The 120,705-nt window shown below is 49.1% G+C and overlaps 4 protein-coding genes across 6 annotated transcripts; 3 read left to right on the forward strand and 1 right to left on the reverse strand.

Annotated features, from left to right (window-relative positions):
* The first annotated feature begins 850 nt into the window (after nucleotides 1-850).
* On the forward strand, nucleotides 851-29,930 carry rnf111 (ring finger protein 111). 2 transcript variants are annotated; one of them, XM_049030063.1, is made up of 14 exons: nucleotides 853-1,379; nucleotides 9,365-10,349; nucleotides 14,611-14,737; nucleotides 20,656-20,813; nucleotides 21,490-21,669; nucleotides 21,775-22,124; nucleotides 23,282-23,534; nucleotides 25,315-25,693; nucleotides 25,811-25,936; nucleotides 26,223-26,334; nucleotides 26,637-26,717; nucleotides 26,804-26,899; nucleotides 27,377-27,480; nucleotides 28,485-29,930. In XM_049030063.1, exons 2-14 carry the CDS (start codon nucleotides 9,452-9,454, stop codon nucleotides 28,600-28,602), a joined length of 2,982 nt encoding a protein of 993 aa, XP_048886020.1. In that variant the 5' UTR covers nucleotides 853-1,379; nucleotides 9,365-9,451; the 3' UTR covers nucleotides 28,603-29,930. The 2 variants fall into 2 exon arrangements, with proteins under 2 accessions (XP_048886019.1, XP_048886020.1); XM_049030062.1 differs by having other exon boundaries at nucleotides 851-1,379; nucleotides 21,490-22,124.
* Nucleotides 29,931-32,397: 2,467 nt separating this feature from the next.
* Nucleotides 32,398-34,868, forward strand: ccnb2 (cyclin B2). Its single transcript, XM_049030064.1, has 8 exons — nucleotides 32,398-32,555; nucleotides 32,820-32,927; nucleotides 33,009-33,305; nucleotides 33,559-33,717; nucleotides 33,806-34,042; nucleotides 34,120-34,260; nucleotides 34,349-34,459; nucleotides 34,531-34,868. Exons 1-8 carry the CDS (start codon nucleotides 32,532-32,534, stop codon nucleotides 34,630-34,632), a joined length of 1,179 nt encoding a protein of 392 aa, XP_048886021.1. The 5' UTR covers nucleotides 32,398-32,531; the 3' UTR covers nucleotides 34,633-34,868.
* Nucleotides 34,869-35,279: 411 nt separating this feature from the next.
* On the reverse strand, nucleotides 35,280-76,969 carry myo1ea (myosin IEa). Of its 2 annotated transcripts, XM_049030060.1 has the most exons (29): nucleotides 76,645-76,969; nucleotides 60,789-60,932; nucleotides 60,014-60,103; nucleotides 59,389-59,483; nucleotides 54,599-54,686; nucleotides 53,137-53,226; nucleotides 52,816-52,947; nucleotides 52,198-52,332; nucleotides 51,879-52,011; nucleotides 50,404-50,600; nucleotides 50,213-50,293; nucleotides 48,470-48,556; nucleotides 48,213-48,296; nucleotides 47,657-47,824; nucleotides 47,335-47,420; nucleotides 45,939-46,020; nucleotides 45,298-45,404; nucleotides 44,462-44,560; nucleotides 43,806-43,950; nucleotides 42,665-42,779; nucleotides 41,707-41,876; nucleotides 41,119-41,264; nucleotides 40,106-40,252; nucleotides 38,883-39,040; nucleotides 38,417-38,491; nucleotides 37,945-38,158; nucleotides 37,619-37,654; nucleotides 36,391-36,560; nucleotides 35,280-36,281 (listed from the first exon to the last, which is right to left on the reverse strand). In XM_049030060.1, the coding sequence occupies exons 1-29, from the start codon at nucleotides 76,645-76,647 to the stop codon at nucleotides 36,205-36,207; spliced, it is 3,354 nt and encodes a 1,117-aa protein (XP_048886017.1). In that variant the 5' UTR covers nucleotides 76,648-76,969; the 3' UTR covers nucleotides 35,280-36,204. The 2 variants fall into 2 exon arrangements, with proteins under 2 accessions (XP_048886017.1, XP_048886018.1); XM_049030061.1 differs by lacking the exon at nucleotides 37,619-37,654.
* Nucleotides 76,970-84,541: 7,572 nt separating this feature from the next.
* Nucleotides 84,542-108,109, forward strand: mtmr10 (myotubularin related protein 10). Its single transcript, XM_049031068.1, has 16 exons — nucleotides 84,542-85,118; nucleotides 85,485-85,542; nucleotides 92,736-92,872; nucleotides 93,807-93,879; nucleotides 94,964-95,106; nucleotides 101,533-101,626; nucleotides 102,143-102,290; nucleotides 103,494-103,581; nucleotides 103,689-103,777; nucleotides 104,417-104,547; nucleotides 104,665-104,734; nucleotides 104,956-105,026; nucleotides 105,111-105,283; nucleotides 105,396-105,566; nucleotides 105,664-105,846; nucleotides 105,960-108,109. Exons 1-16 carry the CDS (start codon nucleotides 85,065-85,067, stop codon nucleotides 106,584-106,586), a joined length of 2,310 nt encoding a protein of 769 aa, XP_048887025.1. The 5' UTR covers nucleotides 84,542-85,064; the 3' UTR covers nucleotides 106,587-108,109.
* The last annotated feature ends 12,596 nt before the right edge of the window (nucleotides 108,110-120,705 follow it).

The following is a 120,705-nucleotide window of genomic DNA, read 5'->3' on the forward strand; positions in this document are numbered from 1 at the left end:
TTTACGTAAAGCTACCTTTAAATAACCTACATAGCCATGGCGCACTAAATGGTTTAGGCTAGATATTTCTGATAATAATAATAATTCTTTAGATGGTTTATGGACTATATGAAGTGATTGTTAATTTGTTTATTTAATACATTTATTTAATCATTCCTTTTTCAGTATAACCAATATTTCTACAGAATGTCATGTTTTCTATCTGAGTCTTGTTCGTTTTACATTGTTATGATGATTGAATTCATTCACGTAGTTGTTGGTCTATTTTATCTTCAACTTTCCCAAACGTGTTGATCTTCTCCAATACAGTCGATCTTTTCATCATGTTCCCTAAAGAAGATCAGGCCTGACTTGATCAAGAATACAGTTGTCTTTCTTGTGGTGCATGGTGATTTTAAAAGGTTACTTTAACAACAAAGTTCAAAGGTGTCTTAATGTTTTAGATGCAAGTAAACCACGTGAGTACAAGCACACATCGTAACAAACTTAATAATGGGTTTTTGAATAAAAATACATGTATAATCCTGCTTAAAATTACACCGACGGTTCAATTAAACAAAGTTAATTAAACGTTCAAACATACACAGCAGAGGATAACATGGAAGAACGTCTGAGTGCTAGAACATATGGCCAACGGACGGATGGGACGGTCATTAATCTTCTTGACTTTTCTAAAGTGTGTTTAAATCTAGATTCAATTAGACTGTAACACTATGCATATAAGAGCAGCAATAAACGGTAAACATAATAATAATTGCATGCATGCTAAATTATCACACCGTTTATGCTTCATGTACTTAAAATTCTTCACGACGTAACTTTAATTTTGTCCACTAGTGGGCATCCTATGTTAGGCGAGTCATCAAGCTAGGGTCAGCGACAGTCGTAAACTCCATGAAACCGTCGCAAACTGTCGCAAAGCTGTTCCTCTCAGCAGGCTCAGGGGATTTTTCAGAAAACAAATCGGGTCGAACGCAAGCGGAGGCTGAAGCTGCCCGGGTAAACAACAGCGAACGCCTCGGAGAGGCAGGAATGGGGACTTCATTGCGGGCCCGGATGGAAAACGAAGAGGAATTCCCACCTTTCGTGAAGAAAAAATAGATTAAGCCATTGCCTTTGTGATTCGGCCATAGGACTGTTGACGTAGTTTGCTGTTAAAGAGAAAGAATAGATTATTACATATGCGAAAGCCTATGTCGTTCGCCTTTTTGTTAATGGTTCGGTTAAATCGGGCCTCTGGTTTCGTGTTGTCAGCTTCGCAGCCTCTTTGCTGACGGTCTTCACCGCATTTTGCCTCTTTTATGGCCAGCTAGCCTGCTAGCCAGCTAGTTGTTTATTCCGAAGGAAGGATACTGTTGTGTCAAGTTTATCTAATACGGGTGAGTAAGTTTTGTGATCTCTATTGCCTTTACTCTTTTCCCTTTGGAGGTATGGTCAGTGGGTAGTTAGGCAGGCGTCGTGTGAGAGCCCGGACTGCTGCTTTCCGTCCTGGCTCGTTACTTTTAGTCAGGAAGATGAAGCTGGTGCAGCCGGGCAGCTAGTTAGCTAACGAAATCTTTGGCTAGATCCAGCTAGATTTCTACACTTAGTTCAGATTAACTAGGTAACCTAACGATGTCATGGTCTAATTATTATATATGTTTGTAAATATGGACGTAATCCTCTGAGATGTACATCTCGGCGTCATCGAAACACCGGAGCCATGCTAACGTTAACTAGCTTTTTATTTAATAAACCAGCTGGTAAGAAAATATGCCAAATTGTTGGAGCCGACCGAGGAGTTTTCGGTTTTGATTTATTTAATACTGTGATGAATACGCTGTACTTTATACAGATCGTCTCAGGTTTCGCTAGAACCCCGACTATGCTGACTAACCGGCTTGGTATCCATTGATTTGTTTATTGGATTATTAACTCCTAATATGTGTGCCTTACAGTGAGTCGCATATGGATTTCATAAAATTGGGGGCATATACCTGCTTTATTTCTGAAAAGATCGTCGCTTGATAGTCTTGGATCATTTCATCGGCTTTTAACGTAACGACGATGACCAGTTTTCATGGTATGAGTCAAAATGAAGTTCAGTTAACTAGTCGTTAGTGTATGTAGTCGTTAAGGCTTTGGATCCTGCCGAGTGATAGATCTTATCTTCTCATTTTGAATAGTCAATACCCAGGTCATTTTTACCAGACAAAAATACATTGGGTATCGATAACAAATGCAAAGTTAAAGGAATGTACAGTTCAGATAATGTTAGTGTGGGTTAAAACTCAACCATCGATCAGTCATTTTATAGTGTCCACGGAAAGGTTTACGTTATAAGTGTGGATGCTACGTGCTAAAGGGGATACTGCTGCATTTAAGATATCACCAAAGATTGATGCTGGTCTCTAGTTTGCCCGGGAACTCGGTTGTAGTTTAATCGCTTTTAGTCTGAAGTGCAGGCGACCGAGTGTAGGAGGGCCTAACCGAGGTAAGCGGAACTGTCATCGGCATACGCAAGATCGTACTTTGAAATATTAATCTATGAAAATGAGTAAGAGGCCTGTTCAGATCTGAAAAATGGGAGCCTTCTTTACAGGAAGTTAAGAATGGAATTCGTTTCCCTCTGGTAACCTGGAGGAGTCTCATACTTACACTCACATGAAATAGGACCACATTCCAAAATTCATGCTAAGCTATTTAATATTTGAACAAGTTAGACACTGAAATGATCTGCTCTTCTTGGTGGCAATTTTAATACATGTACATTGAAAATAAACCTTGCACACTTTATAGTTGGAAAAGTAACCTTGAAGAAACAATTTAGCAGTGAATATGGGGCCAAATATGGGGGAGGAATCTGTCAAACTAATAGTAAGCAACAAAAAAAAGTAAAAATTCCAAGTGCTTTTCACATCACAGAATGATGACCTTGCTCCCATCGACTGCAAATGCTAAGAGCCAGAAATAGAATCTGTTGTGTATTCATACACATTCTCTGGTAACTATGGCAACCTCCAGCAACCCTAGAAATGCCACATTGCAGTATGGTGTCGCACAGCTATAGAATAATAATAGAATTAACACAAAAGGTGCTGTGTATTTTCTTATTTGTCTTCTCAGCAGTATTCTTTCTGCGGTGATGTTCATTACTCAGTGCATTGTTCGCATTATAAACACTGGGATTGGTTTAACAGATCAGAGATCTTTCTGTGTTCTGCCAGACAGTCCTTTGCCGTGAGTTTCTGTTTTTCGTTAGATTATGATAAGTTTGTTACAGTGTAGCATCATTGGGCATCTAATTTTCCTTGAAATAGGCGGTTAGTTGTGGTTTGTAACCCCCTCCTCAGTAATATGCAAGTGTATAGCCTTTCCTGGCCTGTTTCATTTTGGGATTGCCGTAATTTTATGTCCCTTATGGTTATTGGCGTATATAATTGTGCTGTCATGGCTTCTTGGTGGGTAAAAGGGGGTCTTTTGTATCCTGTTGATGATAATTGGTTTACCCTGGAGATCATATAATTTTGAGAAGATTATTTAAAGATCGTGTGAGGGTGGGGCCTCCATTATTCCATTATTCTAGCTAATGTTTGATTGGGGTTTTAATAGTAGGAATGATGTAAGTTTTGTTGGTTGTATAACTGAGCTGTTTTGTTTATTATGAAGCATTTCGCCCCAGAAGCAGGCAGATGGGGGTGGGGCTATCGCGTCCTCTCTTGGCGGGTGGTAATAAAGTATTCCTTCTTATGAATCCTGTTTCTTTTGTAATCTTTCCTCTAATTACTCTTTTTAGAACAGCTTCACAATACCTGGTTGTGCTAAATTTTAAGTGATGAACATACCGTATTAGTGAGCCTCTGGCTCCTCTGTTCTATGTGTGACTTTGTTAGCCTGTGCTAAGTTGCCCGAACCATGTTTGCCTCCCTGCTTCCTGTCCTGTGTCCGAGGGGGAACAGCAGGCATATGTTTCAGCCGAAGCAGTCTGGGGCTGCGTGTGCATGTTTCCTGCTGAAGCTGCTTTGCTGCACGTAGGTGTCTGGTTATTTGTTCCCGCTGAAGCTGCGCCTCCTGTGCACGCATGTGTTGCCGCATTCTGCCCCATTGGCACAGCAGCTCATCAGGGTTTCACACTGAGGATTGTTTCCCCTGAGGACTCTGTACCAGGGCTGTGGTTCTGCGCCTGCATCGCCTCTGTTATTCCCTAGAGGAGCTGCCCGCCAACTACACCCGCTGCTCCCTGAACTTGCACTGTCCCTAATGCTCTGCCACGGCCATCCCATTCCGTTCCTCTGGAACCGCGGAGGGCTCTCGGAGCCACTGTGTGATGGAGGATTTCCTGCCTGTGCTCCTTCCTTTTCTGTCTGATAAGGGAACTATTCAGGCCTTAACTCTTTGGCGTTAAGATCCTTAGCTTCATGATTCAGGGCTGAGTCAAAACCAGATGACGTGTGTACGTTGGGCATGAAAAAATGAACATCTTAATCTCTGAGTGTGTGTTTCTGTGTGTGAATAGCTCTTGATGTGAGTCTGAGAGCTCTTTGCTTTTTTTTCCAATTGAGGAACTTGTTGGGCAAGTTCCCCCGTAACATCTTGCATTTGTAGAGGTATTGGCTTCTCATTCTGTGAATGCGATGTTTATTCATACATACATATTCTGTGGTCGTGGAATTTCGTTAGACAGGCACTGTTTTTCCCCCCAATTCTAGATTTTTCTTTAATCCCAGAATATTACATGCAGACCCAGAAGTACCATGATAGAACTGGCGTATCATTGGTACGCTTGAGTGAAAATGGACGGGGGGGATTAATTGTATGAAATAGATTTATATTTGATTTGCATTCATAATGTAAGAACACAGGAATTATGTGGGAGTAGAGTCTGTATGGGTTGACTTAATTAGAACTGCCTTCATAATATTATAGATGGGGGGGGGGGAGAAGCTAGATGAATTTGAAATAAAACCGTGTGATTGAAGCAGCATTATTTATAATCGCTTGGCTAATGTCATACAGCTTTGAATTGCTAGATGCTATCTTTGGGCATATGCTGTTTTCTTTGCTAGTGAGCTTTGCAAGCTTTCAGAATTAGCACTTGTTAATAGCACACTGAGATGCTGGGCTAATGGGTTGCAGCGTCATCTCACACTTCAGGGGCAGGGGGTTCAGATCTCACTCCAGGTCTTTGTGTGCAGTTTAACTGTGTGCCTTGTGGCCTGTGCTAGCTGTGAGAGGGTCAAGGCCCCCTGTCACTCAGTACTGGATGTTGGGTTGTTGGTAGCAGGTTATTAATTCAGGGAATAGTTCAGCTATGTCCTCATGTCTTTCCAGATCCACACCCTTTCTCCTACTCGTTCACTCATGTGATGCTGTGACATGCTGTACATGTACATAATAATGTGTTTATTCATTCATACATACATGGACACAAAACTATTGGGACACCTGGCCATTACACCCACAGGAACTTTTGACATCCCATTCCAAATCCATAGGCATCAATATGGAACTGGTCCCCCCTTTGCAACTATAACAGCTGCCACTCTTCTGGAAAGGCTTTCCACAAGATTTTTGAGTGTGTGTTTGGGAATTTTTGCCCATTCATCCAGAAGGACATCTATGAGGTCAGGCACTGATGTAGGACATGAAGCGTGATTCGTCACTCCACAGAACACGTTTCCATTGCTCCAGAGTCCAGTGGCAGCGTACTTTACACCACTCCGATGCTTAGCTTTGCACTTGGCGATGTGAGGCTTGCATGCAGCTGCTCGACCATGGAAGCCCATTCCGTGAAGCTCCCGGTGCACAGTTTTTGTGCTGGAGTTAATGGCAGAGGAATCTTAGAACTCTGCAGTTATTGCGTCTACAGGATGCTGGCTACTTTTATGCACTATGCTCCTCAGCAGTCGGCAGCCCTGCTCTTACTTTACATGGTCTGCCGCTTTGTGGCTGAGTTTCTGTTGCTCCTGAACGCTTCCATTTTGCGAAAAATACAACTTGCAGTTAACTGCAGAAAAGCTAACAGGGAAGACATTTCACAAGCTGACTTATTGCAAAGGCAGCATCCTATGACAGGACCACACATGAATTCAGCAAGCTCTTCAGAACGACCCATTCTTTCACAAATGGCTAGAAACCTGACTGCATGGTGTGGCGCTAGATTTTTATACACCTGTGGCAATGGATCTTAATGTAACACCTGAATTCAGTGATTAACCCCTGAACCTTCCAGCATTCAGCATGGCGCCTTAACCCGCTGAGCCACACACTGGCCCTGTGAACATATTTCCGTTTACGGACACACGTATTTTCATTTGATTTTAAATAGTGTTCTAGTTTTTTTTTTTTCTTTTAAGACTAAAAATACTAGGGAACATTGACTGAGGAAGTCTAAATAAATAGATATGCAAGTGTGCATGTGTTTAGGTGTGTGTGTACCTTGTTGTCTTTGGTTTGTGTGCCTAAAAACATCACCATTTGCCTGTCACTTTCCTATTTCCAATTGGGTATCATTACTGTTGATGAAACTCTTTGCTCTTCAGCGTTTTTTTTACTGGCAAATAATTTCCTCTTTAGCACTTGTAGTAAGTGATGATCACGGTCTAGAAAGATCCGAGCCGATCTAGCAGAACATGGAAATGGTGACTCATCTAAGCACGATTGTAATACTGCAAGTCGGAGGTGGCTTTTCCGGGCGGGAGAGACGCCTCTGGGCTGACCAGACGCCGGCTCGGGCTGTCAGTCAGTTGTGCAGTGTGTGGGCACGTGTGCCTGTGTGCGAGAAGCAGGCGAACGTGGGAACCGACGTGCCTTTTTAAGCAGATGGCTGCTTTCATAATACAAAAGACTCACATTCCTGTGCCTTAAGGTGCCTTGGGTAGAAGATGTTTCTCCCTCCCCCCACTGCTCTTTTAGTGAAGACTGTTGGGATGGTCCAGGGTGGGTGTTGCTGTTGGGGCCCTAGGCTTGTGTGTTAGGAGCTGCTGCGTATAGGGAGCGGGTGGTACTCGAAAGAGGGAAACACCTCATCCCTGCAGACCCCTGCTGGAATGTGCCATTAGCACAGAAATTTGTTAATGTGCGTGTCGGCATGCAGCTGCCCAGCCTGCTGTTTTTTGCATGTGGACTCGGGCCCGAGGTGTGAAATCTACATTCTTAGGATTAATTTCAGACCTTGTAGCTGGGTGAAGGTTTCAGCTCCTGTTTGAGCTGCGTTTAGTCATCTTTTAAAATGACGTGTTCGTTGTTTCCATGGTGGCACATGAACAGTTTATGAGGAGGGGTGCATTACGTGGGGGGGGCGGTGTGGTGCTTAAAGATCCCTGTGGTTTGCACAGGGTTTGAGTCTCCACACCAGCTCAACGTGCATGGATTTTGTATGTCCTCCCTGTGTCGTCATGGGATATCCTTCAACGCCCCCCCCCCCCCGCAAATTGGTGCCTGCCTGCCTGCTCCCTGCGATGGGCTGGCATCCCGTCCCGGGTTGCTTTCTGCCTTGTACCCAGTGCGTCCAGGACAGGCTCTGAACCATCCACGACCCTGCATTGGACAAGCCGGTATGGAAGATGGATGGATGGATGTTCGGATGGGAAATTATCATGGCGCTTTGGCTGGGAACAAGTCGACAGCGATCCTCGGCTGCTTATTCCCTTCCTGCTTTCTAATGTTCTGTTGTGTTCCACCAGTAGCACGTTTGATTTGAGGAATTAATCTTGAACGGGCTTTGAAATATAAACAAATGTGCGACGGCTGAGGGCCCAGGGAGAGGTTTGGAAAGCTGCTGAGATGAGCAGCTGAAGCCTGTGGCTGAACTGACTTGTTTTTTCCTTACTGGCCTTTTTGCAGAGACCCTGAGTGTCTGAATGGCTTCACCTGCTCCTGAGTGCCGTCTATCTGCGTTTGTGATAACATTGTTTCCTTAACGTTAACGTTGCAAGTGAGAGCTGAAGGGCTGACCCCTTTCTCCCATTATCACCGTCTGGCTTAGGCTCCGCCTCCCCACTATGACCCCGTGACCTCTGCGTGTCGTCGGGGTGTTGGAACACAGCCACAGCCACCTCTTCCCTGGTGACCACTGAGATCTGGCTGATTAATTCATGTGCGCGTCACACGTCTGTGGTTGTAGAATTTCCGCTGCTTTGGGGGGAAAACCCTGAATGTGAATCGTGGGCCACTCTCTGTCTCGGTGTGTAGTCAGCACCTGGGTGCCTCTTCCCAGGGCAGCTCGCCGGCTTCCTCTACAGCTCAGTGTTTGACACAGTCTCAGCCTGTCAGCCGCCTCGCTCAGTTTTTAAAACGGTATTCTTTTTTTTTTCCTTTTGTGGTGGCTTAACTTGGTGTATAAATCATGTCCTCAATCAGGTTGCCCCCGAACAACCTGGAGTGAAGTCGGATTTCTAAAATAGTAGCCGGCATCAGATTTGTTGTGGGAATAAAGACCGAGTCGCCCGAGTTTCTCATTAGTTGCAGATAGACCAGCACAGCCGGGCAGCACTGCCTGCTTTCTTGTTTAGCCGCATTCTGTTCTATTCTATCTACGTACTTCAGTTGCTGTTTCTCCAGGCTGACAGTCAGAATACAATGATCTTTGTATTTCCAAGCTATGGCTGTTTATTGGCTGTTCAATGTACAACATTAAAAATTATGTCTGGCGATTTGACCTTTGGTTGAGAAAAGGGGAAGAAGAGAAACTGCATTTTAATCCCATGTAAAATATGAGAATGAGAGAGTAATTTCATGCAGATTTACAAAAGATGAATCACTTCAGATCGATATTGCTCATGCTGTTCTTTCACCATGGAACAGCAAGCAATGTGGCAAACTTTCTCATGTGTGTGTGTATAAAACACACTTCAGCACGCACTATACAAGCTGCTTGTATATAACGGGAGGAAATGCTTGCCAACTTTGTGCCACAGTGACCTTAAAATACTTCTTATTGTGAAATTTTAGCTCGAGTTAGTCAGTGACCAGCTGCTCTCTCACTGTCCCTGCTGGAGCAGAGGAGCCCTGTTTGTCCTTCTCAGTCCACCTTATAAATGTGTGTTATCACGGTAAACTTGGAGCGATTTCCCACGGCCGTTGCAGCAGGGCCTGCGCTCGCCTTATGCACGTCTGGCAGCCTGAGACTCAGCATGCAGCAGTCCTACATGGCAGCTCTTCTGCTTTGAGAGGAAAGATAATTTACATGTGGTGATGAAGGTTGCGTCTGCCCTCAGCATGAGCCTATGTCATCAGTGATGGGAGTCACGTGTGGGTATTTTGAGGCAGTTTTGAGTCTGAACCTCTAAATATGTGTAGTTACGATGAGACGTGCAAGTTTGTCTTGTTTAAAATGTTCTGTGTAACTGGTGCCCTACTGTTTTTTTTTTTTTCCTTTCCTAAGCTGTGGTGTGCTGCCGGACCTCCGATGGGACTTTAGGACCCAGGGAATCCACCCCGAGTAGCACATCTTCAGGGAACTGGTGCCGCAATGAAAAGCGAGGTTCCGTCCAATGGCCCACGCCGGCATGAGCACCTGAAGGCGGCGCTGGCTAACCCTGAGCCAGTGGAGGCTGCGAAGAGCTTTCCAGCCAGTGTGGAGATGGTAGCCAAAGTGGGCAGTGAGTTTTCCCCACTGTGTGCGGAGGCTCGGTCCCGACCTCTGCGGGAGGTTAACGTGGGGGGCCGGAGAGACTCGGACAGGGGCCTCGTCGGCCGCAGGAAGCGCCGGAGTCAGCAGCCGGGGCCCTCAGCTCGGGCCCTGAAGGAGGGACCTACTACAGACGTCTCCCGCCACCGGTCTGGGCTACTGGAAGGCCACAGTGAGGATGAGCACATGGCAGAGTCATCCTTCAGTGATTGTGTGTCCTCACCATCCTCGAGCCTGCGCTTTGGGGATTCCGACACGCTCAGCTCGGAAGAGGAGGTGGAGCCTATGGTAGAGGGGGGCGGGACAGTTGCTGGGGGGGAGGAGTCGCAGCACAGAGCCATTGTAGGTGCTGGGGGCGGGGCATCGGGGGGTGGGCCACGCTCCTCCCTGGGCCGGACTCGGAGCAGCCGGTTGCACAGGTGGGCACGCCCAGGGCTGGATGCTGTGTTCCCCACGAAGAGGTCCCGGCCGAGCGGCCGGCGCTCCCTCCACCGAAAGCGGTTGGCGAAGGTGGGCGTGGCCACAGCCTCGCGGACTCCAAGGCAGAAGGAGCGGCTGCTGCTGCAGCGCAGGCAGCGGGAGGTGATCGCCCGCAGGAAGTACGCCCTGCTGCACAGCAGCAGCAGCTCCACCGAGGAGCTGAGCCGGGATGACTCCTCCGCCAGCTCCACCGAGGCTGAGGATGAGCTCTACGTTGATGTCAGCAGCAGCCAACCCAGCAGCACCGCCATGGCAACAGGTAAAGGCACAGCCCTCGTGCGCCCGGAACAGCCACTCCTCTCCCCAAAGCTAGCTCACGCAGATTAAAAACAATGCATTAGGCGAGAGTAAAGGTTAGTGTCAGAGCTGTGAGCTCATACGTGAGACTTGGGGAGATAGCCTCCAACACCTGCCTCTCCACCCACGTAAATGGGTTCTTTGGGCTTCTGCCATGAATTATAGAGAGGATGTTTGAGTGCCCCATGTGCCGGGGTGCTGTGTGTGGTGTTGAGGTGACTGCTACTCTTTCTGACCTTGGTTTTGGTAATCAGTTTCACAATGGGGCGATGTTAGGATGCTGTGCCTGTGATTGGAAGGTCGCTGGTTGAAATCCTCATGGCCGGCAGAGAGGTCTCACTGTTGAGCCCTCAGGGCGGCCCACTCTGGCTCACCCTGCTTTCTCAATTGTACCGGACCCGAATAAAAATATGGAATATAAATAGAATGTAATTGGATGACTTGCTTTTGGTGTCCAACATCATTGGATTGATTTATCAGCATAAAACGCCGGGCGTTACAGTGTTACGTTCTAATATGTTAATTTCACTATGAAGGTGAGTCATTTTTTATTTGTTTAACCATTCTGGCATCCATCAGCCTGGCATTCCTTTCACTAGCACAATCTTCAGCAGCACCCGGAGCTCTCCATGCAGTAGGATATGCTAGGCACTCCCTAATAGAGAAACTCCACTTGTGTTGGCATAGGTCATGCCGATCTTCCCCGTGCCGTCCTGCTGGCCGTACCCGCCAGGCAGTCTCCCCCCGTGCCTCCCCCAGATTGCTGAGTGCTGCTAATCGCCAATTATTTGTCCGCCACGCTCTCCTTTAGTTCCAATTGCGTTAAATCAGGTTGAATCAAGCTACTATGGCTTGTGATAGATTGCCTCTTTCTTTCTTCGTGTGTGTGGAATAATGGATAAATTCACCTTACATACTACTGACCACTTCATTTTTATCAAAATATTTCCAAATATTGTTGCTTTAGGCTTCAGGTTGCAAACCATCCTTGTTTTTGGAAGCCTTTCCATATATCTCTGTCTAATTAAATCTCCTGATTTACTGGAGCAGTGCTGTACTGTAGCGAGGCCCCCTGAAGTAGTGTAAACGGCTTAGGAGCACATGCTTCTATCCATACCTGCTGCATACATTTGATTTATGACTGTGTTCCAGGTGTGTCTGCCTGCTCTTCCCTCTTTAATTCTTGAGATGATTGCTGCTTCCTGCTTCTGGGTTCTGCTGGGTGTCTCTCCCCTTAGGGCAGCCGGGGGCGATATTGCTTGTACTTGCTTTGTGGAGAAAAAAGTTGGCGAGGAGGCTACAGGCAAGCGTGAGATCGCCATCCTGTCACCCACACACATGCTTTGCATTCCATGCTTGTTCTGGAAGGTTCCGGCTCTCACGAGAGCCGTGTCAGTCTGACTTTTCACAAGCTTACTAGTCAGGCTCGGAGACGTTATGCGTCACACGCTTGCTGTTTTGCTCTCCCTCGCCCCACCGCTCGTCTTGGAAATGGGGACGTTAGCAACAGTGACCATGTCGCTGCCGCTGACGTGCACCGAGGAGAGGAGCTCGTTCACTAGCCGCCTCTCCGCTGCTGGTGGGTGGAGTGGCCACGTCTAACATCGGGCCTCTTGCTCTCACTTCCTCCATGGCAGGACCCACACGTTCCGCCCTCACAGGCCGGTTTGCGATCAATTGATAACTTATCACTGCGCAAGTTAGACTGTGAATGTGGGAGTCCCCGCTGGGGCTGGCAGCTCTCCGATATGAGTCAGCAGCTAGGGCGGCGCCATCTGCGCACTGATCTCTGCTCTTGCCAGGGTGCTGCGTTCTGCTGGCATCACCCATGCAGAGCTGAGGTCTGTTTCTCTGGGCAAGGGTGAGTTTACACAGGTCTGTTTGGGCTGATACACATACAGCCACATGTTGCAGTCTTTACCGAGCCACAACCAAATGAAATGCACCTATCAGCATAGACCAGGGGCTTCATCCTGGTGTCCATGACCTCAGCAGTTGCAGGGGATCTGCAGAAATGTCCATGGAGAAAAAATATTAGAGGGACCCCCTGGATAATGAACCCCCCAGGTCTTAGTTGTTAGTTGCATATGTAATCGCACCTTTGAGGAAGGTAGAAACCCTCTATTATAGACCAGCATCTGGGTATTTCTGAAGCTTTTTTGCTAACCAGAACATCCCATCCACCCCAGTCTGTGGTCACACCAGTTGTCTGCAGCATTAGCTGTGCTGTGTGCTAGCGGCTGGTCTTGAGTCTGAAAACGGGGTGTGGGACCAGTCAGACTATCTGGCCTTCAGGTACTGCTCAGTTCTGACCTCATTGTCTGGTTCCAGGAGCTTCTGTGGGTGCAGGCTAATGTGAGGTGTGTAGGCCTCAGCCCTGGTGGTAGTTAATTCGCCATGTCTGTCTGCAGGGCGCCCCACTTATGCTTTCAGCTGGATGATGCTTGTTTACCTGTGGGGCTTGCAGAGCCGGATCGCCGCACTGGACAGTGATGTACAAACGACTCGACCTGCAGGGGGCGGCAAGCTGAAACTGCCATGCTTGCTGGCAGTGACACGCTCTGCTCTTCCTGCAGTCTGCGCACATGGTGGAAACCCAGCCACTTCACGTACCGTTTGCTTATGTTAACGTGCTGAATCTGCGCGGTTCTGCTCCCCTCCGCCTGACAGCACGGCCGAAGCTCTCTGAGCTGTGGGCTCCTCTGGCTTGTCAGGTCGCGTCCGCAGTGCTTGCCATAAGGGCTCAGGCCTCCTGCGTGTGCAGCACTGCACCTCCTGACCTGTTTACCACACGGGCCTCCTCGTAGGGCTCCGTCACCGGGCCTACACGTTTCAGTGCCCCCCCCCCCCCCCCCCCCCCGAACACAGCAAGGTTGCCATTTAATAAACAGGGTAATGCTGACTCCTGTTAACAATTATAAAGTCATACTACAAACCCAGGCCATCATGACACAGTAGGCTGATTGTGGGCAAGTGTCTGAGACGAGGAAACCTGCAGCATTAGCTTGCTACTGTCTAAAGTGAGGAAAATGACCAGGAGACCATAATATATAATAACTGGTATTTATTGATTTGGCTGCGCACAGGAGAGAAACACCAGCCGCACCAACGAAAAGGCATGTAATCCGTAGCATGAAATTACAACATGGAGCGATTGACATTGCACAGCTTACACAGGCTTGCATGCATAATGTAACTTAAAACGTAAACGTTCGGCATCCGTGCAGTCAAATGCAGTGTTTCTCCTAGGTTTACAGCTACATTTATTGAGATCCACATGCAGGCCGCATGGCCTCCCTGCAGCCTATTGTGGATTTTTATTTTGACCTGCAAATACATTAACTGTTAGCTCATAGCTTAAAGTAGTGATGGTTTAAAGCAGAAAATCCCATTGTGAAACGTATTTATTACCCTGTTCATGGAGAAGTCCTCACAGTTTACACTGCTGACCAGGTGGTCGACACGACTTGGTTTCTTACACGCGCCCTCTGTCCGCTGGTGGGAGTGTGCTCACCTGTGTCGGGGGGGTGGGAGGTGCCTTTGGGGGGGAGCGGGGCGCCCCTATAATATGGAAGGGAAAACACTGTTTTCCTGCTGCCCCTGGTTTGGCTGTATCTGACTAGGCTTGATAGTATTTAATTGTTCTCCTGCTCTCCATACATAATACTGCAGTCTGTGGTATTTTGATGGTATTTTCCGATATTGGAGGTGGGGTTCAGTGATAAAAATTGCTAACGAAATCCAAACAGTGGATTTTGGGAGTCACTGCATCACCACATTCTTCTGATGCATGCATAATGTCACTGGTTTCCTTGCTGGCTAATGAATTAATTTAATAAAGTCTGGTCTCATATTCTGCGTTAAGCGACAAGGCACAATAGGTTAATTAAACATGAGGAAATGAGTGTTTCATGACTAATAGTAGCCTACATAAAATTTCAAAAAAATGCATGTGGATTTTTGCCATTGAATATATCAAAACTTTTAGAATTTGAATTTTATTTGAATAACAAAGTTTGACCTCCCAGGCCTAGTGTCTGCGCGCGTGCACATTGCGGAAATGAGGCAGAAAATGCCTTCAGACGTGTAGTGAGCGACTGCTTCAGCTCTGAACACTCCTGAGCAGAGCCACAGAGGCTTATTGCAGTTCAGCGTTTTTATAAACCGACCGCCTCTGCTTTGATGCAGCTGTGGCTCCACACTGACCCTCATGTGAAATTCAGGTCCTTTGGACGAGGATGTGGTGGTGATCGAGGCTACGACAGCGCCCCCTATACCTGCCAGCGAGGAGATCAACGTCACGTCCACCGACAGCGAGGTGGAGATCGTCACCGTCGGCGATGCCTTCAGGTTAGTGTTGAGCTCGCAGGATGGTGCACACATTTACTGACACAAATTTATACGAGTGGGGCAGATAATGTCCTATCAGCTGTATCTGATCCACTGAAGTTTATCGAGACACCTTTTAATGTGTATTTAAATGTACAATGACTGCGTGAGGAACCTCGCTGGTAACAAGCGTCCCACCGAGCCCTCAGGACGCCCCGGCTGCCCTCCTAGCCGCTCTCACCGTTTGGTCGCAGGCCTGACAGGAAGCGACTATGCCCTGCATTCCAGAGGCCTCTTTGCCGTTGCTATGGCTACGGTCTCTGGGGCCAGGCTGGGGCCTGTCTGCTGATGGGCTCATTCGTCTGTGTTCCAGGCGGAGGGTACACTGATCTCTCATTCTGAAGGTGCCCCTCGAGGGATCTCTGAATGGCCTCCCTTTGCATGTTCTCATTTTTTTATTTTTGCATTTTTTTATAGCTATGGAGCAGCTGGTCACCCTCCCTGGACTTAAACCAGGAGTCTGTTACCCCTGTGTTCACCAGGCAGACAGGTATTAGTTTAGGTGGCCTGATTCCCTCTGGCCTGGGTTGCTGGCTATAGGCTGGTGACCTACTTAAAATTAGGCGTCAATTTAGCAGAGTAGAATGAGAACTATCACTTGCAATAGGCCCACATATTACACTTATTACATGTCGCATTATACGTGTCATGTGTATGAATATGTTTAATGCAGGGACCCTCAAACGGCAGGTATATTTATAAGGCGGCAGCCTGTCTCGCTGTGATTTCCTCAGTGGACAGGCGTGTTTTTTTAAATGCACACTGTATGTACCATGACCTGGTATGAAGCCATTGCTTGTCTGTACTTTGTGCTGAAGAAATGAGCTTAAAGGCCCTAGAGGAATTCAGAAAAACGAAAACAGACAGCAGCATTGCATGCATGGCTCCCTGCGTGCCAGAGGGCTGTTTATCCAGGTACTGAATGTAGCCTCAGAACAGGTGGCGTACTGGGAGCCCCCAGTTCATCCCACTGAGGTCCACAAGTGGACCCTGCAGGCTGGGCATGAGAGCCGCCCTCCCCAGCACAGCTTGCCGAGCCTCGCCATGGCCTGACAGATGGAGAAGTGAGCACGGAGATGTGTGCCGTCCTGGGGCCGTGTGTAGCTACCCCCCACCTGTCAGCTTCGCTTGAAGACGTGCGGTCAGCGTCCACCATCCCATGTGCCAGTTTGACAGTCCCCTTCAGGCAGATTTACAGCCCCTTTGACACTGTGAGATGTTATTGGATAGATATAAAAAAACTAGCTCACTGTCTGATGTTCACTGAAGCTTCTGGTTAGATGCTTCCAGCCCATAACTCTTAATGCTTGAACCCACTGGCCCTCATCACCCAGCCTGTATTTTCACCCATTGTATTCCAGTGACTGTTTTTTTAAAGAGGGTATTTCACCCTTTTCCAGAGGGATACTTTTGTCCCACGGCGTATATATTTATAGGGACTGTAATTATTGTGCAACCTTGAATGTAGGTTAGTGGCAGTCACTGGTTTTACCCTCAAACGATAAGATGTGTTTTGCAAACCTAACTGCGATCTTTTAAATATCCATCAATTATATGTCATTTTTCTACCCACAAGTGCTGAATAACAACTCCTGGATATTTATGGAGGCTCAGGCAGTTAAGGCTTATTTTATCTCTTGCTGTTTATCTCACAGAATATCTCGAGTTAAAAATAGTATGAAATGTATTGGTGAGGCTAACAGTTGAGCGCTAATTGAGAAGGTGGCGAGCAGGTCGACAGGAACACCAACAGATACCTAGTCTGCTGGGAAAGTGAGGCTGGTGCCCATGTGCATGATAGCAGGGTGGTTCTCTTGGGGGGGTCTAATGGCAGCACTCAGATCTCTTACTCTGATGTAGAAGTTATTGCCCATTTCCAAGAGCAGCTGGGCATTTGTAATGCATGGGAACTCCCCCTAGAGGCCGGGGTATGCTACTGCAGTCAGTCCTCTGCGTCCTCGGTGCCCCGTGTGACAGCCTTGTAGTTATGCGATGCCCCCCAGCGCCTGTTCTTGCTTCAGCGCATTAGGCTTCCAATGTGTCTCCAGTGTGTGCTTTAGTACGTAGGCTGGGTGACGCTGACCCCTCGGGGGATGGGCGGCTGGGGGTAGGAAGTCAACGGGACGAACACTGGTAAATTTCAGTTGGAAAAAAACCTTTGTGTGGCTGAGAGGAGCAGGCGGGGGCAGCCGTGCTCTGCACGTGTGAGCGTGCGTGTCTGCCCAGGCCATGGCGTCGCCGCCCACAGCGCCAGCTGCTATTGTGCTGGGCCTAACTTCCGCCGTAAGCAACCGCCCCCCGGTGGTATCGCGGGGGTAGGCCGGCGCTCCAGCTTCGCCTGTCAGGGATTCGCCGGCGCTCCAGCTTCGCCTGTCAGGGATTCGCCGGCGCTCCAGCTTCGCCTGTCAGGGATTCGCCGGCGCTCCAGCTTCGCCTGTCAGGGATTCGCCGGCACCCTCTGGCCCCTCACCCCTTGTGAAGATAGTTCAGAGCAAAGTATGCTTTTGATCTTAGATATTTTGACTCCTCGAGCCTTTTCTTCATGCTGCCACTGAAGATCTACCCGCCTGTCTGCTGGCACACGTGGGAAGGCAGTTGCGCCTTCATGCATTATGCGTATTTCATTATACAGGCTGGATGTGGGCTACTTAAGGTAATTAATTAAATCGCACAATTCAAGTCGCCGCCCCCTGCTGGACGGTTCTTTCTCCCCCCCCCCCCCCCCCCTTTTTGCTTGTGGTTGCCACAGTACAGTGTCCCTAGGTCCCGTTTGTGTACCACTCTCGTATGGTGCGACTCCATAAACATAAGCCCTGCCAAGACCCCCTGCCCCCACACACACGTGCCCCCCTCCCCCATGCCTTTCACATGGACTCCGCGTAGCTGGAAAACCGCGTCTTTGCCAAACATTCCCCGCTGCGTACCGCAGTTTATCGTGTTTATCATATTCATCCCTTGCAACCCCCCCCCCCCCCCCCATGCGCTCAGTTAATTCAAAATAATCCCAAGCCTGCTTCTGGGCAATTAGGGGTCTCCCCAGGGTGGGTCCCCCCACACCAGCGCTACTCTGGGAGGCTGGTGTGGGCCAATTAAGCTGCACTGTGGCAGGGCATGGCCCGGACCTCTCGGCCCTGGAGACGGGAGTCAGGCTTCTCGCTCCCCGCAACCACAACAGCATCTCAGTGGCAGAGATACTTCCACCAGCTCCTGACACCTTCACATACCTGTTCTGCCAGCTGAGCCCCCTGTCTTTCTATTAGCCGTATCTCAGTCCTCTGTGCCAAACCTATTCACCTATAGGGAAGCTGAATGTTACTCTGTGGTGACTGACTGGTCACCCCGACAAACAGCCCCACCCCTTTTCTAACCTGTGGGTGGAGCCTGTCACTTGAGGAGCTTTCTGATTGGCTGTGAATCACTGGCTCATGTATGTGCCTGTGTGTGCAAGGTTTGCAGTACTCAGAGCCCAGGGAAGACGCTCGGCACCGGGCCAGCACGCGCCCTGTCTGCCGGTGGGATGCAGTGAGGGCTGCTACTTCAGCGATGAAGGCCAGAGGGGGGAGGGGGCTTTACATGCACTCAGATGGTTCATATGAAAGACCCCCCCCCCCCCCCCCGCCAATGCAGGTCAGGCTGCTGCCTGCCTCCATCTGCCAGAATCCTCGTGTCGAAATCCGAACAAGATTTTGAAAATTAACCCTCCCCCCCCCCCCCCCCCCCCCCCCAATCCACTGAGCGGCCCCGTGAGTCTCACCTCACCTGCCTCCCCCACCCCTCTGCCCCCCCTAACAACCACACCCGCTCTTAATCATTTTGTTATGGTGTGTTAATGATGCAATCTGTGGTTAAGGGAGTAGGCCTCAGCCCTGGGAGACTGTTAGTGTCTCACGCCCCCCAGCTGGGATACAACTCTGTGGGAGCAGCATGGATACTGTGACCACCCAAGGGGTGGGGTGATGACTGGGAACATGCCCTGACATGGGGGCTAGGTGTGTTGGTAGCACCTTGCTCTGGGTGTCTCTTTGCACTACTGTTAATCAGACCGATATTCCTGTAGCCATGAGAAAGGGCAGCAGTCATTGGGAAGGCTCGGGTGTAGGCGGGTCCGCTGGGTCGGGCCAATATGACACCAGCCAGCACGTGCCAGGGAGCTTAGGACCCGGGGGAGCCAGGTGCTGCCACTGTGCGTGTGTGGGAGGGGCTTGCGGCTGCATGGCTGTTGTGGCCGCTGCTCATGTTTACATTCCAGCGGCTCCCGATTATGTTTTCCTGTCATTTTCATGTTAAGAAATACTGATGACTGATGAGGGAGATTTTCTGTTTTTCTGACCTTTTATATGTAGTAAATGTGTATGGGAAGTGAATCCTTTTAAATAACTGCCAACATTTCCCGTTGGGTGTGAAGTGTGTCCTACCCTCCCCTTATCCGAGGGACATTGATGGGGGTATCGTAAGGGTGCAGTAAGCACTGGGGTGTCTGTCTGTCTGCGTCTGTGTTTGTTTTTGCATAGATCACATTTGGGGACCAAAATGTCCCCAAAATGCGGTAAAACCTGAAACCTCCTTACTTGTGGGGACACGTCTTCAGGTCTCCATGTGGATAAACCTCAGTTTTATAAAAATCTATGAAGTGCCCAAAGGTTTTTCCCATAGAAATGAATGGAAGGCCCTGACAGAACCCTCTCCATGCAACCTGCCAAGCCGTTAATGATCTTTTAATTATACCATATTCTGCTTGCCCCCCCCCCCCATAGGGACCGATTTGACACGTAGAGTCATCTGTGTGAAAAGACCTGCTGCTGTCCTTCATAGCCTTTTCTCTGGATACGAGATGAGCCCCTTTCCTTCATGCTCTTGGCTCATCAGACCTTTTAGTCGTGTCTCTATGACACTTTGAAAGCTAAGCCCTGCTGTCCTGGGCTGATGTGTAGCTTGTGACCTTCATGGGGGCCTGGTTTCCACTGGAGGTCAGCTTTCTGGGTTTTCGATTTCTCATGAAGCATTGGGATCTTTGTGGGTGGGGGGGGCTGTAAGCTGTTGTGGGACATATTTACTGCTAGATGATGTTCTGCTTTTTCTCTACTCAATAATGTATGAAAAAATCCTGGTCTGCAGGTACTAAGGGTGTGTCTCTGCCCGTCTCTCTCTCTGCCCGTCTCTCTCTCTGCCCGTCTCTCTCTCTGCCCGTCTCTCTCTCTGCCCGTCTCTCTCTCTGCCCGTCTCTCTCTCTGCCCGTCTCTCTCTCTGCCCGTCTCTCTCTCTGCCCGTCTCTCTCTCTGCCCGTCTCTCTCTCTGCCCGTCTCTCTCTCTGCCCGTCTCTCTCTCTGCCCGTCTCTCTCTCTGCCCGTCTCTGTGTGTGTGGTGGTTCACTGCTGGTTTCTGTGCAGTACATCTCCATAATGCTAAATGAGGTAATATGATGGTTGTGTGTGTTCTCATTACCTGCCTGTATTAAGTGTGTGTGCCTGTGACGTCAGTATTAAGTATAGTATTACTGGAACTTAAACCATGAAGAAAACCTCATCTTTGTCAGTCTTTTATGATCTTTTTAATATCACAACTTGTAACTATTGTTTTGTCGCTGTGTCCAGTCTGCACTTTTTAGTTGCTTTTTGGGTTTGAAATTCTCGCACTGCCTCAGTGACTGTCCGGCATTCCAGTTGCGTCTGGCTGAGCCGCTGCTTTCCAAACGCCCCCCCCCCCCCCCCCCCTCACAAGGACGCTTCATATCACGTCTTGGGAATCCCAGGCTGCTACTGGCTAAATCGCTGTTGCCCGAGAGTCCGGGTGGGACCCTGTGGAGAAGCTCTGATCGCTCTAGCGTGTGGGGGGGGGATCTGTTTCTGATCGGTGTCCCCATGTGCTGTTTGTGTCGACAGGCCTCGCTCCGGGGGGGGCAGCGGCAGGATGACCTGGGGGCCCAGCTGCTCCCAGATGCGTCCCCAGGAGCAGCGCGGACGCCACCGGGTCTCCACCGTCATCCAGCCGCTCCGGCAGAGCGCCGGCGAGGTGGTGGACCTCACAGTGGACGAGGATGGTGAGGGAGGGGTTTGCCCCAACAGGGCCAGGGGGGCAGCTTCAGAAAGTCACGTTTGGGGACTGACCTGACTGTGAAGATCCTGAGGAGGGCGAGGGAGGTCACAGCATCTTCTAGCATGTGGGGGACACTAACCTGTGTGTGTGTGTGTGTGTGTGTGTGTGTGTGTGTGTGTGTGTGTGTGTGTGTGTGTGTGTGTGTGTGTGTGTGTGTGTGTGTGTGTGTGTGTGTGTGTGTGTGTGTTGTGGTCCTCCTACAAAAGGCCAAGCAGACACTTCTGCTGGGAGAACGGCGGGGGGGACTGGATGGGTGATTCGATGTGCCAAATTAGCAGTTCTGTAAATGGAAATTTGGTTTTATAATGTGAAGAAAAGAGTGATTTTACTGTCATGATGTAAAAGCTAAATGAACTCATATCGTTGTAATTGGAAGCTTAAGTGCTTTCTGAAATGTCAAGCTTTTCATATTTAGCGTTTCCAGGATTAAATTTTTTAATAATATTTCCTTTTAATGAGCGTTCTTTTCAACCTTCAGTGTCAGAAACATATTTCTGTCTTTTCGTAATCTAAATAAAATGACTAAAGTCTAAACAGCATTTATTGAATAAGTGTAGGTGCGCTGTCAGCCTCGGTGGGTGGGGCTTGTGGCTACAACCTCTCCGCCTCTGTCCCCTCAGATCTCTCTGTAGTGCCAACTACCCCCAGCAGTGGCCACGCCCAGCTTGTTGGCTCCTCCTCTTCCTCCTCCTCCTCGTCCTCTAGCCATGCCTCTACCTCAGAGCCCCCCCGGGAAGCCCCAGGACCTTCCACCAGGCCTGGCCCGGCTCCGGACAGCACAGCGGGCAGCGCCGTCGGGGGTAGGACTGTGCCGTCCTCACTTTTAGTGGCTAATGAAGGAAGGGGGCATCAGAGGAATGTTTCCCCTGTGCTGACCCCCCACCCGTGTTTGTTGCCCCATGAAGATGATGCCAGGCGAGGCTCCTCAGGGCTGATGGGCGATGGTGTGGCGATGCCCCGCCTTCCTTCCTGCTGCCCCCAGCACTCACCCTGCGCCGGCCCCTCCTCCGGGCACCTCCCCCTCAGCCACGCCCACTCCAGCTGCATGCAGGCCCCGCCCACCCAACAGCCGACACCCCAGCATGGCCACGGCCAACACTTTCACCACCATCACCACCATCATCACGGAGCGCCTGCCCCGCCCTCGGCCCCTCAGCTCCCCTTCCCCGAGCCTGGCTGCCCCCTGGAGAGGTCGTCTGCGGGGCCCGGACCCTGCATTGGGGTTTCCAGCACCAGCGGCCAGTACCATGATCAGGTGAGCATTGGAAGGGAACCTACGACGATACCCATAGACAACATGGGCTGCCGATGATTGGGTAATGATCCATTCATCCTATATCTTTGTACCCTAACCTTGGTGGACGTTCACGGCCGGGGGGGGGGGGGGGCTGTCCCTCAAGGCATGGCAAGACACTCAAGAGGGTGACACCTGAGGCCAGAATCTAGCTCGTCATGTTATTAAAAACTCGTGCTGACCTGGGTTTCCTTTCTTTGCCACGTTTCCTGTATTGCAGCCAGACGGTGTGGCCACACCCAGCTTGTTGGCTCCTCCTCCTTCCCTTTGATAGCTGGTACCTGACCGGCTTCTTGCCTCCGCCAAGGCACCTCAGCAGAGTTACTCCAGAAAAATAGTCAGCTATCAAACTAGGAAAATCATGTTTTGGATAAACAAATCAAGTAAATTTACAATGAAATGGGTTCAGTCTTGTCTTTCAGCAGCATTTTCTCTGATAAATGCTTATTTATCCTTTGGTTTGTTGGTTATGTTTAGCTTTTATTGCCTTTTTCTGTTTCTTGGTCTGAAATTGTGTGATGCAGGTATTTTGTTCCAACAGATGGTAAGAAACCAAAACAATAGAGGAGACAAAGGGAATTCTCCGTCATGAGCTGCGTAACACTGTTAGTGAGGGCCGGTCGCTCCATGCCAGATCGACTCAAACCAGCACTGCTGTGTTAGTGGTTAAACAAACCCAGTACAGCCGAGATGACAAATAATGAATATTTGATGCGAATCACTACAGTGGATTTTTCTGGAAGGCGCTTTCACAGCAGAATAATGCCGCTCGAGAATATTCCCCCCGTCCTAATTATGGAAGCTGCTCGGCTGATTTATACATGTGAGGCTGGATTGTTAAAAATGAAAACCATTAGGGGTGAGGGGGAGGCATCGTCCTCCCCCCCAAGCGACTGGAGGTGCATCTTCTGAACTTTACGAGTCGGCTTGGGTGGCAATTGTGATCGCTCGCTTGGGCTGGCGTTGGGGGCGCCGTCGGGCAGGACCCCCTGCAGCTGGCATATGGGGGGGCCATTGAGGAGGCTCTGCCATGGCTAGCGTAGGGGGGCTTCGTCGGCCAAGATTCCCCACTGCATGTGACCGTGAGCCTCTAACCCCTCTGCCCCCCACCCCCGCAGACCCTGCCAGTGGACCTCAGTAGCAGCAGCTCCATGAGGACCGGTGGTGTGACCTCGGCCGCTGGCTTCCATGCCGCCTCCGCCTTCGATCCCTGCTGCCCCGGCTCGTCGGCCCGCCCCCCTCCATACGCCTCTCAGCCCGCCCCAGGGCCCAGCCAGCCGGGCGCCCCCGACTGCTTCGGGTCGGCCATGCCAGCCCCACCCCCAGCCCCTCCCCAGCTGTCCTCCTGCAGGCACTATATGCACCCTACCTGTGAGTATGCAGCCGTCAAACTCCCGGGTGGGTGGGCCTGGAACGCGGCATGTCTCATTTAACCAATAGTGACTTGCAGTCCATTTTCCTTTAAAGCCCATCTATGGAAACGACCACCATAGTTCACAGGTAAACTACAAGGACTAAAGTATTGGGACACGCCTCTTAATCCCTGCATTCGGGTGTTTCATTCAGACCCTTTGCCACAGGTGTATAAAATCAATCACTGAGCCATGCAGTCAGCTCAGTAAATTCAAGTGTGGTCCTGTCATGGGATGCCACCTTTGCAAAAAGTTCTTGAAATGTCTTCCCTGTTAGATATTCCAAGTCGCCAGTGGTCTGTAGACTCAGTAGCTGCAGAATTCCAAACCTCCACTGGCATTAACTCCAGCACAACAACTGTGCACTGGGAGCTTCATGGAATGGGCTTCCATGGCCGAGCAGCTGCATGCAGGCCTCACTTCACTAAGAGCAATGGCAAGCGTCAGATGCAGTGGTATAACTCACGTCGTCACTGGACTCTGGAGCAGTGGAAACGTGTTCTGTGGAGTGACGAATATAGCTTCTGTCTGCCAGTCTGATGGACGAGTCTGGGTTTGGCGGATGCCAGGAGAACGTTACCTGCCTGACTGCATTGTGCCAACTGTAAATCATGGATTGAGGTTGTTTTTCAGTGGCTGAGCTGGACCCCTTAGTTCCAGGGAAGGGAACTCTTAATTTTTCCGCATACCAAGACATTTTGACTGACTCTGAGAGCCCTGACCTCAAGCACCTTTGGGATGAACTAGAACGGAGATTGTGAGCCAGGCCTTCATCTCCAACATCCTTGCCTGACCTCACAAATGCTCTTCTGGATGAATGAGCAGAAATCCTCACAGAGACACACTCCAAAATCTTGTGGAAAACCTCCCCAGAAGAGTGGCAGCTGTTATAGCTGCAAAGGGGGGACCAGCTCCATACTGACACCTATGGATTTAGAATGGGAAGTTCTCATGGGTGTAATGGTCAGGTGTCCCAATACTTTAGTCCATATAGTGTAATGATTCTTGTGTAACTTAACCTCTGACCTCCTGCTTTATTTAAAGCCTGTTGCTCAGGATTGGGACCCCCCTTGGTATGTTTGTGTGCTGCAGGGTGGTACTTTGGGTAAGTTAGCCAGTCGGCTAACATCAGTTAAGCTGCGTACTAAGAGGCCAGGATGAGCTTCTGCCTGCCTTCTGCCATCTCTGGTCTGAACTCAGCTCTGAGCTCTTAGCTCCTGCTGCTTTTGAGCTCCAGCTAATAACGGCTGGACTTGTGGTGCTAATTCCTGGATGGCTACGAACCAGCAGCCTCATCGTCTCATTTGAGTGAATTTGGCTGCTTCAAAGCTAATTTCTGGAGAGGAACTCCAGTCAGTTCCAGTCATCAGGGTTTCGTCTTGTTTGAGCTGAAATGATGTAAACTTTATGCAATCGGGATGCGTAGCTCGCGCTCGTGCAGGAAGCCGGGCTGCTGGCTGATGTGTAAAAGGGCTTCAGGAAGAGGCCTGGATCTTCCCCGCTTAAACGGGCAGCACCTGGAGGACGGACTAACTAGGAGGGAACAAAAACATGGACTGTCCGGGGGTCCCCGAGGACCGGACTGAGAAACTTTGGCATAGAGGAGAAGTGCCTGTTGGGGGTACAGGACTGGGGGAGGTCCTGCAGGCCTGCACTTTTAATGTTCCTGCTCTTTTATTTGTCTCTAGTTCCTACCTCCTTCACTGTTTCGCTTGCCCCTCCCCCCCTCTCTCTCTCAGACGGACCTCTCAGCCGCTCCCTTCACCACCAGCCTCCGTCCTCCTGCCCTCACTCCCACGGGAACCCGCAGTCCGCTCCACAGCCACCCCCCCAGGCTGACTACGTAATTCCCCACCCGGTGCACCCCTTCCACACGCCCCTGCCATCTCATGGCCCCGCCCCCGGCCACACCGTGCCCCCCACGGCCGTGCCGCCACCCTCTCTCTCCGGCCACAGCCTGTCGGGCTCCGCGGGCCCCCTCCCCCAGCACCTGCCCCCCGAGCACCAGGCTCTCCACCACCACGTGCCGCCGCTGGGCCCTTCGGTCCAGAGGCTGCACCAGCACGACCTGCTGCAGAGGATGGAGGTGCAGAGACGCCGGATGATGCAGCACCCCACGTGAGTTCCGTCAAACGCTGCCTCCACGCTTCCCCAGTCTCCGTTGTTGACTTTTTGTCTGAGTATCTCACACCGGGACATTAATGCTGGATCTGTCCCTTTCCCTCCCTCCCCCAGACGAGCCCATGAAAGACCACCGCCTCACCCCCACAGGATGCACCCCAACTACGGACACGGTCACCACATCCACGTGCCACAGACCATGTCCTCACACCCTCGCCAGCCAGACCAGCGGACCACCTGGTCAGTCGCCTGCTTTGCGTGTGTAACTGCCTGTTGTCTTCTGCCAGCATTCTTAACCCAGTGTTTCCCAATCCGATCTTCAGTGACCCACCGTCGGTCCCGGTTTTTGTTCCCTCCGAGCTCCCTGGCAGACAATGCACGTTTTTGTTCAGTGTTTGCTCGGTGGGGAGCTGGGATGGGGCAAAACGTGGACTGTCTGTGGGTCCCCGAGGACCGGATTAGAAGACACTGTGTTAACCTGCTAGCCCGCGCTGTGATGATGATGCCGGTCTCGTCTGGCCTGCAGGGAGCTGGGGATCGAGGCAGGAGTGACCTTAGCCCCATACCCCTCGGGGCACCTCCACCTCCCTCACTACCACCCCCCGCCCAGGCTGCACCACTTCCCCATCCCGTTTGTGGTGAGTCCCCCGCCGTAGGACGGGCCCTCAGTCCGAGGGGATACTTCACCACACCAAGCTCTGACTAGTTATCCTTCATTGGTTATTTCATTGATTGACTTTAATTGATTGTTAACTGTCTTGTTGGACACCTGATGTTGATCACTTCAGCCGGTTCATGGGTACTGTGGGAGTTTGCCAGTTACCAGGCAGTGAGTGAATGATGTCCCTCAGAATGGAGGGTTCAGCTGACGCTTTCCAGGGCTGCGGCGTGTGACGACCATGAGTAGCTTCACCTCCGCCACACTTTCTCTCTCGTGCAGCACACGGGCGTTCCTGAAGTGACGTACCCACACATCCGCTATATCTCATCCAGGATGACGGGATTCCGGCGGACCTATGAAGTAAGACGCCACTCGGCATCTCCTTGTTTTTCCTTTATGTATGTCGAACTCTGAGTTGAAATGAGTGTTTCATCCCTTTCTGCCAGGATCTGCTGCACCTAGAAGAGAGGCTGGGAACTGTGAACCGCGGTGCCTCTCAGGGAACCATAGAGAGATGCACGTACCCACACAAGTACAAGAAGGTGGGATGGCTCAGCCCAGGGCACTGTGTGAAATCTGATACTGTGTGTGCCGACGCGGCTATTCCGGAGTCGGAATGTGCGCACATTCTGTCTTTGGGATGCATCTTCCAAGAGCTCTTCAGTGTCGGTTTAAAGGAAAAACAGCGTGATTTTAACACTTAAGTTGTTGGCCAAGTGACAGAACACCTGCTTTAGCGCTGTTGGAGTGTCAGCGTACACAGTTCCTTGAAGGCAGAAGCCATCTGCCAAACCCAGAACCAGCATCCACAGCTGACAGCTTTAGTTTAGTGGTAAGCAGGAATAAGTGCAGCCTAACATTGTACCAGCTGATATGGAAGATGCCGGAGAGAGTCTCTGGTAGACAGTTCAGCAGTAGAGGCCGCACTGGCCCCATACGGCGGGGGGCACTTTCCGGTTTACTGTGGCATCTCGGTGTCACCCTGAGGCCTCACACCTGCCGTATCTCTGCACCGACAGAGGAAGCTGCACGGGAAGCAGGAGGAAGATGAGGGAACGGAGGAAGACACCGAGGAGAAGTGCACCATCTGCCTGTCTATACTGGAGGAGGGAGAGGATGTCAGGTACGTCAGTACCCCTGCGCGGGGCCCTGTCTGCGCGGGGCCCTGTCTGCGCGGGGCCCTGTCTGCGCGGGGCCCTGTCTGCGCGGGGCCCTGTCTGCGCGGGGCCCTGTCTGCGCGGGGCCCTGTCTGCGCGGGGCCCTGTCTCTGTAATGTCTTTTATAAAAAAAACTATATTGGGAACAGGGTACTTGAGAGCTGAGATAATGGATGAAATCATCAATTTCTATCAGATTTTTACTTTATTTAACAGATAACCACCTCAGTTTTGCCATAACGTGCAAAAGACCATGTTGAAAATATTAAAACAGGTTAGTTTTGAGTCATAATTTGCGGAATTTTCAATTTAAATCAATATCAACATTTAGGCTGTCATTTTGTCTGAGTTCCCGAATTAGTTTATGTGATGACATGGATTATTTTTTCAGCCCCCTGGTGGTGCAACTGTAAAACTACAGGTTTTTGTTGCCAGATGAATCGGGTAACATGACATGCATATATACTTGTCAGATTTGTTCAATTAAAGTAATAAAAAAAAAAATGTTAAAATGAGCTTGTTCAGGTGTAACTTATAGGCATTAGAGTTTCTATTTTAACACCTGGGGTGGTGTGTGGATCGGGGTGTAAGTTATGTTATGTGCATGTAATCAGAAGGTTGCAGGTTCAAATCCTTTGATTTGCCCCCTTTGGGCCCTTAATCCCAACTGTTCCAGGGACAGACTGACCCTGCTTTCTCAATTGTACATCACAGTATAAAAGTATCTAATTAACAAATTAATTTGTATCTCTGAAACTATATGGTGAATGTAACAGTGACAGATCCATGCATATGTTGCATTATGCTGAATTTGTACTTCAAAGAAAGAGGTGCTATGCTTTAAACAAGCTAAGAAAATGTGTTAGGCCATTGGCTCGGGACGGGAGATGAGGCTTGCCGATGCATTCTTAGCCCAGAAATGTAGATATTTAAATGGCTGCTCCCTAATGGTAATTCTCCTTCTTCCCAGACGCCTTCCCTGCATGCACCTGTTCCATCAGCTCTGCGTGGACCAGTGGTTGCTCACCAACAAGAAATGCCCCATCTGCAGAGTGGATATCGAGGCCCAGCTGTCTGCGGAGAGTTGATGCTGCTCTCAGAAACCTCTTATGTGATTTTAATTCTCTTCCTTTTCTTCCGTGATGCAGTCAACCAAAGATGGCATGAATTATGGGAAAAACAATAAGATGTCGAGCATTTAAAACACAATGCTGGCCGCCACATAGTACCCATCCTGCTAAAAGCGTTTTCAGTGAGGATTTTAAATTTTGATTATATTTATAAAGCTTTTTATGTAGCTATTCTCCCCCTCCTGTGTTCTCTTTTTTTCCGCATGGTTCTTTGTGACGCATTTCTTTGCACATGTAATGAATTAGGCTGCTCACGGCCTAAATACGTGCTGAGTGTGCTACTCTGGTAAAGGAAGCATTTCTATGTTCATGATGCCATGCTTTACTGGAATAGAATGTCAGCTTCAACCATATCAAGACTCATTTAAATGATTCTGTTTGTTTGCATATGGTCAGTTTGATCATTTGGGGGTTGGGGGAATTATTAATAACACATTCCTTAAAATTAGGAGGAAGACCCAAACAGCCGCTGTATTACGTCGTTGAACCACCATGCAGTGTCCATTGAATGGGAACAATCACAAAGCATGTCACTTCCCAGAAAATACACATACTTGGCAACCCACCCCCCACTGGTTTTTATGCACAATGTTGCACACATTTGCAGCTGACGTTTGAGGAAAAATAATGATTGAATGTCACTTGGTGTATTTTAAATTAATTTTTGATCTTGTGTGTGGGAGATGCCTTATGTCAGTCTGTGTTGTATGTGGGCAAAGCTGGACAACATCTTCTTAGGTATCTGACAGGCAAACCAGGTTCCACCTGATTGTGTAACCTGTGGGCGAAAGTGAATCATGGACTGGAGGCTGAGTATGGCCACGCCCCCCATTTCATTAGCGTTCCCGTTTTATAAATATGTGTTCGGACTGCCCGTTAATGACGTCTCCATGTGAGGTGTTGGTAACAATCCATCTTAACAAAGCTAGTTATCAGTTGTCAGGTCTTTGATTTATTTTTTATTTTTTTCTTTTGCAGCAAATGTTTTTTGCCCTGAAGAACTTAACACTAATGTTATTCTCAACTAGCTAACTTGCATATACTTGCACATCAAAAGCTGAAAGTAATAAGACAGGGGTCTTGTGAAAATAAGTGTGTTGAATCGATGTATTTCTACTCTGACTGCTGACTTTCGGGGGGAAGAAAATCTCACTTTGAATGGAGTGTTAAAATACAGTACTTACGGCAGGTATCCATGCGTTCAGATTTAATGGCCCCATGTTGCGTCTCGGGGGATTTATATTAGTTTTAAAATAATATTAATAAATAAAGTTAGGCAACTCTTACTTGTGTCTGTCTGTTTGCCAAAGCAACAGCGCATCTTGGATGGTCTCAGATTTCAACGCAAGGGGAATCTCCATCTGCATTTGTAACGGGTGATTCGGCGTTCAGTACAGTCTCCTAGATCAAGTATTAAGTGATGTACACACAGGTACCACTTTCATGAGACCACAGTATTAGTGGCTGCATTTCATTTCTCAGCAGTGAAATAGCATCAAAGTTAGACCTAAGTTCATAAGGACATGGAAGTTACATTTTCAGTAAAAGTTTAATGCGAATGAAAGTGTAAGAAGTCCAACGTCCCATTCATCTGCCAACTACGGTGGCATCCAAAATTATTCAAAGTCCCTTTAAAACTAAGGGATTGCAAATTTAAAATATTTCTGAGGACAGATTCTTTCAAAAAATATCAGTTGTCTATCAGTTGACTGTCATTCAAATTAATAATGAAAATGTATAATGTAATATTTCAATAGTGAGATATTTGTGATATAGCTGTGTCATAATTATTAAACTCCCATTCAATAATGGTGTTTTTTTTTATCATTTAAATTGTAAGGCTACAAAACTGTTTGAACAATGAAGTATTCAGGAAAACTGTACTGATATTTAATTTGCTGCCACTGTGATACATGCACTATATGGACAGAAGAACTGAGACACCTGGTCATTACACCCACAGGTTCCTCTGTGACGTCCCATTCTAAATCCATAGGCATCAACGTGGAGCTGGTCCCCCCTTTACAGTTATAACAGCTGACACTCTTCTGGGAAGGCTTTGCGCAAGATTTTGAAGTGTGTCTGTGGGAATTTTTGCCCATTCATCCAGAAGATCATTTGTGAGGTCAGGCACTGATGTTGGACACGAAGGCCTGGCTCCCAATCTCTGTTCTAGTTCATCTCGAGCACCATGCACAAGTTTATAACTTGCGGTACAGCAGTGAACCTGCCTAGATGTCGAAGTAAAAGCGGCATTTCACTTGGGAGAGTCTGACATATGAAAGGAATAGCTAAGAAAAATCCCTGCTGGAGACCCGTGGCGTGACCTAATGAAGAAATGTGTCTAAGAAGGATAGATTAGATTCAAACTGTTTGGTCCCATTGATCAGGAATATGTCTGGCACAAGGAAATGCTTTTAAGAAGAATGCTATACCCGAGGCGAAGCATGGAGGAAGCTCAGCCCTGCTGTGGGTGTGTTGTGCTACATATTTGATGGGATTTAAAGCAGGCAGTGGTGGCATGGAAACCAAAGAAGCATTAGCACCTTAGGAATGGGCTAAAATTCCAGCAGAGAGGTGTCAAAAGCTGGTCGGTCCATACAGGGAACATTCAGTGGAGGTTTGAAAGGGTAAAGGATTCTCCATAAAATACTGACTTTGTGGGCTGAATGATTTTACACATGGATATTTGTGACGAGAATTCCAGTTTTTAGCTATTAATAGTGAACAATATTCTCAGAATGATTCAAAAGGGAATCATTTGACTGTTGAATAAGGCCTTCTCACTAATTTTATTCACATCGCCAGAGTGTCTTGCAGATGAGGGCCCTGAATATTTTTGATTGTCATTGTATGTAACAGTCCCATTAAGCCGGGGTAGATCATCGACTTAGAAGAGAGCGGCCATGACAATATAGTCACATGCCAAGGCTGTAAAGGAGCCGCCTGCTTTGGCAGAAAAAGCCAATGACGCTCTGAAATAGAAAATATACGTGTAATAGGTAATGATTCCCACACCGACCGTAGTTAACTACAGGGTGACCATGTTTTATGTAAGGAGTCGTCTAAGCAACGCAAATGGGCACAGTATTGAAAGAACATGAAACCTAGTGAAATATCGGACGTCAGGCAGTTTTAGGTCCCAAAAAGACGAGGTATGGTCATGATGGTTAATCACAAATAAAAATCCATCATAATAAAACTAGCAAGTAATGTCTTAGAAAGCCGCCATTGTGCCTTCAGGGCCTATATGAATAATATCGGCATCAACAAATGAATTTCTTCCATTTCTTATGCGTGGCTCATTATACTAAAACATCATTTATATAAACTTAACGATACGTTATTTATTCAAACACCAGAACACTAAGGTATAGGACTATATTGTATATGCACTATATTTGAAGGCGTTTTATGTCAGAATCTTGGTCCTATATGGGAAGCCATATCTGCGTTATGAACAACATTTCCCGACATGCTTTGTCCTTGACGCCGGTACAGTGCTTCCTCCTCCTGTATCGCGAGAACCGATGTCATAACATTTCGTAACATTTCGGTATAGGTTTTAAAATTATGCATCATCTGCAAACTCTGGATGCATCGATGTAGCATAATTTACGATAACACGAACTACCAAAAAAGGTGTTATTCTGTTGATTGGAAACCGCGACCTCCGACCGTTTTTTGGCAGCCAATCGAAGGAGAGCGTCGTGCGTCAACGCAGCCAATGAGGAGTCGCGGAGCGGTATTTGAATGGATGCGGTGGTGTTTTGCTTTACTTGGGTTTTCAAATTAAATATTCTGGGTAGCGTTGGTAGGCGGGTTGCAGATTAAAGCACGTTTGACGGTTTTATACTGTTCTTTTTGCAGAACATTTTTTTTAAAGAATGTCTTTGGCTCTTCGCGCAGCTGTGAGTATGAAATAGTATTTTAAGCTTGGAATAGTTGTGAGCATTGCAAAACTCTGGCTTGCATGTATTTCGACAGCCACGTACAGGTAACTGGCTAGTTACTGAGCTGATTGATCTCGCGAAAGTTGGTTAACGTGCTTGATTAGGTTGAGTTTCTGCATTTTCGCTTCTAGTTGCTCTGTTGTAATCGCTGCATGAGTGTCAGTAACCGTGTTTATCAGCAACACTGATCTGTAACTAGCTAAAGTGAGTCTGTCTGAACAGGCCGTCAATGCCGAAAATGCTGCTCCGATGGGCAAGGCGGCTATGGTGGGAGGAAGGAGGCCGGCGTTGGGGGAGCTTTCCAACATTTCCAAAGTGTCCATAGTCAAGGTATGGCCTCTACTGCGCGCCCTGGAGCCCCCCGCATGCTAAGCGGCGTTCCTTAGCCTCACCCCCTTTATGCTCCGACAGAAGACGGCTACGACCTGGAAAGCTGCCGGCCTGAAAGCTACCAAAGGCCCTTCCCAGCCGCAGGGTAAGGCGGCCGCGGCGCAGCCGCGATGTGTCCCGGCTCCGGCTCCGGTCAGTGCGCCTGTTCCAGCGGCGCCGGTTTGCGCAGATGTTTCCATGAAGGAGGAGGAGGACCTGTGCCAGGCCTTCTCGGATGCGCTTCTGGCTGTAGGAGACATCGATGAAGGAGACGCTGACATGCCTCAGCTGTGTTCCGAATACGTAAAAGACATCTACGTGTATCTCTGGGAGCTTGAGGTACTAGTTCTTAAGCAAGTACCTTACCATAATCCAGTATTTCCCAATCCAGTCCCCGGGGACCCCCCAGATAGTCCAAGCTTTTGCTCCTGTTGCTGACCAAAAGTGTGGACTGGTTTGGGGGGTCCTGAGGACCAGATCGGGGAAACACTGCCCTAATCCTTCCGGAGATGCCATTGACTGGCGTATTTAGTGTGAAATCCGGTAGCGTTTTTGGAGCTTCCCCCCCTAAGTGGTTTCCCTTTCTGTCTAGGCGCAGCAGTCCGTCCGTCCGAAATACATGCAGGGCTATGAGATTAATGAGCGCATGCGTGCTCTTTTGGTCGACTGGCTGATCCAGGTCCACTCCAGGTTCCAGCTTCTGCAAGAAACATTGTACATGACTATTGCCATCATTGACCGCTTCCTGCAGGCAAGTCACTTTCCCCCCCCAGAAGATCTTTGAACTGGTCTCTTCTGGTGCCTCCAGTCTCGTGTTGAATGCTCGACTCGGTTCTCAGGTGCAGCCGGTCTCCAGACGTAAGCTGCAGCTGGTTGGAGTGACTGCCATGCTGATTGCTTCGAAGTATGAGGAGATGTACGCCCCGGAGGTCAGCGACTTCGTGTACATCACCGACAACGCTTTCACGAAGGCCCAGATTCGCGAGATGGAGATGATGATTCTGAGACACCTCAACTACCAGCTGGGGCGGCCCCTTCCCCTGCATTTCCTCCGGAGGGCTTCGAAAGCGGGCAATGTAAAGCGCCTCATAGCAGCTGCTTCTGCCTCTTAAGCCGGTAAGGCGTGACTGACCTTATGGCTGCTTCTCTTAAGGCGGATGCGGAGAAGCACACGCTGGCCAAGTACTTAATGGAGCTGACCCTGACCGATTACGACACGCTGCACTACAACCCCTCTGAAATCGCTGCTGCTGCCCTCTGTCTCTCTCAGCTGGTGCTCGAAGGACAGAGATGGGTAAGCATGGAGCTCCAGAGCTCGTCTCCCTCAAAGCCCTGCACTGCTGTGATTGGCTTGATGTCATTGTTTTTCTTGGGTTGTCTAGTCTGCAACACAGCAGCACTACACCACGTATACTGAAGACGGCCTCAAGCCAATAATGCAGCACATGGCCAAGAATGTGGTCCGGGTCAATGAAGGTCTTACCAAACACCTTGTAAGTGATGCCCCCTTTCCTTTCGTGACCGGATTACGTTGTTGGGTTTTAATGGCTTCTCCCTCCCCAAGGCTGTGAAGAACAAATATGCAGGCAGTCGGCTAATGAAGATCAGTGTCATTCCTCAGCTGAAGTCTGCAGTCATCAAGGACCTGGCTGCCCCTCTGCTGTGAGGCCACATCACAGGCTTGACTGCTGCACTTTTGAGGATCTGGGGGGGGTGCTATTGGGGGTTTTATGTACATTTTGTGAAATACTATGTATAAATGTTTTAAAGGTGTTCGATTGCTTGTTTCTGACAAGTAGTTTTACCTGTTTGGTGTGGTAATACCACAATTCTTTCAGTGCTTTGGACGAATTTTTTTTTTTCTCTCTTCCTAATTAAAAAGCCAATAATGCATTGACAGAACCCCCCCGCCCCCCCCTCTTTATTTACAAAGGGTATGGTGTTGCATAAATCAGCAACAAGCTCTTCCAAGTCATTTGGTTGCAGTGTGGGCATTCCGTTTGGTTCTATTGTACATCAATGGAAGTCATTCAACGTTGTGTTCTGGTAGTAATCAAAAATGAGCTTTGGGATGTTTATTTCATCAGGCTGGTTGTGGTGACTAGCTTTAGCATGGTCCCCTGGTCTTAACACGCGATGTTGTGGTGGGTGAGTTGGGGGACGTGCTTAAACTTCAGTGACTCGTCAGCCTTCACCTTTGAAGACTCCATGTGCATGGAAATTCGCATGCGAAGTAGAGGAAAGATGAGGCGAAGGAGATCAACACCTGCAGTGCAGGTGAGGTAATTGAAGGAAATTTACTTGACAACACAGTAATGTTTTAACATTTTAATTTGTTTTTCTGTAAACTTTTTCTAAAAATTCCCTTCATAACTTTTACATCCTGGGAGGAGTTGGCTGATGAATCTTATACCCTGGTCATAAAGTGCTTTTAATCCATTAACTTAGTTCATGTCTGTTTGTAACTGCATTTTTAGCAAGAAAGTAACTGACATTCATGGAATTAAAATATTTCAAAGGTCTGGGGTTGAGTTTCTAAAGCTGTAACAGATTTGTATATGGAGCAGTAAACAAAAGTGAAACTTCGCTACAAAAGCCTGCCCATATTGTCATGGGGGACTAGTTATCAATACAATGTTTTATAAAAACTGCCAGGGAGATAAACATGGTACAGCACTAACCTTGAATATTTTCAATGAATGGCATCAGCAATATTTATAAATTAATCTCATTCAAATACTATTTGTAAAATCAATTCCAGCAGCATTCTTACTGACAAAAAGAACCATTTTAACCATGAAGTACAGACTTTAAGCCGACCGCATCTCTAATCTGTGAAAATCCCTTTACATACAAAGATAAAAGAATAGAATTTCTCCTGGTTGCACATATCATACATGCTGCACCTCTTCAGATAAAACAGCTCGTCTTTGATATATCTGCTAAGTAGAATTCATTACAAAAAAGCTTTAAATAGAATAAATAGTCTTGTTCAGTGCTCACAGGACTTGTGTAGCCAACACCAGCTCTGAGACTGTTTCTTCAGATCCTTGTGTGACGGAACTTCTCTGCCACCCAAGCACTACGCCTGGATCCATGGGGTAGTAGGACCCCGGTCTGGGACCCCAGGGTCATGCAGCAATAGAGGAACAGTTACCTCACCCCCTTCCAATGGCTAGTTTTCCCGCCGTCTCCGCCGTTCGAATCTCCTGGTGGACACTGAGCAGAAGCAGCCAGCCTAGATCTTGTTGACATAGTTGTTGGGGAACAGACCCTGTTTGCCTCGTAATCTCCCTGTCCACCAACCAGAGACGTCTGAGGGGGGGAGGAGACAGAATGAGGCTGACACCTCCACCTCTGGCACTAAACGCAGCAGGAGGGCTGGCTTGTGTCATGCAGCCTCCTGGAAGCGTGACTCTCTTACCTTCCTTGATAATGTCGATGATGTCGTCAGCATTGAAGCTGAGCTCGTCTGTGTCCTGGGCATCGTAGGCGTACAGAGCCCTGCACTGGGGGACTTGTGGCTTGGGCTTGGGGGTGGGCTTGGGCCGGCCCCCACCTGGGGCAGGCCTGTTGACGCTCTGTCTGTGAGCCCTGGAGAAACGAGGCAATGTGACAGGAATCTTAACCCAGAAGTCTCCTTTCAGTGATCCAAGCAGTAGTTCTGTGACGCTTCACCTGCTGTTAGGTGGGTAACATGCATTACGCCCACCTGAGGCTGCAACACGTGGCATCAACGGTACGACGACGTTTCGCATGAGACAATGTCAGGTCGCAAAGCTTTTTTTTTTTGAGTGACCACTAGATGGCAGTGCACCACGCAAAAAAAGTCAGGCGCGATGTGGCGGCTTTAAGATTCTGCTGTATAAACGGATGGGTGCTAAGGCAGGCAGATACAGCTTCTGTGTGCCGGCTTGTGTGCAAAACTTATTTACAGCATTACAATGGCAGAAGAGCCAAATTAACTACACTGTGTTTACCAAAGGGCGTAGGAACTGGGGGGACACAAGGGACTCCCTCCCCCCAATATTTAATTTACCATCATTTGTCCCTACAACAAAAATGGACTTTTACGTTTAAATTATTGTGTGCCCCCCCCCCCCCCAGTATCAAACTCTTTCCTACGCCAGTGGCTGTTGCATTGGACAGGTGTCATTAACGACATTAATAATGAGAGTAATTAAAATGCAGACAAAATATCCGATAATTGCACCACATACTACGACTTTGCAATGCTGTATCAGACTTTTGCTTGTTTGTGGAAATGCAGAGCCCCCCATTTGCTAATAACCCAGTGTTCTGCTGAATAAATAAATAATATAAAAGAATTTTATTATTGCTCAGAAGTTAAGTTCTGTCTTTTGGGACGATTCTTTCCAGACCCAACATCATAAACAAAGCAAAACTCTCTTGGGCTAAAAGCTACTGGGTGTGAAAAATCCAGGGGCCCTTATTTCAGAGACAAACAAGCAATTAAAAGAAATAAACACTTAAGCACAAAGTGAAAGCCCCATTGCCATCCCACGCAGAGTGGGGGAGTCACAGGAGGGAGGAGAGAGGTGACCCCTGCAGGAGAGGGAGTGACAGAGAGTGACAGTGAGCTCTACCGAGGAACACTATGGCCCGCCACCCAGACACACTCAGGGACTCACGTTCTTCCATTCGCAGTTGGTTGCAGTCCTCCGTTACTATAAAGGAACACATCATTGCATTCAGCGGAGGCCAGCTTAGGTCCTGCTAACCGGGTCTCTAACCATCTATGCCAGCGTCCACATTTTTGATACCGGGAGGTAGGAGGGGGCAAAAACGTGAACCGTCTGGGGGTCCCTGAGGACCAGGTTGGGAAACACCAGTCTGTATGACGGCCAGTAGCCTCTATATAACGTATTACATTGTTAAAAGCTTCTTCTTAAAAGGAAACTTCCAGTCCACAGTCACATTACCCATGAGGCCCTTGGCCTGTGGCAGTGCCACTTACCCTGCTGCTCCCTGGTCCGGGACCCTCAGGCACTCCAGGTTGGGCTGGACCCGGCTGCCCCTCTCCTTCGCCTGCATGTTGCTGAGGGCCGCCGGCAGGAAGGGTCGACTGGTGCTGTTAGCCTGTAGCCTCTGCGTGGAGTTCTGAGCGTAGGTGGCATTCCTCTGCCCGGCTGCGTGATTGGTGGTCTTCAGACCCCCGTTTTGATGAGAAACTGAAAAGGTGCCATTCAACGGGATCCAAACTCATGAAAAGAACATCCAGACCTCGCTCTTCAAACACGTCATTTAAATGGAACAAACTTAGCAAAACATAATAAAAGTGTAAGGAAATAAGGGCCGGGGTAGGAGAGACCCCTAAGGCTTTCTGATGTGGGAAATTCGTCCCTGTTTAGCTATTCAGCTGTTGCTTGTTTTGTTAAGATGCTAATTAGGAATCGGCATAGAAGATCAGGGGTCTTGGAGTGCCCTACCTGGAGGTCCTGGAGCAGCCCGTGATGGGTAGCGCTGGGGGAATTTGGAGGGAGCAAAATTCTTTTTTGAGGGGCCTGGAGGATGACAGATGTGAGCAGTGTTTTTGTCGCATGTATTGCTCACCCCTGAGTAGCATTTAAATCGAAAGGTATGTCAGGGAGACAAAGAGGGAGGGGGGACAGAAAAGAGGCGAAGGTGGGGGTGGGGGACAATAAAAGAGATGGGGCCTTGGGGTGGGGCACAGGACAAGAGGCAGGGCCTCAGGTGGGGGACGGGAAAGAGGCGGGGCCTCAGGTGGGGGACGGGAAAGAGGCGGGGCCTCAGGTGGGGGCGGGAAAGAGGCGGGGCCTCAGGTGGGGGATGGGAAAGAGGCGGGGCCTCAGGTGGGGGACGGGAAAGAGGCGGGGCCTCAGGTGGGGGACGGGAAAGAGGCGGGGCCTCAGGGTGCCCAGGCGTGATACCTACGTGTGTTCCTGGGCAGCCCGGGTCCGATGCTGACCTGCAGCATCTTGTTTGAGGGCCGGAGCATGGCCACCTCGCCCTGGCCCACCATGAACTGCACCTGGCGGGAGCCGCCTCCACTCCAAGGGCCCCAGCTCTCCTTCTTCAGCTTCACTTCAAGACTGAGGAGGAGGAGGAGCAGGAGGAGGAGAGATTCAGCTGGGAGTAAGAGAGGGGCCAAAAGGACCACACAAAGCCAATATACAAATGTGTAACTGTCACCAAAATGAAGAGAAAAGCAACTGTGACGTATAAATATTTAACCACCATTCAGGGAGAGTTAAATCATTGTAAACGCAATACACATTCCTGTAGAGTGTCGATACAAAGAAATACACAAATAATCACACCCATCTAAATTAAATCAGATTAAATAAGACAAAACTTTACAGAATCCCAACAGGGAAAAATCTGCCCTGCAGCATCACTAAATTAACTTTAATTAATTATTAATTAAACAAAGCACAGCGACTCCGCTGACACTGAAACCGAGTTTAGATAAACCGAGTTTAGATAAACCGAGTTTAGATAAACTAGGATATTCTGTCAGGAGATAAAACAGAAGCAAAGAGATCTGATTTTGGTCCACTACTCAATTTTGATAAAATATACAGTTGCTGCGTTTTGCAGTTGTCCCTACCCAAGTAAAGAAAGAATAGAGGAACAAAATTGGGCAAAATTGGCAAAAATTGGGGAGTTTACACATCTTCATTTTGCTCTTTATGATGGACAGACACAAATATACACACAGGCAGAAGTAAGTGCTATGGCGAGAGCACAGGGTCAGCCAAGAGCAGGTTGGCTAAAGGCCTTTGCACAAGGGTGCAGTGGCGATGTGATCAGTCAGTCGATTGCGGAATTCAAACCCACAACCTTTTGGGTCTTGGGACAAGTCCCTAACCTACTGAACTGCACTCTGTTACTGGCCAGTTTCTATTCCGGGACCTTCCGTGTGTTAAGTGAATGCAGTAATCGCTAAGCTATTAAACCTGGCTCTCATTTATGGTGGACCTCATTATTCAGAGCACAGTTTGGACACAAAGAGTCCAAACTCAACCTTAGGACGGAGCTGCCTTTCCTCAGCCCAGCGCCCCCCTTCACACTGACTCCCCCACCCCCCAGCAAACGGCAGCGATAAGCCCGGCCCAGGCGTGACGCGGATGCGTTCTGCGAACGGGCTCACTGACGTATTGGCAAACTTCATCGGCAGCTTCCTCTGCGTCCTCTCCTCGAAGCGGCGTGCCAGCAGGCTGACCAGCTCCGTCTTGAAGGTGGACTCCAGCAGGCTGTCATACTCCTGCTCGTGCAAGATGAAGAAGTCGTCCTGCAGGGTGCTGCGGAGAGGAGGCGGGACAGTCAGGCAAAGGGGCAAACGGAACGACAGCAAAGAGGACAAACGGGAGGAGGGACACGAGGACAAGGAGGCCAGCAAGAGAGAAATGCTGAGAAATGAAACAATGACACAAAACTTAAGACTAAAGGTTACAGACATGAGTCACAATGTTGTTTTTATGAGGCTAATAGTCATACCATACCATCACAGAAGCAGAGTGGAGGGCGGGGCAGAGAGGGGGAGGGGCGGAGTGGGGCGGGGCCACCATCTGACAAGCAGGGCCACACCCTAACCCTTCAGGCACTGGCTGAGCAGAAAAGGCAGTGGGGCCACTGCGTCAATAAACTTAAGTCTTTTTTAACGAGTGTTTTACGAGCACGCCCCCCCCCGCCCTCATGAGCCCCACCTGTTTCGCATTAACCGCAGGCCAGACTCTGTGCACGTGCTGCTCCCAGAGAGGCACACACACACATATGTGCAGATACACATACATACAGATAATGCCGCTGCATTAGGCGTGACAGAACCTCCACCCGTGAAACCATGTAAAATCTGCCCCCACTGCTATACGGACAGGGCAACAGGGTAACAGTGGTCCTCAGGAAGAATGGCAGAGACATTACAGCAATGGCTGTCTGTACATCACCTCCGTAACTGCTTAAGGGGGAGGCAGTGTGGAGCTTGCAGACATCTGTGGCCTCCTGAATCTGAGGTGGGGGCGGTGGGGCTGTGTATTTCTGTTACTGGCAGAGATGCCCCCGGGCCCCTGGTTAACTTGCCTCAGGGGAGAGGAGTCCATACAGGTGGGAATGAAAGTGTAGAAACATCGAAGCTAGGAGAGCAGCACAGCGCCCTCCCCCGTCTCACCTGAGGGACAGCCCCAGGATCTTCTCAATCTCGATCTTCCGCTTCACCACTTCTGTCACCTGACCCTTCTCCGGGCCCTGCTTCACCTTCTCACGGCCAATCAGGTACAGGCACTTGGGCGTCAGGATGAGGTCCCTCTTTATGCCCTGGTCACATGGAGAGTGAGCCTGTGAGTGAGGGACTGCTGCTGGGTTGCAGGCCACCGCAGGAGATGTGAGAGCATGAGGAGCCGCCACAAAAAAGGCTCCACGTTAACAAAACAAGAAAACGGAGGTTCTTTGTTGGGAAAACTGACATGGCACCACAGCACTGCCCAATCATGTGACAGGGGCTTTGAGGCCAAAGTGGCACCAGTGTGAGGGCCTGACCGCAACACTGCCCAATCATGTGACAGGGGCTTTGAGGCCAAAGTGGCACCAGTGTGAGGGCCTGACCGCAACACTGCCCAATCATGTGACAGGGGTCTGGAGGCCATTCAGGAATCACCAGGGAAACTGATACCTCTGGACAACAAGGTTAGAGCCTCGAGTGAAGCCTGTAAACCTCCCCAACCCCTATGAGAAATATGACGCTGGTCAGGAGAGGAACCTTGAAGCGGCGGTCGTATTTGGTGACTTTGTCGGCGAAGTCGATCTTCTCCCTCTTGGCCAGGAAGCGGCGCAGTTCAGGGCGGTCGTCCATGCCCAGGTAGTCGCCCACAAAGTTACGGTTGATGCTGTGCCTCCGTCGCTCCTTCTTGTTCAGAAGGAGATCCGAAGCTGGGGGGAAGGATGAGGGGGGGGGAGTCACTGAGACACAATGGAGAGACGTGCAAAGAACAGGAGACGGTGTGGAAAAACAGAGGATTCGCTACAGCAGTGGGAAGCTGTGACTGTGTGTGTGTCTGTGCTGTACCGTGTGTGTCTGTGCTGTACCGTGTGTGTCTGTGCTGTACTGTGTGTGTCTGTGCTGTACCGTGTGTGTCTGTGCTGTACTGTGTGTGTCTGTGCTGTACTGTGTGCGTCTGTGCTGTACCGTGTGTGTCTGTGCTGTACCGTGTGTGTCTGTGCTGTACTGTGTGCGTCTGTGCTGTACCGTGTGTGTCTGTGCTGTACCGTGTGTGTCTGTGCTGTACCGTGTGTGTCTGTGCTGTACCGTGTGTGTCTGTGCTGTACTGTGTGCGTCTGTGCTGTACCGTGTGTGTCTGTGCTGTACTGTGTGTGTCTGTGCTGTACCGTGTGTGTCTGTGCTGTACCGTGTGTGTCTGTGCTGTACTGTGTGCGTCTGTGCTGTACCGTGTGTGTCTGTGCTGTACCGTGTGTGTCTGTGCTGTACTGTGTGCGTCTGTGCTGTACTGTGTGCGTCTGTGCTGTACCGTGTGTGTCTGTGCTGTACCGTGTGTGTCTGTGCTGTACTGTGTGCGTCTGTGCTGTACCGTGTGTGTCTGTGCTGTACCGTGTGTGTCTGTGCTGTACTGTGTGCGTCTGTGCTGTACCGTGTGTGTCTGTGCTGTACCGTGTGTGTCTGTGCTGGACCGTGTGTGTCTGTGCTGTAATTGTGCACATACCTTCTTCTCTCATCTGGACATACTTCTTCCTGGCCAGGTACTTACGCCAGGCCCGTTGGATGGTCCTGGCAAAGCCGTCAAACTTACGCTCCCTTGTCTCTTCCAGCAGGAACAGCTGAGGGGGGTGAGGGGGGATACATCAGCATGCTGACCGACCCAAAGGCGTTCCTATTCATACACCTCAAAATGCACCCAAGCTGACACACAGCAAACAGTGACACACCCAACACAGCCAGCTCACCCAACATGCACAAACACAGTGCGCTAAACACCCTGAAACACCCTGTGCACGCTAAGCAGTGAGCCTGCTCCCCTGCCCCCACCAGCTCCTCACTCTCCCTGCCTTGTTTTCATCATTGGCCGGATCGCCACAGAGACTAAACTTCCTGTTTGCTGCTCGGGCCCTGAGAGACTTGGCTCAGAGCCAGGGCTGGGTCAGCCAGAGGGCATCAGAGCCGTCGCTAAGGGCGTGCGGACCGGCCCAGGAGGCACGGGGCAACCCAGAGAACTGCTGTTTCTGCTCTTGGTCTCAAATGTCACACAGCATGACAGTTGTAAAACCCAACAGCTGACCCAGTTTAGCCTCTGAATGAGAGGGATGACAGCTCAGCTGGTCTGCAGGGATGTTTACGAACCACTTATTGCTAATGCAAAAAATAATACAATCACAGAGCTCCCAGAATAATTAGTCTGCGTCACTGCCTTATTAGGGGGAAGTGCTTTTTTATTAATTAAAAAAGCCACTTAGAGTTTTGTCAGCCAGGGCCAGATGCCAGGACCCCAGCGGGGCGGGGGGTGGGAGGGGGGGCAGGGTCTAGCAGGCCAGGGCTGCATTCACACCTCCCAGGTAGACCCTGACACCCAGCCACAAGGGCCAATTCAAATGCGCGTGGAAAAGTCAACAAGTGAGCTCACAGGCAAGTCACAAAACATGGCTTTCACTGAGAGGCCCCAAAGCTCAGCCTGCTCCCCCTCCCACAATCCCATGCTTCATCAGCTCTGACAAACGCCGCACTTTGGATGCTAGCCTAACAGAATAGCGTCGCTGTTGCCTCTGTGTAAGGCCTACCCTGTTTCTGTGATCAATCCCGAGCGCTAATACTTCAGCTGACGTCTGGCACGCGGGATGGTGCGGACTCACCGACTCGGGGGCCTTGATGAAGACCTTGGTTCGGCCCAGCTGAAACTGGTCTTGGTCCATGTTTACGGAGCGTAGCAGGTGAAGGACGCCCTGCTTCTCATCGCCCCTCCAGGTGGGCCAAGACTCCCGGGTCAGGATGGCGTACCTTGGGGGGGCGGGGGGGTATCGAACCACAGCCTGAGTATGACCGAGCACAACAGGACGGTGACAGCTTATTAATACGGGAGCAATAAGCTAACAGCCCCCCCTTCTGGTACCTTGTGCACCAAAAGCCCAGACAAAGGTCATATCCAGTCCGGCCTGTAATCCCACCTCCACCTCCATCTCCACCTCCACCTCCATCTCCACCTCCATCTATATCTACAGCCCTCACCCTGTCCCAGCAGTAAATACCCAGAAGTCCTAGCTGCACCATTACAAACATCAGCAAATCCCCTACTGCTGACTGCCTCTGAACGGCCCAGTCTCTCTGCTGGGGCTGTGTACTGATCAGGCCCCAGAGTCTCCTTCTGCACTTCTCAGTACTATAGGGCTTCAGGTGTCGTCCAGCAGCGTTCTGTCAGTACCTACGGCTGGGCTTCCCCCCTGCTTAAATGTTGAATTCACATTCCAGTACAGATAGAAGGTTGGGGGGGAGGGGTCCGCATGTCACCAACCTGTTGAGGAACTTCCGGAAGACCCTCCTGTAGGCGTAACCAGCACGCCGCACCCGGATGTTTTCCTTCAGCCCCAGGTACTCCACCTGATGCTTGACTCTGCAGTGAGATGAAACACAGGCACTTTCTCAGACCAAAAACACCAGGGCATCCTGCTCTCCCGTATACGGGCAAGAGTGCCAGCGGCCTTCATGGGTAAACAACAGTCCTGAATGCTATTAAATGGGCAAGAAGCTGGATCCTGGCTTCCGCACAACAGGAAGACTGTTGGGTGCCTAACAATGCAGCACGGCAGGTCAGAGGGCTGAGCATTCAGTTTGTGTCAAGCGGAGGAAGGAGGTGAACAAAGGCAGAACACGCGATGGGACCTTCCTCCATGGGGGCCATGGGCCGGGTCACCCTGCATACCGGCCCCGTCGTGGGCGCAGGGTGTGTGTGTGTGTGTGTGTGCGTTTGCACGTGGGTGTGTTAATGAGGAAACGTGAGTGCAAAAAAAATACAAATTAGTACCTATAAGGGGCACGCGGAGGTTTCAGAGCTTACAGAAATAGCTTTAAAGAAAACGCAAGAGAGCCTGAAGACGAGCAAAGAAAAGGCTCAGATTACAGAGTGATGGTGGTGAGAACATCTGTTTAAAAATTCAGGTTTGCGTCCCCTGCATGGGATTATGGGAAATAAGTGGGCATCTTATGTGCGCAGCTGGGTACAGTTAAAATAAAGGATTATTATCTGTCTACCAGTGTGGCAGCACTGAGCACCTTGTGTGTGTGTGTTTGTCCAGAGTCCGGTCATAGCCACAGACAGCGTTTGTGTGTGTGTGTGTGTGTTAGTCTCACCTTCCCTCCTCCCAGTCCTTTGGCTTCTTGGTCTCGTTGGGCTTGATGCAGCGGATGTAGTGGGGGGTGCACTTCATTAGCGTGTTCACCAGGTCGTTAGCTTGTTTCTGAGGGGAAAATCAAGGGAAGCTGAGTCACAGCTGATTGGAGCACAATGAGTCATAGTCATTAGACAAAGCGGCCCAAAGCAGGTTCAGATTACATCTGCAGTGTATCTCCATGCCAGCATTAGCACTGATCATCGCATCGCACCTGTCGGCGCTTATGAATATGCTTTCCAAGACAAATCAATGGAGCAATTTAAAAGTTAAGAATGAACACAACTGAAAAACATTCAAGGAAGTACTGAGGGGCTCGGGCAAAATGATCTGATCAGGCTAACATCTAGCAGCACAAAGCAGGTACAATCTGGCTTTCCCTACAATTAGTACTTGGGTAATGGGTTTGTGTGTGCGCACATAGCCCCACAGTTCACTGGTCCTGAATCAGGCTTTTCAGGGAAAACAGGCGAGTGAATGGTCCTTGCATCCATTCTTTCAGCGGAGGGTCCCCAATTTTGGGGGAAGCTGTAGGACATGCGTGGACAAGCAGCAGAATGCGGACCTCCCTCTCCCCACACAAGTCTCTCACACCCAGCTGACCTTGATCTTACTGCCCGCCGTGGTGGGTCGACCCTTCTTGTCCTGGGTCAGGTTTTCTGGGAAGAGGGCTCGGATGAAGCGTCTTATGAAACAAAACAGAGAGGGACATGAACTCAGAAACCGTAAGATGTGGCACAAAGAAATTGCAGCGTTATTCTTGCTTTTCGTACTACAACATCTCTCCTAGGAAAAGACTACATTATGGCGTCTGTGACATCGAAACATCGAAAGCTCGCATTTAGGGTGACCGTGAGTCCTTGACGTCGACCCCAGGCCAAAGCTTACGTTTAGGGTGACTGTGGCTGCCGTCAGATCGCACTGAAAAGTTCACATAATTGAGGAGCTTCTTTACATTCCCAGAGAACTGTTTCCCAGCGTGGAAATGTTCTGCAGGGACATAAAAATCTACACATCCTTCCTCTTGTGCACTATTTCCTTTGTTCACGGTTCTCTCAAGCCGAGACTAATTTCCAGCAGCATAATACCCTTTAGACTGCACACTGGGGGTAACAGCATGCTGATTCTTCCAGGGTTTTAAAATAGAAACTCCATAATTTAAAAACTGAACAGGCTTTAAAATATAACTTTTGGTCAGAAAAACAGAAGCAACGGATGCTAACAAAAGATTTGCAGATGTTTAAGAGTTTCCAGCGGTATATAAATAAGCATAAACAAAACAGATGCATATCCAAGGTTTAATAAATGAAATGGTTGGATTTCCATGCAATTCCGGAAGGAGCATCCTGCTTGGGGATTATGGGAAATAAACGGGCAGCTTTGTCTGTATGCGGACAGCTGGGTGCAGGTCATGAAAATGAAGTAAGGCCTGCTGGTGGCGCCACCTCTCGGAATAGGGTCTGAGGATAACCCCCCCCCCCCACCAAACTCCCATTACAAAGGCTCTGCGGCTGTTTGCACAGATGGGAACCTGCACTCGACGGGGGCCAAAGAACAGGGCGCCCACAAGTGCGCACCGCAGGCGGCTTCCTTACAAACAAAACAAACGAGACAGCAGGTTATGCTTCCGTGGCAACAAGACAACGCACACAGTCCATGACTTGCTTCACGCACAACGTAATATCGGTCCTGATCCACCGGTTTAGTGGGCAGCATATGAGGAACAGGAGTGAAATGAACACAATGATCCGTCGTTTTGGTGCCTCCCAGAAGCGTAACTGTGGTCTCGCGTACCCGTGTTACGTCATCCACGCTGCCAGAAACTACGTCCAATACTCAAGAACAGAAGTATGGACGACACCAATCCCATGATTCACTGCACCACAAGTACGGTCGTTGGGCTTTTGGTACTGAGTAACACACGCGCTGCCTGGATTGTGCCCCTCAGGCTGTCGATGACAGGCAGGTACGCGGCGCCCCTCTGTGGCCGGTCACCTACATTTCGCTGCTCTGCATCAGCTCGATGAGGTCTGTGAACAGCACGTCTCTGTTCCTCTCGCAGAACCCTTCCGCATCATAGGACACCTGCGGGACACAAGACGCCGGTCACTTATGACACTTATGAAAGTACATTATTTCTGCTACTTAGCTGACAGCTGAAGAGACATTTTTACAGCTAGATAACTGCTGAGAAATACAAGGGACTGTGAGGTTTCATAAGCCCTGCGTGACTTAATGGTTAACTGATGTGAATCTTCGACTTGAGCAGCACTTTGGGCTCAGAAGCAGAGAGATACGCATGGAGGTCTGGCTTCCATCACCTTCCCAGCGTAATGGTGGATGATGAATCCCTGGTTCCAGCTGTTGAAGTGCTCATGGGTGTTGACCTGCACGCGCAGCTTCTGCAGCAGAGTCTGGTCCGCCCCCTCCCCCACCGCGTGCATGGTGGCACACACGTCATCCAGGATGCTCATGATACCAGGGGGATTCTGGGGGGAAAAAAAATCAAATAGAAGCTACATATTTGCATGCAGAGATGAGGTAGATGCCGACAATGAGCCCATTAAACCTGACCAACACTGAGGAACGTTCCAGAACAAGTGTCTATGTTCCACAATTAAAATTCCTGGATTGCCATTTACCAGAAACAACTGAAAATTTTTATTTAATCTACGGCGAATTTATAAGCAGATCCAATGGGCACTAGCTGTCTTAATGTAACAACAGATAGTAGAAAGTGTTATCAATTATAAACACACGTTAGCAGCAAATGCTACAATAAAATCGCAAAGCTAATCCTGAGCCTGGCAGGTAATACAGGCCCAAAGCTGTGCATCAGAAGTGCCGTTAGCGCGGGACAGCTGCCAGGCCGCTCACTTTGCTCTCTATGAGGTCACACACGATCTTGTTGTTGAAGTATTCGATGGGAGTCCACCGGATGCCCTCCTGCACATATTCTTCCTGGAGGACGCAGAGAGCACAGTCAGTCGCCGGCCCGCTGGCCTCGCTCACCCCACAGGCTCGGACGGCCAGATTTATAAGCGGCTTGAGAAATGAGTCTCGCTGGAGGAAGCGCTTTAGCAGGCAGAGATGGGTGACGGGAGTGCAGGCAGAAAGCAAACATCTGCCGTTACCTGTTCGGCTTTCAGGGTTAGCTCGATGAAAATCTGCTGAAGCTTCTCATTCACAAAGTTGATGCAGAACTGTTCAAAGCCATTTTTCTGCAAAGACAAAATCACAGAAGGTTAAAATAAAAACTATACACCAATATACTATGTAGTACATACTTTGTGATTTTTATTCTATGTGACATGCATAACAAGCCCTAGCCCTAATTTCTGTATTCTGTCTGGATAAATAAAAATGTGTGTAAAGGTATGCATCAGTCTTGTGTTGTAATTGAATGAACGGCAGATGTTGATATTAGTAATATTTGTTTACATTTCTGTTCTAGTTTAAAACCAAATGATTCTAAAAACCAGGAATCTTTGAGTCTCCTGAGCAGGCAGCAGCGTGACGCCAAACACATCCTGACCACCTGCATCGCAGACATCGTCATGTTTTGCTTACATAACCGCCATGTTTATTTGCAAATAACTAAGGAATTGCCTGGGACGTGATCTTGCTGACAGGTTGGACGAGACGAGCAGGCAGGTTGGTGCTGTTAAGGATCTGAAACGTGGCAGGGCGGGATTGTAAACACCGCCCGCCTGAATCCTGCTGAACCAGTCAGCTCACAGTTCTGGAATAGATGTCGAGCCGTATTCATGATGTGGACAGACGGCGAGCCACTGGGCGTCAGGGCGATCGCCAGGGGTCAGACCGAGCAACTGCATCTGCGTGGTGAAACCTACAGCCAGCAAAGCCCTGAGACGGTGAGAGCCGCTCTCGCGGATCAGGCTGAGGCTCCCGTTACGGCTGACGCAGGCTCAGCCGGGGTAGGAGGTTGGACGGTCAGCATTGGAGTCAATGGTGGTTCGAGTTTCAGGGGCTTTTAGCCTTGGCTAAATGACCTAGAGCCGTTTTCAAGGTTTCCTACAATTTCTTTGCTGTCATTCCGAGAAACATTTATGTTCATTTGAACCATGGTGTCCTGCTCATCTGCCTGACAAAGTGTCATACTATACAACTACAATTTCTTAGTTATACATACAGATGCGGTTATTGACAAAGCTATGATTACATAGCTGCAATCACAAATACATATGCAATTACTAATAAAATACAATTACTTATATGGGTATAGTTGCTTACATAGTATAAATGGAGATTGCACGGCAAATTAGCTTCTTCCTATACCATTTGGCCCACCGCGACCGCAGAGACCCCGATAAAAGGCTTCTATCATGGGGTGTCCTGTTTCCAGAGGCTCCCTCCCATGTGGAACCATAAGCTGCCAGGCTTTGCAGGCAGACCAGTTGCTGGTAAATCCCATTATAGTTTCCAAGGGTCTTCTTGTCTCCCACGGACAATAACAAAGCAGACTGGCTGTGAGCCAGTGGCCATTATCAGCGTGTGCATCTCTACTGTCACAGATGATTAGCTTTTATCGTCTGAACTCACCCTTTACAGACATATTCATGTGTCAGCTCATTAAAGACCCAATGAAATCAAACGTGCGACTAAAAGAAGGGGTCCGAGCATTGAATCCTGCTAGCAAACAGATTACTGGATCAGTACAGATCGACCGTAACCCAGGTGAACCAATTAGGAATTAGGAACCGAAATCTGATGTATAATCTTTAGGCAGTTTGAAAAGGGGAAGCCTCCTGATTGGGGTGTGTTTGTTTTTGCTTTAATCATCACGCAGCTTCAGGTCTGACAAATACGCAGATAAAAAGACACGTTAGTAGGGAAGCAGGCCTGACAGTGCTTACCTGGAAAATTTCAAACCCATAAATATCCAGCACACCGATGTTCAGCTCCTGGTGGTCTTTCACCATGGCCTTGTTGATGGACTGAAACAAACCAACAATATGGTCAGATGGTCCAGAGCTGCTGCCGTCTCTGCATGAGGGGTCATGAGGTCCTCTGTGTCCCAGTGCTTCGGCTCTCTGCCGGCGGTTACCTCCACTAGCCAGTCGAAGACGCGGGCGTGCAGGGCTTTGGACAGTGCGTCACGCGTGTAGCACGCCTGCTCTACGTTCAGCGTCACATCGATGGACTCGGACTTGCCGCCCCACTTGCTGTCCATCTTGCGGCTGGTCAGCTTCTCCTTGAGCCGGTTCTGGTCGATGCCCAGCAGGAAGGCAGGAAAGGCCAGGACTAGCGGGCGGAGATATCAGGAGATCCTTAGAAACCACATCCTTCGGAGATTAACGCATAGTTTCTCCACACTCAGCTATGATGCGTTTCATTTGGGATTTCCGGTCACCCAAGAGTCAGGGAGCACTAGCCATGAGTCAGGGGAACAGCATCATCACAGGACACAGGCTTACACATGCTAAGACCAATTGGGAGACACCGATTGACCTGGCCTCCGGAAATCAGGGCCTAGAGGCAATGTCAGACACACACAGTTTGGGTCGGGACATGAAGCCGCAGCCAGAAGTTGTGAGGCCACAGTGCTGACCACCGACCTACCCATGATGTAATCCCTGAATATCATCATTAAGGAGCAGTATTTTATAAGCGGTTGTGGGAGATGGATGAATGGATGGATGGAAAATCACTGCAAAATATTTTATCGAGATGTGAATGAAAACGGTCCAAATGCTGAAGGAGCACCTGAGGCGTAATGCATGATTATAGTATCCTTAATAAAATGTCATGTGCAGGATCCCAGAAGGAGTGAGGGCAAGCTTCTGGCCGAAGGTCCCTCTCCGCGGCCCATCAGGCTGAGTCACTTCCCCCAGAAGGAAGCAGAAGCAGCCCGAAAGGCACACTTGGCGGGGAGAGCGTGAGGGTGCGGCTGGCGCCCCCTGCTGGGGACATCGGGACAGCGCCACCCTCTTACCATTCAGCCTGGTGCAGGAATGGAGGACACAGGGACTTGTGCTCACACAGAGAAACACCAGAACCAGTAAATGTCCTAAAGAACGTTTCCCCCGACATATCTGTATGGCCTCACCCATCCTATAGCTTCACACATCCACAGATTATTATCTTTTATCTTAAAGAACAAGCAAAAAATTCTGCAGAAACCTGCTGCCAGAGGAGATATGCCTGCTCTACTGAACATGTTCGAGAGGTGCAGGTAGAGCAGTAGACACTGCGTGACCCGAAGCAGTGATAGCAGGGGGGAGGAAACCCAGAGCTGCATACTGGGTGGGACAGGAGCTACAGAGGAAGGGAGGAGACTGAGACAGGAAATACTGAACTTGGTAATTGTAGCCTGTGATGTAACACAGTGAGACTTCAGAGTGGGACTTAACCAATCTTTTGAACTAAGCCTTGAATTAGGGATGAGCTCCACACAACATTTACCAAGGAGGTGCTTTCTCAGGGGGACAAACGAAGACCTCCTGTGGCCAAAAAAATCAGTAAAACACAAAGAAATTGCGGTGGGCTCCAAGAAAGCATCTTTACTTTGCGAGTACCTACATTCATTGTTCTCCACAGCGGCATAGTTCCCGGCCTCCTTGAAGTTGATGTTGCCTAGATGAAGCACCCCAGCCACGATCTGGAGGACGAGGGTGCGGTCCTCGGGCCGAATCCCGATCACGTTCATCGCGTGCTGCGATAGACGGGGGGCGGGTACCGTACTGAGTATTGAGTAACAGGTTTGCTGTCTGCTGCAGCATTTAGGTCACTTTTGGAAGCCACCCGAGACTGAGATACCCAGACAGAATAAAAACACTCTTTGCTGCGTCTGTTTATGTGAGCAGAGGGAACACTCCGGCGATTACAGAGACAGCCTTACTATCGTCTCCTGGAAATCTTTCTTGTCGTTTATGTCGTCGACTTTGTAGGACCCAGACTGGTTGAGGTAACTGTAGTAATCTAAACTGGTGATGCCAAGGGTGCTCCTCTGGTCCTCGCTGGCGCCTTCGATCAGCTGCGAATGGGAATGAGAGCCGAGTTAGACTCACACATCAGGAATAACCGCTGGACCCCACAGCCTCAGATGCCAGGGGAACGGCACTATAGAGTCCGTTTCTGAGAATCCTTCAAAGGATCACGTCCTTTCCTGGTGTTCTGTATCAGCACATTAACAAACCCATTCACTTCTATTCCAGAGACCTGACTTTCAATTCTACCCTCTCTCATCACTCTGGAAACAGTATTATGAGAGAGTGAAGCTGCCCCACGTGCTGGTAGACTTCTGAGGGACACGAACAACATGACCTGCTTACGGGGTCCGAATGGCATGCTTTGGTCTTAGCGTCCCGACAAAATCTAGGACATGTGAAGCGAAACTATTTCCCACTTTTCCCCATCTTGCATCCAGACATGCCAACATGCAAAAGCATTCAGACACACAAACACAAACACAAAACCCCAGGACCAAAGACCCTAACCTTCAGGCTTCGGTCCTCACCTGGTAGAATATATGAAAACTCCTCTCTCCAGGATTCCTCATGACGACCCGAGATTTTTCCAGAAGGAAGTTGGAGATTTTCCCTCCGTCCGGCTCGCCGCCAGAGCTGAACCAAATCTCAAAGTACTTTCCCTGCAGAAAGGGAAGTGTGGCTTCTGAGTGTCAGACTGGGTCAGTCTGAGCTGGAGCACAGACACTGATGAAAAAGCCACTGTGTGGTGTGACAACACACCAGCATCCTATTCAGAAACAAGATCCTTAGCCAGTGAAAGGTGCCCAGATGCATGGTGCAGACGGACAATAGCGTCATGAAGCCCTTACAAATCGACTGGAATTGTTGTTCCTCACGGTCTTCGCGTTCCCAAAGGCCTCCAGCAGGGGGTTGGACTGAAGGATGATGTCTTTGACATGCTGGAAGGGGGAACACTGCAGGTCAGCAGGGAGTTTGACAGGTGGAGCAATCTCCACGGCAACAGGAGAACATGGCTGGAACTTTCCACAACCACTTTCACATGCATGTGCGCCCACACACACACACACACACACACACACACACACACACACACACACAACCACACGGGCACACATGGATTCACACAGACTTAACAGACGCACATTCTTGCATCCACATGCACATAAGCTCGCATACGTTCAGATATGCTTGCACATTTCCAGAAGCACAAACACACACACACACACACACACACACACAAAGAACCTTCTGCACTGCACTTCCTGCAACACACATCTGGTCCCAGTATGTTGCAAGTTAAACATGGATCCATTTGTCAGGTGTTTTATGTCAAAGCCGCACTGCAGTGGGTTTTTTTGTGCATTTTTTGAATTCCTAAGCTACGTCCTTCACAGTGTCAGCGCAGTGGTTTAGCTGGGCGATTTTATTTTTTCGTAGCTCTCTTTTCAACTGAAAGACATGGGAAATTTAAGGCAAAAATAATCGTGTGGGAAACGTTAGCACTGTGCGTCAGCGCTGGGAGACGCTGATTCAGGTCCACATGAGCCTGTTTGCAACAACGGAGCATCAACTGGACTGAATGGGTGCAGGAAATGAGTCCGGCAGATTCAGGCATACAAAAATGGAGGTCCTGCTGCCTCACACATCAGCTGAGGCGTGATGAAGAGTCACATGACAAATGGAGGAAGACCATGTGACCTGACAGAGGGGCTATGGAAAACAGGGTTAGGTGGATTGGTAGAAACCGAAAGGTGTAGCACAATGAACCGCAGTTAACAGCATTTGTGGTCAAGAAATAAATTCCAGTGGTGGCCTTAGATTAAAAAAAAACCTTATTTTAAGAAATTAGTAAATGATTGATGTTTCGCTCTTTTCAGAACTCTTGTATTGCATACGACTGGTTCTTTTAAAAGAGGTAACTTGGTTTTGGGGGCTATTAAGTCGACAGAGAGACAGGACATCTGGGGGGCTTGTGTGGAGCAGATGGCTAGTGCTGGGGTGGGGGTGGGGGGGGGGGGTAGGCTTGGTTGTCCCACTGGTGATGGTGATAATTACAAACCTTGGGGGAGGATAAGGGCAGAGATGCCAGTCTCGTGGCCCCCGGGACGCAGACATAGCGGAGCGATTACACCGAGTCTGGCCGCTATGTCGCATCATTTCCACACATGTGGCCTGACTGCGGCGTGCAGCCATAGGCAGCGACACGCGATCCTGCACCTCCCTGCTGCGCGCGCATACAGGCACCCACACCATTCACGGGGCCATTGCGTTGCCTTTCCCTCCTGCCTCGGGCCCTCGGACAGCACCCACCTGCACTTTGGGGCCCCCTCCGGACACCCTGGAGATGTAGCTCATGATGTACTTGGCCGCCACTGTCTTCCCCGCACCGCTCTCTCCGCTGAGGGACAAAAAAACAACGTTGAACACTGCCCCAACATTGCCCCTAACACCACCCTTAACATTGCTCCAAGACAATCTCTAACACCGCACCTAACATCACCCTTAACACTGCCCCAACATTGCTCCTAACAACACCCATAACTTTGCTCCAAGACAATCTCTAACACCGCACCTAACATCACCCTTAACACTGCCCCAGCATTGCTCCTAACACCACCCTTAACATTGCTCCAAGACAATCTCTAACACCGCACCTAACATCACCCTTAACACTGCCCCAGCATTGCCCCTAACACCACCTTTAACATTGCTCCAAGATAATCTCTAACACCGCACCTAACATCACCCTTAACACTGCCCCAGCATTGCCCCTAACACCACCCTTAACATTGCTCCAAGACAATCTCTAACACCGCACCTAACATCACCCTTAACACTGCCCTAGCATTGCCCCTAATACTGTCCTAACACCACCCCCTAACACTGTCCTAACACCATCCATAACACGGTCCCAACACCGCTCTGAACAGTACCATAACACTGCCCCTAACACCACATAATAGTGTCTTAACACCACCCTTAACATTGTCCAAACACTGCCTTTTTCATCCACACATACCAACAGAAGCACTCTCTGGAAACATCACAGCACATTCTGCCACTGGCCCGTCCGAAAAGCCCAGCTGAGTAACTCCATTAGCAAGTCTGGACCAGTTCCTCACAAAACCATGAACATTATTTGTTAATCACACCCTGAAGCTGACATTGCTGATTTAAAATTATTTTTTGATGATCCACATACGACAATTACACATCTTGGTCACTTCATCTATTAAGCAGAGAAAACTGCTTAAGGTGGTTGAAATGAAAAATTTTTAGTTTATCAACTGATGTTGACTCTTGAAAAAAAAACTCAGCTTTTCAGTTTATGATAACTATCTAGATCCAAACACAACATGGCTGCATTCACCACTGTGTTCTGGAAGTGCTCCTTGAACCGGCTTTTCAGATCAGACCCAGCCAACCTAAATTTCTTCTTTTAACTGTCCTCAACTGTGAACCTCACAGATGTGGGGACGTGTCGTAGGGCGACATGCGACACAGGAACAGTCACTACGGCGATATTAGATGATGATAGAAGGTAAGACTGAAGCCTTAAAGCACTTTGGAAAGGCCAGGCAAAAAGTACGGCAGACCCGTCTGTGAGCAGAAGGCAACACTCCACTTGGGACCGCCTGATTGGGGGGGGGAGGGGGGCTCTGCTATTCGCGAGGGAGGCCACGCAGATCAGGGGCAGGATCTCCACCTTGCAGCAATGCCAGCGGGGAGCCGAGCTCTGAACGTTAGAGATTATTATTATGACATACACAGGCAGAGAAGCTCGTCACTCCTTCCTTGCCGCCTGCGGAGGGGGATGTGATTCTCAGACATTTTTCCAGTCACTTTACAGAATTTCCACCCCAAGCGGCAGAACAATATGGTGCCATTTTCTTTCAGCTTTCTCTGCTTTTAACCCCCCCACCACCCTCCACCCCCCCCCACCTCCGGTTGCCTGCCCATTGTATCTGCCAAGATCACACTCATTTAGATGTCTGTGGCCTGGCTTCACATTTAAGAACTGGCCCGTTTTTATGTAATTTTTACGGGGTAGTTGTGTTGGCAACAGTAGAGCCGCAGGACTGGTCTGAGTCGGCTGCCGATGCCGTAATGTCACATAAAGCCTGGTACACTTGCTGGTTTTCTTCCTTTCTAACGTTCATTAACATTGACTGAATAGGATTTGCTACTGTTTACATCTGAGTTAACCCCTTCCTCTGCGCTAAAACAGACTCAGCGGACTACAGACGTGTCCCTAGTTGGCCTTTCTCCCCCCCCCCCCCCCCTCTCTTCTTACCCTCCCCTGCCGTTTACATGTGTATTTATTTCAAACGTTCCTCCTTGTAATGACTGCCGCTTGGTTTAATGAGTCCTATTTTTACCGGCCAATGGGGCCTTTCCCATTGTGTATCGTAATTACAGAGAAGTCGGATGCTAAACACACTGTCGACTTCCCGTCAGACTCATCGGCCGAACATGGACGGGACAGTCGGGGTTCAGCCGGCTGGCCTGAGGTCTGACACAGAACCGAATCAGCCCCCTGAATCAGCAGTGCTGGAACTAGTACCAACACAATACTGGGCAGCCAGCCAACCAATCATACAGCGACATCTCACAAATAAAAAGATTATAATAAACAAGCAGCACTAAAATCCCTGTAGGGTCTTTGCTGTTTAACCCTTCAGGTACCTAACCTGACCTGCCCTGAAGGAATACCAAAGCCATCACATAAGTAACTAAATAACACTTTGCTGTAGATGTTTCTGGTAATTCCCTGCTAACCCAAACTGTACCTTAAACAGTAACAGGATGTACAGGTTCCCCCCTTGGCCGGTGTCATGGAGCGGGGCGGCCTTTGCTGGGGTAGGCCTTCCTTAATGATACAGACCCCACATTGGCAGCATGTCCTCAGCTGGCAGACTCAGCCCTGATTGGATGCTGTTGCTCCTTATGTAGCATTTTAATACCACAAAGTTACACCCACAAAGTCATTTCCTCCGTTAAACACTTCTGCTGAAAAGGAGTCCATTTCCCCCTCTATTGTGACCATGAAACAAATGCCACCTTTGACAATACCCATTTATTAATAAGGAAGAGTCCAGTCCCATGGGAGGAAAACATATCGGGACAAGAGTAAATATAGGGTGGTGTACAATGGGGACAAGACGCGATGGGGGAGGGAAGGACATCTGTAAATAAGAAATAAAAAGTCCCGCAAGTCGGTCTGGTGTCAGTCTGGGAAAGGGACACTGATAGACACAACAATGCAAAGTAAATGCTGCTAAGTTTAAAGTTCATGTTGCACAAGGGCTACAGGGAACAGGAAACAGTGCAGAAAGTCCCCCTCTAAGTGACCGGTATGACTGTCAGCGAGCAGCGCTGGGCAGCCAGCCTCAGACATGCTCGGATCAGCATACCTCTACACTAACTGACTTCCCAAAAACCACTAAAATAAGACAGAAGATATTCTGGGAAGCCAGCCGGCCCTCTGTCCAGTCATCACCAATGTGGTGGCGGGTCACATGCCTTTTGATTAGTAAGCGTGTCCGCACGGTGTGCGGCTGCCCGTTCTGGTACCCGCAGCGATAACCCTGATGGCTACCGTTGCAAATCTCACTTTTTTTTCTGTGGCAAGCTGCAAAGCCAGCTGTCTGCTGTGCTAATGACACACGGCGGGGGAGGGGTGACTCGTGCGGCCATGGAGATGAGCACTACAATCCCTGGGGTGCCCCCTCCCTCCACCTGACACAGTCATGCTCAACTTCACCTCCAGAGCGGAGTGGGAATGCCGCCCTCCGCCCAAGTCCACCTGCCGCACCTCCACAACCCGCCCCTGCATACATGGTGGCTCACAGGGCTTCCTTTGCCCCCCCACAGGTGACATCTGCCCAACCTCTCCACGTATACAAGCTGGCTGTGTGAGACAATGGCGACACTGGGGGAAGGTGGGGGGGGGGCAGAAACACACATGCTGAGGGGAGCATGCAGGTGCACTTCCTGTTTTCTGGAAGTAGGAAGAGCTGGGCACAGACCTGTCAGGCCTTTGTGTTTTTTCTTCCACGTTGTTTTTCTCTCAACATCCTGGGGTGACCCAGACATACTAACAAACACCAGTGTGTGTGTGTGCGTGTGTGTGTGTGTGTGTGTGTGTGTGTGTGTGTGTGTGTGTGTGTGTGTGGGCATGCATGCATTACATTGTGTGTGTGTGTGTGTGTGTGTGTGGGGGTTATGTATATATTACATTGTGGGGACCAAATGTCTCCCAAATGTGATAAAAATCTGTTATCTGCACCCAATGGGGAAAACTAAATTTTATAAAACTCTTTTACATTGCAATGTAAAAATTCCAACTAAAAATGCCAAAAGTCTTGTCTTTTGTTTGGTTACTTATAGTTCAGGTTATGGCTGGGTAGGGGTTAGGGTTGTCATTGTTAGTATTAGGGTTTTGCTCTATAGAAATGAATGGAGAGTCCCCACAAAGATATAGATACATAATCTATGTGTGTGTACGAACTGTAGTTCAGGGACACATTTTTTGCATTACAGTCAACACACGGTGTTCAACGTGGCATACGAGTGAATAGCACCCTGCAAAGCACATGTTATGTAGGAGTCAGCAGGCATAGGTGCAGCCAGGCTGATTGCCCAGTGAACACCCAGAACTATTCAGTGACCAGAAGTGCAACATAAGAACATTCAGGGAAGGTAAAGAGGCATTAGGCTCGCAGAGGAATTCATGGAGCAGCTGGGTGTGGTGTGTGTCTTGGAAGTGGAGCGGAGTCTGACGACCAGACGTGGAGAAATTCTGTTTCGCCAACTACTGACATAGAGCAGCATAAGAACAGTGCTTGGGAACCAGTTATATAATAAATGAAGTTCACAGAAGTGAGTTAACCTGTTCGGTAGGGTTCCTTCCCTTTTGCATTAGCATATTCGCAATGCTTGCATGCGATATAATCTGAGCATTCACACTTTCTCCCGTGCAGCGCAGACATTCCACGCATAGTCTTCCCAAAGGTCCTGCTTTTGACACACCTTCCCCATAAGGGCCACTGGGGTGTCATTCACATGCGGGGGGGGTGTGGTTTTTTTGAGCAGCCTACCTGATGATGACGCACTGGTGCTCGCGGTCGATCATCATGTTCCGGTACATGCTGTCGGCCAGGGCATAGATGTGAGGAGGGTTCTCGTACTGAGCCTGTGACCAGCGAAAAGTGCACTGAGGTAGGTGCTCTATACAGAGCCGAGCGCCAAGTTTCTCAGCAATCAATTCATTCGGCATAAATTCATCTTGTAATAAAGCAGAATTAAGATTTCAGTCACACCTGGTAAGATGCTAATGACTCGAAGGGTCTTTGCTTAATAGTTTTTCCGTTATGCCACCCTGAGTGCCTTTGCTACAAGATTCATAGCAGCAGACCATGGTCTCATGGCACCGCTGCGGATTTCCAAGAAAAAAACCTGGTTTCCGAGTCGTTGTGTGCCAAGACAGGGCGAAGCTTTAAGAGCGACGGGCACCACACCTAGAAAGTCTGTTTAAAATCGTGAGGTGAGTCACTCTCAGTGACTTCTTAGACACGTATCCTTATATAGCTGTGATGTCATGAATCTAAGCACCTTTTCACAAGGCAGAGAAATTTTCGAAAAACAAAGCAGGGCTTGCATTTCATCGCACTCACCGAACAAGAGCCATCAAACTGAAAGCGCTTAGGGGGGCCTGATACTCACCGCGCCCTGATACATCTCCACCTCCTTTTCCCCAAAATATGGCATTTGTTTGAAGGGGTTGATAGAGATTAACACAGGACCTATATATGTCTTGTGCACAGAGCAGGGTTAAAGGCAAATTCCCAAACAAAGACGCACTTTGCTAGTAGTTCACTACGACAGGGCTGCCATGCCATTTTTGTCCCTCTAACTTTAATAACAATAACGATTCCTTCAACATTTATCAATGGACCTTTATTACATTGTGTACCAGTGATGAAACATGACCTAATTCTTAGTGATGATATCAGCGGCCGGCACTATGGCCTTATGATTGGCTAACCGAGGCTTAGCACTGGCCTAACAAATAATTCAACAGATCGCAGCCACAGAAGGTCCAGAGAAAAGGAGAGACAGAGAGAGAGAGCAAGAGAAAAAGAAAGCGATAGAGAGAGAGAGGCTGAAACCCGGATCCAGCAGAGACAAATACAGCATTTATTCCCGGAGATGAGTCCTGACCTCCCCGCTTTAGCGTAGCACTGGCTGCCACACTCTGTTGCTGTTCCTGTTTTACCCACAATTAGGGATTGATTCAGGGCCTGAAATGGCACGAGGCGCCCAGTTTTAACAGTGTCCACAAACTAAACTCACGAATCGGGTTTGCAGCACAAAGAAACGCACAAAGCACAAAGACCACTGCTGGATACAGCAAAGAGTGGAAGTGGCCGGGTGTTCTGTAAGTGTCAATGGACACAAACGGAGAGCTCATCCCCTGTCCGGGCAACACAAAGGATACAAAGATATAGTCGTCCATGTATCGCTTCTTGAGGTTCTCCACGATGGCGTCCTCGTTGATCTTGGTGAGCAGCACCATGTCGTCCACGCCGCTCTGCTTGACATTGTGGCTCTGCCAGTGGTACCGGTACTGCCCCTTGCTCCCCTGCAAAACACAAACGGACCCCTTCAGAATCACACCACAAGGTCCAGCTCCTCACAGACCCCTCGAAAGACCTCATCCTACATTGAGAAGAACTTGTGATTTTTATGGACGGATGTTTTTTTCAGAGCAATACAATTTAAGCACCTTTCTCTAAAAACAATGTTTCCTAATCCGATCGATCCTCAGGGACACTCAGACAATCCACATTTTTGCTCCCTCCCATCTCCCGCTAAAAATGTGGACTGTCTGGTAGGGAGCAAAAACATGGACCGTCTGAGGGTCCCCAAGGACCGGGTTGGGAAACACTGCTCTAGGGTTTAACAGCAAGGCCCCGCCTGTAATTTGACTCAGAGACCTTTTAGTTAATGCTTGGGCTTAACCGGTATATCTACCAGCTGACTACACCTACAGGCCTCCGGTGTTTTGTGCCTCTCCGGAATCTGCTTCCCTGAGTTACGTCCATGACTTGGAAGGTGCTGGGACACTCTCAACGCCTGCCCCCTTTGAGGGCCCTGTTAGCACGATTTCCTCCCTGCTGTGTTATGGGGTATCCATGTACCCCCCCAGACTGCTGTCTATAAAGGTTCTGCTGTCTCACTTGCTGTCTGTCAGGCTGCGTACCACCCCACCGTCTGTATTAAAGGTTTTCAGTTGAACTCAATGTTACCAGGTTCTTCTATGGTACCACCACCAGAAAATCTCAACAATGCACAAGGAATAAGAACATTCTAGGCACCAGATACCAAGCCAGTGGCAGCTGGATCATAACTGAGCACAGCAACGCCGACCGCTCCTCAGACAACGCGACCGCTCCTCAGGCAACGCCGACCGCTCCTCAGGCAACGCGACCGCTCCTCAGATAACGCCGACCGCTCCTCAGACAACGCCGACCGCTCCTCAGGCAACGCCGACCGTTCCTCAGACAATGCCGACCGCTCCTCAGACAACGCCGACCGCTCCTCAGGCAATGCCGACCGCTCCTCAGACAACGCCGACCGCTCCTCAGGCAATGCCGACCGCTCCTCAGACAACGCCGACCGTTCCTCAGGCAACGCCGACTGCTCCTCAGACAACGCCGACCGCTCCTCAGGCAACGCCGACCGCTCCTCAGGCAACGCCGACCGCTCCTCAGACAACGCCGACCGCTCCTCAGACAACGCCGACCGCTCCTCAGACAATGACGACCACTTACCATTTATCTAGTGGAGGTGAGATTCAAACACCTGTCCCTGAAGGGAGGAGGTGACCGGACTTCCCAGTGAGCCTGAACATTATTATTAACAACTGGATATATCAAATAATTAGTAGTGGACCTAAAATAGACTAACCTGGGACAATTTCCTTGTCCAATGTAATGATCCTCATCCTGATTCTCTGATTCTCTATTTCTCTTCATGTCCAGTTTCTCAAAACAATCCCACAGGATCATTTCAAATACAGCAAATCAATCAAACGCATTACTTCTCTCTAAGCAGAGCCATTTGCCACTGTGTCTGTAGAATGCTATTTATACATGCAGGAAATGCCATGCCTGACATTTATAGAGAAACAGGCCAATTATTCATTGCTTGGAATTTTATTTGTAGTAATTAGCCAGCATAACATCATGACTGACAGCACAGCCATAATTAACCTCAGAGTAAAGTGTCAAGGTGCATGCACTCTGCTGTACTAACAATTCAATCCAGTGGTTAAACACCGGACTGACCACTGGGACAATGAATTATACGCTATTTTATGCTTCTGCTTTTTTAAGAGATGAGCTGGACCATTTGCCGGCCAATCCTCACCATTTTCTTTTCCTCTTACGGATGTTAAGTGGTGAGTCGTTCCAGGGTTCTCACATGTGATTTCCGAGTGCTGCCGATACTGTTTGTTCCCTCGTCTCCTCCTGTCTTCCCCTCTGTTTGTCCATCTGTCTGTCTCATTCTTTCCTTCCCCATTCCCCCCCCAACCCCCATTCCATCCTCCCGTTCGGTTTCTGTCGAGAGCACATCTATAAAATAGCTTCGCTAGTTCACCATAAGCTCTGAGTCATTGTCATCTGGCTACTGTGTCTCTCTCCTGTGCACAGAGATAATCAATGGAACAGCCTCCACTTGACCGCTGGCCTGCCCCTTTGTCCCTCTCAATTGACGGACAGCCTAAGAGGCCAACCGGCTGCAGCTTTTCCACCAATAAAGAGTTTGAATACTGGCGGCCGCAGACTCATTGTCAGCGGTGTGCTTTCTCAGCCTGAGGCTCAGAGGAGGGTAGAGCACTATATGCATTTCTGTTCTCGTAACTCGACCCCTTTTTTTCCATGGTCTTGGAATGCTTTGATGGTACTTATGGGAAGTGATTCACACGAAACGTTTAAACCGCTTCCAAAATTCAAAACATAACACCGAGCAACCGGCAAGCAAAGAGTGCTGCTGAGAAAATCACTTTACTGCAGCAAGGGGCTGAAGCTGCAGCAGTACAGTGGAGAAAAGAAAAGTCAGGTGGTCTGAAGGTACTGAATCACACACGTGACTATGAAAAGCTAAAGGGCACAGTCCTCATGCCCTACGTAAACATTTACATTTACAGTGATCCCCCGCCAAACACGGAAGTTATGTTCCAGACCCACCAGCGATGGGTGAAAATCTGCGATATAGAAAGACCATTTAAATAAACATTTTTTTATATAGTTTAAGCCTTAAAATACCCCTCTCACATGCTTTAAACACATGTAAAGTTATTAAAACACACTTTGTAAACACATATGATATGTGGATGTCGGGATAAGGATCCAAAGCAACCTGCACTGCTCATTTAAACAGCTGGACACTGAAACAGCTCACTCTGAGGACGTTGCTTGAGGGTACATCAACCACCTCCTTCTGGGATTTGACCCAGCAATAAGTCCATGTCATTAACAACTGCAGCCTTCAGAACAATAAAATAAACAACTTCACATAGCAATCTGTGTTATCGTGGGAGATTAACCGCAAAAGTACGACATTCTTGTTATTGTTCCAGAAGGTAACTATTTTGATATTATTCCTGACATGCACCAGAACACTGAGATGGCCTGCAAGCTGATTAGATAAGGCCTGTGTAGACGGCCTGATGGAGAAGTGTGCAAGGGTAGAACACTGGCAGTCTCAGGACCACCTTCAGCTCACGCACAGGCAGATGACCAAATGTGAGTGTGGCTGCTGGCCCAGAGCAGGCAGTGGTGTACCTGACCGTAGCGAGCCCAGAGGGGGGACACGTCATCTCTGGTTCGTTAACGACACTTTAAGGGCCTGGCCAGTGCTGAGCAGAAACCCCACAGAATGACCATATGTAAGAAGCCTCAGAGTTGCTTTTTTGCAAGCAAATCACTGCATGGGCTGTGCCAGTGACACTGTGACCTGAGACACAGCTGCCACTGCACCTCTCAAAGTGACCAACTGCAGGGAGGGTGCTAGAGACACTGTGACCTGAGACACAGCTGCCACTGCACCTCTCAAAATGAACCACTGCATGGATGGTGCTAGAGACACTGTGACCTGAGACACAGCTGCCACTGCACCTCTCAAAATGAGCCACTGCATGGATGGTGCTAGAGACACTGTGACCTGAGACACTGTACCTCTCAAAGTGACCAACTGCAGGGAGGGTGCTACAGACACTGTGACCTGAGACACAGCTGCCACTGCACCTCTCAAAATGAGCCACTGCATGGATGGTGCTAGAGACACTGTGACCTGAGACACTGTACCTCTCAAAGTGACCAACTGCAGGGAGGGTGCTAGAGACACTGTGACCTGAGACACAGCCACCACTGCACCTCTCAAAATGAGCCACTGCATGGATGGTGCTAGAGACACTGTGACCTGAGACACTGTACCTCTCAAAGTGACCAACTGCAGGGAGGGTGCTAGAGACACCGTGACCTGAGACACAGCCGCCACTGCACCTCTCAAAATGAGCCACTGCAGGGATGATGCCAATGACACTGTGACCTGAGACACTGCCGTCACTGCACCTCTCAAAATGAGCCACTGCAGGGATGATGCCAATGACACTGTGACCTGAGACACTGCCGTCACTGCGTCGCAGCGTCTCCTGGGAACGAATGGCACTACTTTTGGGGCACAAAAGTGCAGCTCCCTCTGGCGTCTACATGAAAGCAGGAGCGAGCCGTGATCACTGCGGAGCGCTTGCTGGTTAGGACGCTCTCCACAGCTTTACAGGGAAATCACAGCCCCATTTTTGTCGTCGTTACATACCCTATTAAAAAAAAACAGCACTTGCCAACACGATTTCGGCTGTATGCGACACAAACGGTGTTCGGCACGTAACACATGGCTTGCATCAGAGTACCGCCCAATCCGTGCCCTTCCAGTCACAAACCATCCCCATTATTCAATCTGAGCATCTGTTACGGGAATCTTACATCCACCCAAGATCTATAAGACGACTATCCCTTCATGCAAATACCATTGCCTTATTTGGAGAGGAGTGAGTCGGGCTCGGGGTGCAGGAAATGGCTGGGTTTGATTCCGTCTCGCAGACCTCCTACGTCACCATTACCAAGGCTCTCCTCTCACTTCACGAGCCCATCCAAGTTCATTTAGCCCCCCCTGATTTGGACCTGATGACCCACTTATAAAACACAGATAACTATGCCTTGTAGGTGCCCTTGTTCTTTTTAAGAATCGGTTTCATTTTACATTTGATGGACTATTTAGGCACAAACAAAAACACAGGCTGACCACGTGTTATGTCTACATGCTAGGCTCTAAAAAGATGTATCGGTTTTATGCAGACACGTATGTTTTCAGTTAATATTTAATTAACTTGGTTTAATGTTACAAATTAAAATCTAATTAGGAAACAAAGGGTCTGTGCTCCATAAACCCCCCACTCCGCCTTGTCTGTGTGCTGCCCTGACCCACAGGCTGCGGTTTGGCTGGCAGACACAGCCAACGCTCACACTGGGAATTAACAAACTGGGAGTGGAATCGGTAATGGGGAGGCTGCAACGGCTGCTCGGCTTGAAGACGCAAATCCGCAGTCACGCCGTCACCCCAGACCCCGACAAAGGCTCCCTGGTGTTTCCACTAAGACAGACCCACCACGCTGACACTCACGGGCACCGAAGTCACCGGCCCTCTCTGTTCAGCTGCTACAAACCCAAACACTGAGCAAGTGTATCATTGGGCACCAGATCCTGCAAACACAGATGACTGGTCGAGGTCTTCTTGTGGTGTGCTGGAGAGGCCTGAATGTCACACCAAGCACACCCAAAACCCTAGGCACAGAGTTCATGGAGTAATGCATTTTTTGCATCTACATTCTTATCTCCACTGGGGCCATGATCTGAGTTTGGTTTGAGGTAGTCATGGAGTCAAAGGTGCTTTTCAAGACTATTTCTCAAAGAACAGAACAATCCGTCCTGATTAGTTTAGCTCACACCCCCAGCAATTATTTTTTTCCTTATTCCCTTTGCCTTGGGAGGGGGGGGGTAGTGGGGTAACATAACAATGTCACATGTGATCCATGATGGCAACCCTGCAGGATCGAGTGCGTCAGATTAACTCTAATCCAAACACCTCTTGATTTCATGCCCCACACATAAGGCCAGTGAACTTGTCATCCTGTCATGCTGACCTAGATATATTCAGGGTGGAAGAGGTGGAGGGAGGAATGAAGGAGTCTTTTTGAAAACAAATGGCCACCTGGGTTTTATTAACACTGCAGAGTAACTTCTGAGTCAGCAGGTTCCTTGACCACATGTGCTGGGCGGCAGTATCAGTACGCTGACGGGCAGCGGCAAAACCGCCCAACAGAAACAACGACAGAAGTGCACAAGACCCCAGAATGCATGGAAAGGAGCCATAAGTCACCAGGAGAAAATAAACAATGAGATGCTGCCTAGGGGAGCATCGGCATGATGGAATATGCATTAGGGGGTTAATACCACCCGTGACGCAGCATGGCAGGAAGTCCTCTGACAGTAAGTGCAGAGGAGACCATGGTGCAAGGGGCTGGAGAGAGCGACTGAAGTGAGGGACACATGAGGAGGTGTAGCTTCCACTAAGACGGGGAGGGACCCTTGTCGCCTTATGAGGAGAGGACTGGCGACCTCTTCTGCGAAAGCAAGGGACAAAACAGGACAGCCCTCTCGTCCTCGACGCACCTTCATACAGGCGGCTGAAGGCTTTCAAACATCATCTGAGTGCCATGTGCTTCAGAAAATAAGAACAGTTTGTCCACGTTCTGGGAAATCAATTTCCAAAGCAAGCAAAAAGAGCCAAGAAACATCTGCTTAGGTGAGTCCATTAAGCTTGTCAGCATTTCTTAAAACCAACAGAAGTCTGGGAGTGGAATCAGAGACCCAGCAGACAAGGGCCATGTGACCGAATCAAAACATGTGGCTGCCTACCTGGAAGCCTGAAGGAGCAGTGGGTGCTGAGACCTGATTTTCTTTTGGTGACTGTTAGCATGCGGAGAGTGAGTCTGCATCAGAGCCGCAGCCGTAACCTCAGATGCAGATACTGACACGTAGTTTTTTAATGTTCACAGGCCCTGTGCAGTTAAGCACTTCTAAAATACATTTAAGCACATTACAAGAGAGAGATGTCATTTCACTTTCTGAATGAAGCGTACACAAATGGACCTCGGTACAAACTGCCCTGTGAAGGGAGCACAGGGTGAAAAGCAGGAGCTAAGTCAGACTCCAGCTTGCGGAACAAAAATGCGAAATATAATTATATAATTATATTTAGAAACCTCATGTTATTCTTTACGCTATTATCTTAGTGCTATCAAAAATTTGGTGGCGCCATGAGCATACTCTAGGGAAAAATACTCTGGACCAATCTGAGGCCATATCAGACACCGGCCAGCAAGGCCTGATTGGTCCCTGATCTAATTTCCCATGGCGTGATGCAACATTATACAAGGCAGATTTACCACCACGATGCGCCCTGCTACAGAAGTCTAAGTAACTATTCTGAAATAGGCCCTCAACTCATACCTACAGCTTCCACAGCCACACACTGACTTATTCATTACTGTTACAGACTCAGCCCACCTTCACATTATTGCAGGGACCCGACACAGATGTGCTCAGTTTGAAATCAAGGCTAGAGAAGACCGGAGGCCGTTACGGATGTGCATAAATCAGCGGCCTGCATCGCTGTGTCTCCGTCTCTCCCTCTGTTACACTCTCGCTCTGTTTTTTCCATCTGTTGTCAAACACTTCATGTTGCTGTTATTTGTCCAGGATGCTCCCAAGACAGGAATCGGAAAAGCCCGAGAGACGAGGCTCCCAAAGTGGATCCAGGGCAACGGTAAATATCGCTATGACAACCGACCGCCTGTCACTGAGGCCTGTTGCCCACAATCCCTACAGAAGATGTATGGCTAAGCGCCGGACCTTATGCCACCACAAGATCTGGGAAAACATAGGTTTTTTTTAGACAGAGTTTAATGTCACACCCTGCTTTATGCTTGCTGCACAAAATTACACTTTTTATGGGTTTATCAAAAGAGACTTGGCATGAAGCAAAAGTTGTAGAATGGATGTTTTTTTTGTAGCAGCCTAGCATTTAGAAAAGGTCGGAATCGAAAAGAAAGTCTACTGCAGTTAAATGACAATCTCAAGGTCCTCAGAGTTTGTTTTCACGGAATATTTCATAACAATGGACCGTTTCTGCTACGCGTGGTTCCAGCAAACACGAAGCAGGCCACCTCCTGTTCAACTGGAGTGATGTGACCGTTTTATTCATAAACGCCTTCATTTTGAAGATCACCAGAGCATTCATAGAGATTCCATTAGGCACTTATATATTTACAGGCCAATTAGGAAAACCAAGGCGTTTAGGAACCAAGCGTTATTTAAACGAGATGGCGCGGCGCTAGCTGTTATAGCGGAGGAAATTAACACAAAGGAAGACAAACTTCACAGCTTCTCAGAAAACATAGCTCTTGTGGTGGAGATGAAGTGTTTAATCATAGTGCAATTAAATGTGTTTCAGAAAGAGCAGACCTTTGAGCGCCCAGCAGCTTGGAAGGGCAAGACAATCTGGGAGCACAGGTACCTGCTCAGCTACATCAGTGGCCTCTTGTTTGCTACAAGTCAGTGGGGAACCATGGTTGAGCCTGAGCGGCTCCATGGAAGGGACTGGTGCTTCAGGCCAGCAGCAGCCATGGTTTGTAGTCGGAGCTAATTGGCCCATGAACTGAAACGGGACAGGCGGCCCTCCTGGGTGAGTGTCCAGGACACCCTAATGGAACAATGCTGAGGGTGAGTGCTGTGATCTCAGGGTCGCCAATCGCATCTGACACTCACACTTACAGACTCTCATGCTCACACAAGAAATCTTACGGCAAATCTACATTATTCCATTATAAACCTAAAATTAGCTACATCAAAAGCATTCGGGTAGTTTGCAAACCCTAAAGACTATTTACAAGTTAATAAAACTCTTACATACATGAGTTTTAAATGTTTTCAGTTTTAAATGCTTGTGCAGACTCGTCTCCAATTGAAAATCTCACACCAGCCAGCTGACCTAAGTTGGCAACCCTGTGATCTGAGTGCGCTCAGTGGGAACCCTATGACAGTGGGGTCTGCTCCCTGTTCCAGGCAGGGGAGCATGGCTAGATAAAAGATCAGCCAAACATTAGCACTATCAGAGAAAAGTGTGGAAAAACAGACTTCAAATCAGTATCAAATTAATGAGTAATGGGCTTCAACACAGTATGACATCATGGAGTAATGGCCTTCAAATAAGTTACAAATCAGGGAGTAATGGCCTTCAAATCAGTATGAAATCACGGAGTAATCAGTTTTAAATAAGTTACTAAATCAGGGAGTTATGGGCTTGAAATAAGTATCAAATCAGGGAGTAATGGGCTTCAAATCAGTTTCAGTTTCAGGGAAGAAGAGTGCGATTCACATCCATGTGGGTTTTTTAATTAGATTTCCATTAGATTATCCGCATATGCAGCAGGTCAGGCTTCAGTCTGAGGGTGACACAATAACCGCACGGAATTCTCCAGAATGGTATCCACACCGATTCAAACCAAGCAGCAGTAACTTTCCAGAAATCCAGTAGTGATTACTCGACCTTCATTCACCTGCTGGCATTCTTTCCGGAAAAAAATGTACTTAGGCATGGGGAAATCTGACATCAAAATGGGAAAAGTCTGATTTGGTAAATCACACGGAAGCCTGAATATTTTAATCTCCTGCCAGTGAAACTCAACAAAGCAGCTGGAAGGTGAAAGGCAGCTTATTTAAGCACAGCAAGGAAAATGCCACAGGCAAAATTAATTTTCCCTTCATCTGAAGCTGAGTTCACACTCAAGTCTTGCTCATCCCTCCCAGGTAGCAAAGTGACCTCTCTAGTACAGCAGACAGGATTGTGCTGCAACAGGCTGGGACAGCAGTATCTTTCAGATACAGTGAGGCCCATCTGGGGAGGGGGCACCTTTTTGCGACGTCCACTGTAGGTTTACCCGAGTGAGGACATGCGATACTGTGGAGTACCGGCTTTCCAAAATGTCTGCTGAGTCTGAACCAACCTCGCACAATTCTACTTCTGTGCGAGTCAATATTTACACTCAGCTTCGTCGCTGGCGTGTTAACAGAGCACTAGTGTCACGCAAAGCAAACAGTCTGAGTTAGCAGCAACTGCACAGCATAAATCAATAAGTACAGGCCGGGCAAGATTTTGGGCAAACTGAGAGAGCAGATATCAGTAGGAGAAAGGACAGATTCATTAAACCCAGGATTGAGGGGGTGTTCACCGATGATCTCAGCTCAGGACCTCATAACCTATTTTTAGAAGGGAACCTGAAAGAGGCAGTGTGCTGTGTTTTGCCCCCTCCCTCTGGATCCACCCCACCTGCGTAACGCACAGGCTAAACAGGAGCCCTTCAGCCGCTGTGTGAATAGATACTGGCGTTCGAAAGTGAGACTTACAACCCTGAGAAAAAGTTTGTGAACCCCGTATTTCTTTTGTGGTTTATTTTAATATCGAAGGGCAGGTGAAATCCAGCCCTGAATCGATTGAAACATCCCCCCATCCACCTTCTAGCTCCAAGGTCATGGAGGTGGGGGGGGGGGAGTGGGCTGGGCCCTATTGGCTGGGACACCTTACCCCCACCATAACCCCAACTACTCTCCTTTCCCGAGGTCGTTACTCTAGGTGTTCCTACACCTTTTCCCTCAATTCTTTTTTGTTAAATGAGACTACATTTAGTATCGTGATTTAAAAGACGATCTGAGCCTTTAATGGGGAAGTCCTCAGGTACAGCCTTTGTGTTCTGGCCACGCATCACATCAGCGGCCTGCTCAGCTGACAGGAAGCAGCTTCTGGCAGGCCTCCAAGCACATCCCTGCTCCAGGTCCCTCTTTCTGGTAGAACTCTAGAAGCCTCCCACGGCAGCTTCTGACAGGGAGTCTGCGGGCACCCAGATGGGGGGCCACGGGCTGCTTCTGACAGGGCAACCCGCTCAAAGCGCCTGAGAAACTAAGGCAGGACTCAGGGCTGATTTCTTTTCCTCCTCTCCAAATTCCATTACACTCACAGCCGTCACCAAGGGACTGAGCACAAGTGACAATGACAGCTTCTCGTTTTGCAACAGATTCACAGTGATTCTCTGAATAGCAACAAAGTTCATGCCAAACGCCCTATATTTAACGACTGATATGACCATGACTCATGCCTTTGTCTGAGTGGGCTGGACCTTTTCCTAATAAATACATCTCTGATAAATCAGGAACCTGATGTCAGGCTGCGTTCTTTATCAGCCAGACAATAACCGCGGACAGATTAAATGTGTCTTTAGAAGCACCAGCAGCAATACTGCCAATATGCTATTGACTTCCTGTAAATATTTTTCCTACATCGGAGATCTGATCTTCAACCCAGGTGGATGGGGTAGGTTCACAAATGAGGAGAGCTAGAATCTGTATGTTTCTGGAAGGGTGTGGGTTCAGAGCACAGATTGGTGCTGCTGCCCTGTGATTCCGCTCCTATGTTTCATCTGCACAAGAGTCCGTCAGGTCCTCCCTGCCTGTAGTTCATGGTAGCTACAGGCGGAAAGAAAACCAATATGGAATCTCGTCAACAAAAACAAACAATATCAAGTTATAAAGCAAAAGAAAACCGTTACCCCCAATACTCATGTTACATTTGTACTGAGGCAAGAGTTGCATTTCAGTTGAACTTGTAATTGAAAAACCATAAGAGCAAGAATTTCTGAATACTGAACAATAGCCAGAATTCAGTTGCAGACTATTTTTTTGGGGTGTTCCAGCCAAGATTGAAGGTGTTTCCCCTCACGTGACCTTCACACTGGATTTGCTTCCTGTGTGAACAGGAAGTGCACAATTCAGTCGGCTTCCAAGCAGAAAAAAACACCCATATACAAAAACCAGGGTCTGGTCAACTTAACGTGGCAAAATGGAGCGATGCAGATGACATCACTCATCTAGTGTTTTCCCTTAGGGTAGCCTGTTACTTGCATCCTCACAGCCTCCATCCATGGAGCTGGTACGACGGAAGATAAGTCAAGGCCCTTCGGGGATTGGCCAGCAGAGCGCTGCGTCAGCAACGAGTAACCAAATCTCTTTAGCTCAAAGGGCCCTGATCTTTTATTTATCCATGCTGGCAAGTCAGTGGCTCTGAGAGGCCCTGTGCTTTCAAGGTCTAATGAAAAACACAGATCCTACAAATTTGCTAAGAAAGTTCCCAGAAAAAAACAGGTGTATTTTCAGCTTATCAGTATTAACTTCACTATCTGTGACCTTCACCGCTGGATGGAAAACGTCGCAGAGCGTGTAACTGAGGGGGACTGGTGTCCTGGGCCCCAGACAAAGACCGTGTCATGATAATATGGTGAAACCTTGCATGACAAGGACGGAGATGCAGATCAGCTGCAGGAGTGAGCTGCTCGGAACAAACATGGCGGAGTAAAGAGACGAGAAAGTACATGCCTCACATTCGGCTCCGAGGGAGCTGCTTTCCGGCCTCAGACAGCATACGGTTTTAAATCAATTATTAATCTGGGGATTTCGCCATACACTTAGGGGTACAGGGTTACACTTAGCAGTTATTCTATATAAAATAATAAAACCATACGATATTAATCTGTTATACCTCATGAGACGCGCCATTTGAATTACTAATATTTGTCATATTTGTTTGATGTTGTCTGTGTGCATACAGTCAATATTTTCCCACAAAATATGCAATAGTTCCATGACGTGAAAATCTAAGTACTTTTGCAGGGACTAACTTCTGAGACTCTCATTAAACTGCGAAACACCCGTTCCTCAGAGACGATGGGAAGAAGATCCAAATTCCACACACACAGAGGATTCAACCCCCCAGTCATGGGGGGGCGTGAAGCACCAACGCTCCCCACAGAGCCACCATGCTGGTCCAACCGCAAATCAAGCTGGAAAAAAACAAGCCGGGGTAGTGGATGGACGGCACAAAAACCACGCAAGTGTGACACTTACTACTTAATGCGGATGACATGCTGAAACCCTGGCAAACTGCCTGAGGTGATATTTGAATCGTTCACCGAGATCAGAGTTAAAACACCGTGATGTCATTCACCTTCCCTCGACTGGCAGTGGGACGATACTTTGCAAAACAAATGCCTATTTTAAATAACTTCTTACCATAATCTCTGAACTGTCAAATCGAACGAACGCGCAGCTTTCAGTCGGGCTATGAGATCACTGGAGACTGAGCTGCGACGGCTTCTGCAGCTTTTCCAGCCTGACGAGTTCACCGTGTCCCCCCCCCCCACCCCCCCACTCTGCCCGAGAGAGGACGTACATTCCTGCAATCTTTCTTTTTTTTGTGCTGCAGAGGGGAGAAGGGAGGGCACACTTTGAAATGGGGGGGGGGATGATGTTATTGTGCATGCACCTCCCTAAAGGAACTGTTAATGAAAGCCATATGGTGTCATACTGACCTACAATTCTACATCTGGCAGAAAGCATGCCCGATGCTACTGTCTGGTACTCCAGACAGCCGAAGAGTCCGACTGTTCCCTCCACGCGGAACCCAAACATTGGAGTACTCCTAATACTCCGGTATACTCTTTAAGAAAGGCTCCTGGAAGCACAGTGTCGGCGGCAGCCTCACACTGACTCAATTTTTCATAGATGTTTCCAGTTCACCGCAGAGCAAAGTAATGCGCAAATAACAGCAGGATATAGTGACCGCTTTTGGTTCTCGACTTGTTTTGGGAGCCAGGTGGTTTATGGTGAAACCCCTCAGTCATGCGGCAAGCTGACGAGCCCCACGCATCACGGTGCATTCCAGCAAAACATCGTCCGCTGGTGGCTCAAGGGTACTACAACAAGAGCGTCGGATAAATATTCTTAAAGGAGACTGAATAAAAAAAAAACTTGTTTTTAGTTCAACATGCCACACAGAACATGGTTTCAGCGCAGCCTCTGTTGAATTTTTCCAAAGAAAAATCAAGAATTGAAGAATGCCATGAATTTTTTTTCAAAAAGCGTACAGGGAGGAGCCGGTTCTACGTACCGCTGGGCAAACAGCATAAAGAGTATGTCTCCTGGCCTTTTCACAACCCAGCCAAGCCCAACCCAGTTAACCATGGATGTATGGATGTTATGCTGGTCTGTGAAATCATAATACCAGGCCTGGGGGACTTGCTCCAGGCCCACGTTTATAGATCAGCAGGTTGCCTGCAGTCACTCCCGGCCAGCCCGGCCTTAGGACGCTCCCCTCCTGACAGCCATACTCTTCCTGGAGGATGGAGCACGTGCAGACACTCTCCTCTGTGGTCCGTACGCATGCAGCTGACACCGAAGCTTCCTGAACCGGCAAACTTGATCTGCGGCTTGCATATTTCCAACCAGGTGTCTGGGCTGCGGCTGGCATGTGACCAAGAGAACTGGTTTGCCCATTTCAGTGTGGGGAGACGGTGTGCCCTGTGCAGAGCCAGGGTGGAGCCAGTAACAAACAAAAACACTGTACCGTGGCTAGGAGGCCAGTCGATGCAAATAAAGCCAGTCATCCCTAACAATGAAGTACAACACTGCGCAGTGTTATGGAATGAGCACCCACAGACATTACAGTAATGGGTAACGCTTTACATTAACTGCACCTTCATAATGCATTTATGAAGCATTCTTAGAACATTCATAATGTGTGTTATTATCGTATGACGTTTATTATTAATGTATATTAAAGCTGTTATGGTATGTTAAGATGTTAAGGAATAGTTATGTGCGAGTTATGAATGTTCTACGAATGCACTATAAAGGTATTATGAATGCACATTAAATGCAAAGCATTATCCAATAATGTGTAATAATACAATGAACAATCCTGCCTGAAGCTGAGGTTCACCTAGTGCCCAAGGACGAGGCCTTCTGGCACGTGAACGGCACTGATGCATTCATTCCCACAGCCTTTGCTCGGTGACTTTCCCTATGGGGACAGGTCTGTAACCTGAGGAGCCCCCACCCTTAGCCACATGTCAGCTGTCAGAGACACAGTCACATCGCCAGCTTTGTTACCCAGAATGACTGATTTCATTGTGAGCAGGACTGAGATGTTTGGTGACGATGCTGACTGTGTGGATCCTTTCCCACAACATTAAATTACCATGTCCTTGGCTTTTCTTTTAATTTTTTAAAAGCCTTTCTGGGGGTACAAAACAAGTTGAATTTATCACCTGCAGTAACAGAATGTGCGATGTAGTTAATACAAAAGTGGCGATTCAAGCGCACAGACACGGGACACTCGGGCCTCTCGTAACCAGCGGTGTAAAGTAGCACTTGACAGTACTCTGCTGGACTTAATCACCAGCCAGCATCTAAGGTGATGCTTGGGTAATCCACAAAGAAACTCTCAAAATCAACAAAAGAGAACGCCTTAAATTAAACGCTCTTCTTATTTCACGTTAATTCTAATAAATAAAGGAGGCCAGTGCAGTGACAGCGTTTCAGCTCTCACTGCATAGCCAGCAGTGAAAATCCGTAATCCCAGTCCCGCTGACCATGGCTTTGTGAGAAAACGGCCTGCGCCACACATAGTTCCCCAACTGAAACAATAGCTCTTAAAAGCAATGGATCAAAGAGGAAAACTTGGCACCGAAACACATTTACATTCTCAAGAAAAAACTCACTTTGTTAAAATGCACTTGTGTGAAAGGTTCATTTCCAAGCAATACTTGCTTTACACTGTGTTTCCACTTGCAGTACTTGGCTAGATGGCTGGGCGCATATTTCTCAGTTATTTGTGATGCAGCTCTGTCCGTCTTTCCGGCTAACACCTCTCTCTAAGCACCGGGATACCGAATCGCCGCTACCGCGCTCCCCTTCAAAGTACAAAGTGTCCCAGTATTTTATGGGATCGCGCAAACGGTTACTCCATACAGGTGGCACCCACGGTCTGTAAGTCATCATATGTTTAGACGTAAGTTGTAGTGTTTATAGCCTAAATGAAACATTTTAACATGCAAAACAACATAAGAATGATCTCTTCATATTTTTTTTTCGCTCGAACAAAGCAAAATTGTGTATATTTATAGCAGATAAGTTTGTCTGTTGTTCGTATGGCACATAAATCAATTTCTTTATTCATTTCCCTTCTCTTTACCTCGCTGTTGTTACATACAGTACATTAACTGAGTCTGTTCGCTATTAACTGGCAGGCAGGAATATTTAAGCAAATAAAAATTCACTTACCATTCCCCTTCGGTTATTGGAGCTTCTGTTGTGTTATTCCTTTTGTCACTAAAGACGTTTTTTATAGAATTATTTATATACTAAAGCTAGGCTTATAAATATGTTTAAGATTTTCCAGATGGAACGAACAAAAGCATCAAATATAATGTCCGATATACACAGAAATCCTTAGACAGACGGTCGGATTCTCCTCAGGACCAAACGTTCCTTCTGTCCATAGCTTCTTATGAACTGGGGCGAACATCTATTTACTGGCGCAAAGATACCCGCTAAATGACTTGCCTCAGTATCCTCACACTCCAAAGTTTAAGCAGAGGCAGGTCTCGGATACAGCGGACAAGGCAAACAATCCATAAAAGGAGTTTCTCTTCTCCGGCGAGCCAATAGGAGCTTAACACTTGACACGTCATTCCAGGGGGAATCCTACCATTTAAAACTATGGCAATATGGTGGGCATCAACATTGCGCATTGCTGCGCTGATTATGCGGAGCACTCGCTTGATAAGCAGAAACCGAATATACGGTCAGTTACATTATTGTGTCTTAAACGTCCAATGTTTTATCTTTACTGGAACTGTTTTAGCATTACACATGACTTGTCTTTTTGAGAATTTATGTTATTTTCTTCACAATATGTCCTGTATGCGCTTATCCACAAGTACCACAGTGAAGTAGCTTGACGAATAAAGTTGAAATTAGAAATATAGATGAAACTGACACCCAATAAATTAGTTTAAAACGCATTTTATTATATGTGCACCATCGTTTCTACGCTTGGCAACAACTCAGGCGGATTTCACTAACAAACATTAAGAAAAAAATGTGGTACACAGACGCATTTAAGTAATTACGCGTAAAGGTATAGTAATTTAATACCCCGATACTTTTGGAATTATAAGTGCTTCCATAAGACCCCCATCTGACATCCCTTTCGGGTTGCTAAGGTTACAGGCCCGAACACCGCATCGAAACTGCTACGTTCAGGTTTTTTTGAATATATATTCATATAAAATTTACTTACACGCCTTTAATAATTGGGCTTAATGCATGCCGAAAGTATATTTGGTGTGGTAGCTTGCATAATAACTATTTACGTTCGAAATAACTAACAGCTTTAATGGTTCCCCGGGAAAGATGCTCTGTATAATGGATTTGAAAAGTAAAAACAGTACAAGTTCTTTTCTTCGGAGTAGGTAATCAGATACTACAGTTAATAGATTTTTAGATTACAAAATAAACTGTTTACATGCTGGGGGAAAATAGCATCCTCCAAGACAACTTACGTTGTTAGGCCAATGTATAGACAATGTATTTTCGCTTTGCAACTATATACCATATACAGTCCTGGGCCGCATTTTTAAAGGGTCTATAAGTTATTACACATGATATAAACTGTTTATTCGTAATAGTTAGCAAGGCGAAGTTGCTGAGCTCAGCAATTATGCTTTACTCCCAACATCTGTGTTTAGATAACTATTTCCGTACTCTGTGGTGGAATAGCATACCGTCACGTTCGATGCATGATCCTGGAATTAATCTTATAGATACTTTGACAAGACACAACTTATCAAGGTGGTAATACGGATATAATTTACATATTGTCTATATGGTACTTAATGAGAAGCGTAATGTGGCAACCCATTTCAAACCGTTTCCCAGATAGCATCATGTTATTGTTTCAATGTTGAATTATAGTTAGATGCGTTGAATTATGGTCAGTGATAAATTATCAACGTTGGAACTGAACTGATTTTTGTTCAGATTTTCAATATTGAAAAATCGATGGTGGCAAAACCTTGATTTAATGTTGATATAAAGTGAAAGATTGAACATCAGCGTTGTTTCAACCTTTTTGTGTGATGTGATTTCAACTTCTGTGTGCTATCTGGGTTGGCACGTAACATAGCAAAACTGTAAGTCGGACGGGCGGAGGTTTAACATATTTAGCTAACTAAATTGCGATGTTTCCTTTTCTTGCTTGGAGACAGGCATGCTGCTGTGCAGGACGGCCAGGCCGGACAGGGAGGGAATGTGAGGGCGGACTGACGTGCCTGTCTAGGTGTAACCAGTCCATCAGCTTGAAGTATGACTCGCTGCATTCCAGTGTCAAGCAGCACGAGGCCGTTTCTATTTCTGTAAGCACTTATTGCAAAACAGCGGAATGACCGTGATTAGTGCAATTTCACCAATATATCTTTCACTTCTCGTAGGTACTTTCATTTTTTTAGATGGAATTTCCCTGCCATTTTACAAACGCATGAAAAGTATAGTTATGGAGAATGGATGGATGGCATTTTACATTGGTTGTGTAGTAGGTGTTACCTTACTGGGCCAGAAACTTTCACAAAGGCTGGGTCTGTTTTCCTGTAGAGCAGGTTATTCAGTCTTGTACAAACAACAAAAAGTCAGCGTTCTCTGTGTCAGTTTAACCTTCCTAACCGTGCTCTGCATCTTATCTCTGATACTTGCACGGCGCTTTTGTGCAACCATAGTTACCGCGTAGCGCACACCAGTCAAAGGGAAGTAAGAGTCAATAGCTCCATCTAGTGGAAAGTTGTGTAGTAGCGTCTGCAACTAGTGCGTCAGATAAAAGGTGCCTCCTATTTTCGTGACATTCACTTACAGATACTGACCACAATTAATAGTGCAGAACATGGCTATTATTTACAGTGGCTTTATAAAAACAGAAAACTGCAATTAGCTCTGGCATGTTCTCTCTATAAGCAGTTACGGTAAGTTTCGTCACTGCATAGGCACTGCAATAATGAGTTTGCAGAATTAATCTGTTCTTATTGGCCCTGAATGTGAGTGAGAATTGGAAGTTTTATTTGACACGTGCAGTCAGACAGTGTGTGCAGTGTTTACAGTGTGCAGTTACATGCTGGTGTGCCCGGTTCCAACACTGTGTAAGAATCAGGCAAACTGTAAATATCATTTATCATTGTCCACACACCGCTTTATGTCGCCATAGCATTTGAACTCTGCTTTGATTTTTAGAAAAATGTGAACCTTCCAATCCAGAGCATCACACGTTTTTGAATATCGCAGTAATCTTACTTTCATTGAGAAAACGCAGACTCATCAGTCTGTCTGCTTATTCACCAGGGTTGTCAACTTTGGTCAGCTGGCTGGAGTGAGATTTTCAATTTGAGATGAGTCTGCACACGCATTTACATGTGTGTGACTTTTTTTATGTCCTTGCAAATAATCTGTAGGTTTGGAAACTGCCCTAGTACTTTTGATGTAGCTAATTTCTTGCGTGAGCGTGAGAGCCTAAAAGCCGGAGTGTCACACCAGATGCGTGAGAACTGGCAACCCAGATGTATCATTGGTTTGCAGGAGGGCTTGAAGCCGAATCCAGGGAGCCTGGGTCATAAGGCAGGATGGGATGCCAGTACATTGCAGGACAGAATATGATTTTATTAATGAAATCTATATTAACTCAGTATCAAAAGGCAGTGATGAAATATCCAATTTCAGAGCTTCACTTCTCCGGGAACTGAACAGGACAACATGTCTGATGCTTGTTTATCCAAACGTTCACTTTCCAAACATTGATTCCAGTCAGGATCAGACCTGGGGCTTATCCCAGGCGGCACGGGGGTCACCCAGAACGGGGCCCCACTTAAAGAGTGAACATTATTTTTTATGATGATCAATGAAAAATACCATGAAAATTATACAAATTAAAAACCTGAACAAAAAGTGATAGTGATAAAATTGTTGTAACATACTATGCAATGATCTTTTCTTTCTTTCATCTTAAAGATCCAAAATTAAAGATCCTGTCTGCATTTATACATGATGCAGTGCTGTTAATGGTTTCCATGGTTTCCATGGTTTCCATGGTTTCCAGGATAGCTGACACTTGTCAACGTGGCCCTTTTGTTGTGGCCCACTATCCTACCGGTGAGGTAAAGGAAAGTGGAATGAGTTGCTCATTCCATCCTGGCAGGACATGTGCAGCGTGGCCGCAGAGAACAGCAAAACCTTCTGGGAAGCTGAGCCCCAGGACGTGCAGAAGACGAATGCCGGTCCTGCTCAGGAAACCCTTGAATTCAGACAGACACAAAAGGAACAGAACAGGAAAGAGGGGGCTTAATAGGGGTAAGTGCTGCAGGATCGCCGGACGCTACGAGTTCGATGTGACTCGGTAGCAGGAGTCAGGAGGAGAGCTTTACAATAACCTCCCACCGTCATCGTACCAGTGCCAAAGAAGGCTGCGGTCTCCTGTTTCCGTAACTACCACCAGGGGGCACCACCAGAGGACACCACCAGGGGGCACCTACTCCAAGCATCAGGAAGTGAAAGGCTAATCGTGAGCCACATATAGAGTGGACTGTGAGCCAAACTGGACCCACTGCAGTTTGCGGGCTGATCAAATCAATCTGCGGAGGATGCAGTTTCATTGGTCCCCCACCTGGCCCAGACGGATCTGAAGAAGAAAGATACGTGTGTAAAATGCTGTTCGTGCACATCAGCTCAGCATTCAGCACCATCGTCCCCCAGCAACCGACTGTTAGACTGGCTCAGTACCTCTCTCTGTAACTGGATCTTGGACTTCCTGACTGGACTTACACCCTAATATGCTGAACACCAGTGTGCTTCAGGGCTGCATGCTCAGTCCGTCTTGTTCACGCTGCTGACTCACGGCTGCACTATCAAATCCAACACAAACTGCATCATCAATGTTGCCGGCGACATCACAGCAGTGGGTCTTATTCGTGGCAATAATGAAACTGTGTGTAGAGATGAGGTGAAACACCTCAGATTGGTAAACAGCGATTTATCTCTGAATGTCAACTGAAAAATATGACTTCCTGGCCTGTCTTCTCCCTCCAAGATCGATGGCGCCACAATGGAGAGACTGACAAACACCAAGTTCATTGGCAAACACCTGATCCTCACCACGTCCAACAGGGGGCGCCATTGAGAGCATCGTGACCAGCCGCATCACCCTCTGGTCTGGGAGCCGCGGCGCCTGAGACCATAAGAGGACAGTGCAGAGAGCTAAACACACCATCAACATCTCTGCCCTGTGTCCAGGACATTTTCCACTTGCTGCATCTGCAAAGCCTCCCACAAACTCTTTGCCCTTCTACTGTCCTGCTAAAGGTTCCGCAGCAGCCTCTTCCCGCAGGCCGTCACACGTCCACCACCATGCTGCCCTATGCCACTCACACCTGCCGAAAAGCTGGAAAACTCCACCTACACCGGCTGCACTGTCTCTTTAAGAACAGACAAGTGCTCCGTGCAGTTCCCAGTGTGATGCAGTGTTCTGATTATTGTTTGCCTGTGGAATGTTTGTTATTTAGAAAATTTAAGTGGCCTTCCCTATCTTTCCCTTCCCATTAAATTATTCATAATTATACATATTTTTTTCACAATATGTAATGTATTTCGAAAGCTCTATCTTTAGCACTGTAATGTTTGTCCTGTCATGAATGTTGCACTGCAGGTTCAGGAGGAATATTATTTCATTTCACTGTCTATTGTACATGGCCGAGATGACAGTGACGTTTTACTTGACTTGATGGCCTCCTCATAATTGATGAAGCTTCAGTTCATCATCAAATAAGCAGGCTAAAAGAGAGTGAGCAGGAACACGGTGCAAATCACATAATTCACTCTGCACACGCTCAGGTTAGTCATTATATCACACGTGACGAAGGAACACGCTGTAAGAAACACACTCAGATTTGTAAGGAAAGAAATTTGAGGTAAGAAAGTAATTGTTTTAACTTCATTTATTTTTGTTGCGGTACTGCAAGCTTTGTACTTACAGTATTCAAATATCTTTTATAGAAGTTCTGAGTGCTGATATTGTCGCTCTTAGCTCGAAGGTGAACTTGTTCACGGCTGCCACAGTCTGGGATAGTTGTAACGGTCATTCTCCAGCTCCCCACCGGACCCAAGTCTCAAGTCCAGGAAACTTCTGCATTTCGCATGTGGAACATTTCAAAGTCAAAGGAAAATTTGATGAAATGCATAGACCGGGGTGGGGGGACTGATCCGTGGAGAGCCCGTGCCTGTGCGGGTTTTTGGGATGACCTCTCAACCAGCCAATAAGAGTGGGTCCCTGGCACTGGAGTTCAGAACCACGGTTTTATTATTGGATGATGGAAAGGTCATCCAAAAAACCCGCACCCACACCGGCCCTCCACGGATCAGGTCCCCCACCCCTGGCATGGACTGTGCAAGGTGGACCCATCAAGCCTGTAGACTAGGAAGAGTTCAATACACTTGTCAGCACTGTGATTCTGATGGTGACTAACATCACACGCATGCAGACATGCCCACTATTATTCAGTTATTAAAATTGGTGCATTGTTGCACATTTTGTTTGGTCTTATTACGATCTTTGAATTTAATTGTGATTAACATACATTGTACACATATGCATACATACACAGAAATTTATAATGCTACATTTAACCCAGGACTGTGTTACAACAATTCCTGGCTATGAGGTAAATTGTAACATTTCACTCCATATCAGAGTTAAACCTGTGCGGTTTAACAAAAGGCACATGCAAATAAATTGTGTTAAATTTTGCTCCGAGGTACAGGCAAATATGTTAAAAATGTTACAACCATCCCCGGTCTCCCTTACTTCCTTCCCAATTAAGTCAAAAAATTTATCCCTTCCCCCACACACCTTTGCTGGGGCTCAAAAATAAGATTTTTAATAAAAACTTGTACACTTTTGGTTGCTTATTTCATGAAAGGGAACCAGTAACAGGTCAATGTTTCCTACACAAGCAGATTAATACATCCATCCATCCATCTATTTTCCAAACCGCTTATCCTAATGGTTGCGGGGGGTACGAAGCCGATCCCAGAAGCAATGGGCACGAGGCAGGGAACAACCCAGGACGGGGGGCCAGCCCATCGCAGGGCAGGTTAATACATGCATATATATTTCATTATAAAAATTGATTTGTTACTCCAAGTTTTTCACTTTTCAAAATTCAGTTCACAAGCTAAGCTTTGACCTTGAAGAAAGAAACCAGCAAACGGCGTCAGATGGATATGCCCGTTTTCAGCTCATAAGAAAATACTCTAAATCTGCTACCTGTAGTGTGGAAAATGTACTATATCTCAAAGGGAATTAAAAATAATAACAAGGAAGGTACAGTCTGTGCAATTCACTTGCCAAACTTCAGAAAAAAACAAAAAAAGGTGATGCAAAGGCCATCGGCTGAATTGGACTGGGATGATTCCGCACTGCAAATGAGTTATGACTAACTTTACATTTCCATTGCCATTCTTCATGTTTTTGCACAACAGCGATTAGAAGGACTCACTGTAAATATATTAGGTGTGTTTAACTTTTGTTACTCTGAATCTCAAAAATTATGTTAACAATAAAGCAAGGATGACAAAAAAAAATGTTATTATTGTCTTTTGTTTACATTTTTAATAGTAAGAACAGGCTTTTCTTGCAAAGTACATCATGGGTAGCCAAGCCCAATTGTACTAGGATGGTGTAATTAAAAGTATAGTTCTTTGAGATTTTAATTGTTTTTTTATGTATCTAAACATCGGTCATAACCAAGTTGTTTACGTTCTTGCATAACAAATCAATAAGATACGATCTTTTTTCTGTTTCGTGCTGGTATGCTGGGATCAGGTGCTTCGTGTCTTGGAAAAAAGACCCATTCGCCACTAGGTGTCACGATGATATCAGACAATAATAGTTATTTTTATTACATTTTGAAATACACATGAATCATGTACAATACTGACCAAATAATCTGACAATAAATTTCAGTAAAATAAACATAAGCAAACGATTAGTCTTTTTTGTGGGAACAGGTTTCAAAGCGTAACTTTGCAGAGCAAACTTGAATTGCGTTGTGCTGTTTGTCCCCGAAGAGGCTCCGTAGCTACGGGACCGGCCTGACACGGTGCTGTGGCAAAAAAAAAACTGCGTTTTCACTCACCGGCGCGACTCGCCCCGCGGCCCCGTCAAGTTCGGTCGTTAGGAGGGCTGCGCTCTCCATCTCCCGTCGGAAACCATTAAAAACAAAAGACAACTCAGTCGGCGCGGTAGCTTTCCCAGCCCAGGCAGCGTCTCATCCCCGCGGCCGTCCTGACCAGCTGCTGGCATTTAAAGTTTATCAGGGAAAAAAAGCCACCATTGATGGGCAGCCTGCCTGCGGGATTTGGCGGTCGCCGTGCTGCCCGGAGCCCTGCGCCCTTGGCTCCGCCTCCGCGGCGCTGACTCCGTCAGTCTCCGAGCGCCTGCGTCCTGTCCGAATGGGGAAGGCGGCCGCCACGCTGAGCCCGCTGTCTGAGCTCCCGAAAGCAGCAGCAGCAGCAGCAGCTGGCGGCGGGGTGTCCGAGGGCTGCCGACGCATCTGAGGTGGGAGGCGGCTTCGTGTAGCTTTTAAACCCCGGGGAGGCGAACCGGCGACATGTTCCCCGTCAGACCCGGGAAACCGACGTTCAAGTCGTACCTGCCTCTGCCGGTATGGGGTTTTAATCATGCCGGCCGTCGTATACGCGCATCTAGCTTCTGACCGTGTGTTCTGTCCGGGGACTTGGGGTCACTATATTTTACCAAAGTTTACTAGGTGGATACTTGCTTGGTTCTAATGCTAAATAAATGCGATTTGTCCGCTAATAAACTTGACGGATGCGCAAATGACTGAAATATGATGTTTTTCAACTGTATAAGGAATGATGTGCTGGTTTATTGTACTACGCAAAAAAGTGCTTATAAATGTTTTTATCTTTTTTAAGCCACGGTGCGTGTTACTGTGTAACTTAAGTAAGTAGCGCGGCTTGTTTGCAGCCTGTAACCGAACTGCTGTGTGCTTTCTGGTTTCGAGCAGACCGAAGGGAAGAATCCTATCCAGGGCATGAAGAACTTGGAGGCGAAGTTGCTGCCCGGTAAGCCGAGATGGGCTGTCGGTAACCGGCTGGCACTTGGGCTCGATGACTCATGTCATCGACAATATTGGGAATATTACTGCTGTCTCGCCCTTCCGCGCTATTTTAGTTTGTAGCCGGTTATGATGTGACGCACGAAATAATAGTTTCGGGTTTTTTTTTAATGATATACTCTCCAGAGTGCTTTTAGGGGTCGTATTCTGTCTCAGAATATTGCACACACGTGCAGGCTTTGCATCAGGTTTGCCTCGATAGTCGCAGGCATTATGACGCTGGAAAATCATAAGAACATTTTGAGATGCGTTAAAGTTTAGCTTATAAATTGCGCATCGGGTTCCCTGCACTGTATCGGTAATGGAGCCTTGATGTGCACTGTATTACTGTATTGAATTGAAATGAACAGGTTATTGCTAAATGAACTTTCTCAGGTTCGTAAGCAGATTTCTTTATTGTCCTCCTGGCCACACGGACCTGTGCTGTGTCTAGGCTAAAGTTGTGATTTTGGGTGCAGCCTGTGCATGACGAGTGGGCAACGCTCAGTTCCCTGCTTGGTTACTAACACCACAAGGTCTGTATTCATGCACTGTAGTTCAGAGCTTATCAGATTGCATTTTACAAAAACCAAGGTGTATTATATAATCTTATCGCATGAAGTCCTACAGATGTGTTTATATTGAGGGGGGAAAGGGTGAGGATGATGTTGTTATGAGATGCTAGTCGAGTGTTGAGTGCCTCTTTAGATTGACCAGATTGTCACTGCGGTGATCAAATGTTCCGGTGGCTGTGTGAGCAAGACGGAGAGTAAACCTTTATTTTTGCCTCAGGCTGTTTTGGCAAAACTGAAAATGCACCAGCCCTGTGCAGTTATGAATTGGATAAACAGTTTTAAAATTCTCCTCAGAAGCATGATTTTTGTATTGCATTCACTGCCTCTTGGATTCCATATAAAATGATTAAATTGACTAAATGCCCTTTGATCTTTCAACATAAAATTTTCAAATGTATTACTTTTAATTGAATTAACGAAATCTGTTTCTGAATTTTTGTACATTGGATTACAGCTGTTAACCTCTTGTATGTTATTATATTAGTCATTATAAATCTGCTCTTCCCACATGACCTCTCTTTTTTTTTTAATCACTCGATGCCATAGTTAAGTGATAGGTGTTTTAAACTGATTATGAAAAGGGAATGGTTTACAATTTTTTTTGGGGTGGTTGTTATCTGTCACTGCACGGATGTTGTATTCGTGCCTCAGTTTTGTTCCTGAAAAGATCCCGCAGAAGGAAAAATTATAAATTTTTTTCTTCGTCTAACTTGACGGCCAAGTTTTCCATTACTGACATTAGCTGGATCTTCCCTGTCTCTAGAACAGCAGCACCTTCCATTTTCTCAAACGAGCACAAAAGAAAACAAGTTTTGCTGACACGCTTTTATCCTGAGTTCTGTGTGTTGGGTTTTATGGGGAAGATGGTGGCGCAGGAGGTAGTGCCATCGTTCGGCAACCGGAGGGTTGCAGGTTCAAGCCCCGGTTCCTCCTGACCTCATCGAAGTGTCTTTGAGCAAGACCCTAAACCCCAAATTGCTCCCGGTGAGCAGGTTGGCGTCTTGGCAGCCGCCACCGGTGTATGAATGTGTGTGGATGGGTGAGTGTGAGGCATGAATTGTAAAGCGCTTTGAGTGTTCGTAGGAGTAGAAAAGCGCTGTATAAATGCAGTCCATTTACCATTTGTTGTGCCTGGGTGTGGCTTGTTTAGCTGTGTCGTTGTTGTTGGATCAGGTCATTCAATAAGCTTTTTTTTATTTTTTTTGGGTATTTCCGGGTCTCATGCTTCCAAGTCACACTTGCAGTTTAAAGCTCCATTTGGGGAGAACCAGAGTTCAAGCTCAGCAAGTTTCACCCCCCCTCACCTCGCCTGGCAGATTGCCCTGTTATCCGTATCGGTCAGATATATATCTTGGTTAAAATCTCCACATCAGTGCACCACAATATGATCGCTTTTCGAATGTTCACATCATCTTTGCAGAACCCAAAGGGCGCACTCCTGGTTTTAACCAACAAATGTCAGGAAATACGAAACATAAGCCTTGTCTGCTTTCTGTTATGACACCTGTTTGTCTGCCTCCCCTTCGAGATACGTGGTGTAATGCAGTCCTGTCGTGTAATGCAGTCCTGTCGTGTAATGCAGTCCTGTCGTGTAATGCAGTCCTGTCGTGTAATGCAGTCCTGTCGTGTAATGCAGTCCTGTCGTGTAATGCAGTCCTGTCGTGTAATGCAGTCCTGTCGTGTGTCCATACGGATTATTTCGAAAGCGGCAGCACTTTGTTTGATGCCTCATATCTCCCTGCCAGTGCAAACACAGCAGAATTGTTATCATTTAAGGCTGAGATTGCACAGTGGTGTGAATGGAGCTTTTAAAATGACTGGCTGTGCAGCCCCCCTGTGAGGTGGGGGGGCCTGCGTTATACAGTTATCACTTTCCCTCTCCCTCCTGTCCCGCTGTTCCTCTTTCAAAGGATCCCCCAGAGCTGCATTTCCAGCTTTCCGCCAGAATGTGAATGCCGTGCTCATTCCAGGTTGTGACGTCACGGCCTTCCCTGGTCTGTCCCATGCCACTTGGAAGGCCTGAATGCCACCATTCCCCCTTTAGGGCCCCTGTGCTGTTCAGCCAGGTCTCTCAAAAACAAGTCGTACGAATCTGTATGCATAGATGTGTGTGTGTGTGCCTGTGTGTGTGAGAGAGACTGATTCATCTGGACAGAGGCTATGCTGACTTTTTGTCCTCCGAGTCCATTTTCAAGTCCCTCACCAATTTGTCAATCTATTCTTTGTTTTTGCTTCACGCTAATCTGCCTCCCTTTCTAGTTTCCTCCTCTCTATTGTCTTTCTGTTTATTTTCTTCCGTCCATCTTTCCCCCAGTTCCTCTTCCTCCTTTCTGTTTTCCTTTTTCAGTCCCTGTAATCCTGTAAACCTTTTCCCTTCTATGCTCGTCTCCCTGTTTGCTGTAGCCTCAAAATAAGTCAGAGGAGCCGCTTTGCAGCTTCTCTTTCGGCATGTTCACAGTATGGGAATGAGGAAGCTTTTTGCATCTTTCTGTTTTTGCAGGCGGTTCACCTACATGCTCAGCGGTGAGATTGATCTGCAGCTGGAGACCTTAGCCAGCCCTCTGCACGCATGAAGCGTCGCTTCCTGTACAGGCTGCCGCGTAGCCGCTTCCTGCCCGAGAGCGGTGCTGTGGTTTGCCGTGGGGCATGTGAAGCCGTAGTTAAACTGTCTGCTGTGATCAATTCTGCTCGAGGGGGTACGGATGAATGTGTGATCTTCTCACAGGCTGCTGCCCTGCTGTTATGACAGTAATGACATTTGTTTATAAGGCGGTGTTGAGGCTGGATTCCTGGCATTGTGATTGGTAGTTATGCCCTTGATTTTTAGATATTTTTTTTAGTCCATATAATCATTTGGGTCTCCTCGCACAGCAGGGCTGGTGGCTAATGAATTTTTGCGGCAGTGTCCTGTCCTGCACCTCTCCTTCCCCCCTCCTTTGCAGTGTCCTGTCCTGCACCTCTCCTTCCCCCCTCCTTTGCAGTGCCCTGTCCTGCACCTCTCCTTCCCCCCTCCTTTGCAGTGCCCTGTCCTGCACCTCTCCTTCCCCCCTCCTTTGCAGTGCCCTGTCCTGCACCTCTCCTTCCCCCCTCCTTTGCAGTGCCCTGTCCTGCACCTCTCCTTCCCCCCTCCTTTGCAGTGCCCTGTCCTGCACCTCTCCTTCCCCCCTCCTTTGCAGTGCCCTGTCCTGCACCTCTCCTTCCCCCCTCTCGTGCAGTGTCCTGTCCTGCACCTCTCCTTCCCCCCTCCTTTGCAGTGCCCTGTCCTGCACCTCTCTTTCCCCCCTCCTTTGCAGTGCCCTGTCCTGCACCTCTCCTTCCCCCCTCCTTTGCAGTGCCCTGTCCTGCACCTCTCCTTCCCCCCTCTCGTGCAGTGTCCTGTCCTACCCGTAGCCGAATTCTTTCCCTGCTGGGTCTGTGTTTAACCTTTGACTTGCTCCAGGCCAACTGCTTGCTTTGTGCTAATCTGCTTGCAGGTCCGTCGGGGACAATGGAGATTGCTGCGTTTGTCGTCTTTGAAGCGTGTGGCGTATTAGACGCGTCATCCCAGACTTACCTGTTCTCCAGCAGAGCAGGTGTCCCTACCCTGGCAAGACGGCTTGTTCTTAATGAATGAGGAGTGCTGGGCTTGTGCTGAAGTCTTAGGGCATTGACCTTGCAGAGTGACTGTGGTGTCTGAGGTGCTTTGGCTTTAAATGGTAAAAACAGGATGAATCAAACGCCCTGGAATACAAATGGACCATGACGGTTAATGACAAGGTCAACTAATTCCTCACCTCTCCGTATTTCATGCAGAAATACTACATGTATGTAAGAGGATATGATCACATTGGGGTGGGTGTGCAGGCCCAGTAGCTGTACAGCACTCAGAGCCCCCCTGGTATTTTCAGGTGTTTTGTTTGCTGGTGACGGCTTTCGGAATGTGTCTCAACATTCAGATTGGACTCGCTTTGTTAATTAGTGCTCAAACTCTTAGACCTTGGATGCTTGCATTTTCAGAACTGATTACAGCCCCCCTCCCCTCCCCGGAGGCGTGTTCCTGCACCATGTGACCTTTGAGCCATTCCAAGTGGTTCTAAGTCGCGGTTTTCCCGTAACCGGCATGTGGCTGTTTATACGGCCCCCTCTCTGCACGCGAAATGAGCAGGCAGCCGTTTTATTCTGCTCTTCTGTGCCGAGTGCGTGGATGTAGGATGTGCACTTCACATGTTGGCCATGAAGCTCTGATCGTCGCCGTGCACAGGCTGCTCCCGCAGTCCGTTAGTGGCATGAGGCAGGAGCTGAAGCTTCGGCATGTGGGCAGTGGGTCCTGCCTTGAGCGGGGGAGTTGTGGACGGCCGCAGTCTAAGCCTTTAGTTCTCTGGGTACCGGCGGCACTTTGTGGGGCCTTTAAAGCCATTGATAAGCATGGTTATATGTTATACTAAGAATGCTGACCAAACTGTCCACTTCAAGCACAGGGTGTTATTTTATTATTCTTTTATTATTATTTTATACCCCTAAAGTTGTGACATCATCTACCCCTGATGCAACTTCAGGACACAGCAGTTTCTGCAGAGACAACTGTTATTCCTAAAACAATGCTTAATTTTTTAGCAAGACTTCCTAGTAACTGAAAGCACTTACTGTCTTAACCCTCCCCCCCCCCACACACACACACACACACACACACACACACACACACACACACACACACACAGACACATAGTACTCCAACTGGCCAATCTGCATTCCCACCTGACATCTACTGGAAGGTAACAGAGGGCCTACTCCCCTTTCGTCCAATGGGAGAAGGTAGCACAGTGCCTGAAAGCGTCAGGTTATGACCAGGGAAGTGCCAGTTCAAATCCCAGAAACTGGAGCGGCTCGTGTACCTTGTCTTTGCACACATTCGTCGGATGCATAAATCCATAACAGCTGCGTTGGCCCAGAGAAGCATTTCGGAGATCAACTCGTGTGGGATGAGTCAGTTTCTTGTAAGTTTGCCGCTTGCTTGCTTTATTTATTCTGGAATCACAAGAGTTGGTTGCATTTCCCCCTGAAAGACACTTTCTGATCAGTGCCCCCCCCACCGCTGTCCCTCAGCGTGCAGATGCAGCACAATCTCACTGAAAGGTGGAGGGATTTATCCATTTAAGGTCCCGCCACCACCCTCTGCTAACGGCTCTGACAGCCCTCGCATGCAGTTCCCCTGACTCCGTGTGAAACTCGCACTTCTGGTTTCCAGGGAGCATTTTTGCTGGATATATGGTGGCTGTGAATTTGGAATTTAGCATTTGAAATGGCCCCTGGATGCTGACGAACGGGGGCCATGCGGCCGCAGTCGGGGCGTGATTGCATGGGCAGCCTTCGATCCGTTGGTACAGTTCCTCCTGACAAAGCCGTATACAGGTGCATGTATTGGTCATTTACTCTCTGAATGTTTTAAGGTGTGACAGTGCGCAGTGCCTGTGTGGCGGCCTGGGGCGCGGGCGGCCACTGCTCAGACCGTCGGCTCCCGCCTGTGACCGCGTTCGCGGGGGAGCTGCACCCGCCTGTCGTTTCCCTCCGACCCGTCAGCCGTAGGCATCAGCTTACCCTTCCCTGTAGTGACTTACCGGGGAGACTGGAGTGTGAGTTACGCTGGTGTGCAAGGAGGAAGCACCTGCTTTTCGCCGGAAGGCATTTCTAATTCCTTGTTGGGGAGTGCCTAAAGCAACTCGCATGACACTTTGTCTACAGAACCTGCTTGTTTCCCTTTAATGTATGATAAATGCATTCCATGTAAATCATTTTTTTTTATTTGTGTGTTTCATGCTTAAAAGTAGTTTCCTGAAAGCCAAAACAGCTGCACTTCAGATTCCAAAGGGTGGGTATTGCAGGTTCTGAAAGCAGTGTCATTAATCTCTCGCAGGCATTGATTCCTGTGTAGTTCTGAGGCAAACAAAATGTGTGAAGAGTCAGTCAGTTTGCCCCTGGGTTCACAGCTCCCCCTCCCTTCAGATCAGTCGGCTGAAACAGCAGCATGCTGTGGGACAAACACTTCCTCATGTCATGCATACCGGAGTTTAGTCTTGTTAGTGATATTCAGCATTGCTTCTCTGTGTGTCACCCTAACTGCCACATTTCCCCTTTAGTAGCAGTGTTTCCTCCGTAGCGCTTTCATGATTATAAAATATGAAGTTAGTAGTCCTGTGTTCTTTCGCCTTCAGTCCAGACTGTTCCACTAAATGCTTCTTTGGCCTGGTATGCCGCCCTGGGTCTGGCCTCCCCTCTTCATGGCCGTGTTGCTTTTGCTCACAGATAACGGGCTTGTACAGATGTGACTGTCTTAAGGTGCGGTGAGTCCGCGACGCCCCAAGCGAGCTGGTTGCAGCCATAGTGATGAAGTGAGGCAGCCTGACTGACTCTCTTTCTATCAGCATTCTGTGATTTAAAGTTCATCCCTAATATAGTTCAAGTCTGAATGGAAAGATGCGTCGAGGAAGAGAAGTTGAACAATATCTGATTGGAAGAAGTTGCCGTTATCGTGCGGGCCTGGTGATATGCTGAAGGCCAGCCCGCTGTCCGAATCCCTCCCACAAACCTGGCACCCCCTGGCTGTCTGCAGGTGAGATCGTGGTGACCGAGGTGAACTTCGTGAGGAAATGCATCGGCCCCGACAGCAGCCCGGACGACCTGTGGGGGAAGCTGATCTGCACCAACTTCAAGATCTCCTTCGTGACCCACGGTAGTCTTCCTCGGCAGGTAGGCCTGAGCCCAGCGGCCCCGCTGCGAGCATGGAGGGGGAAATATTCTGCTGACAAATGACCGGTACTTGATGTGTGCATGTATAGCCCCTGTATATTAATATACATGTATTAAAATACACAAGAAGCTGAAGTGAAGGCAGATCGCCAGCGGTCTGTGGTTCACCATTCAGCTCTCATTTTAAGCTTGTTTATCCATGCTGTCGGTTTCCGCCGTCGCTCACTAGTTCCGTGTCGCTCGTCTCCGTTTTCCGTGATGATTGAGAGCCGCCTCGTGCACTGAGCTGTCTGCCCGGATAAGCCGCACGGTACGGAGCTGTGAGTGTAGCCTAGCTCATGTGCCTGATCTGCACGGTGCCCCAACCTCCCGCTATGGTTAATCATTCCAGGCCTGGATTGGCTGACTCTGTCTGTTCATGTCTGATTTTCAAGCAGGAATTTGTTACCTTTGATACTGGAGGTTTTTTTTTTTTATTGTCTGAAACGTTACTTTTTTTCTTTTGAGATGCAGAATTTCCGCATTGGTCCTTCCTCCCTCTCCCATTTGACATCCGCCATCACAAATGCAATTGCATTTTACTGAAATGAAACTAGAAATGTCTTCAGCTCTGCTTTTTAATCATGTCGTTTTGCTGCAGACCCCCACCCAGCCACAGACGCTGGTCCCAGCGAGTCACGAGCTTTTTTAGAAGAGGAGCAAATGTTCAACTTGAATCTAGTTTTAGATGCTCACACCGGGCAGTTTTACTAACGTCAGATTAATGACTTGTATCAATCGCTCTATGAAGAACTTGGGAGATATTTAAAGGTCGCGCTCACTAATCGTAGGGGTTATCCTATGCTGTGCCATCCTTCTGCATATGTTACGTGAGCTGATTCACACGACACAGAGCTTGTTTACATGGTGCGTCCATGATCTGCTTCCTCTCCAGAAATTCCAGTATACGAACCGGCTTTTGGGAGAGCACGACATCCCCCTGGCAGGAGTGGAGCAGGTAGTCACCGGTAAGTGGGCTGGCCAGCTCCCCGCGGGGTCGCTGCACGTGGGCTGCGCGGTCATGACACCTTGTCCCCGGTCACATGCCGAAGAGCCAGTCGCGGTCATGCTGACCAGAAGTCAGTAGAGACGGAGTTGGAAATGGGGTAACATGATCCTGTGTGTACCGGGGTGGTTCTTTGCCAGCGATGAGCACGCTGGTAGGGAGAGGTGTGGAATGGCGCCCCCCAGCACTGGTGCTCATATCTGTCGCGTATGGTAACCTGTCAGCTGTTCTGGCTCAGAGTCATTGTAAGAGATGCAGAGATTCTGTTTTTAAGTGGTCAGACACCAGTGCTTCCGGGTTGGAAATGGAGCAGGAGGTATAACGCGCGCGTGCGTGTCCCAACCTTGGTGCAACATTACCCATGGTGAGGCTGCCCTCTTACCCTGGTACCCTGGCCTGACAGGGATACCTATTCATTAATGCACAAGCTTCCGCCATGCTAACACACACAGACACGCACACACACACTCGGCTGCGGTAAGACCATCAGTGGAAGCCAGATTGCTGCTGTCCATGTTGCTCGCCGGTCACCTGGCACCCTGCTCTGCCGAGGTAACGCACGTGCTTCCTGAGAAAGGCGCCGCAGATCGGCGGGGCTGAGGTGCGAGTCCGCAGGGTCTCACCCGCCTAAAGGCGGCACCCAGGTGTGCGGAGGTGGCGTGTTTCAGGGTTTATGCCGAGCCCACATGAGAAGTGGAGTCCTGAATTGTTAAGGACAAATCTGAGGTGGGGGGGCGGGGGGGGGGGGGGGAGTGCAGGAACAACCATCATTACTGAGAGTTTAGAAGTTTTGTTTAAAAATAAAAAGTTCAACATTTGTGTGGTGTGAGCATATGAGATGTTCAGAATTCACCGTCAAGCTTGGTGTTAATGAATTGCTCTGAAGGTCATGACCTGGACGCAGGGATGTGAAACTGTTCATCCACTGATGTGGAACTAGAAAAAACTGATGTTGCACATGCCCGCCCCCATATATAACAACTTAACTATCACGCTGTGTAAATAACGCTGTGACCATTGAGTTTCTTTCCCCCCTGTCTTCCCAGCGAACGAAGCGAAGGGCAAGCAGAAGGTTCTGGGCTCAAACCAGAAGCTCAAGTTCAGTCCCACCGAGCTTATGGTTTACTGCAAGGACTTCCGCATCGTCAGGTTCCGCTTTGACGAGGCCGGGCCAGACAGCACCAAGAAGGTACGCCCCGAAGTGCAGGCTAGGACTAGGTGTGTGTCTGTGTGTGTCCACAATGTGGTAAAACGTGCTACTTTTTAGCATTTTTCAGGTCCCCACAATCTCAATTATATAATGATCTGTGAAGGAATAAAATAAGGAAAAAAAAGTAGCCAAAAGGTTAGGGCTGGGTGGGGGGTAAGGCTGTCATAGTTAGCATTAGACGTGTGTCTGTCTGTGTGAGTGTGTGTATGAGTGAGTGTGTGAGTGGATGGGGGGGGGGGTTACAAGACCGTAGTTGTCACTCAAGTTTACCCTGCAAAAATTTTGTGTTAATTTGATGTGATGGTGGATTTACGCATAAGAGGATTTACATCTAATATTAACATAGTATTATTAATTTGTGGTTTTGCAGCAGTTTGCTTTCACGCTTTTAATCTGGTTGATTCCCGCACAGCATCCCTCCAGAATCTCCGGAATAATACAATTACGAAGTCATCTTTTTACGTCTGCCTGTTTTCCCCGTTTATTTTTGGTCACCACACAGCGGCCGTGCTGCCTTCCCTGTAGTGTCAGAGCTGAATATTGCCTCTGTCAGGTAGCAGCACCAAGCTGGTTTGGCCCTTGTGCATTTCATGCTATATATACATGTCAGGTATGTCTGTGTGTATGTAAGACTCCTCTTATCTTTGTGGGTGTGCTTCGCTGAGCCCCAGGACGCGCTGCTATCTCTGCAGGGCTCTCCAGAAGGGCGGCTGTCTGTGGTCACGCTTCTCCACAGCTCAGTGAGGGGGCCTGAGAGTCCGCCGGCTGAAAGGCCTTCGCTTTATCTTCCGTCCCATCTGGGGTGTCAGGTGCTCAGAAAAGAGTTGGTTTTAGCTTCCTTCTGTGTGAGACAGGCTGAAATGCGTGTCTGTCAGGGAGGGGGGCCCAGAGAGACCAGCATGCCTTATCTGCAGCCGGACGGTCATCCTCCTATCAGCCAGCCTGCCTGTGCATCTCCTGCTGTGTCACTCTATAAATTCACTGGTTGTTCGTTGATGTTTGATGTTTTTTTTTTTATTCATTCATATCAGAACCTTCTACCTCACGTCTATCAGTCTGTGTGCCTGGTATTTCAGGATTTTTCTCCGTTTTCTTTTTGTCCCTAAAAGTTAACCTAGAGCAAGATTAGATTTCCTGCAAATAAATACGCCTTTGTTTCTCTGGCAGTGTTGAAAGCCGTTGCTTAGGGTAACCCTGATTCAGCAGATTAGCCAATGATAAATGCAGTTATAGAGGAAAATCACTTGGCAGATGAATGGTCAGAATCTCGTGCTGACAGCTGAGACCATCACATTTTAATAATAACCCCCCCAGATTTACCCCTGTTTGGTGTCAGTCTTGTAAATCCTGCCATATTTGAGTGGCAAGAACATTGCGTTTGCTACAATTTCAGGAAAACAGCCATGGTGGCTAAGGGGAAGCTGTAGCCTGTATCGTGAAGGACTTGCTTTGTGATGATGACTCATCCTCCTACAGGAAGTTCTGGGAGAATGACAGTCCTGCTTCAACAAGTTTTAGCTATTTTTTTCTTCCTCTCCTTGCAGTCATAGATATTGTTCAACTTAAGTGTTTGTTTCGATGACTCTGGGAGCAGCATCAATCCAGAGGGCCTTGGGATGAACCTTTGTGAGGGGGGCGTGCCAAAGTCTACTGCTTGCTGGGGTGTCCGGCTCCTGTGAACGTTTCTTAGCCCAGAGTGACCCGGGAAGGGGGGACATTGCCGGCTGGGCAAACAAAAGGGCTCTTTCAGCGCCACCCCCCACCCCCTTTCAGCACGCGCGCGCCCTCAGCCTGGGAGTTTTTTCTGAAGTTCAGCTCTAATCTCAGTTCTATGTGAACTGTGGAGCCTGTGCTCTTGGTAGCATGGTGTCCTCTGCATGCTGATCTCCTAGGGACTCTACTGAGCCATGTCCCCCACCCCAAGCCAGGGAGGCAGGGGTCCGAATGTCAACTTATGAAGTGAGCTTCTCACACCAGTCACGTACTGGGAGTCGGCCATTCAGCAGCGGACTCCTGACCGTGAATATTCATGAGGCCACTGCCTGAAACTGGACCTGGGAGACGCATCATGCTGGATCTCCAGCGATCGCTTTATAACGCGCGGGGACCGGGGCCGCTTTACAACGCGCGGGGACCGGGGGCCGCTTTACAACGCGCGGGGACCGGGGCCGCTTTACAACGCGCGGGGACCGGGGCCGCTTTACAACGCGCGGGGACCGGGGCCGCTTTACAACGCGCGGGGACCGGGGCCGCTTTACAACGCGCGGGGACCGGGGCCGCTTTACAACGCGCGGGGACCGGGGGCCGCTTTACAACGCGCGGGGACCGGGGCCGCTTTACAACGCGCGGGGACCGGGGCCGCTTTACAACGCGCGGGGACCGGGGGCCGCTTTATAACGCGCGGGGACCGGGGCCGCTTTACAACGCGCGGGGACCGGGGCCGCTTTACAACGCGCGGGGACCGGGGCCGCTTTACAACGCGCGGGGACCGGGGCCGCTTTACAACGCGCGGGGACCGGGGCCGCTTTACAACGCGCGGGGACCGGGGCCGCTTTACAACGCGCGGGGACCGGGGCCGCTTTACAACGCGCGGGGACCGGGGCCGCTTTACAACGCGCGGGGACCGGGGCCGCTTTACAACGCGCGGGGACCGGGGCCGCTTTACAACGCGCGGGGACCGGGGCCGCTTTACAACGCGCGGGGACCGGGGCCGCTTTACAACGCGCGGGGACCGGGGCCGCTTTATAACGCGCGGGGACCGGGGCCGCTTTATAACGCGCGGGGACCGGGGCCGCTTTACAACGCGCGGGGACCGGGGGCCGCTTTACAACGCGCGGGGACCGGGGGCCGCTTTATAACGCGCGGGGACCGGGGGCCGCTTTATAACGCGCGGGGACCGGGGGCCGCTTTATAACGCGCGGGGACCGGGGGCCGCTTTATAACGCGCGGGGACCGGGGGCCGCTTTATAACGCGCGGGGACCGGGGGCCGCTTTATAACGCGCGGGGACCGGGGGCCGCTTTATAACGCGCGGGGACCGGGGGCCGCTTTATAACGCGCGGGGACCGGGGGCCGCTTTATAACGCGCGGGGACCGGGGGCCGCTTTATAACGCGCGGGGACCGGGGGCCGCTTTATAACGCGCGGGGACCGGGGCCGCTTTACAACGCGCGGGGACCGGGGCCGCTTTACAACGCGCGGGGACCGGGGCCGCTTTACAACGCGCGGGGACCGGGGGCCGCTTTACAACGCGCGGGGACCGGGGCCGCTTTACAACGCGCGGGGACCGGGGCCGCTTTACAACGCGCGGGGACCGGGGCCGCTTTACAACGCGCGGGGGACCGGGGCCGCTTTACAACGCGCGGGGACCGGGGCCGCTTTACAACGCGCGGGGACCGGGGGCCGCTTTATAACGCGCGGGGACCGGGGGGCCGCTTTATAACGCGCGGGGACCGGGGGCCGCTTTACAACGCGCGGGGACCGGGGCCGCTTTACAACGCGCGGGGACCGGGGCCGCTTTACAACGCGCGGGGACCGGGGCCGCTTTATAACGCGCGGGGACCGGGGCCCGCTTTACAACGCGCGGGGACCGGGGCCGCTTTACAACGCGCGGGGACCGGGGCCGCTTTACAACGCGCGGGGACCGGGGCCGCTTTACAACGCGCGGGGACCGGGGGCCGCTTTACAACGCGCGGGGACCGGGGCCGCTTTACAACGCGCGGGGGACCGGGGCCGCTTTACAACGCGCGGGGACCGGGGCCGCTTTACAACGCGCGGGGACCGGGGCCGCTTTACAACGCGCGGGGACCGGGGCCGCTTTACAACGCGCGGGGACCGGGGCCGCTTTACAACGCGCGGGGACCGGGGCCGCTTTACAACGCGCGGGGACCGGGGCCGCTTTACAACGCGCGGGGACCGGGGCCGCTTTACAACGCGCGGGGACCGGGGCCGCTTTACAACGCGCGGGGACCGGGGCCGCTTTACAACGCGCGGGGACCGGGGCCGCTTTACAACGCGCGGGGACCGGGGCCGCTTTACAACGCGCGGGGACCGGGGCCGCTTTACAACGCGCGGGGACCGGGGGCCGCTTTACAACGCGCGGGGACCGGGGCCGCTTTACAACGCGCGGGGACCGGGGCCGCTTTATAACGCGCGGGGACCGGGGGCCGCTTTATAACGCGCGGGGACCGGGGCCGCTTTACAACGCGCGGGGACCGGGGGCCGCTTTACAACGCGCGGGGACCGGGGCCGCTTTACAACGCGCGGGGACCGGGGCCGCTTTACAACGCGCGGGGACCGGGGCCGCTTTACAACGCGCGGGGACCGGGGCCGCTTTACAACGCGCGGGGACCGGGGCCGCTTTACAACGCGCGGGGACCGGGGCCGCTTTACAACGCGCGGGGACCGGGGCCGCTTTACAACGCGCGGGGACCGGGGCCGCTTTACAACGCGCGGGGACCGGGGCCGCTTTACAACGCGCGGGGACCGGGGCCGCTTTACAACGCGCGGGGACCGGGGCCGCTTTACAACGCGCGGGGACCGGGGCCGCTTTACAACGCGCGGGGACCGGGGCCGCTTTATAACGCGCGGGGACCGGGGCCGCTTTACAACGCGCGGGGACCGGGGGCCGCTTTACAACGCGCGGGGACCGGGGGCCGCTTTACAACGCGCGGGGACCGGGGCCGCTTTACAACGCGCGGGGACCGGGGCCGCTTTACAACGCGCGGGGACCGGGGCCGCTTTACAACGCGCGGGGACCGGGGCCGCTTTACAACGCGCGGGGACCGGGGCCGCTTTACAACGCGCGGGGACCGGGGCCGCTTTACAACGCGCGGGGACCGGGGCCGCTTTACAACGCGCGGGGACCGGGGCCGCTTTACAACGCGCGGGGACCGGGGCCGCTTTACAACGCGCGGGGACCGGGGCCGCTTTACAACGCGCGGGGACCGGGGCCGCTTTACAACGCGCGGGGACCGGGGCCGCTTTACAACGCGCGGGGACCGGGGCCGCTTTACAACGCGCGGGGACCGGGGGCCGCTTTACAACGCGCGGGGACCGGGGGCCGCTTTACAACGCGCGGGGACCGGGGGCCGCTTTACAACGCGCGGGGACCGGGGGCCGCTTTACAACGCGCGGGGACCGGGGGCCGCTTTATAACGCGCGGGGACCGGGGCCGCTTTATAACGCGCGGGGACCGGGGGCCGCTTTATAACGCGCGGGGACCGGGGCCGCTTTACAACGCGCAGAAATTGAACCGCCACATTTTTTTGGACATGGTGCCTGCGGATGGCTGTTAGCGGCCCGAGGGCACCAAAGTCAGGCGAGAGAACCATCGGCAGCCCCAGACCCCCAGTCGTCCCCTCTGTGTGACACAGGTAGGTGCTCAGTGTAGCCAGGATGGTGGGGGGGGGGCTGTGGCCGTTGGAAAGCAGCCCGGACGCCGCCCATGTGTTATTTTGGGCTGGTAGTTTTTATAACCGCATGTGGTTCACCTCCCACTCTGCACGGTTAAAAGCTGGACTGCCTTTCTGCATCCGCCTTGCAGAAGGATGCGTGTACTTCACTTCTGCTTCCTTTTCCACCCACACTCTAACCCCGGGAGATTCGCACCCACCTGTCCCACTTGCCAGCGAATGGTGGGGAGGGGGGAGGAGGGGCGGGTGCTTTCAGGCGGCCTCCACACCCCCGTCCCTGACATCGAGTTCTCTGACTGCGGATGTCTGAAAGCTGCAGGTCTTGTGATCTCAATTAAGTGTCTGTTTCCAAGATGTCAAACACAACGATTGGCTGTGTAGGAAAAGGCCATCAGCAAAACAAGTCATGCCTTTTCTATTTGGTGGTGATGAAGCTGGGAGAGGCACAGCACTGAAGCTCTCTTTCTGAAGCTGAGTGCTCACTCTGGTCTGCAGAGGTTGCATGTGGATGAAGACGTTTTTTTTTTTTTTTTTACTGTAGCAGCTGTTCTGTATAATAAATATTATCATTTTTGCATCATAATGCAGCGCCCCCCCCCCCCCCCCCCAGCAGACTGTGTGGAGTGTATCCAAGGTGACAGAGTGTCTCAGAGGAAGATGGTCCCGGCAGATACATGGCGGGGAATACCTCGCTGGTGATTTGTGGCTGGTCTTTGGCCAGGCCTGCTTAAGGTGGCGCTGCACTGCGCCTCGGTGTGACGCTTTCTGCTTAAGGTGGCGCGGCACTGCGCCTCGGTGTGAGGCTTTGGTTAGGGCTCTCTGCGCCCAGTTCCTCTTCTCACAGTGCTTACTGTATCCTCCTCATTACGTCGCAGCTCTGCCCGTGCTGCCTGGCCACATTTCCGTTGCTTATGATGGATCGCGGCGTTTCTGGTCTCGCTTATTTATATGGAGAGGCCGATGGCACCTGACCTGAGTCCTGTCTCTCTGCAGGTGTGCCTGGCCATCGCTCACTACTCCCAGCCCGCCGACCCCCAGCTGCTCTTCGGCTTCGAGTATACCGGCAAGTGCTTCCACAGCTCCTCAGGTACCAGCTGCCTGCGTCCTGCTGCCATTCAACTCCCTGTACGGCTGTGGCTCTCGTCTATCATACTCTCTCAGTAAAAGGGTAAAAATGAGTACCTTTGCTTGTCACTGGGACTGTACCCTCAAGGGTCTGCCAGTAGTGCCCTATAGCTGTAGGTAAGCGTTCCCTTTGAATATTCTGCATCAATTTCTGTACCATAAAAAGTACAATTACCTACAGCTAAAGGTACAACTGACGGACCCTTAAGGGAACAGCCCCAGTGACACGCAAAGGTACAACTTTTACCCTTTTTTCTTGACAGTGTCGGGCCTCAACTTGCTGGAGCACAGCATCTCATAAGCTTGTTGCATTTGTAGTAAACGGGTCAGCAGTTACTTTGGAGACATTTTATTCAGTTTGGTTTGCAAATTTAAACCGTCACATTTAAATGCCTTGGAGTTTAACTGAAACGAATGTGCCTAAGCTGAGCCGTGAAGTGCGGAGTCATCAGCAAATCCACCCGTCTGAAACCCTCAGGTGACCGGGCCAATGGTCTGGACCCCGGAGGCAGCTTACAGACCGCCCTGTTTGACCGCTCCTCTGACTGGGACCGCGAGATCAAACGCACTGGAGCCTCTGGCTGGAGAGTGTGCTCTGTCAACGAAGGTTACGCAGTCTCTCCCAGGTGGGTGGGAAGTGTAAGCCTGACATCCGGGCTGGGGCTGGGCGTGGGGGTGGGGAGGGGGTGTTCACATAATCACACATCACAGAATGACGCAGACTGCGCCACGTTAAGCGAGGTCTCCCTCGGGAAAAAAATATGGCTTTGACACAATGCGTGAAGGACATTAAGTGGGAAACTGTTTCTTCGAAATGCTCCACTAGTGCAGAAAATGGGAAACTGTTTTTCTCTGGATATATTTTATAATACATATTAATACTTGGTCCTAACTGTTTTCGTTTCATCGTTTATTTGAAATGATTAGAATTAGGGCCTCCTACAAGGTGGATGGCAGTGACAGCGATTAACACTAGATCAGGGATGTCACACCGAGGCTCCTCCAGCACACCTACCGTAGGCTTAGAATCAGTGGCCTTGTATGTCCGTCGTGCTCCGGCCGCTCGGTCTGCTTTTCATGCGCTGTGTCGGGCTCTGGTGAGTCTCCTTATCAAAGCAGTCGGTCGGGAGCAGCAACGTGTCACGCCTGATGAGCGGCAGATGGGGAAATGCTCACGTGGACGGAAGATGGAGTCCAGCTTACTGAGAGCCAGATGGTCTCGTGGGTTATGGACAGAGAGGAACTCTGTGTAATTAGTCTGTTAAGCATGTGTGGTGTCAAGTGATTGTGACCCTTTGAGGGTGTGTGTGTGTATATATATATGTGTGTGTGTGTGTGTGTGTGTGTGTGTGTGTGTGTGTGTGTGTGTGTGTGTGTGTGTGTGTGTGTGTGTGTGTGTATATCTGTGTTTGTGTGTGTGTGTGTGGTACGTACTTTGGTTTTGAAGTCACGGTTCGTTATGTTTTCGGTACAGCAGGGGGGGTAAACGAAACCAAACATAAATTGCTTCTTTTTTCCTTTATTAAACAGTGGTTTACTGAACTAAGCGTGAATTTCTTAAATGAAAAGCCGCTCCTGCAACCCACTAAAAGAATTAAAATTTAGTTAAGTGTATCAAAATAAATATTCTCTCAAGTAAATAGAAATAAAATAAAAGGATATATAATGTATATAATGTAAAATACAGTACTGTGGTGTGGGAAATGTTGAAGTTCAGTTAATCCCCATCCAACCATACAAATCTGCAACTTGTGTGAACCTGGGGAGGTTCCCTTTCCTGAGCTCCTGCGCAGCGTGACGACGTTCCCGCTTCTCCTGCCCACCTGCAGCCTTCCCGAGTTTTTCGTGGTACCGGCGTCGTTGGCGGACCAAGATCTGAAGCAGTTCTCCGTCTCCTTTGCAGGCAAGCGCATCCCAGTGAGTGTGGAACGCACTTCGGGCCGATGGTGCCTTTGGGTCGCGTTTGGTGCCTGTGGGGTTGCTCCTCTGTTTGCTTGCATTGGGTTCCGTCTCTGTTCCCCCAGATGTGGTGCTGGAATCACAGCAATGGGAGTGCTCTGGTCCGAATGGCCGGCATTAGGGACCCTCTTCAGCAGAGGAACGTTGACCGGAGGTGAGGGCTCTTCACTTCTTTCCATCTATCTTTCAACTTCTTGTCCTGGCCTGGGTTACTGGCAGGCAGTCCCAGGCAGCTCATGGCACAAGGCTAAAGTCTGCATGGGAGCCCGTCCATCACAGGACACACACACTTTTAGAGATGTCTGTTAACCTCACTAGTGAAACGTTTTTCCAATAGTCTCTGTAGGTTGGATGAAGGTCCTCTGAATATGATGACTGATCCAATCACAATAAACGGGTTTCCTATATGGAAATGAAACGCGATACATTCTGCTTGAAAATAGTTTCGCCATAAAAGGCCATTTTCGTGGGATGTTTGCTGAAAGGCAGGCCTGCCTTTTATTGTGGGATATTTGCTGAAAGGCAGGCCTGCCTTTTATTGTGGGATATTTGCTGAAAGGCAGGCCTGCCTTTTATTGTGGGATATTTGCTGAAAGGCAGGCCTGCCTTTTATTGTGGGATATTTGCTGAAAGGCAGTCTGCTGTCTCCATCCAGTGAGCTGGCTGGCAGAGCTTATATATAAAATGCCGGATCCAAAAACTAAGACTGAAATCCAAGGAATCTGATCAGTAAGGAGTAAACTGGCAGGTGTCGTTAGCAGCTGCTATCACTCTCGCTGTCTCCTGCTGTCAGGATCTGTAGCGCCATCACCAAGAGCCATCCCAAGTGCAACGACGTTCTCAAGTCCGACCTGGACAGAAGCCTGCCGAACATCCAGGAGATCCAGGCTGCCTTCGTCCGGCTGCGGCAGATCTGCGTCATTGGTGAGGGCGGGGTAGTGCTGCCCCGTGAGGCACCCTGCACTGCTGTCCGCCTGATTACTCCCCGGTTTCTCTGTTCTCTGGCCGCCTCCACTGATGTTCCTTCCTATCTGCGCACAGAGCCCTTTGAGGAGAACGAGGAGAGGTGGCTGTCGTCCCTGGAAAGCTCGAAGTGGCTCGAGTATGTCAGGTATGTGCTGATGATCCCGCCCACCTGGCTCGCAGGTGGGATCCGTCCGCAGTCGTGCCAGCGGCAGGCGGACGCGTCTGTTTGGTGGCTGCGTGGCTCTCTGGCGCATGTTCAGGACACATCAGCCACATCAGCGCGGAGCCGTAGGCTTTGTCCCCGTCTGACGCTGAACTCCGGAGAGCCGTGTCCGTCTTCAGCACTGCCCTTTCTTCTATTTCCAGGGCCTTTTTGAAACTCTCCGTAGAGGTAGTCTACATGCTGGAGGGACAGCTGTGTTCGGTCATGCTGCAAGGTAACTCTAGCACGTCTGGGTCTGTCTGGGGGCCCCTCGCTCTGAGCGCGCCTGAAACCTTTCTACCCACCCCTGCCCTCACAGAGGAGGAGGACCGTGACCTCGCCTGCGTGGTCTCCTCTCTGGTGCAGCTCATGCTGGACCCCCATTACCGCAGCCTGGGGGGCTTCCAGAGCCTGGTGCAGAAGGAGTGGGTGATGGCTGGCCATCGCTTCCTGGACAGGTGCAACCACTTGAAGAAGAATGATGGGGAAGAGGTAAAATTGCAGAGAAACCCAGCAGCAATGGGGTCTAGGGGCTGCTCTGCTTTGTTGTCACGTCCGCCTTGAGTCTGATCCTTGTCTTGTTCCTTCCCTCCTTCCCTCTCAGTGCCCCCTGTTCCTGCTCTTCCTGGACTGCGTGTGGCAGCTGATGAACCAGTATCCCGCCGCCTTTGATTTCACAGAGACCTACCTGACCGTGCTCAGCGACAGCATGTGGATCCCCGTCTTCAGCACCTTCCTCTTCAACTGTCCCCGACAGTGTGCCGAGCGCAGCAGGGTGAGTGTGCCCCCCCCTCCCACCTTGGGACCACCTTGGGCTGTTGACCGTTTAAAGGTTTTTACTCGGCCCTGTCTCTCCCCAACCCACTCTCCAGGACTTTGCGCAGAGTGAAAGCATCGAGCTCGGGCAGGACAAGGCTCTGCGCTTCCCCTGCGTGTGGGACTGGGGACATCAGTTCTCCGTAAAGGATCAGACCCTGTTTAACAGTCCTCTCTACGTGGGCAAGAGTGTCACCTTTGTGCATAATGGCACAGTGAAGACCTTCAGGCGGACCAAGGTAGGTGTACCACCTCACCCTTGGAGTGTGACATTGTAGCAGGGAGGCTTGACCTCCAGAGGTATTTTGCTCTTGGTATTAACCTCATGTGTGGTGCCTTCTGCTTCCTGCAGAAGAGCCACAGTGCCTCCCTGAGGGGCCCGCCATCTTTGCCCAACGGGTCGATGGTCGAGCTGGATACGCTCACGCGGCGAAACTCCCTGGCACTGCGGCTGAAACCGGAATTCTGGCCGCCGCGCGAAGTCCCAGAGAGCCCGGCAGAGAGCTTCTCCCGCGAGTGGCTCTCGCGGCCCGTGGACCTGCAGGGCCTCCTGCTGCCCCAGCTTCTGCCCTCTCATCTCCAGCTTTGGAGGCTCTACTTTCTGCGCTGGGTCCCGGAGGCCCAGATCTCGCGTGGCGGCTCCGTCACGGCTTTTCACCGGCTGTCGCTGCTGGCCGACGAGATCGAGACCCTGCAGAACCAGCTGCGGCAGCATCGGGCCTCTACGCCGGCCTCCACCCCCGCCTCCACCCCCGCCTCCACCCCGGCTACCCCCGACCACGAAAGCAGCCGGATGTACTTTAAGGCCGGCACCCCTGACGACCTACCCTCGACCCCTGATTACCTCACCTCCTCGTTCCCCTTCTCTCCCGTCGGTAACCTCTGCCGGCGCAACATTCTGGGAACCCCCTTCAGCAAGTTCCTCAGCGGAGCTAAGATCTGGGTCTCCAGTGAGAACCTGGCCAACGAGACTCTCTGAAACACTGGACCAGGGCTCATTGCAGCCCCCGACCTCCATGGTGGAAGATCTGATTGGTGTGCCTGCAGCAAGCAGGACGCGCTGTGAGCCAGACCCTGCAGCCATCATGGCTAGAGTCCAGCATCCTTTTCCTCCATTGGTCTAGTTATACCAGGGTGACTCCATTGTGCCTGACTGCCTCTTATGGTTAAACTTGCTTTTCATGAGGATGATGTGTAACTTTAAGTAGGAAAGTGACATAAAACAACATACATTTTCTGGGAGAAATGGAGGGAGGACCCTTAACAGATTTTTCCTCCCTCTGGTTGGTCGCATGTTCTGATCCTTTTGTGTGCGTGTCCCGGAGGAATGGTTTAAGGCTGCCACCTTCTGGTAAGGTGTTACCCCAGCTGCGCCCAGTCGGGTGTATGTGGCCGTAACTCCTAAATGTTTGCCTCACTCTGGTGAAGGGCGTACACCCCGAAACGGGTGACCTTGGTCTTTATCAGGGTGGGGCCCTTGGCTGCCCGGTGACGAGGCTGAGGTGGGGGACGGTAGGGAATGTGCTCCTGTTGTTTTAGTCCCGTGCGGGATGCGCAAATCCCTGACTGTGTGCTCTGCCGCTCATCGCGGGGGTGCGAGTGCAGCTGCCCCGCCTGCCAGTGTCACGGCAGCAGACGACGAAAACATTCACTGCTCAGCTGCATTTGCCGCCCCAGTGTGAACTGCTGGGATTCCGCCACAACAAACCAAATATTTAATTTTCCCGTGGTATGCGTGTTGGTGTGTCATATGAATTTGAATGATGGTTTTTTTTTCTGCTAATGTACATATTTCGTTTGGATTTTAAATACTTACAAGTAATTATATTAGTGGTACATTAATTTTTAAGCTGATAACTTATAGTTAAGGTACAATAACATCTGCTTAATTTCAGCCCTCGCTGCTAGCGCATGCCGGCCGAGTCAGAGGCTCTGCCCGCAGTTTGATACAGGGATGCAGCACTGATATTTATTCAATTATGCAATGTGGTTCAAATGGGAACATCGACAGCCACTGTGCCTTTTGGAAAGGGGGGGGGGGGGATCTGGGCTCACCACACACCATTTAATGGCCTTTGCAAAATAACTTCTATGGGCACGTCGCATTTTTCAGGACTTCGCATCAGTGGATGCGTACTGAGAGCTGCGCTGACCAATACTGCTGCTGCTGCTGCACCCACAAGCTCTATTGAAATGTACGGTTCTGTTTAGCTCTTTTAAATGCAAGACGGAAATAATCCTGTTAAGCAGTGATAATCCTGTTGCTGCACCCTGTGTTTATGCCTTCGTCTGTGGGCCCCGGAGTCACACCGACTCACGCTCTACCAGTCGGGCTGCATGGGCCCCGGGCCCTCAGCGTGCGGTCTGCTCAGGGCCCCTCTCGGCGAGGGGTAGGTTGTTTCTGAGTGTCGTAGGCGTGCTCCAGGGTTACAGAGGGCTGACTATGGATGATATTTAAGATATCAAAAACAGCACTCAATAAAAGTACTCTGCAGAATCTCACTGGAGTTGCGTCATTGTGTTACTTATGAGATTTCACTGTAAATGTGTTTTCTGTCAATTTCGGTATGTCTTACCTTTTGGATCAGTTTGGTCTTTTCCTGTTCAGTCAAAGCTTCCAAAATGAATGTTAGCTGTTATGGGTCTTCACAAGCTTAACCTGATGGACACCCAGACTGTCGGAGTTCGCCTGGCCAGATAAAGGTCGCGGATGGGGTCAGATATGACAGGAATCCATTTGTTACCTCCTTTGACTGAGGATATGCCCCCCCGCTGCACTGGGATGGGGGTTATTTGGTCTCAAGGGACACAGGATATTCTGGTCTCATAGGAGCCTGTTTTCCGGTGAGAATGAGTTGTGGTAGGGTGGTATCAGCAATTCAGGCACGCATCCGCTCGCTAAGGCAGAGTGCCGAGTGAGCTGCTGAGGGAAGATTCCGAAGTGCCAAGCCATTTTCTGTTTATTTTTTATTTCCTGCCTAGCTGTTACTCTGGGGGGGGGGGAATAACAGGGTGGAATATAGTGACTGACAACAAATGGGGCTGGAGGGTGAGTATTCTCCAGAGCAGATGGGCAGTGGAGCGTTTATTGTCCTAGGGGAAGAATACGGACCTGGCAGAACTTCCTCAGATGCTCCTGTACCTTCTGCCAGACATTAACACAGTGGTTCTCAAAGTCGGTCCTGCACTGGGCAGGGATAGCAGGAAAACAAGCAGGGCAGTGGGGCCTGAGGACCGACTTTGAGAACCACTGCATTAACAGGATAAACGGTCCAAGTAATCGATGGTACTTTGAAACATAAATCGCACATTTTTGAGACCTTGCAGGTCTTTTTGTGTAAACAACTGTAGTTGATTTGTAAATTAATGGCTGGGTGAGAGTTTATCCCATAACCCACATGACAATACTGTGCTTCACATCTACAGCTACTTCCTCTCCGGTGATCGGTACTGTTTGTAGACCCTGCAGTTAGTTGGCAGCATCTAGCTGCCACATCCGGCCCAGGGGACATCGTGACGGCAGGGATTCACCCAGGTCTGATCTCCAATGTAGAAAGTAGAGCATCTGTATACGGTGACTGGAGGTGCTGTGTAAGAAGTAGCCTTCTGTTTGGATGTTCAGCACAAACAAACATGCTTTTCCCACATGCGCAAATACATCGGAATGCTTCTCTTCACCTACCCCATCTTGCTCTCCGCAGTGCCCCTGGAGCTCGGGGTTAAGGGTCTTGTTCAGGGCCCCACTGACATGTGACTGTTCTGCCGAGGCCGGGCCTCCAACCAGCGATCTTCTGATCACAGGCACAGAGACAGCCTGCTGGGGTACTCACCGCCCTGAGCCCCTCACCTCACCGAGTTCTCTAAACCCAGATCTGAGGTTTTAGGATTCGCTGGCTCATTTTCATGCACCCTGATTGGCTGATCAGCAGCAAATCACAAGGCTTTAAACCGCTTTCCCACGTCTGCCTGTTTGTGAGTCAGCTGTGCCCCTGGTGTGTAACATCTTCCGTTTATATTAGTGGATCTAAGAAGCCGAGCGAGATAAAACAGGGCCGTGCATCAGAAGCTCTGTGTCTCAGTGTTGTGCTAAAGAAGAAATTGTGGAGGCAATCCAGCGCATCTCTGATCTGCCTCTGTGAGATCCTGAGCCTTTCATAAACAGGGATGTCTATTCTAAAGCGCTGCGTGTGTGCGCGCTCTCTGCTTCGAGCACAAGGCTCAGCGTTAGATGAATAATGTCACCTTTTTATATGCAAATACCCGCCTGCTGCAAATCTATTGATACCTGTAGCAAATAATCAGTCGCTTTTTGCAACAAACTGGATCGTTTCTCTCAAGGCCTTCTAGATGAAAAGAGCAACTGGAAAAATCGAGGGGAATCTTTCTTTTTATGAACTGGAGCAGTGTACCGCTAATCCTAAACCAACCTTGCCATCTTGGGTTAGTTGTTGTGTCGCCTGCTGTCAGACTGCTGCAGTAGTGAGGCTGCTTACACTGTTGTTTAGGGCATGGTTGATGGGCAGGTGCTCTGCTCTCTTATCCAGGCCTGTATACCTAGAATGAGTCATGCACAATAATTACACTCCATCTTGAACAACAACCTGCTATCTTGAACAAATGCTTTGCCTGTGAGCAGACTGCACAGCTTGGGCTGGTTTTGGCCACGCCTCTTGGTCCCAGGATGCCCTCTCAGCTTCTGCTATTGGGTCTTTTTTATGGATTCAGCTGAGCGCACTCAGCTATTCCACACCTGGCATGCTTCCAGCACAACTAAACAGTGAATTTAAATGCCGCGAGGGCCTTGGCTCTGCTGAACGAGTGCCCAATTAGACATTAGATTGGGGCTGTTGAAGTGGCGTCGATTGCAGTGTTGATGTTGGCAGCATGGGGGCAGTGTTGCACAGTATTGCCATAGTGGTCTTTCACTACAGGGATCCTGTGGCGAGCTCACTCAGGAAGAGGCTTTCATCTTAGAAAGACCCAGAGCTGTTGCTTCACCCCACACACACCAACCAACTGTATATTAATTTATCAAATGTCTTTATCTGATCTACTGACCAGTACCTGACAGCACTCTGTTAGAGATTAAAAAAATGAGCTAGATGCCTCTTGTGAGCTAAAGTGGGAGAATTTGTGGAGTCTTAAGTGGTGGGGAAAATTCCTGCTAGTATTTATGAGTCAAGGTTGAAATGACAGGGCATTGTGACACTGGAAAATCGGCAGCCTTAATCTGGCAGTTCTGGTTCGTAGTGACCTTGTTGGGTTCAGCATTTGATGGAGCTCCTCCTGCTTGTTGGAGTACCTTCCTTGGTAGCCCTTGTGTCAGGAGAAAAGCCTTTGATTTCATGCTGGCAGGAATCTGCTAGCGATGGCTGTTAAGGGATTTCCGTTTTCTCCCTTTGATATGGTGTGTGTGAATGCACTCGTGCACAGGTTAGTGCTGGAGTTGCCGGCGCTGAATGTAAAGCTAGCAGGGCTTTCGCTCTTGGAACCGCAGTCTATAAGCTGTGTTCCAGCTCAGCTGAGCTCTCTGTTAATTAGGCTTGCCTGAACTCTTAACTGAATGAATCGCGCAATTAAAATTGCGTTTCATCAAACATGGTAAATGAGGGATTTAACTTTCTAATCAAACTAAATTATCATCAGGAATCATTTTATCAACATAAATAACTTGGTAAGGATATTCTAACCATGATTTCATTGTCATCCCCTAATCATCACACATACAAATTTGATGCTTAGAAGTTCTGAAACGCGTCGCCCTTCCTAGGAGGCCTGACAGAGGTCTCGCCGCATCAGTGTAGTAACTGTCTTAGCTGTCGATCTTATTTGCAAAGTCGTAAGGATGCGCAGTCCTAGCGGGGATTCCTGCACTGGCCTGCTTGCTCCACGCAGGAGTGCTGCAGTTAATGAAGCGCATCTGGTTCCTGTGGAGGTAACGAGTTTGGCCTAGTGAGGCAGCCCATGCTATACGAGAGATAGACATCAGGGCACTTTTGGAGGAGACCAGCCCTGTTGCTCATTAGTGCCAGGGATCATTCAATCTGAAATTTCTTCTACTGACCAGCAGGGGTACTAATAGTTTGTCCGCCATCCATCCATCCATCCATCCATCCAACTTCCTATTGCTTATCCTGGCAAGGGTTTTGCGTGGGGGCACGTGTGCCTATCCACTAGGATTTTTTTACTATGACATTTTGGAAATTTTTAATTCATAAGGAGAAGAATGTTGCAATCGCCATGTTGACTGAGATAATCAGGGCGAAATGGAGATAAATTAATTACCTTTGTCCTCTTGATACTGGCATCACAGTGCAGATAGAATCAAAGTTGTGCCGCAATACAGCAAGGTTTTCAATACAAAATAAGGCAGCACTTCTTGCCTATAAACATGCAGATTTACGAATGTGCTTTAAATAGTACAGCTTTCCTCTCTGGCTGCCTGATATGAGTGCTTGTCTACACCAAGACCTTAAGGGCGTATACAGCAGAATGTATTTAATAAAAATTCTTAAGGCAAACTGATTAATTGTCTTGAGGGTACTGCATAAGAGAGGTCAGAATAACAGTACTTTTTCAGAATGGTAATTACTCGCAGCACATATTGATGTTTTCTCATTAAAATTTATTCTTGCCCACTTGAAGCAGCATTTTGTGTCCAACTAGTAACTGGCAGTCTTTGTGATATTGGATCGCCGCGTCAGCTTCTGAGTTATAACAATTCAAGGCAAGTGTACTTGTCTGTCAATGAATTCAGGTGTAGTAAGAACATCAAACGGTCCAAACCCTGCTGGGATTCTACGCGAATAGTTTGGAGGAAAGGAAGGATCCCTGTTAATCGAACTTCATCTCTCCAGCTGACAGCGCAGGCGATGATGCCAGCAAGAGCAGCATGAGGGGGGACGTGTGTGACCCTGCCAGCAGTCAGAATTGACGATGGCTCAGGGCAGAGGATAATGCTTAGAGGGCGGGGCCAATCTGAATACCTTCTCAAATCACACACCTTATTAAAAAAAAACACATTACTATAAAAATGGTCTGTATTGCCATTGTCCTCTTAGTTTATCCTTTCAGGCTTGTTAATCATTCTGTCGTTTCCTTGCTCTCCAGGATCTTTCCCTGCCATCTGTTCACTCACCTATTCATATGCACCCATTCGCCTGCTCTGCTGTTCCAAAACGGTGCAAGGAAACGCCCGTGCACCGTCCCATGATGCATTGTGCTTCTGCACAATAAGCAATGTGTGCTGTCAGGAGCCGGGTCACTGTACACCCCAACAAGACAAAGGAGCCGCTCTGAGTGCTGTCTGCATCTCTCATGCCTGTCCTCTGCGCCCAGAAACATCGCTTCTCAGCATTGTATTAAAGAAACCATCCCACGCAAGAAGACAAACACCTTCACTGCATAATAATGAAGAGAGATTATCTGTATGTCCTCCGGCCTTTTTTTTGGGACATTCGGTTGTCTTTTACAGGAAATCCTCTTGGAATTATGAGCTCTTAGCCCTCCGCTCTTCAGTGATGAATTAAATGAGATTGTTTTTTAAAGAGTGCGAAGGATGTCTGAAGTTTTAAGTGTTGTTGAACTGACACGTTCATCACAGAGACGTTCAGCTGGGCAACTCAAAGAACAGGGCGATTCTCTACATAGGGATGGTGACAGAAGACAAAAGCTGATTTACTGTCTGAACGAACAATGGCAATGACACATGGCATTGTGATTGAGCACATGGACTGTAATATAGGTCTGGGAAAGGGACTATGGTCTTGTACAGTCGAACAAGGTGCTGAACTTGAATTTCTCCGGTAAATTATGCAGCTGTGTAAAGAGGTAGAAATTGTGTGTTACTTTAGATAAAGCTGTCAGCTGTGTGATTAAACCTAGTGATGTTGCTAATAAATGCATATAATATCCCTTAAAGTCTTTTAACGTTCCATTAATTAATTGCAGCCGTCGTTAAAATAGCAACAAGGTCAGCTGATCAGTTCCAGTTCTTGATGGTAACGTGGCCCAATCTGAAGTCGGTCTTACTACTATTTTTATTTTCGGGGAGTTACCGTGGTAACCCATCGAGCCTGGGGATGTACAGCCAATCGGAAGTGGCAGTGGCACTTGGCTGGCTCTCGTTTTGACCAGCTGTAGCCTATAGCTACTAATGTGCGACTAAGACTTAAGATAAAAACTTAAGATACATTTCCTGCGGACCCCGCACATCTGTCTCCAACAATTTGTGCTGCTCATCACTCAGCCCCACCCCCACACCCTACTGTGCCGTGACTCCGCCCAAGATCGGAGGGTGGGCTCTCGCGCTTTAATGTCTAGCTGCTATCATTCGGTGACAGCAAGCGTGCCCAACCTCCCCTACACCCTGGTGAATTCATCTGAATTCAGAAGTTGTCTTGCAGTGCAACAGAGGTGACCCTTCTGGGGGGGGGGGAGGGGGGGTTGGTATGTGGGTCAGCACAGTGGCTGGCAGACAGCAGCATGACAGACGAACCCAGGAGTCACTTACCGTGGTGAGCAGGTTCGCGAACTCCTTGTGATTACCATGCCTCATGCACGGATCTGACAGTTTGCATTTGGTTGAGGCAGCTTCCGCTGGTCACTAAATGTAACAGTTCACATCCTTTTTCCTGTCAGCGACGTTGATTGTTTAAACCGTCTGTCGAATAAAGATATGGGCGCAATGTAAGACCTTCTGTGTGCTGTGTGTTAAGTTTGTGTTTATTACTATGTCTTAGATGAAGGATCACGTTTTAGGAGTCATTCATGCAGAGATTCAGGTCTTTCCACAGGATTTCCAAAGTGTCTCACAGTGGAATGCTTCCACTGCAATTATAATGGTTGGATTTTTTTTCCTAGAAGAAAATGCATCAATTATTTTGTTGTGCAGCACCGGGGGTGGGGCACCTTGGCAGCTTTGTCAGGCTTGCCTGCGTGTGAAACCCTCATTTGCGTTATTTGTGTTCATTGAAAATACCCTAATTATGGGGAATTTGCAGCGCTGTGAGGGGAAAATGCAGATGAGGTGAAGTACAGCCTCAGGTTGTCTTTGCTTATCTACATATCAGTCAGTACGTTTACATGCACACTAAGGAAATCGAATTATTGTGTTAGTCCGACGAAAACCGGACTTTTAAAGTACATGTACACATGTTAGTCTGACTGAAATCGTACTAAATCGAATTTCTCAGACGGTCAGATAATGTGACTGGGAGTCGATTTACTCCTGCACATATATGTCATCACAGAAATGCCATGAAGATCATCCCCAACAGTGGATTGTCACACCATGGCCAACGCAGTAGGAACCCATCACAGCTGCGGACTGGCTGAAAGAGAGGTCCACTGATTAACCGGCCCAGTTCCAGTTACACCGACAGTCATACATGAGCTGAATTACCAGAGCTACTGTTATACCTTTGAGCCAAAAACTTAACCTCAGTTACCCCAGTAAGACATCCCACTGTATAAATGAACCGTGACTTTGTTGTCCGAGTTGCTGAGTGTGATGCATCATCAGCTGTTAGGGAGGTGGAGGTTTCACTGCACAGATCAGAGGCCCCCGAGGTCCAGCAGAAGTGCTGCTCTTCACTCCTCCTCGACTCTTCACCACTTTATTAAATATTTAGGCCCTTGTCTGACCTGAATTAAAATGCATCCCCTACAGCCTGAAGGACTCTGGCACTCACAAACTGCACGGCATGTAGTGACGTAATAATTAAAAAACAAAAATCATAATAAGGCAGCGGCAGCATTCGACACCCCCTGGCAGCATTCGACACCCCCTGGCAGCATTCGACACGGCTCCAGGGGCGGGCTGCCTGTCCTGCAGGGTGGCGGAGCTCTGTGTCGGCCTGCAGCAGGTCTCACTCCGGCTGTATCTGCCCGAACGCCTCCCTGGATCGGTGCAGTGGCTCCTCGCCAGCATCATGGATTTTCTCCACCATCTGTGCGACAGGAAAGTTCCCAAGTGAGTCACAGCCTCTGCGTTTCTCAAGTAAAGGCCTGCGGTCCAAATTCGGCCGAAGGAAAGGAAGCAGCGAGGAGGAGAAACTTTACCAAAGTTTTTTTTTTTTTTTTTTTTTAAGGTACATGCGCGTGGAGTGAGAGAGCGACTGGAGGATTTGATAGTGCTCACTGGCAAATGCTTTTCAGAGAGAGAGAGATTTTCTGTGGGCTGGGTTGTGATATTAAATAAACACCATGGAGTGTAAACACTTGAGGTTGTTCTAATTACTGTTTAATGGGTTTCAAGATTATTATTGTCCCACCTCTGGGTTTCTGGTCTCTCTGGCCTAAATGCTACACAGTGTATGTTGTATGAACTGCGTCGGGCAGTGGAGGCCTAATGGTTTGGGCCATGCGCTTGTAATTGAAAGATTGCTGGTTTCAACCCCTCACCAGTGAGGTACCCTGAGCAAGGTACCACCCCTAAGCGCTGCTCTTCGGGTGCTGAATTAACTGCCCCCTGCTATGTCACATATGGGACTAAACACAGAGGACACCAGTATTACCAGTTGCTAGACTGGTAATACTACTTCTCCATTGCTACCAGGTCTAGTTAACCTACTTATCTTTCATTACGAATCTTGTCACTGTAATACTCTTGCCATCTCTGAGTCTGTTTTCTAGTTGGGTACATTTACCTTCAGCTGCTCCAGCCATGAATTAAATCTTTCTTTCGGTTCCAGCTCTTTGTAAATGAATTTTCCTCTTTAATAATGCTGATGGCTGTCTTTGACGTCTCATTGTATTTTCCATCTGCCTTATAGATTTTGCACTTTTTGTGTTTCCAGAGATGGTTCATTTCATGCTCTCCATAATTTGCTGTGAGGCCAGTCCTCTTTCAATTAGACACATTTTGCTGCCTTTTGACTTTTGACAGTAAATGCCCACAGTCACCTCGACTGGCATTGTTTGGCTGTGGCGGTAACTTTGTTTTTTTGCTGTATCTCGACTATTGTTGCTGTATTAGTCACTTTTGAGTTGCAGCTTGTACCTTCCTTTGTGGACTTTGCAGAAGAACGTCAGCCAGGTGACCAGGTGGTTTTTTTTCATCTCGTTGTCTTGCTGCTGGGGTGATGTCCATGGTGCTGAAAGTCTTTAGTTCCATAGTTCCTTACAGACAGTGACTGCGCTGGGCCTTAGGCCTGAGTTTCTTTACAGATTGTGACTGTGATATGCTGTGAGGCCAGTCTGTGACACAGACTGTGACTGCACTGGGCCTTAGGCCTGAGATTCCTTACAGACTGTGACTGCACTGGACCTTAGGCCTGAGATTCCTTACAGACTGTGACTGCACTGGGCCTTAGGCCTGAGATTCCTTACAGACTGTGACTGCGCTGGGCCTTAGGCCTGAGATTCCTTACAGACAGTGACTGCACTGGGCCTTAGGCCTGAGATTCCTTACAGACAGTGACTGCGCTGGGCCTTAGGCCTGAGATTCCTTACAGACTGTGACTGCACTGGGCCTTAGGCCTGAGATTCCTTACAGACAGTGACTGCGCTGGGCCTTAAGCCTGAGATTCCTTACAGACTGTGACTGCGCTGGGCCTTAGGCCCGAGATTCCTTACAGACTGTGACTGCGCTGGGCCTTAGGCCTGAGATTGCTTACAGACAGTGACTGCGCTGGGCCTTAGGCCTGAGATTCCTTACAGACTGTGACTGCGATATGCTGTGAAGATACTTCGCTGCAGTCCAGGGAGACAAGCAAAGTGCTTCTGCTGCTTTTGATAGTTTAATGAAAATAGTACAGTTGTCACAGATCCTTTTAAAGACTTTCTTCCAAAATAAAAGCTCCGCCTTTGCATTTGGCTCCTGCCCTCCTTAGTTAGTGGCTGTCTGTCACATCTGTGACTCACTTGCCGTGACACGTGAAATGGTCTCACTGAGAGAAAGTCTGAGTGAAATGCTCAGAGGGCAGGAGGGCGCTTACCATCGGGGATCGACATGCATCTGCCCATTCAAACCTGTTTATTCAAGCTTCATTATCCTGCTTCTCAGTGACTGATACTTATCTGTAAAAATCACATGCATACAAGTCGCTTCATGTTTCAATTTAGGTAAACATCTAGCTACTAGTGGAACTCAAATGGAATCATGTGACACAGGTACTGGCTGTGATTGGGGGTAGCGGATGAAGGGAGGACATTATGAGTCTTGGCACCAACGTCATGACTGGGGTCACCAGGAATGAAATGAAACTGAACAACACAACATACACATTATTGTAAAGAAGGGACACACAAAGCTAATCAATACGGATAAAACCCAGATACCAGACTCTCTCTCGAGACCGTGCCCCTCCCCCACCAAAGACAGTGGTCACAGGATGATTCTAGAGCATCCAAATATTTGACTATAGTGTCTCCGTAGCTTTAACCTCCAAAGAATATGTTTGCTGTCTTGAATGGACAGACTGTCTTAGTTCACAATATGGTCTGTTTCAGTTTTGTTTTACAGTGGGTTAGTGTCACATGCATGGTGACCCTTGTAAGTTCATCTGCCCCTGATGCATAGACCATGTAATTTGTTCCACCAGATGATGGCTGAAAATCCATTCTCATCTACATAAATTGTTCATTAGCTCTTAGGTGTTGATTTTCTGTAGGTCTGCAGTTGCCCTTTCTACCTGTCCCTAATGAAAGATTCTTTTCCCCGGCACAGAACTGCTGTTTTCACTTTTTCCAAGCTGATTATACTGTCTGTCGAGTGGGTGGAGAAACTCTGATTTTTAATAGACTGCGGGTGTCCAAGGGGATGTGAGTGAATACAACACTAGGTTTCAGAAGTCCAGATTTCGACTGTTTATGAACATAAGTTTGATGTTCATCGGCACAATTATCCGGTATCACGCATTTCGAACAGGCAGCAGAAAGGTGCTGGGGCTGCTAGATTTACAGGACAGTCATTAGCTTTGGCTTAGTAGTGGCCCATTGCAGCATTTCCTTCAGCCAGCTGATCAATCGCAGTCACGCTGAAGCTTTTTCCTCAACTAAATCTTATTTAAATATTATATGCATTTTTAGAATGATGTTGGACCTGTTCTAAGATGTACCATTTTCTTGTAGACAGTCTTTCTACAGTGAAAGGGAACTGCATACGTGTTTTTTCTCATTGCACTGTACGGTTTGAACATACACTATATTGCCAAAAGTATTGGGATGCCCCTCCAAATCATTGAATTCAGGTTTTCCAATCGCTTCCATAGCCACAGGTGTATAAAATCGAGCACCTAGGCATGCCGACTGCTTCTACAAACATTTGTGATAGAATGGGCTGCCCTCAAAAGCTCGGTGAATTGAAGCGTGGTACCGCGACAGGATGCCACCTGTGCAATAAGTCGAGTCATAAAATTTCCTCGCTACTATTATAATAACGTGGAAGCAATTAGGAGCAACAGCAACAGCAAAGTGGTGGCCGCAGAGCAGGGACAAAGCATGCTGAGGCTCACAGTGTGCAGAAGTCGCCCATTTATGGAATGGGCTTCCATGGCCGAGCAGCTGCATCCAAATCTTACATCACGAAGCGCAATGCAAAGCATTGAATGCAGTGGTGTAGCGCACGTTGCCACTGGACTCTAGTGTTCTCTGGAGTGACGAATCACGCTTCTCTGTCTGGAAATCCAATGGATGAGTCTGGGTTTGACGGTTACTAGGAGAACGGTACTTGCCTGACTGCATTGAGCCTGGTGAAAAGTTTGGTGGAGGGTGGATTACGGTGTGGGGTTGTATTTCAGGGGTTGGGCTTGGCCCCTTAGTTCCAGTGAACGGAACTCTTAATGCTGCAGCATTGAAAGCCATTTTGGACAATTTCATGCGTCAACTTTGTGGGAACAGTTTGAGGATGGCCCTTTCCTGTTCCAACATGACTGCGCTTCAGCGCACAAAATAAGGTCCATAAGGACATGGGTGAGAAAGTCTGGTGTGGAAGAACTTGACTGGCCTGCACCGAGCCCTGACTTCAACCCGACCAAACACCTTTGGGATGAATTAAAGCAGAAACTGCGACCCAGGCCTTCTCCTCCAACATGAGTCACAAATGTTCTCCTGCAAGAACGGTCAAAAATTCCCATAAACACTCTCCTAAACCTTGTGGACGTCCTTCCCAGAAGAGCTGAAGCTGTTAGCTGCAAAGGGTGAACAAACTCCATATTAAAGCCTATTTATTAAGAACGGGATGTCATTAAAGTTCATGTGTGTGTAAAGGCAGGTGTCCCAATACTTTTTGCAATATAGTGTATTAGATCTGTTTTTTACAGCTTCTCCTTGCTGTAAAATGAAGGGACGTCAAGTGGCCAGAGGTATGATGTTAATTCAGACACCTGATCCTTATTTTCTGGGTTTGTAATTGTTTATCAATTGTTTTTCATCAGGAACTAAGCATAATGGTTAGTCCTGTGGCATCCATGGCTAGGGGTCTGAATCCAGCCCCAGTTGGGCGCCTCTGCAGTTTGCAAATTCTCCCCATGTTCTGTGGGTGCGCTTTAGGTAGTCTGCTTCTTCTAGTGCATTTATCTAGTCATTGTGCTGACCCAGTTCCTATCCCTTCTCTGTAACCCTGAAAAGGGAGATCGCATCCCAGATAACTGTGAATTATATTTTTAAGCTGATGTTGACACTGAGAGCGGCGGTACTCATTACAGCATGGGGACACGCAGCCATGCATCCATGATTATGCCGCGATTGTTATGGGTTATCTCTCGGACTCGCATCCGATGATTCATCCTCAAAGAAAGCGAAATGCTTGCATAAGTCGTCAATTTTCCTTCCCCCTTTATGTTGTACGGTATTAAAGCTTTAGTGGAACAACTGAGGACAAGCAGAAAGACAAACAGCTTTCTGGAGCTTGGTCGCACTGATGTCTGGAGGCACTTAAAGGGATTACTTTTGTAAAGCAAGAGCCACATCCCAGATGTCAGAATGCCTGGCCCGAATCGAAAGTGAGAGCGAAAGGCAGCTTATCAACATTACTATGGTACAACACACAGACAGCCCGTCTGGCTGCATAGCCATCATATCCTGAAATGCTTGTTTTGCATCTGAAAGAAGATTCGGTCCAAGGAGAGCTGTGGGAGCCAATGACCAGCTCCTTT

The sequence above is a fragment of the Brienomyrus brachyistius genome, chromosome 11, assembly GCF_023856365.1.
Source record: "Brienomyrus brachyistius isolate T26 chromosome 11, BBRACH_0.4, whole genome shotgun sequence".
NCBI lineage: Eukaryota > Metazoa > Chordata > Actinopteri > Osteoglossiformes > Mormyridae > Brienomyrus > Brienomyrus brachyistius.

Coding starts and splice junctions, on each gene's coding strand:
- rnf111 (XM_049030062.1), top strand. CDS start 9,452: ATGAAAAGCGAGGTTCCGTCCAATGGCCCACGCCGGCATGAGCACCTG. Junction 22,125..23,281: donor GCGGCCAGTACCATGATCAG/GTGAGCATTGGA, acceptor CCACCCCCGCAG/ACCCTGCCAGTGGACCTCAG. Junction 23,535..25,314: donor GCACTATATGCACCCTACCT/GTGAGTATGCAG, acceptor TCTCTCTCTCAG/ACGGACCTCTCAGCCGCTCC.
- ccnb2 (XM_049030064.1), top strand. CDS start 32,532: ATGTCTTTGGCTCTTCGCGCAGCT. Junction 33,718..33,805: donor TCATTGACCGCTTCCTGCAG/GCAAGTCACTTT, acceptor CTCGGTTCTCAG/GTGCAGCCGGTCTCCAGACG. Junction 34,043..34,119: donor GGGCTTCGAAAGCGGGCAAT/GTAAAGCGCCTC, acceptor GCTTCTCTTAAG/GCGGATGCGGAGAAGCACAC.
- myo1ea (XM_049030060.1), bottom strand. Junction 59,484..60,013: donor TGGAGATGTATCAGGGCGCG/GTGAGTATCAGG, acceptor CGCTGGTCACAG/GCTCAGTACGAGAACCCTCC. Junction 44,561..45,297: donor AAGGACTGGGAGGAGGGAAG/GTGAGACTAACA, acceptor ATCTCACTGCAG/AGTCAAGCATCAGGTGGAGT.
- mtmr10 (XM_049031068.1), top strand. CDS start 85,065: ATGTTCCCCGTCAGACCCGGGAAACCGACGTTCAAGTCGTACCTGCCT. Junction 93,880..94,963: donor AGTGGAGCAGGTAGTCACCG/GTAAGTGGGCTG, acceptor CTGTCTTCCCAG/CGAACGAAGCGAAGGGCAAG. Junction 102,291..103,493: donor GGTTACGCAGTCTCTCCCAG/GTGGGTGGGAAG, acceptor GCCCACCTGCAG/CCTTCCCGAGTTTTTCGTGG.